The 144,179-nt window shown below is 38.8% G+C and overlaps 1 protein-coding gene across 3 annotated transcripts; it reads right to left on the reverse strand.

Moving 5' to 3' along the window:
• Positions 1 to 25,975: 25,975 nt before the first annotated feature.
• On the reverse strand, positions 25,976 to 73,287 carry LOC129882536 (protein ESMERALDA 1-like). Of its 3 annotated transcripts, XM_055956878.1 has the most exons (11): positions 72,747 to 73,287; positions 70,926 to 70,995; positions 66,384 to 66,451; positions 66,156 to 66,244; positions 50,826 to 51,023; positions 34,385 to 34,589; positions 34,117 to 34,284; positions 33,257 to 33,298; positions 27,396 to 27,563; positions 27,125 to 27,315; positions 25,976 to 26,724 (listed from the first exon to the last, which is right to left on the reverse strand). In XM_055956878.1, the coding sequence occupies exons 1-11, from the start codon at positions 73,092 to 73,094 to the stop codon at positions 26,562 to 26,564; spliced, it is 1,710 nt and encodes a 569-aa protein (XP_055812853.1). In that variant the 5' UTR covers positions 73,095 to 73,287; the 3' UTR covers positions 25,976 to 26,561. The 3 variants fall into 3 exon arrangements, with proteins under 3 accessions (XP_055812853.1, XP_055812855.1, XP_055812854.1); XM_055956880.1 differs by lacking the exon at positions 50,826 to 51,023; XM_055956879.1 differs by lacking the exon at positions 33,257 to 33,298 and having other exon boundaries at positions 72,747 to 73,285.
• Between the last annotated feature and the right edge of the window lie 70,892 nt (positions 73,288 to 144,179).

Genomic DNA, 144,179 nt, shown 5'->3' on the forward strand with positions numbered 1-144,179 from the left:
CAAACACGCTTAACTTCTAAATTCTGGTGGAATTTAGAGCATTAGTGCTGGTATGATCGCATGAGATGGAAGAATCTGAACTAGCGGCAGAGAAATGATAGGAGATTATGTACCTGGAGTACTATAAGTTATGTTGAGAGTAGTGTAAAAAGGACTTAAGCAAGACAAGAAGGATTAGCTAATGGCTAACTCACGGCGCACTTGAATGCCATAGTTCTTCAAAATAGTACCAGTTAATGGTAGGAAAACCACGGAATGGCTATAAGGTCCAGTGGGCGAGGGAATTTCAGCACCACTTGGCAGCCAACTCTAAGGGGCCAAAGAAAAAAAAACTAAAACCCAAAAGGGTGGGGTGCCAGTTAAAGTTTTAAAAGGAGTTGAGAAGGACTATACGAGGCTAAGGATTCCCAAATTATCAATGTCATTACGGACCTACTTTATACTCTACGAGACTAGGGTACTATATGGGTTATTGTGAGTAGGCTAATGAATCAGCCCATTTGCTTTCAATCAAGACCACCTATACAGCTGAAACTAGGTGAAGTTATAGGTCAATGACGTAGTAAGACTCTAGGAGGTTTCCCTAGTTATTATCTTAGATAGAGGGACTTCAATTATAATTAACGTTTGGAGATCAGTCCAAGAAGAGATCAAGAGCACAGATAGGTCTTCGTACTGTATTTTTCCCTCGAGCTACTGAATAAATTGAGCATACTATCAAATGCTAGAAGATATATTGCGAACCTACGTGGTTGACTTTAAGAGTAATTGGACGATTGTCTACCACTTATTGAGTTTACCTACAAGAATGGCTACCATTCTAGTATCTAGATGGCCCTGTACAAGACATTATATGGTAGAGTGTGCAAGTCCCCCTATTGGGGAAAAGACTAAAAGGCCCCGACATGATTGGGCAAGCTATTGGTTAGCAGCCTAGAGTCGGCAGAAGTGATATGCAGATAATCAACATCGATAGTCAGAGTTAAAATTAATGGTTAAGTGTTTATGACAGGTTCACCTAGGAAGGGAGTAATAAGATTCAGCAAGAAAAGGAAACTTAGCCCAAAGTACATCGAACCTTATCAAGTTACTTGTATGATGGGAAAATTTGCCTGTAAGTTGAACTTACCACCTGATTACGAAACTATACGCCCAATATGTCTGATACGAATACTTCATAATGTAATAGTGATCCACCCAGAGTGTGTCCCATAGATGATGTACACGAAATGAAATCCTGCAAGGAATAACCTATAACCATCTTAGAATGGCAAATTAGAAGGTTATGAATAAGGATGTGATTTCTGTCAAAGCATTGTGGCAAAGCAAGAACCAGAAAGAGGATGACTTGGGAAGCTGAATAGAACATGAAACACAAGTATTCGCACCTATTCTCGATGTCTACTGGTAACCCCAACTCCTGAAACTCATATATTAAGTACTTAGATGGGAGTATGTGTTATGTCAATAGCAAAGAATCTCCCTATACTCTGTATAAAGGTCTAAGGGAAGTTTTGTTTAACATTCAGAGATGAATGTTCTAAAGGGGGGAAGGATGTTACACCCCACACTTTCGAACCTTGAAACGTGTTCCTAGTCTTTTTGAAAGTGGCCATGAGACCCCTACTGTCTAGACACTATCAAATGACTCTAAGGAGGGGAGAATGTGATACCCCATAGTAGAGAAGGTTGGAAATAGAGACATAAGAATCCAGAAGGAATTGTAGGCCAAGTAATTAGTCGTAGCACTCGATTTACCTACGGAAGCTACTAACTTAGAAGTCTTACATACTTGAGCTACTTGAGGACATACCAAGCTTACGTGGTAAGGATTACACTGGTTCTTAAAACAAGATAAGATTATGAACCCATGAGGAGGAGGAGAAGATGACATGTGGCATCCAATGAAGGCGTGACACATTGTAGCACCTCAAGAAAGTAGGTGACCCACCTGCTTGGGGGAGGTGGTCCCTACTGCCACATGGCAGCCCCACTTTGCTTGCATGGACATGGTGGCCCAATTGGGGATGGACACGTGTCACCTCTTGGGACCATCCATATATGTGTATATGTAACTTATAAAGCAGTTTCTACACTTAAACATCAGCCAAAGATCAAGAAAACAAACCCTAATCCTAGAGAGAAAAACGTGACAGCTTGGGAGAAAAATAAGGTAAGTCCCGATTTCGTTCTGTAAATTCATTATATAGCATATACCACGAGGATATGGAGGTATTATTAGTATAAAATCATGGCTTGGTGTAGCACAAATCGGACAGAAAGCATCCACGGCGTTTAAATCGCTCTAGAGAAGTTCCGAGGCGCAATTTTGGCGGGTTTTGGCCAATTTCGGGTAAGGTAAGGTCTTATCTTCTAATTGGAAGTTTATGGTGTTGTAATAGGTTGTATTACACACCTTATAGGCTGCTTTCAGTTTAATAAAAATCGTGTAAATGTTCAACATTTGAAATAAACTAAATTGGAGTCGTTATAGTTAAATTGTAGTTGAAGTAAAGTGTTTTACTTGTGGTGTGCTGTTGCAGGTGTGTGGGGGTTTGTTTCAGGGCCTAAATTTGTTCTAATAGGGGTGTGGTTGCTTCTGGTTGAAGCCACGCGACCCTTTGTTTTGTATAATTAAAGGCTATGCAAAATAAAGACTATAAACCCTATTTTGATATCGTAATTTTTAGCAAGTGGTTTGGAGCTTGTGTTGTGTAATGTTGCAATGTTTTAGGTGTATATATGCTGAAGTATGTTGTTGTTGGTTGGATGTAGTTATTAGGGATGTAATTGGAAATTCGGATAGCGCATATTATAGGGGAGGTGCTGCTCAATTTTCGCTAACGCCTTAACTAATTAAAGACCTAGTCGAGGAGACGAACAAGGACATAGGTTCCATTAATACTAAGGTGCAACTGAAGGAACTGAAAAGTTGAAGGTTTTTGATACTCACATTTCTTTCATGTTGAATAGATTCAAAGGACGACGAGGCGAACATGACAAAGAGTAACCCGTATGAGGTATGTGAAGCTTTCTCTTGGCATGTTTTTGGAATAAGTATGTGAAACTATCTCTTCTTTCTTTTGGCATGTCTTAGATGTAGACTATGGATGATGTAAGCATTGGTGCAACTTCATTCTTAGGTTCTGAATATGACTTCAGGACTCTTGATTACTTCTGGATGTTAAGACTCTTAAAGTAGATAAACTTCTATTCCTCGAGTCTTCTATGTGACTGTATAGTGATTAATTAGACAAAACTCTTTTTTTAAAAGAGAAAGGCTCTGAGATAACCAATGCTCAGACTGCTATAAGATATTTCATACTGGTATATGTCTAAGAGTTCCAAAACTCCTTTTTAGTTAGTCCTTAGTGATATTTAGAGGGTATACGTCAGATACTTCCTCCCTTGATCTCCAAGTGATGGTTCGCTTGATGACTTCATTGAGTCTCAGATAATGATTTAAATGGTGTTTTGTTTCTCACTACTCTACTCATGTATACTGTAACACTTCTTCTCTGAGTCCCAGCCCGGTTATCAGATTCAAGCTCAATTCCACTACATTGTTCATCGCGCCCTCACTAGAGGGCCGAGTACGTATATATATATATGTGATGATGTGATGATGTGTTCTAATAAGTAGGTGATGGTTCTACAGATATGATTCATCGAATCCCTAATAGGGCCAACTATATTGAAAATTTGGGCATGCATGATTTTACTTTCCTAGGTATAGGTTTCTGATTTGATATTTTATGCCCTACTTCTCTATTTCAGATATTCCTCCAGTCGTATTATGTTATGTTTTATATCGATGTGTTGTACGCCACATCCATAAACAGAAAGCTACAGGACATTTTGGATGTTACCTTTCTTTCACATCTGAGATAGTGCTTTAGATCCGAGTCATAGGAAAATTACTTATACTAACATTGGATCTTAACAGAAGGAAGACACCAACAGAAGGAAGTAATTGACGATATGGGAAGTTACGAAGCACGCGGGTAAGTAAAGTAAAGGAAACGAAAGATATCTGTTGGATAAGGTATTGACATGTGATTGAAATGTAATGTCCAAAACTGAAGGGAAAAGTAGACGGGAAAATTTAACAGATGCAGTTTGAAGTAGGACATACGAGGTAAGTCCAATATTTTATATTATTATTGACGTTGAAAACCCTATGTGGATAAGATATGAGATGATATTGAAAGCCCTGTATGGCTGTGATATAATACGAATATATATATATGTGTTGGCCCTGTGAGGCATTGTTGGTATTTTCTGCGTACAGGTTTGGGATAAGTAAGAAATATAGAGGAAACTCTGCCGAAAGTTTCCCAGAACAAGAAAAGGGAATGAAACATAGATTCTTAAGATGCCTTGGAAGTTGATACCGAGTATCCCTATTATGTTTAACTAAAGTTGTACGAGGTACCCTTCATGTCGTTGATAAGGGGAAACCATTTTTACTTGGAGAATTTTATTTTGGAGAAACAAAAGCCTAGTTAAGTAGTAAAGTTCAGACCAGGGTATCTCTAGCTGTATTTGTGCTATAGGAACAAAAATAGGGGGCTCAGGTTGAAGGGTAAGATGTCCCGCGATTGAATTTCACTCTTTTTGAAAAGTACCAAGCCCCAACTGCTAGTTGTAAACTAGATAAGTTGCTCATAACTCGAGGATAAATTCAGAAAGAGACCATGTAGGTCAAGTGTTAACAAGCACTATGATGTTTAAGGGATTCTAGTTTTCTTCTAACAGTGGTTGGAAAGTGTTCTATGATAACAGTTTATTAGTTCTTCACCGACTAAATGGAGAAAGAACTTTTAACAGAAGCACCCCAGAGAGATGTCACGAACTGAAAATGAGTACGAATGTAAAGGTGTGGTATAACAATACGGGAATAAAGTAAGACTGTAAGTAAGGCGCACTTGGTATGTGTTGACTAAATCAAAAGCCGTTGTTGGGTACAAAGTAAGGGCAAGGGGCATAAGGTATAAAGGAATGACGCATGTACAAAACGTCACCCCAAAAATAATGGAACAACCCTTAAAAGACAAAGACGACAAACTTAAGGAATAAATTGCGAAACTTCCATTCACCCCAAGAAACAAAGGATATAGGTTGGGATAAAGCTACTACCTTGAGAAAACCTTGAATAGTTATCATCGGAATACTAGCACTGCCTAATTGGAATCAGAACGACTACATGTGCTAATTAATTCTTGGATAAAGATAAGTGAAATGTGGCTTTGGACGAGTTATTCCATGGGTCTCATTACTCAAGTATAAATTAATAAATGAGGTGTCGCACTATGTTTGAAAAGCTTCTCGACTCTTCATGATTTAGCCAAGATTCTATACATGGATAGTCAGGTTATAAATATGCAGAGAGACAGGGACATGATACAGTACCAAGTAGACTAGGGAAGGAGACTGGATAAATTTGAAACTGGGCATAGAGATATAGAGCAAGATATAAGAGGATAAAGGTATAAGTACCCTCTAAATGGGGGAAGCAAGTGAGAAAACTGCAAAGGGTAAGATGGAGGCAATTGACGTACTCGGTATCAATTTCCAAGACATGTTATAAAGCTATGTTTTATTCCCGTTTTCTTGTTTTGTGAAAATTTTGGCAGAGTTTCCTCTACACTCCTTACTATCCCAAAACTTGCACGCAGAAATAACCAGCAATGCCTCACAGGTCCAACACACACACTCTCACACACACATATATATATATATATATATTCATATCATATCACAGCCACACAGGGCTTTCAATATCATCTCATACCACAGCCACATGGGGCTTTCAATATTAACAATAGTATGAAAGTAATGGACTTACCTCGTATGTCCAACTTCAAACTGTATCTCTTGCACTTTCTATCTACGTTTTCCTTCAATTTTTGACTTCACATTTAAATCATATATCAATACCTTAACCAACAGATATCTCTTGTGCCTTTACTTACCTATGTGTTTTGTGACTTCCAATATCGTCAGTCACTTCCTTCCATCGATGTCATCCTTCTGTTAAGATCCAAGGTTAGTATAAGAAATTTTCCTATGACTCGAGTCTATAGCACGACCTCAGATGTGAAAGAAAAGTAACATCCTAAATATCCTATAGCTTCTTGTTTATAGATGTGGCGCATAACACATCGATAATCAAGACTCTACTAGACACGGTCTGTAGACACTCCAAGGACGAACTGCTCTAATACCACTTCTTTCACGACCCAACCCATAGGTTGCGACTGGGGTCCGACCTGGACCCCCCATATATATAACTATTAGTTGTGGTCAAATAGAACTATAAATAAAATAATATCATATAACAGATCCCCATTGGGCGATAACATTTTTGTAAACCTGTAGCCCCTTTTATTTGTATCATAACATGAAAAGGCATGCAAGCCAACAAGGCTTCCTTAACATAATAACATTTACCATACATCATGTAGACCCAGCTAAATCAAACTGATATATACAACCAACGTATACATATCTACAGAACTCTAATAATATCAATGACAATATATGGTGGGACAGGGCCCCCGCCGTACCCCTGAATAGACAAAACAGTTCTATACATCAGTGGTCAGTACCAAAAGCTAGGCTTCAATATGATGGAGCCTCTTCTAGCTGAGATGGGCTGAATCCTAAGCTGACGGACTCAAAAACCTGTATCTGTACCTGCGGACATGAATATAGACCCCCCCTAGAGAAAAGGGGGGTCAGTACGACATATGTACTAAGTATGTAAAACATAACACAATACGACTAGAGGCATATCTAAAATAGCGAAGTAGGGGATAAAATGTCAAATCAGAAACCTGTACCTGGAAAAGTAAAATCATGCCTGCTCAAATTTTCAATATAGCCGGCCCTATCAGGGATCAGGTGAATCATATATGTAGTACCATCACCTCCTTATTATAACACATCATCATATCATCATATATATGCATACGTACCTGGCCTTCTAGTGAGGGCACGATAAACAATGCAGTGGATTGTGCACGATTACTATTCCCAGCCCCAGGGTCAATGAAAGAAGTATTACAGTATACATAAGTAGAGTAGTGAGAAATAAAACACAGTTTAAATCATTATCGGACACTCAATGAAGTCATCAGGTGAATCATCCCTAGAGATCAGGGCAGAAAGTATCTGACTTATACCCTCTAAATATCACTAAGGACTATGTAAAAGAGAGTTTTACAAATCTTAGACTTATACCAGTATGAAATATCTTATAGCAGTCCGAGCGTTGGTTATCTCAGATCCTTTTCTTTTATGAAAAAGAGCTTAGTCGAATCAATCGTTATACAGTTATATAGAAGACTCGAGGAGTAGGACTTTAACTACTTTAAAAGTCTTAACATCCAGAAGTGAGATTCGGAGTCTTGAAGTCATATTTAGAAACTAAGAGTGAAGTTACCCCAAAGCTTTCATCATCCATAGCCTACATCTAAGACATGCCAAAAGGAAGAGAAAAGATAGGCTTTATATACCTATGTCAAAAATATGCCAAGAGAAGCTTCACACACCTCTTATGAGATACTCTTTATCCCGTTCGCCTCGTCATCCTTTAAACCTATTCAACATAAAAGTAATACGAATATCAACCATTCTTAACTTTCCAGCATCTTAGGTTACACCTTAGTATTCATGAAACCTATTTCCTTGTTCGTCTCCTCAACTAGTTCTTTAATTAGTTAAGGCGTTAAAGAAAATTGGGCAGCACCTCCCCTATAATGTGCCCTATACAAATTTCCAATTAGATACCTAAACACTAAAGCCAACCAACAACAAAATCCTACAGCATATGTTTAATCAATTCACACCAACAATATACAACATAAGCTCCAAATGACTCGCTCAAAATTACGATATCAAACAAGGTGTCTAGCCTTTATTTTGTAACACCTTTAATTATACGAAATGAGGGGTCGTGTGGCTTCAACCAGAAGCACCCCTACCCCTTTTAGAATAAATTTAGGCCCTGCAACAAAACACCACACCCCTGCAGCATCACCTCACAAGCATAACCCTTTACTTCAACGACAATTCAACTATAACGACTCCAACTTAGTTTATTTTGAACGTCAAGCATCTCTATGATGTTTTCACATTTACAGCTACTTAAACAACATATAATACACTTCTTAAAAATACCATAAACTCCAAATTAAGAGGAGAAACCATACCTTACCCGAAATTGGCCAAAACTGCCAAATTGCAACTCGGAAACTTTTCAAACTTGCTGAAATTGCGTGGACTGCTTGTTATCCATTTGGTGCTACTCCAGGCAATTATTTTTCATTATTAACACCTTCATATCATGTAAAAACCCTTACCAAAACGTGGGAGAATAGAACCAAGCCATACCTTAACAAATGGCTTCCCAAACTTGCTGAAAATTAACTTCGGAAACCCCCTTAACGTGTTGAAAGTTGCGGACTGTTTGTGCCACTTCTCCGCTGCTCCAAATTGTAATTTCTTTCTATAAAACATCATTATACAACTTTTCTATATCTTAAATAATTAATTCACGAAGGAAAATTGGAGAACTTACCTTAGTTCCTCCAAGCTGCCTCTCTTCTCTTCTTCACATTTTCTCTCTTCTTTTGGACTTGTTTTTGGCTGAAAAATGACTTTAGAGTCATTAACACACATATATATATCTCCTCAAGAGGTGACATATGTCATCCCCTAAGGGTGATACGTGTCCAGCCCCCATTAGGCCAGCACATATATGCTACCAATAAAGGGCTGCCACGTGGCATGGGGTCCACCTCCCCCCCCAAGCAGGTGGGTCACCTACTTGACCCCAAACAGGTAATTCACCTTCTTGCTTGAGGTGCTTCCACGTATCACTCCTCCATTGGTTTCCACGATTCGTCTTTTGCCATATCTCGTGGGTTCGTAATCCTGTCCTATTTTATGAGCCTATGTAAATCGTGCTACATAAGCTTGGTATGTCCTTAAGTAGCTCAAGTATGTAAGACTTCTAAGTTAGTAGCTTACGAAGGTAAGTCGAGTCCTACGACTCATCACTTGGCCTCTAATTCCTTTCGGATTCTTATGACTCTATTTCTAACCTTCTCTATTATGGGGTATCACATTCTCCCTTCCTTAGAGTTGTCTGATAGTGTCGTAGCATATCCGGCTCACATGATAATGTCTAAGGAACTTATAAGACATTCTGAGTTTTTAAAAGTGTGGGGTGTAATAGTTTTGTACCAACTTAGAAGTTTTGCATACTTAAACCACTTCAGTACATACCAAGCTTACGTAGCAAGGATCACATAGGCTCTTAAAATGAGATGAGATGACGACCTACGAAAGGGAGCAAAAACTAGTTTTCGAACTTATGAAAGTGAAGCAAGTAGGTGACAAGCAAGCAGGTGACTCACCTACTTGGGGTGGACCCCACACTGCCACGTGGCAGCTTTGGGTTAGAAGCTTGGACAAGGTGGCACCCTAGGGGGCTGCCACGTATCACCCTAGGGGGATGCCACGTGTCACCCCTAGGGGCTTCCACGTGTCACCTCCTAAGTGTATATATATGTTATACCCCATACCTTTGTGCTTCGGAACGCTTTCTTAAGCTTTTTGAAAGGTTCCATGTGATCAATATTAATCGTAATGTTATCAAATAACTCTAAGGAAGGGAGGATGTGATGCCCCATAGTAGTGAAGGTTGGAAATAGAGTTATAAGGATTGGAAGAGAGTTGGAGGCCAAGTAATGAGTCGTCGGATTTGATATACTTGCGTAAGCTACCAACTTGGATGTCTTACATAACTAAGCTACTTGAGTACACGTTGATCTTAAGTAACAAGGATTACAAAGGTTCTTAAAGTGAGATGAGATTACGAACCCACAGAAGAGGCGGAAGGAGGCGTAGCACCTACTCGGAAGCAAGTAGGTGATGTACCTACTTTGACTAAGTAGGTGATGCACCTACTTGGACCAAGTAGGTGACATACCTACTTGGGATGGGTCCCACATGGCCATGTGGCAGCATGGGATTAGTTGCATGAGGTGACGTGGTTGCCTAAGGTTATGACACATGTCATCTTTAGGGGTTGACATGTGTCATCCTTAGGGGTTGACACATTTCACTCTCCAAAAGGGTGTATATATATGTATGGATGACTAAGACTTCATTTTTGCATCTTTACAACTTAGAAAAATAAGAGAGAGTTAAGAGGAAAAGTTGAAGAGCAAGAGAGGAGGGCTATGGGTTGCTTCAAGAGAAAAGGTAAGGCCCGATTTCGTTGTCTGAATTAATTATTTAAGATATCCTACGGTCATATGATGGTCTTTAACAACATAAAAATTTATAATCGGGGTTTCGAGGAGGTTCTCATTTTTGTCAACAAACCCATTTTTGGAATGGGACTGTTGTTAGTAATACTAGTATAACTCCTTGTATAAATCTTCGTTTCTAGTGATTCAAGATATTTTGAAAACATATTTAATAGGGATATAATTTTCATTTGGACTCCAAAACCCAGTTTTGCTTTTATCTGCTAGAAGAAGGATAATGAAGTATAGGTAAGGTGCTGCCCAGATTTTATTTTGGAAATCCTACACGGGCTGCTGTTGGTATTTTAGGCATATCCTTTTGTACAGAATTAATGTAGGGGTGATTAAAAATTTGATGCGACCCTAAAACACATGTCTATAACTTTCATTGAGGCCACAAAGCCTGTTTTCCCTAATTACCCCTTTGAAACTAAGTGACAATATAAGACAATAGGCTGTCCAGAATTCATATTTTGATAGTTTTGAGCAAGTTGGTTGGGGTTTTGTATTGTGTAATGTTGGAATGAATTACTTGTGTGTATGCTGCTGGTTATAGTTGTTGGTTGGCTGTCATTATTAGGAGTGTAATTGGAAATTTAGTTAGGGCATATTATAGGGGAGATGCTGCCCAATTTCCGTTAACTCCTTAACTAGTTAAGGAACTAGTCAAGAAGGCGAACAAGGGGTTGAGTTCTATGAATACTCATGTGTAGCCTAAGGTGATGGAAGGACAATGGTTATTGATACTTGCATTGCTTCTATGTTAACTAGGTTTGGAGGGCGACGACGTGAACGTGGTTAAGAGAAGTCCGTAAGAGGTATGTAAAGCCTAACTCTCTTTTTTTGGGCATGTCATAGATTTAAGTGGCAAATGATATGTGTATGAAGCCTGGGGTAATTCTATTCATGAGCTCTGAACATGATTCATGATTCATAATTCGTGTTCACTGTTGAATGTTAAGACTCTTAAAGTAGTTAAGCTTCCATTCCTCAAGTCTTCTATATGCTGAAAAATAGTGTATGAAAGTTATTCTTTCTCTCTTTTGGCATGACTTAGATGTAAGTATTATGTATATGAAGTTTGAAATTATTCCACTCTTAAAACTCTGAGTGTGAGTTAAGGCTCTTGTTCACTTCCTACTGACTAGAACTCCTGTAACAAGATGAGTCATTACTTTTCAAGTCTTCCATGTGATAGGAAGTGGTACATGTAAAGCTTGTCTTTTCCTGCTTCTAGAAAGACTAGACTGTAGGTACAATAGGACATGGATTTAGATATAGCCCCATTTATAGATTCTGGATGTAACTCATGACTTGTACCCATTTTTGAATGATAAGGGCCTTGAAGTAGTTGAACTACGACCCTTAAGCCTCCTATAGGTTGAATAGTATTGGGATGTGTAAGCTTATATACCTAGGGGCTCTTGAACATGCTTTATGGTGATATCTAAGGGATGTTTGATAAGTTACAGAGTTTTACGTGCACATATATGTATTATGATATATATGGATAAGGCCGAACGTACCTCAGCATATTTTGCTTTGTAAGGATCGGGTCGTACGTTCCATGGCATATTGTGCTGCTTACGGATCGGGCCATCGTTCCTCAGCATTATTACTCAATATACGGATCAGGCTGTTATTCCTCTACATTGTTATCCGATATATGGATTGGGCCATCATTCCTCGGCATTGTTACACGATATATGGATCGGGCCATTGTTCCTCGGCATTATTATAAGATATGTGGATCGGTCCATCTCTCCTCGGTGTGTACTTTGTATATACATGGATTAGGATGTACGTTCCATAGCGCTAATGGTATAAATATTCTTATGATGAAAAAATGATGTAGTTATTACCAAGTCCCCGAACTGGCCGGATATAGTACGTGATGATAGCATATATGCCTTTATTTTATAAGATGCAGGTACGGTAGATGGCTAAATGTTATACTTGCCCCTTGCATCCTTATTTCAGCTATTGTCTCAGTTACTATGTTTTATGCTTTATATACTCAGTACATATATCGTACTGGCCCCCCCTTTCCTCGAAGGGTTGTGTTTCATGCCTGCAGGTACAGATGTTCATTTTAGGAATTCGCCAGCTTAGGATTTCCACTCAGCTATGTTGGAAGTGCTCCACTGTTCTGGAGCCTAGTTTTTGGTGCTGACCTTCTAATGTATATATTTGTTTATTCAAGGGTACGGCGGGTGCCCTGTACCTCCATATGTTACTATTAATATTCTTAGAGGTCTGTAGACATGTGTGTGGGTTATATGTGTAAGTTCTGTCCAGTTATGTCTACATGATGTATTGTAAATATTAAGATACTATGGTAGCCTTGTTGGCTTGCACGCCCTTTCATTATAGGAAACAAATGAAAGAGGTTACCGGTATATGAAAATGTTATGCCCCACTGGGGTTCTTATATATAGTTCTTATATTGATTGTTACATCTGATAGATACGTATACAGGGGTCCAGGTCGGACCCCAATCACGGCCCACAGGGTTGGGTCATGACAATATACATGTTGGGTGACTCTTAATTCATTTTCCATCTAAAATGTTCCGCCAAAGAAGAGAGAAAAGTTGAGAGGAGCAAAGAGGGGAGCTACGGGTGCTCTTTCCAAAGGTAAGTCTCCAATTTTTTCTCCGCGAATTAATTATCTAAGGTGTTCCTCAACCACATGGAGGTGTGTATATATATCTTGCGATACCTACGGAACCATATCTTTAGCTTTACACTTGGAAACTTGGAAGAAAGTTGAAAGAAAAGCTTGAGAGAACAAGCTAGAGGGGCTACGGGTTTGGGGCAACAAAATGGTAAGGCCCAATTTCGCTCCGTAAATTAATTATTTGAGGTGTCCCAATTCTATATAATGGTGTTTGATAACATAAAATTTTAGTTTGGGGAAGCAGAGAAGTGACACAAAAAGCCCGCTCAATTTCAGCACGTTTGGAGAAGTTCCGAGTTACAATTTGGTAGTTTTGGCCAATTTCAGGTAAGGTAAGGTTTCACCTTTCAATTTGGACTTTATGGTGTTGTTATAGAATGTATTATACGCCTTGTGTATGCCTGGAAACGTAAAAATGGTATAGGAATGCTTGATGTTGGAGACAATCCAAATTGTATTCGCTATAGTTAAATTGTAGTCAAAATAAGGTGTTGTGCTTGTGGTGTGCTGCTGCAGGTGTGTGCTGGTGTGTTGAAGGGCATAAAAGTGTTCTAAAATAGGTTTTGTAGCTTCTTCTTGCATCCACATGACCCCTCATTTCGTATAATTAAAGGTTTTGTGAAATAAAGACTAGAAATCCTATTTTTGGTATCGTAATTTTCAGCGAGTGGTTTGGAGCTTATGTTGTGTAATGTTGCCATGTTTTATGTGTATATATGCTGCAGGGTGTTGTTGTTGGTTGGATGTAGTTATTAGGGATGTAATTGGAAATTCGGATAGGGCATATTATAGGAGAGGTGCTGCCCAATTTTTATTAACGCCTTAACTAATTAAAGAACTAGTCGAGGAGACGAACAAGGAAACAGGTTCCATGAATACTAAGGTGCAACTTAAGGTGATGGAAAGACAAGAGTGGTTGATATTCGTATTACTTCCGTATTGAATAGGTTCAAAGGACGACGAGGCGAACGTGATAAAGAGTAACTCGTACGAGGTATGTGAAGCTTTTTCTTGGCATGTTTTGACATAAGTATGTAAAGCCTATCTTTTCTGTTCTTCGGCATGTCGTAAATATAAGTAAAAAATGATGCGATTGCTAAGGTGATTCCACCCCTAAGTGTCCCGTATTTACTTTTGGAGGTTGAACTCCATAGTAGCTAAACTACTTTCCTTGAACCTCCTATACGTTAAGAGAAGTATTGAATGTAGAGACTCCTAGTCTTAGAGACTATAGGATGATAAGTGCTTCCGGTTTCATAGGTGGCTAGTGTTACTTTAGTACATGCCTAGGACCCCCGAGATTTTGGTTGATATGGCCCCTAATGGCACTTAGAGGGCACTTGACAGGACTACATTACTACTCGGGCCCACAGATGATAGTTTAACCCTCTTATACTATCGGGTCCCTGATAATATTTTGAATTGCATATGGTTACTCACTACTCTACTCGTGCATACTGTAACCCCTCTATTACTGAGTCCTGGGCTAGGGCATATTCTCGTGCACAGTTCACTGCATTATCCACTAAGTCTCTCACTAGAGGGTCAGGGCATGTATGTATATATATGATGATGTATTGTAATAAGGTGGTGATGGCACTGGGTCTATGATGGTTTCATAGATGTATCCACCGGATCCCTAATAGGGTCGGCTATATGGTATAATTTGAGCATGCATGCTTTTATAAACCACAAAGTACAGGTACAGGTTCCTTGTATGACATTTTATCCCCTACTTCTCTATTTCAGAGATACTTCCAGTTGTGTTATGTTATATTTTACATACTCAGTACATATGTCATACTAACCCACTTCTCTCGGGGGGCTGCATTTCATGCCCGCAGGTACAGATGCAGGTTTTGGGAGTTCATCAGCTTAGAATTCCATTCAGCTCAGGTGGAAGAGGCTCCATCATCTCGGAGTCTAGTCTTTGGCACTAACCGGTGATGTATAGTATTATTTTGTTATTCAAGGGTACGGCGGGGACCCTGTCCTGCCATATGTTGTCATTACTATTGTTAGAGGTCTGTAGACATGTATATGTGAGTTGTATATGTCAATTTGGTTCAGCTGGGTCTATATGATGTATTGTACATGTTGTTATGTTATGGAAGCCTTGTTGGCTTGCGTGCCCTTTTATGTCATAATACTAATGAAAGAGGCTACAGATATACGAAATGTTATGACGCATGAGGGTTCTCATATATGTATCATGTTGTTTGTAGTCCAGTTTGACTACACTTGATGTATATGCATTACGTGTCTATAATTCGACTTGACCACAGTTGATAAATATGGTTACGGGGGTCCAAGTCGGACCCCAGTCATAGCCTACGGGGTTGGGTCGTGACATTATGGAACCGAGAACATTTGTTATTGTAGGGTCCTTAGGAATAAGAGCTTATATCTCCACTTTCTATTCAACATATAAAAGACTCGAGAGTAGTGGCTCGACCGCCTTTAGAGTTTTAGCATTCAGACGTGGATAAGAGTCATGAATCATGCTCAAAGCTTATGAATAGAGTTACCCCAAGATTCATATACATATCATTTGTAACCTATATCTAATACATGCCAAAAATAAAATGGAAGGGCTTTACATATATTTGAAACATGCCAAACCAAGGGAGAGATAGGCCTTACATACTTACTACTTCCCTTCATATAGAAGACTTGAGAGGCAATATCTCACTTATTATAGGAGTTCTAACATCAGGAAATAGGTCAGAGGCAGGAATCATTCTTGAAGCTTTATAAATGAAATTATCCTCAGAGCACATATTACATTCCACTTATAGCTAAGACATGCCAAAAGAAAGAAAGCGATAAGCTTTACATACCTCGTATCGATTACTTTTAACCCGGCTTGTCTCGTCATCCTCCGAACCTATTTAACATGAAGGTAATACTAATATAAATAATATTTAACTTTCCATCTTCTAAATCCACAACCAAACACCCATAGGAATCAATCCCTTATTCGTCTTTCTCGACTAGTCTCGACTAGCCTATTAGTTAGTTAAGAAGTTAACAGAATTCGGGCAGCATCTCCTTTATAACTCGCCCTATCCAAACTTCCAATTAACCTCCAAATCTTAGCATCCATATTAACCACAACAACCAGCAGCCAATACACACTTACACCACTTCAATATTACACAAAACAAGTCCCAAACAATTCGCCCAAAATCACAATACCTGTCATGACCCAACCCTGTAGGCCGCAATTGGGGTCCGACCTGGACCCCTGTATACATATCTATCAGCTGTGGTCAAGTCAAATTAGAACCCTAGTAGGGTATAACATTTTCATACACATATAACTTCTTTCATCATAACATGGAAGGGCGTGTAAGCCGATAAGGCTGCCATACATATAAACCTTTACAACATTTCATGTAGACCCAGCTGACCAAAACTTACACATGCAACCCACATATACATGTCTATAGACCTATAAGAGTAGTGACGCTAACATATGGAGGGACAAGGCCCCCGTCGTACCTTTGTACAACCAAAAGTAATATGTACATCAAGGATCAGCACCAAAACTAGGCTCCGATCTAATGGATCTTCTTCTAAATTGGCTGAGCAGAATCCTAGGCTGGCGGACTCCTAAAGCCTGTACCTGTACCTGCGTATATGCAATGCAGCCCTCCGAAGAAAGAGGGTCAGTACGACATATGTACTAAGTATGTAAAACATAACATAATATGACCGAAAGCATATCTGAAACAGAGAGGCAGAGGATAAAATATCAAATCAGAAACCTGTACCAGGGGAAGCGAAATCATGCATGCTCAAATTTTACAATATAGTCGGCCCTATTAGGGGTCCGGTGGATCATATCTGTAGAATCATCACTTCCTTATTACAACACATCATCACATATATGCATATGTATCCCGGCCCTCTAGTGAGGGGCGATGGACAATCCAGTGGAATTAAGCACGAATCTGATAACCGGCCCGGGACTCGGAGAAGAAGTGTTATAGTATACACGAGTAGAGTAGTGGAAAATAAAACAATGTTTAAATCATTATCTGAGACTCAATGAAGTCATCAAGTGAACCATCACTTGGAGATCAGGGTAGGAAGTATCCGACGTATACCCTCTAAATGTCACTAAGGACTATGTAAAAATGAGTTTTGGAAATCTTAGACATATACCAGTGTGAAATATCTTATAGAAGTCTGAGCAATTGTTACCTCAGAGCCATTTTTTTAAAAGAAGAGTTTTGTCTAATCAATCACTATACAGTCACATAGAAGACTCGAGGAATAGGAGTTTATTTACTTTAAGAGTCTTAACATCCAGAAGTGATCAAGAGTCCTGAATTCATATTCAGAACCTAAGAATGAAGTTGCACCAAAGCTTACATCATCCATAGTCTACATCTAAGACATGCCAAAAGAAAGAAGAGATAGTTTCACATACCTGTTATGGGTTACTTCTTATCCAGTTTGTCTCGTCGTTCTTTGAACCTAAGTAACATAAAAGTAATACGAGTAATAACAACCCTTCGTTTCCATCACCTTATTCTACCCATGAGTATTCATAGAACTCAACCCCTCGTTCGCCTTCTCGACTAGTTCCTTAACTAGTTAAGGAGTTAACGGAAATCGGGCAGCACCTCCCTTATAACATGCCCTATCCGGATTCCATTTTACTCCCAAACCTTATCAGCCACAACAAACACAAAAACCAGCAACTAAACCACATAAAATTATCACAATATGACGCAATATAAGTTCCAAACAATTCGCCCAAAACTACGATACCAAAAGAGGGTTTTTAATCCTTATTTCATAAAACTGTTAACTACGCGATGTGGAGAGTCGTGTGGATGCAACCATTCCCTATTTAAACCATATTCCATCACCTTAACACACCACCACACAACCAGCAGCCACACCCCACAAACACAACGCACTATTCAACTTCAATTTAGCTACGACGACTTCAATTTAGATTGTTTCGAACGTCGGGCATTTCCATGGATTTTTTATACTTACAGCCATGTATAAGGTGTTTAATACACTTCATAAAAACCCTATAAAGTCCAAATTGAAAGGATACACCTTACCATACCCAAAATTGGCTAATATTCGCCAAAACTCACCTCGAAACTTCTCTAAACGTGCTGAAATTGAGCGGGCTGTTTGTATTCCTTCTTTGCTGCTTGAAATTTTTCATTATTAAACACCATTATATCACCGTAGGATAACTCAAATAATTAATTCACAGAATAAAATTGGGCCTTACCTCTTTTCCTTGGCAAACCCGTAGCTCCATCCTTAGGTTTCCTAAGTTTTTCTCTAGACTCTCTCTTATTTTCTAAGTGATAGAGGATGAGTTTAATTGAAGAATAGTCATCAACACACATATATATAGCTCCTTAGGAGGTGACACATGTCAGCCCCTAAGGGTGACACGTGTCAAGCCCTTATTGGGCCACCTCAACCATGCAACCAGCCCCACGTGTCCTTGGTGTGGCCCACCCCTAAGTAGGTGGGTTACCTTATTGCTTGAGGTGCTGCCACATGTCGCCCTCCTAGGCTGTAACATGACCTTCTCTTCTCTTCCTCGTGGGTTCGTAATCTCGTCTTATTTTAAGAGCCTATGTAATCCGTGTTATGTAAGCTTGGTATATCCTCAAGTAGCTTAAGTATGTAAGACTTCTAAGTTAGTAGCTTATGTAGGTAAATCGAGTCCTACGACTCACTACTGGGCCTCTAACTCCTTTTAGATTCTTATAACTCTATTTCCAATCTTCTCTACTGTGGGGTGTCGCCTTCTTCTTTTCTTAGGGTTGTTTGATGTGTGTGGACAATAGGGGTCTCATGTCCACTTTCAAAAAGATTAGGAACACATTTCAAGGTTCAAAAGTGCGGGGTGTAACAATACCAAAATAAGGTTTTTAATCGTTAATCCGTAAAATCACTAACCACGCAGAATGGAGGGTTAGGTGGATACAACAAGAAGCACCCACACCTCTTTTAAACCACATTCCATCCCTACAACATGCAATTAAACCACCCCCAACCTGCAGCACCATAACAATAACACACTACTCGACTTCAACTTAACTATAACAACTCCAATTTAGATTCTTTCTAACGTCAAACATATCTATGAAATTTTTATACTTCCAGCCACATACAAGCCGTTTAATACACTCCATAACCACACCATAAACTCCAAATTGAAAGGAAGGACCTTACCTTACTCGAAATTGGCCAAAACTTGCCAAAACCCGCCTCGGAAGTTCTTTAATTACGGCTGAAACATCGTGGTTGTTTGCTATCCATTTGGTGCTGCTCCAAATCATAACTTTACATTATTAAAACCTTCATATCATATCCAAACCCTTTGGTAGAAGATAACCAAGACATACCTTGCTAAAACTTGTAAAACTTATCTTGGAAGTTCTCTTAACATGCTGAAAATTAACGGACTGTTTGTATCTCTTCCTTACTGCCCCAAAATGAGATTTTACATTATTAAACACTGCTATATAACCATAGGATATCTTAAATAATTAATTCATGGAGCGAAAATGGAGGCCTTACCTTGTCCTAGCTACTACCGTAGCTACTCTCCCATGTCTCTCTTGTTTTTCTCCAACTTTTCCAAGGTAAAAGACTAAGTAAATGAATCCTTAGTCATCAAAACATGTATATATATACTTCCTTAGGGTGGGACACATGGCATCTCCTAGGGATGACATGTGGCATCCCCCTAGGGCACCATCTCATCCATGCATCTAACCCAAAGCCGCCACGTAGAAGCATGGAACCTACCTCAAGTAGGTGTGTCACCTACTTGGTCCAAGTAGGTGCATCACCTACTTGATTCCAAGTAGGTGCATCACCTACTTGCTTCCGAGTAGGTGCTACGCCTCCTTTAGCTTCTTCTGTGCGTTTGTAACCTCGTCTCACTTTAATAACCTATGGAATCCTTGATACGCAAGCTCAACATGTACTCAAGTAGATTAGTATGTAAAATGTCTCAAGTAATAGCTTTCATAAGTAAGTTGAGTCCTATGACTCACTACTTGACCTCCAACTTCTTCCGGATTCTTATAACCCTATTTCCACTCTTCTCTATTATGGAGTATCTCCTTCTCCTTTCCTTAAGATTATTTGATAGCATTATAGATTATACGACTCACATGACGACTTCTAAGAAACTTAAGAGCCTTCCTAGAAACTTAAGAAGCTTAATAAGCATTCCAAGGTACAAAAGTACGGGGTGTAACATCCTTCCCCCTTTAGAACATTCGTCCTCAAATGTAAACCAAAACCTTTCTCCGGATATTATATCGACTATATGGAGAGTTCCTCTGTCCCATTGCCATAACATATACTTTTATCTAGCAATCAATATCTGAGTTCCAAAAGTTAGGATTACTTGTAGACGTAGGGAATAGGTACAGATACTTGTATTTCATTTCCTCTGTTACTTCCTAAGGGGTCACCCATCCTAGTACTACTCTCACCCAAGCACACTTAACTTTGGAGTTCTGATAGGATTCGGTGCGTTAGCGCTAGTATGATCGCATCTATCCCTTATGGGAACTCGTTTGAAGTTTAAGCATTTCATTTACATATGATAGCGTCAGTTGATTTTCTCTTATGCTTGTACTTCTCTTATCCACTTCCCGCCTGTTAGGGTGTACCCATGTCATTCTCTGTTTATTCTCAACTATTCACATGCAAATGATTCTATTCCAACATATTTAACATGTTGCACCATGTCTACACCAGCTGTTAGATCATCCATACTTTACGTTTCCCCTATAAGAAACCCTAGCACAACCATAAGGTGCTTAGTATTCTCGATAGATAGTACATAATTTAGTCCAAGTACTGGTACTCGAGTCATACAACTTAATGTAGTAGTTTAGCCAAAGCCACATTTCATTTATCCCAATCAATACGTCACTAGTACTTATAATCGTGTATGATTCTCCATTCGGGGGTACTTATACTCTGATGACACGTGTTTCACGTTTTGTTATCACCCTTTTTTTTCCAAAGGATATCACTTGTTCCTTTGATAATTTCACAATTCCTCAGTTATTTTGTAATTTCTATTCCCTATCCTCGAGGGATCCCACTGTTTTCCAAGGTGGAGGTACATATACACAATACCCCTATTTGCTTCATGAGCTTCCATCCTTATCGTTATCGTGGATATGATCTTTTAAGACATTGCAACCTTATATCTCATTCTCTTTCTATTTCCAAAAAACAAATTCGGCAAAGTTTCCTCTATATTCCTTACTATCCCAAACCTGCACTTAGGAAATACTAATAATGCCTCACAGGGCCAACATATATTTATTCATATCACAGCCACACAGATCTTTCAATATCAATAACCGTATGAAAATAATGGATTTACCTCATATGTCCAACTCAAACTACATTTATTACACTTTCCTGTCTACTTTCCTTTCACTTTTTAACCCTACATGTCAATCGTATTTCCATACCTCACCTAACATATCTCTTTCGTGCCTTTGCTTACCTGCGTGCCCTGTAACCTCCAATATCGTCAGTTACTTTCTTCTAACGATGTTGTCCTTCTGCTGAAATCACAAGTTAGTATAAGGAATTTCATTTCCTATGACTCGGCTCTATCGCACGATCTTAGATATAAAAGAAAGATAACATCCTAAATGTCCTGTAGCCTCTTATTTATAGATATGGTGTACAACACATCGATAACCAGGACTCTATTAGACACGGTCTGTAGACATTCCAAGAACAAACTGCTCTGATACCACTTTTATCACGATCCAATCCTGTGGGCCGCGATGGGTGTCTAAGCTAGACACTCGCATATACCCCTATCGCATGGTTACGTATTGGCACAACTTATCCCCTGAGGGTTCATTATGTATCACACCTATTATTTAGGAAATATAACGCATAAGTCGACGAGGCTACCATTGCATGTGGGGTTGTCCCATGATATACATGCATGTGAGCCAACAAGTCCTCCACGACAACGGGAACATCCTAAACATAAATCATACAGACACGAATGAGCACACGTATAAACACAACCCACTTCCATGTCTACAGACCTCTAAGAGTATTAATAACAATATATGGCAGGACAAGGCCCCCATCGTACCGCTGAATATACAAATATATATAGAAGATCTAGTACCCAAAAGCGTGGCTCCAATTCAATAGAGCTTCTCCCAAACTTTCTGAGTGGAACCCTAAGTTGGCGGATCCCCAAAATGTGTATTTGTACCTATGGTCATGAAATACAGCCCCCCAAAGAAAGGGGGGTCAGTACGATACATGTACTGAGTATATAAAGCATAACATAGCATAAATGAGCTTTCAACTAAAATAGGGATGCAGGCAATAAATGTAACAGTTAACGAATCACTATACCTGCACTGTGTGAAATGAGGGCATGTATATTTTCCTCACATACCGTACCCGGCCTACTGTAGGACTCGGGGTTACAAATGTATCACTATGTTTTCATATGCATGCTATATACTGTAACTATTCCTTTATTGAGGGACTCGGTGAAGCTTGCATTTCATCATGTATCATGCCCGGCCCTTCATGGGACACGGTGAATAATCATTTCATCATATATCATGCTCGGTCCTTCATGGGACGCGGTGAATAAGCATTTCATCATTTATCATGCTCGGTCCTTCATGGAATGCGGTGAATAAACATTTCATCATTATCATGTCCGGACCTTCATGGGACGCGGTGAATAAGCATTTCATTATTTATCATGTCCGACCCTTCATGGGACGCAGTGAATAAGCATTTCATCATTTATCATGCTCGGCCCTTCATGGGATGCGTTGAATAAGCATTTTATAATTTATCATGTCTGGCCCTTCATGGGACGCGGTGAATAATGTATTAGCAGCATACACGAGCGGATTAGTGAATAATCATATGTGAATAAATTCATCATTTAAGGCTCAACGAAATGGTCAAATGAACCGTCACTTGAAAACTAGGGTAGGAATCATCTCCAGTACCCTCTAGATGCCATTAGGGATTATGTCAACTGGAGCCTCAACTTCATAGTCATACGTTACTATAGTATGAACCATCTTATAGAAGTTCGAGTATTGGCTATCTCAGATATTTTCATAATAACATAATGTAATATTGTCTTCTAGATATTTATCTTAATATTTTTAAATAAGAAAAGTTTAATTAAAGAATTCAAAAATATTCAAAAAGTAGATTGGCCCGATTGGCCCGACGTGACTCATAATCCTGGTAGTGATGGGTTGAACTTGATGTTTTCTGGCCCACCAAAATAATGGACCAACACGCCCTAGTTAGTCAAATTCCAAAGCTTATGTGGGCTAAACCGAGATGGACTTGACCAGCCTATAGTAATAGAATAATAGTATTCCTATCATATATTAATGTTTCTAGTAGTAATGAAATAATAGTTAGTATGTTCAATAAGAAATAAGATTAGAGCTCATTAAGAGCATAAAATTCATTTAATATGATATGAATATTTTGATCAACCCACCTTTATATTCATATTATTATAATAACTAGTCTCTATGAACGAGCCTTGCACGTTAACCTCTAACTATAAGATAATAAATTTTTTGTTATTAGTTTGATTCCAAAACATTGCTCCACCTTACCAAGGGCGTGACTATAGATAGGAGGGTGTGAAAGTCGTTGATTAGGGTAAAAGATTAGTAGCTAGTGGAGTGTTATCTTGCTTTTAATTTCTATCCTCAAATGTTGTTTATGATGTTTCGTCTATTACACTATTTTATTGTTGTTATTGTTTTTCTACTAGTTGCTATGTTTTCTTTACTGTTGTTTTTTCATTTCATACCTGCTTTGATTTGTTGTACCCGTACCGAAGGTCTTCCGAAAACAACATCTTTGTCTTCATGAGTTAGGGGTCTGCATACACTCTATCCTCCCAGAACTACCGGTAGTACTTGATGGAAATCACCTCCAAATATTATTACTTTTCCACCGAATTTTTTTTTGACATAAAAATCTGCACTCGGCGTACCATCCTCCTGCATCCTCCCTTTTAATCATAATCATGTATAGATTAGTTGAAAATATTTCCACAAATACTACCAACATTTTTGTTGTTGTCCGATTTAAACACTCCATAATTTCATTATTTGCCTTGTCAAAATATGCTTCATTGTTTCATTATGACTTGTAAAAGTAGGCACTAAAATTGAGGGAAAATTTAGTTGAACAAATGAACAAATAAATGAAATTTCAGTAAAGGAAAAAAATTACTGACACATACTTTAAATCAACATTCAAAAACGTACAAACTTAGTTTTTTAGAAACTTACGTCAAAAGTTAACAGAAGAACATAAAAAGTTGCTATAAAAGTTATCACGTTATTGTGAGCAAATTTCGAGCATGGTAATTTGTACGACGGGTTATTAATTTTTAGAGACTTGGATTAGAACTATTTGCTATGTATAAAAATTTTGACCATTTTGTGATATCTTTAATTATTTTTATCAATTTAGATTATTAAGTATCCAAGTATTAGTAGGATAATATGTACCCTCCAATGAACTTAGTCATAATAGAAACATATTTTATTTAGTCTTAATACAAAATTACATTTATACTCATTAGTATTCTTCAAGGAAAAATGGGGCAAATTTTAACTTAAAAAGGCAAACAAACCAATCAACTTTTAGTGGATATTTTAGTAAATCAACATTTATGTTTATGTTTTTACTAGTCTCTGGGAACATGCATTGCACTTTTTTCCCTTACTATTTTATAAAACTTGTACATGATTGGCTTTATGTTGATAGCTATTTATCGCACATTATTTTTGTAAATGTGATAAATCTTATCTTGATTAACGTAATTATATAGAGAGCTTATAAATAAAAGTAACCGCTTGTAGATGTGTATGTACAAAAATTTGATCAATATATGTCTTTTTAATGATGTATGAATAGTAAATTATTATCGATTTCATAGCATACATCACACTTACAAATAGTAAAAAGAGAATAAACGTACTTGTTTTTTAATGCTTACAAAAGAAAAATAATACTATAAAGTTCTAAAATAAATTCACTTTTCTTTTTGTATATCACCATCCTTACTACCAATTGTACGGATTTGGCCAGTTGGGCAGGACAAATGACATCAAATGACTTTAAAATGCGCTCTATTTATAAGTGAAAAATTACATTACATGTTCGTTTAAAAGCATATTGGAAAATGGAAAATGGAAAGCGAAAGAGCAAAAACCTTGAAAAATTAAAGTAATATAATACAACATACCCAATGAAACCCCACTAATGGGGTCTGGAATATAGTGTTAAAGAAAAACAAATAATTTACCAAATCTGGACATCGGAGGTTGGAAGGGGAAAAGGCTTGATCTAAAATCATAATTTTACCATTTAATAGGATCAAAATGATAATCCAACTTTGCACTGGAGCTTCCCACTTTTAATAATATACAACAACAACAACAACCCAGTGAAATCTCACAACGTGGATCTGGAAAGAGTAAAGTGTATGCAAACCTTACTCCTACCAAGGTAGGCGACTGTTTCCCACTTTTAATAATATATGGTAATAATTTATAAATAATAATATAGATATAGATATAACATAGAAGATAGATCTAGCGATTATGGTTTCAGTTACAGGGAGGATTTTCAGAGCAAGGAGCGAGAATAGGTTCATCCTCAATAAATAAATACTTACATATCATGTGGTATTTAAAGAAAAGAATGAGCAGTGTCTTTGAGACATAGATCTTCGAGAATGTTAGAACTCAAACATGATAGTCATTTGCTTCTGCTTTTAGGTATTCAAAGACATTCAACACCAAGCAGGGATGATACAGAATTACAAGTTCAGTCACTCCACATTCTGCTAAACTATAAAACAAGGCAAAAAGAAAAGGAATGAATGACACCCCAAAGAATACTGTGTTATCATAAATGCTTCCTATAAAAATAATCATCTAATAAGAAAGTTCAAGATTGATATTGTTTTTAATATACAGACTTCATCCCACAGTTTAGAATTGTGTTGTGCGGGAGATCATAAATGTAGTGAGAAGTGGAGATAAATATCAACAGAGAGAACTAATATTTGCAAAGACGAGGGTAACCAAAACTAAAAATTGGGAACCCTGTCTAATACTACATCCTCTCAAGTAATATACAAGATCCTCACTCATAAAACAAATGTTCAATGAATTAATATGTATCCCGTGTCAATTCACAGCAGCCGGAACATGAATCTATATAAATCAACACCTACATATACCCAGCAATCAATATGATTTTTATGTCCTTTACTCGGATTATCATGTACAACGTCACGCTAACTCGTACCCAGAAAAGAATAATTGACGAGCGATCGAAGAAAATCTCTCAAGAAGGCTTGCTCTAGGATCCTGTATGGGGCCTTCTCCAAAGTGTCGGGGGACACAGAATGGCAGGGTTAAGGAGCTGAATTCCATACAAACAATGAGAATTGAAACACCACCAAAGATATGCCCAGAATCATGTCGCTGAGGATGATTTCAAAACTTCAGTCTTGTTACTGCGGCGCATGCAATCTGGGCACGGGACTGAATATACAGAGTCAGATGGTCTTTTAATCTCAATTCCTTTTGAATCACTATGTGCTCGTATATTTAGCATTTGCCGCTTGAAGCTTTTCCACCTGGAAACAGCAGTGCAAGGGTAAATACATCAACAAATTCAAATAAAACCAGCAACAAAGGCTGCTATCCACAAAAAGAACAGCCTAATGCGACTCACTGGCATCTGGCACATAGAACAGAATGAGCTTTTCGATGAGTGGACACAGAGAGCAAACCAAAGAGATTAAACAGAAACTGCATCTCTCGAAATCAAAATACAGCAAATGACACTAGTATTTCTATTGAATCAACAAATAAAGACTACTAGTAGTACGGCTTCCCTGATCAAGGAGCTTTAACATTCTAGTAAACACTTTTACCACTCAAATGAAATTCAGAAACTCATCAATTTTCTTCGTAGGCAGTCCAAATGACAAGTGTCATCTTAATAAGAATCATGGAAATATATCAAAGACTTACCCAATATTTGGGTTATCATATAACAAAGCTAACTTCCTCTTGTCTGGCCTAATTGTCCTCGAATGTCCACCATACAAGAATCTTCTATGACCCAACAGAAAGTGGGGGAAATTTCCTCCTTGTGTTGTCACAAATACTTCACTATGAAGACAAACAGTATAGTCTATAGCAGCCATCCTGGAAGAGTAATTCTAGAAGCAATAACTTGTGTCAGATGTGAGAAAAAAAAGTAAAACTAAAGACAGGGAGAAGGCACTCGAACAATTTAGACCTGAAATGGGGCGAGTTCTTCATGGGATGTTAGCATCTCTTTCGTTTGTAAAAGAGGAAACATCTCTAATAGTGGTTTCATGTGTCGCTCAGAGTCATAGATCTTTCCAGAAGCTAAATAAATGGATGTGCTTTTACCAAACCCCATCCCTCTTAACATTAATCCAACCTGACATAAGTATGGGAAGAAACTTAGCCACAAAGAGATAAGGCACCAAGGAAAGGAAAGCATGATACAATACAACGAAAGAGCCAATCGGAGAAGGAACTAAAGCTGGAACAATCTAGTAGAAGTATGACAAAAACCATATACCCCTCTAATTATGTAGAATATCAAACTTCCCCTCTACATGAAGAGGCATTCTCTCCCTCTATATCAATATCTAATGATTGACGAAAATTAATAAGTGGTTTACAAAGGTAAAGTCTATTTGGTTCTTCAAATTATCAACCTACCCTAATGGAGCTTCCCTAGTTTCAAGTTTTTTTCTTCCCTTAATGCAAATAAAATTCAATGAAGTACCTCGCATAATGGATACCCTGTATGTGTGAAAAGAATTCATTGATATTTTAGTACACAATAAAAGGTGCTCCCTCGTCCCAATTTATATGACACTTTCCTTTTTAATCAATCCCCCAAAACGAATGACATATTTCCTAATTTGACAAATATTTAATGATACTATCAACCTTTTACCCTTATTGAGTCCCATTTATTTGACTAAAAGTCCACAAAAGTGTACTCTTCAAATTAAAATTCATTTACTTTGAGGATAGTTTTGGAGCATTGCTAAGACTTTCCCTATTTCTTAAACTTTGTGTTCACTCAAACTACATGATATAAATTGGACGGAGGGTGTATATTTTTTGTATTTGTTTTTCTTTTTATTAGAAGCGTGTATTTGTAACGGCCGTTATACCAAAAAAATCCTAATATTTTTTTAATGGGACATACATTTTTAATAAAACAAATGTTTGAAAATGAATCTCTATTTGAGGTATAATATTGCATTTTCCTAATGATGATTTTTTTAAATGAAAATGTTTATCTTCAATTCGAAAAAAAGATTACAACAACAACAACAACCCAGTGAAATCCCACAACGTGGGGTCTGGGGAGGGTAGATTGTACGCAGACCTTACTCCTACCAAGGTAGGACGGCTGTTTCCGAGAGACCCTCGGCTCACAAAAAAAAAAAAAAAAAAAAAAAAAAAAAAAAAAAAAAAAAACGGAAAAGGGGGTCAGATAAAGTTAAAAAAAAGACCTATATTATCAGTTAAAAAGGTACATGGAGTTATTCTATTTTAATAGTTAAAATGAGATTACGAAGAAAAAAATTTATTTCCTACTTAGATTTTAAAGGAAAGAAACAAGAACTGGGTTCTTTAACAGTAATATTTTTATTAGAAATAGAATATATTTAAAAAGAAAAAATACTAATATATTTATTAGGAAAAGAGCATTTTTGACCAATTAAGTAACAATAAGTAGGGTCATACGAAGGGGAGCCTTGGAGTAACTGGTAAAGTTGTTGTCACGTGACTAGGAGGTCATGTGTTCAAACCTTGGAAATAGCTTTTGGCAGAAATGCAAGATAAGGCTGCGTACAATAGGCCCCTGTGGTCGGGCCCTTACCCGGACCCTACGCATAGCAGAAGCTTTAGTGCACCGAGCTTCCTCCTTTAAGCAAGGTCATAAACAGTAAGGAGTCACCGGGTTCCCATGAGCTTTTCTTCCAAGATCATGTAGAGTAGTGTTACATTTTTTAAAAAATACTTAAATATAGATAGGTGAACCCACACTCGAAGTATCATATAATGCGATGATGATTGGGTGCACCTCTCTAAGTAAGGATAGAAATTTTAATCTTATATCAATTGTCTTTTTCGTTGTAAAATTGGGCAACACATCTTTAAGTGGTTATTGGTTGCACTTTTAACGTTTTAATTAATATCTTTTTTTTCTTTCTTTAACCTTTCAAAATTTTCAAGTTCGTCACATTGAAAATTCCTAATTTTTTAGCAATATAAATTTTTTATCTAATTAAATCAAATGTGTATATTAAAACCATTAGTATTCGATGATATAGCATACCATCAATGGGTTCAACCAATCTCAATACATTCGACATGAAATATATATATATATATATATATATTAAGAATTAATCTTGGAGGTATTATTTTAAATGTTTAACGAGTTGAAGTGATAAGAACTATAAGGTCAAACCGGTCAAATTTATATATTAGATCCACCTTTTCATAATACTGCACCCATTCTTTCGAATTTTTGGATACGCCTCTGACAATAAGGGTATTTTTGGAACAAACTATTAACTGGGAGCAGTTTTGTTCAATTTCGCATAGTTTAAGGGCATTTTTAATCCTTTTCCGTACTTCAAATAAGATCTAGAATAAATTAAATAAGGAATCGAAAAAGATGTACATTTCAAACAAGAGATATTTTGAAAACATGCAAGAGACTGTAAAGAATTATAAGCTACACTGTTATATTTCACATTGTTTTGCATTGCTCTTAGTGTTACAATATTCCCTCTTCAATGCAACTTGGTACCATTAAGAGGCAAAGTACTGTACTTTCTAAATATTTGTTGAAAGTCATTTCATACCTCAAAGTAAATTCTGGAAAAGTGTTTATAAAGTGTATATTTAATGACTTTATAAGAATATCAGAGAACAAGTCTGGACTTGCCTCAGGTAAATTTATTTTTTCATAACCAAGAAATCTATGATGGTCCAGCACATAGTTTGAAAGTCGGTGGGCAATGAGTCCGCCTATTTTGAAAGTCGGTGGGCAATGAGTCCGCCTCTCTACCCTCCTCCACTTAAATAAAGCACTTTTGTCTGAAGCAGGATTTGAACCTATAATGTGCGCCTAACCTACACATCACAAGATACGCTCTTACCACTAGACCACTGTGTCCGGTAAATCTACTATAAAGATGAAATCGAAATTTCATGAACAAGAAAGAAGGATCCTAACATTATTATCGCTTACCTAAAGAAAACATGACACATAGCCAAGAAATTGAGGTGAGATAGAAAAAAATGTAGCATCTCAATGTCAAAGGTTCAGATATCGAGATTGAATCTTTTAGGCAATTTAGATGAACATGTAACACAAGATCACAATAGGATGGTTGGATCGAGTAGTGTTACAGTGAGCTATGCAATAGAGGGGTACTAACCAAAGTGAAAGGTAAATCATATAAAATGGGTGTGAACCAACAATAACATATGAAAGTGAATGTTAAGCTTTTAAGGTCCAACATATCCCTAAGACGAGTCCGGTCGAAATGTAAATATTAAGATGTATCTATGGTAGGTGCAAGTATCACATATAAAGCGGAAAAATTGTGTAACCTTAAATAGTTTGGTCATATCCTACATAGATCTTCAACTGCCAACAGATTGGAATGTGTGATACCATGATTACTAAAAGCGTTAAAAATGAATGAGACGGTATAATTATATGGAGAAAGTCCTAAAAGATCTACAATCTGTTGGAAAGTGGATTTAAGGAAGAATAAAATAACAATGAAAGCAAAGTATCAATATAGAAGATACCAATTGTGAGAAAGAAGTGAGTTTGAGAGAAAACTCAATTTGATTGTTCCCTCAACCTTTTGGGGTTTAAATAACTATATTTACATGTTCTAAAAAATCAAGTTAATCAATACCTAATCACAATAGGTTTAAATTAAGCTACCTACTACATTTACATATATTCTAGAATATTCACAAGAATTCTGACACTCCTCCTCAAGTTGGTGTATACAAATTATATGTACCAACCTTTCTACATATATAACTTCTTCTGGGACTGGCTAAGGACTTCGTGAATATGTCTGCAAGATGATCATTTGACCGCACAAACTTTGTGACGATGTCTCCTAAAAGAACCTTCTCTCTGACAAAATGACAATCAATCTCTATGGGATTGGTCCTCTCGTGAAACTTGGATTTGATACAACGTGAAGTCCAACCGCATTACCTCACACAAGTTTCATTTCTCTGATCTCTCCTAATTTTAACTCCTTTAGCAGTTGCTTGATCCATATGAGTTACATGTCGCCACTGCCACAACTTGACATTCTGCTTTAGCACTCTATCTAACAACCACATGTTGTTTCTTACTTTTTCAAGACACCAAATTTCCCCCAATTAGAACACAGTATCTAGAATTGAATAGTTTTCAGAGGGTGACCCTACCCAGTCAATATTTATATATTCAAAATTCTCATGTCCTCATAAAGTAGTCCATTCCGTGGAGCAGATTTTATGTCTAGAAAAATGCAAATAACTACATTCTATAATTGTTCGTCATTGGCCTTTTTATCAATTGGAAACCCAAATGCTTTTCTCCCGGGTGATCTCAAGGATGAAGTATATGTGAAGCAACCACCTTGTTTGTTGCTCAGAAGGTGCCTAATGGTCTTATAAAATGGTACTTTAGGTCCATATGTGGTTTGAAATAGTCTCCTTGAGCATGGTTTGGTAAGTTCAGCATGTTTATTCAACTTTCATTCTTAATTTAATTGTTAACTGCTTGTCCAACCCTTTATTTCTAGTTCATGCACAGTCTCCTTAGACTCTCATGTCCTCATAAAGTAGTCCATTCCGTGGAACAAATTTTATGTATAGAAAAATGCTAATAACTCCATTCTAATAATTGTTCGTCATTGGCCTTTTTATCAATTGGAAACCAAAATGTTTTTCTCCCGGGTGATCTCGAGGATGAACTTATATGTGAGGCAACCACCTTGTTTGTTTCTTAGAGGGCGCCTAGTGGTCTTATAAACTGGTACTTTAGGTCCCTATATGATTTGAAATAGTCTCCTCAGGCATGGCTTGGTAAGTTCAACATGTTTATTCAAATTTCATTCTTAAGCTAATTGTTAAGTGCTTGTCCAACCCTTAATTTCTAGTTTATGTGCAACCTCCTTAGTTTTACTTGCCTTTAGATTCTTGTTCATCGATCAGCCTTGATTTTATTTGATCCAAGATTTACTAATTCATGTGTCTGCATATTTTGCTACGTGTATGATATGTGATTCCCTGACAACATCTATTTGTGTTTCTACCCCCATAGGTGATAAATTAGTAGTGGATCGAGTGTATCAATCTAGTTTTGTGACCTTATCACGATATGATACATGGATGGATTTTATCATTCTAGATATGGTGGACTTTTGATGTGATTTTGGGTATGGATTGGCTATCTCCTTATCATGCTATCTTAGATTGTCACACCAAGATTGTTACATTGGTTATGCCTGGTATTCCTCGTTTGGTGTGTAATGGTACAGTTAGCCATGAACTTAAGAAGGTGATATCATTTTTGAGAGTGTAGAGGATGGTAGAGAAAGGGTGTTTGGCTTACTTAGTGCACATTCGAGATACTAGACTTGACACTCCCTCATTTGAGTTAGTTCCTGTGGTGAGTTTGTTGATGTCTTTCCGACAGACTTACCAAGTATTCCACAATCGTGACATCAATTTTGGTATTGATCTAGAGCGGGGAACTCAGCCCATTTCCATTCTGCACCTATAGGCTGGCGCTGCTAGAGTTGAAGGAATTGAAGGAGCAATTGCAGGAGTTGTTGAGTAAGGGATTCATTAGACCTAGTGTTGCCTCTTGGGGTGCTCCTGTCTTAATCGTGAAGTAAGATGGTACTATGCGAATGTGTATTGACTACCAGTAGTTAAACAAGGTGACTATCAAGAACAATTATCTGATGTTATGAACTACATAAAGTATGCATGCTCGTCAGAAGAACTACCTCACACGACTTGGAATTGGTGGCGGTAGGTTTTGCTTTGAAGATTTGTAGGCATTACCTTTATGGTGTTCATTGTGAGATCTTCACTGATCATCGTAGCCTACAATACATATTCAACAGGAAGGATCATAATTTGAGACGGCACAGGTGATTTGATTGTGTGAGATAACCAAGTTACTAGTCATATTGCACCAACTCTGATGTTTCATGTGAAAACTAAACACATTGAGATCATCTGTCTCTTCATCAGAGAAAAAGTATTTTAAAGAGAAATTATTACAAAGTTAGTGAAGTCAAATGATCAAGCTCATATATTCACCATGTACCTAATTGTTCTCGTATTAGTTACCTTTGTAACAAGTTTGGTACATATGATTAATATGCACCAACTTGAGGAGTGTTTAAATCGCATGGATATTGTAGAATATTTTAGGATCTTGCAAATATAGTATAACTTGATTTACTCTTATAATTATGTATTTTTATTTTCTTTCCTTTCTTAGAGTATGTACATAGATATCTAAACTGCAATGGCTTGAGAGAATAATCAAGCTGAAGTTTCCTTTATTTCTCTCTCACAAGTACATCTTATGCAACTATCTTATCTGTTTTCTTTGAAATGGCTATGTAGCTATCTTATCTTCACAAGCATCTCTTGCACATCACTTTGTCAATCAAAACTTTTCAAAATAATTCTTTGGTATAGGTAATTTTACAACAAACTCATAGACTGCCCAAAGCAAGCCTTAAGAAACGAAAGGCATTAAGACATCCAAAACAAAAGGTTTTACTTTAAGTTATTATTTCCAATGTTTCGTCAGATGAGAAAAAAATAAAGGATAAGTCAACTGAGTTAACAGTAAAAAAAGAATATGGAAGTCAACTGAATATCTAACCAACAAGACAAAAAACTATTACCTCTAATGGAGTTAAGGGACACTTTCCGTTGATCCTGATTGCTCCAGGATGAATCACTTTACCACGTTTTGTGAATTTTCCCCTCCATCCTCTCTCTCTTGCAGCATCCATATCTATTTTCTCTTTATCTCCACCATCATATATACAACAAGAGAAAGCAACCATATCCTGCACGAAAAAGTGATCAAGGCTAAATACCCTCGGAAGTCTATGCTATGAACTACATAAAGTATGCATGCTCATCAGTTTGCACTACTTGAAAACTAACCTCCTCAAAGCGAAGATGCACAGATATGTACTTCCCACTATTATTTGCACTTCGCTCTTTCATTCTTGTAACCAATGTTTGTCCTAAACTCAAAATCGAATTTGAAAATCTAAGGGCTTCGTAGTTTGCCAGACACCTAAGCTGCTGAACTGCTGGAGGAGCATCGAATGACAAACGATTAGCAAACGGGGATATCCTGATGATCCTGCATTAAACACAAACAAAAAATTCAGCCAAAGAAAAAAAAAAAGAGAAATAATGTGTGTGTGTGTGTGGGGGGGGGGGGGGGTCACCCAAACAAGGCTTGAAATAGAAATGATAAAATCTAGTAAAAATAAAAATTAAATTATGTAGTAGCATGACTAACAACTCGACTATATTTCTATTATCTAGAAAAGTGAAACTTGGAACGGCCAAGGGCAAACCTGTGAATATACTCATTATTCAGGCATAAAATGAATTATGTATGACTGATTTTTCAGCAAACTACAAACTTCTACTTCCTTCCCATTCCAGATTGTTCTCTGTCTCTCTCTTTCCTCTTCTTCTTCACCAATCTCTCCAAACCCCAACTCCAATCATGGATCCAAACATCAACGAGAAGTACCCTCTCAAGGGTGAAGCCAAGAACGATCAAGACCTTATATTAATTTCACTTAATGATATTCCAATTGCAATCATAACCCTACAAGTATCCATTCTCTCTTGCTTACGACTAAAGCCGTCTCTTTCATTCGTGGAGAAATACTCACTTTTCTTCATCCTTTCAACTGGCTAACAAGTTCAAGTAGCCTCCTCTTTTATTCTCTTAAATATTCAGGTTTTTTTCACTTTCATCTTCTGCATTATTTTTTTTATTTTTGTTTTTCGCCTTGCCAAGTTTTGTTGAAAAATTTCATTTTTGTGGCTGAATTTCATGGTTGTTGAAGTTGAAGGATACATTAAACTCTTGGTTAAAACAGATTATGGTTGTAATTCCGCTTACTTTAGAATTCTTTTCAATTTTTAAAATATATCGTTCAGAATTCTATCCATATCCAATTCGATTGCCTTTTTTTTCCGTTTTCAGCCATAAAAAAATCACTTCCATCTCTTGTCAAGTTCTTCCATTTCCATCATTTTGACCTATTTGTGGAGGTATATTCTGGTAATTTGGTGTTAATACTTGAGTTCTTCAACTAATTTTTAGGTCGACTCATTAGTAAGTTCATTGAGAGCTATCTTCAACTATAGGCCAATGCCTAATTTCAACTGTCTTTTCATTATTCATTAAAATTCTTTTAACCATGCTCACTCCACGTATGACCTAGAAATATCCTCTCTTCTCCAAAACAGAAGTAGAATCATCGGCTATTCTCCAAAACAGAGCAACCTTCAATTCTCCTTCTTCAACTTTCAAGAATACTTAGGAACGACCTCATTCAACGCCAACACAACTGTGAGCTTTAATTGATACATGGCCGCTGCGAATCGTGGTTACACAAGGCTGCCATGCCTTCAACTCTACCATTTGGACACACAAGGACGATTCAATATTGTAGCCCTTCCAATATTGTTTCAATGCACAAGGTAAGTGGTTTAATCCGTTGGTTGATTATGGTCTGTTACATGCTATGTCTAAAGAATTAAACCTATGTCTAGAAACATCAACTCTCTCATCTCTTTTTCCTCTTTTTGTCCTCCTTAATTCACACTCTCTATTTCACCACTCTAAATGAGTATTGTTTCAGATGAGATCAAATTTAGTCGCAAGAAATAATGAATTTTTTAAATGATATATTAGCTGAATTTTCTCTACTTTGGAAGTAGCTGATTTTAAACTTTCCTAAGTATCACAAATACTCATTTGTATTCCACATAACCAGGTTAAGCAAAACTGTTTTAGGTATAGTCTCCTCAAATTCAAGGCTATCAATTTTAGAATTTTGTTTTTTTTTTATAACCTTGTAAGCTTGTATGGCTTTAAAAAATATTTGTAAAAATAGCCATTTAAAAATAAGTTTCTGAACTATATCAAATTCTTTTAGTGCTTGATCTTCTTAATTCTCTCCACTTTAGTTTGTCCTCAGTTTCTGTATTCCTAGGAATCATTCTTTGTTATTCAGGGCGTGAACCAATATTGGATGCATTACCTAATCTAGAACAGTGAACCATGAATCCTCTTAATATATATCATGAACGATTCGCATTGAGGATGAATTTCTGCAATGATTTTTGTACCAGTAAACAGACTATTCAATTAATGATTCATTTTTCTGATTTGAAGAAGGCGAATATGAGATTTTAGGCCTTTACGATCTGATTTTTGCATTGTCAAGAATATTGAAACATGACAAATTTAAAAAGAAAAGCAGATGTCAGAAGACAATGAGACAACATTCTTCTTTTTCTGGAAAGGTCGGTGGATATATCGATGCAGAAAAATGTTTTTCTTGTAAAGAAACTTAAAATTTCAAGGATGGCACTGAAGCTACACAATCTCTTACATTAAGATACAAAAGGTATAAATAAATGTGAGATCAAGATTGACAATAATACACTTATTTTTGCTAAGTCAAATTGTCAAACAAGAATAAAAGATGCTTCAAGATAGTTGTCCATCAGTTTTTCTGAAGATAACTTTCATTACTATTATACCATTAGCTTAAAACAATTTACGAAAATTTGCCCATGATTTGATGGCAATTATATGGCATAGTCGCTTGTGACTAGGAAAACATTATTTGAATGACAGGATTGTGGTGTTTCTTATCTGATCATTTTAATTTTGGTATAAATCTCAGGTACATATACTGCTCTTCAGCTGATAAAGTATACCTCAAAACTGATTAATTTCGGTATACTTGTGATACTAGATAGTTAAGAAGAATAGGCAACAATACACGGCTGTCAGTTTGATTAGTAGACACTTTAAAATAGTTTTTGTACCCTTCAAGGTGGCCCAGTGGTTTGAGCTTGGGACTTCCATGTTGGAGGTCTCAAGTTTGAAACCCCTTGCCAGCGAAAGCAAGGGGTTTGCCTTCTGCGTTGAGCTCGTCGCACCGGGCTTGCCTAGTGTGGGTTACCTCTCCTGTGTGGTTTGCGAGCTATTGCATAGGAGCGGGGGTTTTACCCTGTGCGCATCCAAAGGATAGCGGCTGCGGTTTCTCTTGTCATAAAAAAATAGCTTTTGTACTCAAATAAATAGGAATTTTACTCGGTAGACATTGTCAATATTCGAATTTCAGGTTCTTAAATATAATGTTCGACTGGAGGCACTTACAAAATTCTTATTATTGAACTGTGAGTCCTAGCAGAGAGATTACACTTCATGATTAATTCATCTCAGAGATGTAACAGATAGCAGCTTTTCTGCTACGTCCTGTTTGCACCTTGCTTTCAATATTTGTTCTTATCTTGACCATTAGTTCCTTTATGTAGTGATTGTTTTCCAAGACTAGCCAAAACATCTTGCCCAATGTAAACAGGATGATGCAGGTGACCCGAACAGCAGGCATACAGGAAAGCTTGAGACATAGAACTTGTTAGTATCATGAGATGTTAATCAAACTTCTCTGAGGACTGTTTATATTTATGCGTGACTTAACTATAATCCAATTGAAGAGTTCAATTAACTTAACAATTGTTCACTTAGTAAAATGAACAACAAACTCCTATGTTGCTCCATACTAATTTAGTTCAATCTTTTCAAGCATAACGAAATTGTTGAAGAATATTAAGTTACAGATGGTTAAAGGCGGGAATCCAGTGTTGTAGCTACTAAAAAATAGTGCTTAGCAACTGGTGTGAAAATAGGATTTGAATATTAAATTTCGTCTACTGATGATAAGTTATGATATTATTTGTCAAGTGCCCCATCTTTGTAAATTTCTTGCTTATCTATTATGTGGCTTCCTTGCACATACAACTACAGTAAAAAGTGGAGAAGTCTTCGTCAATTTTTTAGGTTTGTATCTTGGGCTACTATATTACTTTGTTACAGAATATTATAGGATATTATTAATATATTCTCTTACCTTATATAGCTAGCTAAATAATAGAAGAGATGTGTAGGATATTTACTTACCTTTGATAGAACCTCTACTGATTGTATATATGCATGTACTTCTGAACATAGTGAAATACAAGTTCTTCTATTCCCATATTTCAAATAACATGATATCAGAGCCAGACCCTTGGCTTCGCTTGAGTTAGGCTTGCCTCTCCGATGTTTACCTGCCTTTTCCGGCCTATATACTCTGTGGTGCTCTTGATCAGATCTGGTGACGTCATTCTTTCTTGCTTCAGTTTTCTGATTGTTTCTCTGATTTGATCTGTAAGTGGTTATTTCTCTCGAAGGATCTACTATTTTGTGTTAGACTATTACTTTGATTTGGATGAGTGTAACTTTAATTGAAGGATCAGATTAGTCATTTGTTTTAATTGAAAAGATTGGTCCTTTGTTTGTTATGAACCTGTTCGAGTGAAGTATTGGAATTAATTCTCTGATTGTCATCTTGCATTTCCTATTTGTTGGCTGATATTTGCTGGTTAGGCTCCACTTTGTGAAGTTCAATTATTCTTGGTGGTGAAAGTTCTTGATTGATAGAAAAAAAATATAATCTCGGTCCAGGTTTCTAGCTCTAAGGTTGCCTTGGCATTTTTTGTTGATTTTGTGATCTGTTTAAGTGGTTTACTGAATTGCTTAGTTGTGTCCAGCAGAGACAACCTGGTTTGGGTAATTTTTAGTTTTGGAGGATTCCCTATCAATTTATTTTGATACAGTGAATGTATTAGTTGGGAAAATGACTGCCTCTAGTCCATTATCTAATAAAATGGTTTTGGTTTCGGCTAAAGAGTTCGCTAAATTCTCTCAATATCAGAAATCATTGAAGGAATCCACTTCAGTTAATGCCTTTACTGGGTCGGATAAAACATGTCTTATCACCTCATCAAATAAATGGGTGATTGATTCAGGGTTCCCTAAAGGGTATGCTCAAACTTATGGGGTGGATTATTTAGACACCTTCGCTCCGGTTGCCAAACTCACTTTTGTCCGCTTGTTCATTTCTCTGGCCACTTTCGAGAATTGGCCCTTACATCAATTGGACATCAAGAATGCATTCTTTCATGGTGATCTTCAAGAGGAAGTGTATATGGAGCAACCACCCGGTTTTGTTGCTCAGGGGGAGAATGGAAAACTCTGTCATTTGAAGAAGTCTTTGTATGGCTTGAAACAAAGCCCCCGGGCTTGGTTTGGAAAGTTTAGTGAGGTGGTTCAAGAGTTTGGTTTGAAAATGAGCAAATGTGATCACTCAGTCTTCTATCAACATTCAGCAGTTGGCATTGTCCTCCTTGTTGTATATGTTGATGACATTGCCATCACATGAAGTGATTATGCACGGATCTCATCCCCCCAAGTCTTCCCTGCATTCTAGATTTCATACGAAGGACTTGGGTCAGTTAAAATACTTTCTAGGAGTAGAAGTTTTATCAAAGCAAGAATGGAATTCTTCTATCTCAGAGAAAGTATATTCTTGACCTACTTGTAGAAAATAGAAAGTTGGCAGCCAAACCCTGCAATACCCCAATGATTGCTAATGTGCATCTTATGAAAGATGATGGTGATCCTTTTGATGATCCAAAGAGATAAAAGAGGATAGTTGGGAAGTTAAACTACCTCATTGTAACTCGTCCGGATATTGCATTTGTTGTAAGTATTGTTAAGCCAATTCATGCCCACGCCTACAGTCAAACATTGGGCAGCTTTGGAACAAGTTCTATGTTACTTGAAAGGAGCTCCTGGACTCGGCTTATTGTATAAAAAGCATGGACATACTCGTGTTGAGTGTTTTGAAGATGCTGACTGGGCTGGATCCAAAATTGATAGAAGATCTACTACAGGCTATTGTGTCTTTGTTGGAGGAAACTTGATATCATGGAGGAGCAAGAAGAAAAATGTTGTATCTCGATCCAGTACTGAATCTGAGTATAGAGCTATGTCACAGTCTGCATGTGAGATTATGTGGATACATCATCCTTTAGCTGAAATTGGATTGAAACATCATACGCCAGCTAAACTTTGTTGTGATAATCAAGCTGCTCTTCATATTGCCTCAAATCCGGTGTATCATGAAATAACTAAACATATTAAGGTTGACTGTCATTTCATTCGCGAGAAGATTCATGAAAACTTGATTTCCACTGGCTATGTGAAGACCGTAGAACAACTAGCTGAAAGGCGTTGAATGGAGCACGAGTTAATTATCTTTGTAACAAGCTGGGCATGACCAATATCTATGCTCCAGCTTGAGGGGGAGTGTTACAGAATATTATAGGATATTGTAAATATATTATCTTGCCTTATATAGCTAGCTAAATCATAGAAGGACATTTACTTACCTTTGATAGAACTTCTAGTGATTGTATATATATACATGTACTTCTGAACATAGTGAAATACAAGTTCTTCTATTCCCATATTTCAAATAACATACTTAAACTGGGATAGTATCAAATATGCATGTCGAGATGATTAATTTGCATGGCCCTTAGTTATATGGACAAACAATTGTGAACTAAACAATGTACACTCGTGATGAGAATATTGAAAACATGTTAATCACCAAATCTTGCTCATTTTTTAAGTAGTCCATAATTGACGTATCCCCTTTCCTTTAAATGGCATTCCAGATAATGCTTCTATATTTATGACGATTAGCCATGTTTGAAGTTGACGATTCTGAAATAAATTGACTACATACATAACAGATTCATATCATACTTTTTAACGTCACGTTGGATATGATTACAATAGAAAAATTGAAGGTCCACTCACTTGATAAAGAGTTAATGAGTTAGAGAAGTACGCAGTGGCTAGAAGTTGTGAAAGAATGTGTCATATTAGGGATGCTAATCAGGAAGGTATGCAAAGCAATTTCTGGTGATAGAAATGTTAATATTTTCAACAAATTTTAATTTTAATTGGGATATTTTGGTGGAGCAGCAGGGGAAACAACAGTGTTTGTGATTGATCTTTATAAGTACATTAAAAGGGAACACATGGAAGTGAAATTTTAGCTAAATTACACATAAGTTTAGGGAGGTGTTTTCTCTCCTCTTATACTAAAGACAATCACTGAGAGCTTGTATGGTCATTTGCCTGGTAGCAAAATACGTGACCTGATTTTCTCGAGTAATTGTATATAAAAAATTGTTTGATATAATTATCTTTATTTTATTGATTGAAGCAAATAGTATAATATCCTTCGTGAGTTAGAAACTTTAATCTTCAAATTTGTTTTTAATTTTCAAGCAAATTATAGACATTCTAACTGCAGGAATATACTCTGGAATTACTACTGAATTGAAAGAGACACATTATTCATGATGAGTAAGATAGTGCCTTGATGGAAACAATAATTGGTGCAGGTCGGACTTTTACACAAGAAGATCATTCGTGTGAACAGGTCGTGAAGTTTCCATCACAGGAGCAGCTATCTCCACTGCTGCGGATCTGCTTACAGGAATATTTTTGGCTAAATAGAATATCTTCAGTTGGAGAGTTGTCACTACTGTGTTTCAATGTCACTACACTAGGTAATTTAATTTGTATGTGAATAGTGTTGTTTTTGAATTGATTTTGTGGCATTTCTTGTGCATTATTACTTTGGGTGGATTTTGACTTTTAAGGATTGATTTAAGAGTTATTGGTGCACTTTGTTTCTGGATATTGTTTCGACTGTGCCACATTTATTTCTAATGTAGAACTTCTCATCTCCCACTTGTACTAATCACCATGTTGGGCCCATGCTAAGCACAGGCTAGGCCTATCTAGTAATCTTAACAGAGCAGAACCCTACAGAACTTATAACATCCAATGACATACTGCATTAAAATAGATGCCACATAATGTTCAGTAAATGTTTCTCTTATTCCAATTTGAAACCATCATTTGAGCTCATAATAGACAAGTTTGAACACTTGAGAAACCATCATGCAAGACCTGAATCACCTACTACTCAAAGAACACCTCAACATCAAAAAGCATGCAAACTTGTAACAACCCAACTGCTTATTGATATAAGGTACCAATACCGCTACCACTGGAGGTCAGTTGAGTAGCATTGATATCTCTTATGTACCCTTGGGTAACTTAGAAATAAATACTCAAGAGAATGAGGAGCTAACTTGCTTTTTACTCTAGTAAGGTTATGGACAAAGCACATGCTTCTGAAGATACGTGGTGGAAGAGAGAACAAAGGTAAGCAGAGGAACTGAATAGAATGTGGCACTTGATCCTGGATAGCTGAGGAACCAAATGATTAACAAGACGAGAGAATGAGATTGTATAAGTAGGGTGCGAGCAATCTCAATGAGATGCTTATTCTTCCTCCCAGCTATCCTCATCTTGTTGACATGTGTATGGACAAGATGGTTGATGAATAATCTCATGAAACTTCATAAACTGCTGAAATTAAGAAGATAAATATGATGGTGCATATAAATACGAAGTGCATAGATAGAAGCCCCAAATTGATTTTGGATTTCAGTATGGAATGTCTGAAAAATAGAAAACAACTCAAATTGATTTTCATTAAGAATATCCAAGTGCCGCAAATAATCATCAATAAAACAAACAAAGTGGCAGAATATCATGGTAGAACTGATCTGACTAGGACCCGAAACATTTAAATGAACTTAAGTGAAAGAGAATTTGCCCGATAATCAGGATATCAAGGGAAAGGGGAACGAATATGCTTATCGAGTTGACATGACTCGCACTCAAAATTGGACAATTACGAGAAACAGGTAAAATTTTCTGAAGCTTTGAGATACTATGTACTACCAACCACCTATGTACTAAATCAGGTGAATCAGCAATAGGACAAGTTGTGCAACAGATATGGTAATAAAGTTCATGTAATTCATGTCCAATACCAATCAACCGCCCTGTGCTACATTCTTGTATGACAACAGAGCTATTGAAGAATGTCACTAAACAGTAAGTGTTTGGGTTAGGCTACTAGGTAGGAGATTAAAAGTACAACCAGGAACATAAAGAACCGAATTCAAAGTTAAGAAACGAAGTGGACTAGCTTGACGTATTTCGGTAGCCATGGTTTGTGGATAAATAGTAAAGAAAAGAGATTTACTACCAGAGATGTGATCAGATTGTAATGACCCTTGTGGTCATTTCTGTGTTTCTGTGTTGTTTTACTGTTTTGCACCTTCTCGTAGCTTCTATGTTGTGAGTTTAATATGTTGGGGTGGGTGGAGTGCTTTCTGAGGTGGCCGGGAGAGCTTTGGGTGTGTTTTCTCCATTTTGGAGCTTTTATGTTGAAATGATTGATTTCAATCAACATTCTTGGTAAACCGGCTCAAATGAGATTTATGTCAATGTCGTTAGCTCCAGAATGTTCAGTTTGATAGTAGGACCTTTGGTTCGGATCCCGTAGTGATCGGGTTGAGTTGGAGGTGCTTGTTTGTTGGTTGGTTTTAGTGCGTTTGATTGTAGTGTTGACTTAGGTCAACATTTCATCAAGACAACCTACATTGATTGCTTAAGCGATTCTGTTGAGTCCGAAATGTCGTTTCTTATTGGGTAGCATATCCAGTTGGCATTCGTAGGATTCCGAATGAATCTCGAGGGTCCATTCAGAACTTGGGAATTTTACCCTGAGTTGTTGATGTAGTTGCTCCTGCTGTAAGCAAGCCGCACCAACGAAGGCTGGTGGTGTCAGTTGGTGATTGCCGCAACGAAGTTTTCTCACTCCTACGAGTATCTATCCGCTCCTGCAGAGCTGGAAGCTTCCGTTGACCTCCGCTCTTACGGGTCCTTTACTTCAGCAGCGTCGCTCCAGCAACCTTGGTTTGCCTGGGCGATGATCGCTGAGTGTTTTAAGTTCCTTCTCTCATTTCTCCAAGTCAGTGAACTTAATATCCTCCATTGAAGAGCTCGGCTTGAAGTGAAATTGCTCATTTCTTGTCCATTTTCATTATTCAAAGGTAATTCTGCTCTTCTTGACTCTCTATTGCTTATTCTAGCTTCGATTCCACAATTTATTCTTGATTATAACCTCAAAATCCTTGATTTTCAATTCTTTAAAGTGGGCTTTCCGGACCATTTGAGGTCCAATTACATTTCCGTCTTCGCCCAAGTTTGGGACATGTGATCCTCACCTCGAGGGGAATATAATGATGTATTTTTTTTTTGAGAAAAGGGTAGCTTTATATTCATACCAAAAAATACATCATCCAAAAACTGATGAATTGGAAACTTACATCCCACATAGGGTATCCTTACAAGTATCCTATGAAATCAACTAAATCTACTATCTCCCCTATCAGATTCTGTTTACACCAAAAAAACAAAAGGCTTATATAATTCATTCTAATCTTCTGTAAGTTAGTCTTTTGTCCATCAAAGCACCTTGAGTTTCTTTCTCTCCAAAGAGTCCACCATATGCATGTTGGGATAGTTCTCCACCAGTACTCTTTTCTTCCTCTGTTGCCAATACCTTTCCAACTGCTTAGGAGTTCGATTGTTGTGTTAGGCATCACCCAGTTAACTCCTAACAAACAAAAAAACATGCTCCATAGGCTCATAGCTGCCTTAAAGTGAAGGAATAGATGATAATTGATTTCTTCTTCCTGCTCACACATGACTCATCTTGAGCAAATCTGCCAGCCCCTTTTCTGTAAAGCCTCGTGAGTTAGGCATGCCTTTCTGCATACCAATCAAGTAAAACAAACCACCTTTGGAGGGCATTTGGTCTTCCAAACTAGCTTCCAAGGCCATCTGTCTAGCTCCGTCTTTAGTGTGTTAAGATCACAATGACATGATTTCACTGTGAACACCCCCTTGCTGTATAAGTTCCATCTAGGTTTGTCATGTCTCACAGATAGAGCTGGATGTGAGTTTAGAACTTCCAATAGATTGGCAACTTCTCCAATTTCCCAGTCATTAAATGTTATTCTAAATAAGAGGTCCCAGCCCTGTTGACTCCAAACTTGGGATACCCGGGCATTCCTATGTAGACTTAAAGTATATAGGTGTGGGAAGGAGTTTCTAAGACTATCTTCTCCAATACACACCTCATTCCAAAAGTCAGTTTTTAAACCATTACCCACAGTGATTGAGATGTTATTGTTGAATTGGGGCCATAGTCTTCTTATGGTTTTCTAGACACTACACCCAATTGTGCCCCACAACTTCCTCAGTTGTCCATTGAGTAAGTAAATCATATTTCCCTGCTATAAATCTTCTCCAGATGGCTCCCTCTTCTTCTGAGCAGAACCTCCAGAGCCATTTTTGCAAAAGAGAAGAGTTTTGTTTGCTGAGCTTCTTCAAACTAAGTCCCCTCAGCTGATTGTTAAGGATCAGTACATCCCATTTCACCAAATTGTAGCCTCTCTTCTCCTTGTTTCCTTGCCATAGAAAGGACCTCCTCACCCTGTTAAATCTTTTTTCAATGCTTTTTGGTAGAGAGAAAAGGCTCATCATGCATGTTGGGAGGCCATCAAGTACTAACTTGATGAGAGTCAATCTGCCCCCTAGTGATAGGTATTGACTTTTCCACCAGGACAATTTTTTCTCACACCTTTCCATCACCCCACTCCGCACTTCTAATTCTTTATTTTTGGCCCCTAATGGCAACCCCAAATATTTAGTTGGTGAGGAGTCCACTTGACGACCCAAAATAACAGCAAGTCTTGCAAATTCCCAACCTGGTTGATAGGGAAGATGTGGCTTTTCAGCCAGTTTACATGTAGACCTGGGATTCCTTCAAAAATAGTTAGGATGGCTCTTAGATGATTGATCTGACTTGACTCTGCTTCACAAAAAATTAAGGCAGCATAAAACAGATGAGATACTTCCAGATCTTCCCCTCTTCTTGACTGAGCACTGAAACCTTTCACCCATCTATTTGCATTTGCTATCCTGAACATGTGATTTAGGCCTTCCATAGCTAGCAAGAATAGGAAAGGTGACATGGGGTCCCCTTGCCTAAGACCCCTATGAGATTGAAAGAAACCTTCTGTGTTGCCATTTATTATAAGGGAAAACTTCACACTAGATATACAAAAACATATCCATTTGATCCACCTAATACCACAACCTATGTCTTTCAGAATTTTGAGGAGAAAATTTCAATTGACATGGTCATAGGCCTTTTCAACATCCAATTTGCATATGATCCCTGTTTTCTTCTGTTTAACCCTTGAGTCAACCATTTCATTGGCTAACAGGGATGTATCAAGAATTTGTCTCCCTTTCAAGAATGCCATTTGTTATCCATCCACTAGTGTCCCAATAATTGTTTTAAGTCTTTCAGTTATCAGTTTAGAAATAATTTTGTAACCCCCCCCCCCAATCTAGCTAATAGGTCTGAAGTCCTTGAGTTCCATAGCCCCGGGTTTCTTTGGGATCAATGCTATAAGGGTGGCATTGAAAGATTTTTCAAAGATTCCCCTTCGGTGAAAATTATGAATAGTCTGCATCAGATCTTCCTTCAATGTATCCCAGCATACCTTGAAAGCTCATGGTGAAACCATCAGGGCCAGGGGCTTTGTCTCCATCACATTGTTTGATAATTTGCAACCTCTGTTTCTGTGAAAGGTCTCTGAAGCCAATCATTTTCCTCTATGGAAATTGTAGGACATCCTGTCAAAACAAAAGTAGGTCTCCATGGCCAGGCTCTGCGTATAGATTGGAGTAGAAATCTATCATAACTTTTTTTATTTCTCCAGGTTCTTGTACTTCCTCATCCCTTACCACCAATCTATCTATTGTGTTGTACCTTCTATGTGTTGTTGCCAATCTTTGGAAAAAATTGTAGTTCTTATCCCCTTGTTTCAGCCAGAGTGCTCTAGATTTTTGCCTACAGTTTTCTTCTTCATGTTTGGCCAGTACTTCAAGTTCCATAAGTATTGTTGCCCTAACCATCATTTCTTCCTCTGATAGTTCTCTGTCTTCCTGGGTTCTGTCCAAATCAGCCAGTTCTTCAAGAAGACTGTTTTTCCTGTTAGCCATAATGACGTAGTTAGTTTTCCGTTTCGCTACCAGAGTCCGAGGGTCAAATTTTGATCCATTTTTCGGTCCAAATTTCGCGACATCAATATGGGTATTGTTAGTCCCATATTGGCATGTAGCTTCTGTTTTTGAGAGCATGGCAGCTTTCCAAGGCCCTTCAGAAGGGAAAAGCTCCTGAGTAGCGATTCAAGTGCACTTTCAGCTTCAAGGTAGGTTACGGCTTCCTTCTTTAGACTTAGCTTAGTTAGTTTCTATATAAATTAGGTTGCATGATCATTAGGAAGGTTGTACGGTGAACTTTTAGGCTTGTATAATCCTTAGTAATAATTTGGCCATTCTCGGGATTTTAGACGGGCTGATTAGCCTTAAGCCTTAATTTAGGTTGATTTTAGCCTTGGCTTAGTTCCGTAGTATCGTTCAAATGGTTTTAGGTGGTTTAAACTTAGTTTTAGATGTATTGGTTGCTTTTTAGTATGATTGCGTGTTTATTTCGATATTTTTGAGCTTTAAGTATGTTATTGTGATTGTGGGCCTGAGTCCTTGGACTTGGACTGGTTGGAGTTCCAGGTTAGTATCATTATGTTGTAGAGGGTATTTACCCTAATGGTTTGCGTAATATGAATGTATTGTGAATGGTTTGATTGTGATTGACATTCATTCAGACACATGGCATCTACATTTGACCAGGTTTTGAGATGGAAATGAGAAAATATGAATTTTCGATTTTGAAAATTATCTACCTTAGACTTTACTTGATTTGGGCTCCAAGGGAGCGTGTTGTTCGTTTATTGGGGAAGTTTGGAGTTTTATGAGAGATTGTATCATTTTCTTGGTATTTTAGCTTTAAGAGATGTTATTTTAAATTTACTAATTTTACTATTGAAACATGAACTTTTATGGCGGATTGTACTATTTTATAAGATTTCAGACTTGTGAAAGATATTTGTGCTACATTCACTGATTTCCAAAGTTTTGTTGAAGGATGGACAGTTTTACTCTCTATTATGAGCCCAAGGGATGATTTCAGGTTGCACTTTTCTGCCTTTTTGCATATGTTGATGAGCTTCGATGGCCCGCAGATGGAATTTCGGGTTTTATGTTTATTGCATATGTAGTTAAGCTCCGGCGGGTCAACGGAATGTCTCCAGGATCCTACAGGCAGCCGACGAGGAGATTCTAGGACTTTTTACTTCTATGCATTGGCCACATATGCATTGCATCATTTCACAAAATATGTTTGCATGTGAATGACTTTCTGTTAGTATGAATTATCCCAGATTATTGGTTTCTTCACTATCAATGCTTTGGAGTATGATTCTAGTTGACTCTGATCCATAGGCACTATTGTGCCTCTTATATTTGTATAGTTTCTATCTGAGCTCGGTCGGCCTATGACACCTACTGAGTACCCCCGTGTTTTGGTAGTCATACTACACTTCTACAACTGTTTTTGATGCAGCGCCTAGTACGAGCCACCCTCGTTGACTCTTGATCTTCCGAGGCCATCATTGTTTGGATCATGGTGAGGTTTTGGCATTCAAAGACTTGCATCTTTCTCTCGTTTTTACTGTCTATTTATTTTGTATTTTGTTTAGACAGACTGGTTGTGTATAGTCCTACTCTTGTATTTTAGATGCTCTTACTCCTACTCTTGTATTTTAGATGTTCTTGTACCGGTGACACCATGTCCGGGGTTTGGTTCTTGTATATATTTGTCTTTCCTGGTCACTTTTGGGCCTTATTGTATATTTGGTAAGTACATATTTATGCTATGGCCCTTTTCTTATCTTGTTATTGCTTCCGCGTTAGAAAATTTTTGTTTTATTTTACCACTTGTTGGGTTTGGCTTGCCTACTGGGGGTTCGGATTGTGACGGATGCACCATAATTGATGATCCAAAGACTAATAGAAGAAGATTGAGAAACACAAGCGACACGGTTACCGGTCTGAAAAACATATGCTCTCCCAGAGGATGTCTACTTGCGTATCTTATGCCGAAGGAACTCAATATATTCAGATACAGAAACCATCTGACCATTCAAAGTACAGGATCAAATTTTCTCAATGTTATGCAAGAGAATCAACATAAGTAATCAAGAGCAAGGAACCCAGGAACTGCTGATTTCATGGACAGAAGAGGGAGGAAATTTTAAAGCTGAATCTGGTGAATCATACGCTTCAGGTGAACCCCAAGTGCAAGGAGCAGGTGTAACCGGAAAATCTAGATTGATTGAAATAGTGACTTGGTTGCACCGAGTTCACATAACATACCTGGGGTGGACTCCATAAAGATAGGAGACTCCAAGGACAAAATCTGAAGTCCGGGAAGTGCCAAAAGAGGGAAATATGCTGGAAAAGTCAATTGAAGTAGCCAAAGTAGGATTCCGGCGAACTGAAATTGCAAAACATTATATTGGTGGGATTGGTATGATTGGCCGAACCCCCGAGGAGGAGATCTGCTTCAAAGGGTGGCTAGAAAAGGCATCACCCGCCCGGCACGCGTGTCTAATGCGTCACCGGAGTTTATACTGCTAGTGATGTGTGGTGGCTCTGATATGGACTTGGCTGGAGGGCAACTTTGACGATGCATAGTGACAATGTCCTCTTTTCTGAAGTTGCTGGTAAATTCGCAGCGAGCAATCACCACGAACTCTGATACCATGTTAAAGAATAAGAAAGGAAGAGAGCATTGAAAGAAAAACTCGGTTTTCTTCCCTTCAATACAATGGGTGTTTTAATAGCAACCTCTACATATCCTAAACCGAAAGACGAATCAGAAATCTCCTAATAATCCCAAGTGATTTACCTAATATATATACAATCTTAACGCCTTCACACGCTGCCCATGGCCTCAATTTTGCGTCTTAAGACACATCCATTCTTTCTGTCATTACCAATACAATGGGTGTTTTAATAGCAATCTCTACATATCCTAAACCGAAAGGCAAATCAAAAATTTCCTAATAATCCTAAGTAATTTACATAATATATACACAATTTTAACACCTTCACACGCTGCCCATAGCCTCAATTTTGGGTCTTAAGACACATCCATTCTTTCTGTCATTACAAGAGGATGAGACAGACATAAAGAAGTATCAAAGGCTACCATAGCAATAACTTTTGGGCATAATCTATCAATGTAAATTTGATGCAAAAGTGGAAGTCAAGGGGAGAAGGACAGTACAAAAAAATGAGGCACAAAGTTCATTATCATTAGACTAACTAGTTTGGCAAACTAATTACGTGAGTGTTTCCAAACTAGGAATTATAATGAGTTTTCTACATTTAGCACTGACGGCTATTACCACAGAGAGAAGTGAGCTCTTATAGGTGAGATATATCTGTTAGTACTGTTAATTGAAGCAGTTCACAGCAGGAGGTAATAAGAGAGACAAAGAAAGCAAAAGATATAGAGAAGCTCACTGTTCTTCAACCATCTTAGGAAGAACTGTCCCCCGGTAGTACGAAACGGAGGACCATGCCTTGATCCTGAAGTTGTACACATTGGTCATATTGTGATCAAACCGTTCCATAATAAGACCAGGAACCTTGTCCACCACCCTTACATCATTTGCTAGGGTTTTAATGAAAAATTCTTCATCATAAATATCACTGAATTTGCTGTACATACAAAATAAAACATTTTAATATTGGTAATGAAAAAAGGAACAGGTGTGACCCCCCCCCCAAACAAAAAAAGGCTAAAACATTCTAGGGAGAATTTCAAAGACCTCCCTTTAGGTTTTCATTTCGTAACACTGACATCCCTTGTGGTTTAGGATATTACGTTACACGTACCTCCCTTATTTTAATTTCTTGTAACAATTTCTTTTAACCTATTTATGTTATTGTTAAAAGAAATACTATGTGACCGCTTTACCATTTTAATATTATACTCTTCTAAGTAATCAATATTATCAATATCAAAATATCTTAGTAAGGAAATTCTTTAAGAAATTCTGTTCCATACATTTACCAACTTATTCACTGCTGGCTTCATATTTTCCAACAATAACTAGAATGATTATTCTTTAGAAAGCACATTGTAAGAAACGACAAAAAACAATATGATCAATAAAAGAAAATGGGTTTTCTAAATTGAAAGAACCACCAGAAGATTAAAATATTGGGCATATAAATCACATACAATTGAACTTTGGGACATGAAACCTTTTTGTTTTTTGATGACAAGGGAAACCCGCAGCCGCTATCCTTTGGGTGCGCACAGGGTAAACCCCCCGCTCCTATGCCATAGCTCGCAAACCACATAGGAGAGGTAACCCGCACTAGGCAAGCCCGGTTGATACGGGCCAAAAGACCTCAGATCCTTATCCTGTATAGTCTAGGGTAATGTTCTAGGACAAACACAAAACAAATGCTTTTCCTCAGCCAGCTCTTCTGCAAGGAAGGATAAGCCGGTGTTCCAGCATATGGCTATACTGCTTTTAGTGGTATTGTGTGAGATATTGAAAGAAGGATGAGCTGGTGTTCAAGCATACGGCCGATAAGGTTTTGGGTAATAGGTTGTTGTCGTAGAAAAGAGACTTGTTATGCTACCAGAGATACATATTATAATTGCAAATACTTCCGCGAATACATTTATGACTCGACTCATGCTATTTTACCAAGATAGCATAGGTAAATGAGACTTGCGCTTTTGAGGAAGTCGCCATAATGGCTAACTATCTGCTACGGAAGACTACTTCAGAGTACAAGTGGGACATGCATAGTGAGTGTTCATATTTTGACACTTCAAAAAGTTTTGGCCACGTTTGTAGACAAACGTTATTTTAAGTGAGGGAGAATGTAATAACCCATATTTAAGGGTTATTTGAAATATATGTAAAAGAAAATGAGAATTAAGGGGAAAAAAAGTAGGCCATGCCTAGATTGGGGAAGGGAAAAAAGATATGGAGCTATAAATGTGAGAAAATCAGAAATTGGCAGAAGCAGAACACAGGAAAAGAGAAAGAAAAATTTGAGTGCCACTCTCCACCAATTCTCATTTCTAGATTCTTTATCCCAAAGAATCATGATTCCCTCTCTACTCCCAATTGCCTCCTTATGAATTTCTCCCACCCATCTATTACTCCATATGCACTGCAAAATGTTATCAACTGGCCCATATAGCTTTGTCTCTAATAATACATAAACATCAGACCCCATTGATAAATTAGATTTCTAATAAGATCCCTTTTGCTAACCCCATTTATCCCCCGACTTTCCAAGAAAGAACTTTAACTCTCGTTGATGACTAAGAGTTAATTTCCTCCCACTGTCATAGGTTCTCCATCCTTGAAATTCATATCAAAAAACAGGTTCCTTATTTCCTTTGGTACACTGTTCATGTTTGGGGCAATAAGATTTTCCCTTTTGCCCCTACTCCTTTTCTCTCCTTTGATCTATCTTCATAGGCATGAGCTTCTTTCTTGAATCCTTTAAAATAAACCCCAAATTGTTGACTCAATTTGATCATATTGGATTGAACCCACATAGTTGCTTTCGTAGCCAAGTCGTCTTCTTGTGAGCTAGTATCAATCTGTAACGACACTGGATCAGAATACATAATTAATAATGAGTCGGAAAATCCCCTCCTCTTCTTCACACTACTTATGATCTTGTTTTCCTTCCGCTATTTCCAGAAAATCTCCTTCGTTTTGCACATCTTGTTGTGCACAACTAACCCGAACAATATTCAGTGTGTCTCTTTCTCCTATCTTCCTCAGGCAGAGCTCCAGCTCTCCTTCGAAAGTAATGACGTTACTGTCCTCAGAAACCTCCTTATTAGAAAAATTAATCTACTCAGTGAAAGGTTCCGTAAAAGATTTGGGCTTTTGAGTTGTGCACAATTTATTTAAAGGGAAACTTACATAGATATACTATATTAAGAAAATATTTACTATTTATAACAATAATATTTTTATTTTCAGTAAACACTTATAATATATTTATAATACAGTTTTAATACATATTATAGAGAACAATTTATAAAACACCTATAATACAAATTTTATTGATTACTAATGCATTTATCACACACTTTAATACACTTATAATACATTGTATCAATTTCTTACTAAGCAAGTATAATATAATTTTAAAATACTTATAATACATTTATATCACATGCATAATTCACTTTTAATACATAATGCAGATTTATCCTAGTATTGCTATGTATTGCTATAAATGGTAATAAATAAAGAGTATTGCTAAAATAGTAATTATTTATTAAAAAATACTCATTCAAGTAATTTTTCCTTATTTAAATGGAGAATTGGGTTGTCCTTAAGCAGGCCCACTGTTTAAATTACAGCTTTCCCTGCAATTAAGGAGAAACTACCTTATTACACATATATCTATACCATATATACTAATTCTACCTATATTTTCAAATAATTATGTATCTTACCACTAATTAAGAGTTTTCTACCATATACTGAGGAAGATACACCTAGATACATGTATTTTTGCTACCAAATACACTAAAAATAAGTAGAGAGGCAAGCGAGATGGGGAGGGAGGCGAGTGAGATAGTCATGTATCCCAGATACATGCAAATCATACTAGATATATGTATTTGTATGTATTTGGTGTGATTCACATATATCTGGGATACAAGATAAATAGAAGAGTGGCGAGCAAGATGGGAGGGAGGCGAGGAGGCGAACAACATTTGTCTATGTATCCCAGATATATGCGAATTCACTTGAATACAGTATATCTAGAACAAATTACACATAATTTTGACCCACATATCCCGTGATACATGTATCTGGACGCACCAAAATCTAGTAAGATTCGTAATGTTGCAAACTAGAGTGTATCTAAGTAATTAGCTCCAAAACTAGTGGGATTTCTGTAAGTTTCCCTTCACTTAAACAGCTCTTTGACATATTTTGGGTTTTGTTGGGGCCACACCCTAGTCCAGGCTTTCTAAAAGGCCACTTCCACTAGTCACGTACCTTTTGTCAGATATGTAACCCTCTTTACTCGTATATATGGATATCTGAAATTTTTTCCTCTTCCACTTCTTTTCCTTTCCTGTGTAAAACCGCTGTTGCAGGCACAGTGGTAAGCTGCAAAAATAGGTTTTGTCCCTACAACCAGGTTGTCACCTCGATTTTGGGACTTTTTTTTAATCCTTTTTTCTGAAGGTTGCCAGCAACTCACATCAGATCGAAGGAGAAAAAATCAGTTCTTCATGGACACATTCAATGGATGAGGGGATTTTCTCTCTAGGGCCTATAACCCTAATTCGAGCCCACCTCAAATGGTTTCTTAGTTTTGTTTCTTCTTCATTCTCCAGTCAACCCAGCATTCATCCCCTATATTCCTCCTTACTTCTTTGTTCCATAACTGAAGGGGAAGACCCAAGACTCTGATCCAATACCATTCAAATCTGGTTGCAGCTGGTAGAGCACCTTTTGTCACGACCACCAATTTACTCACAAAGTTTGGCCTTGTCTCCTCCATTCACCCATGAGTACATTGTAAGACCCCAGAAGTTGGAAGGCCAAACAAAAGAAATTGGTGCAGGGAAAAGTTGCAGAAAAATGGATCTGGTGCCAATCCCCACGAGCCAACCTACGGACCGTAGAAGGACTTACGAGTCTTAGGAAGGTGATCGTAGGTAGTCTGGACACTTGGGAAAATTCCGAGATTTTGAGATGGGTCCTTGGAACGACCCGTAGGATATTTGACGAGCCGTAGACCAGGCCCATAGAATAGGTTAGAGATTAGGGAAAATTGGTTAAGTCTAGACTTGACCTACGAGGGCTTTCTACGGACCGTAGGAGGACCTACTATCCGTAGTACGACCTGTAGAAAGGGTCCTGAAAGTCGGGAATTTGCAAGCCTCATTAGTTGGTCTACGAACCAATAGGATGACCCGTAACAAGACCTACGACCCGTAGGTGGTGGTCATAGGGTGAAGATTCAGAGACTTGGAACATTAGCCATGTGGGACGAATGGGACCTATGACCCGCAGGACAAGGTCATAGGGTTAAACTTCAGAGACCCAAAGTATAGGTCTAATTCGACGAGCCTCATGCACGATCCATAGGGTGACCTATGACCTGTAGGTCACCACTCGTAGGTCCCTCTAGCCAGAATTAATGAAGGGCGTTTTGGTCTTTTCCCATTATTTTATCAATGTCCGTGGACTTTTTGGGGTATTATACTAAACCTATAACTTCCTAGATCATTCAAATTATCACTATTCCCTCTTATTTTCTCAAATCACTCCAAGGCATCAAGGATTCTCTCCCAGAAGGCTCTTCTTCTTCATCAAGCTAGGGTTCTACGGTTCAAAGCTTCTTTTTCAAAATTCAAGTTTGATCTTCATCAAGGTATGTGGGAATTCATCCATGGATCTTTTCCATTCATGGAGTCCCAAGGATTTCTCCAAATTCTATGTCAAACTCAATTCAATTATTCTAGGGTTTTATCAAATTGCATATGGGTCAACTCAATTATGCTTTATTTCAATTATGATGATCCACTCATGCATGATTTCAATTGAATTACATGTTTTCAAGGTATTTTATAATGACCCATGCATTATGCTATGTATTTCAATTAAGATTTATGGGTTTATGATCATGAATTCCATCAAGTATCAAGTATGATTTATGCAAGCTATGAACTATGTTTTAAGCATGTTTTCAAGTATAAAATCATGAATTGTGAAAGCTTTTCTCACAATATGCAAGTTACGATGATTTGGATGCCTAGAAAGGTAAGTGTCCACAAGTTCAAGTTATGATCATGATTTTCAATGAGCTATTCTTACGTTATATTTACATGATGTTGGATTGGTTAATTTACCTTTCCTAATAACTATGTTTTATGATATGTTGTTGAGAATTGACCTAGCACCGAGTGGACTTTGGGATAGAGGCTCACCCGTTAGTAGAGGCATGAGATCGTTAGTAGAAATCCCATTGTCTCATAACTATGTGCCACAGTAGGAAGAAAGGATCACCCGTTAGTAGAGGCTTGATTCCTTAGAAAGGATCACCTGTTAGTAGAAGCTTGAATCCTTAGTAGCTTAGTGGATCCACTTAGGCATGACGGTTCTTACCCCTGGCAAGTTTGGACCCTCTCTTTTCAGTGTGTGAGGTAAACACTAAACTCCATGTTATAACTCACATTGTTTATGTCGGTTAACGGTATCTCTCATAAAGACATATAGCTCTCCAAAACGACTTTTAATAACCCACATATGTACATGCTATGTCACAAGCTCTCATGATGTTTTTATGATGCATTGACCACGTGATTATGATTCAAGTGTTTTCAAGTTTTACTCATGCTTTTAAGATATTGGTCATGCATCCCATGCTCATATTGTTTATGCATTATTATCATTATTCATGCAAGTTTCTCACATACTTAATGCATTCCATGTACTAACGCATACTTTTGCCTATATTGTATCATAATGTAGGGTCGGACGATCTTCACGCACACTCCACTCGTGGAAGAGTTTGATACTATTCTCTCATTGTTGGTGAGTCTTCAAGATTCGAGGACAAGACATTTATGTTTCATTGCTCTTTAGGACATTTACATCTATATTTTGCATGAGCTAGGAGCTTGTCTTATGCCCCCATCTATACTAGTAGAGGCATGTTAGATGTTATGGAGTCTATATTGTCTTCTTTCCTTTGGAGTTCAAATTTGATTCCTCTTATTTCAACACATCTATGTTTAGACTTTCATTCCGCTTATATGATGTTTCTTTTATGTCTTAATTACCTTATGTATGCTCACGAATGATATGCTAAGAGGCTTGGTTGGAGTCCTTCAGGATTCTAATCGGCCTGTTGCACTTAGGGCCTAGCTTGGGTCATGACATACATGTTCTGCAGCTCTTCTAACTAGAGTTCAAATAGAAAATGGTAACCATTCATGCACCTGGATATTTAGAGCATCTTTCCAGGTTTGGATTGCCCATCCCCTTACATCATTATGGGTGTGCGCTTCATCCCCACTAACGTATCTCCCTATCAAGCATCTTTGTAGCAAATCATTGTCAACCGGGATGGAAGTTGTCACTGAAGTGTTGTTGTTGCTAGGGACCTCCATCTCCTTTTGACCCCATTTGTTCTTTGTAATGGCTTCTTTAAAGTTTCCAATACCAATAAATGTATTGGTGTTTGAAACCCCTGATATAATAATTGCATCATGTGTGCTTGACATTCTATTAATGAAATCTTCAATTTTGACAGCAAGTCTCCCACGTCTTTCTTAAAAATTGTTCTCTGGAAAAATGATAACCGATCTACTCTGCCCTTTGACTGTTATGACTGAACAAATCGACCATATTTATTGAACTTTTGAGAGCAATAAATATAAATAGAGAAGTCTCTACATCTCCATGAATTGAAGCTCTTTCCTTTGTTGTCAGAAGATTCGTACAGTCTCTTGCACAGCCATAAAAGGGCACCCTTGCTAAGAACCATCCTTCTCACTGAGAGTTTAGCACTCTCCACCCAATCAAACCAAGTTTCTGAAGCTGAGAAAGATACAGTGAGATCATAGGACTTACCCAATTTGAAAATAGATTCTGTGAGAAATATAGGAGAAGAATAGTATTGAATTGTGTAAGAACAATATTACATAAAGACCCTATTTATAGACACTATAAACCAATCCTTTTCCAAATAGGATACTATAAACTATTCCTATTTCTATTCCTATCTTTTTCAAATAGGATACTATAAACTATTCCTATTTCTATTCCTATTCTAAGTAGGATTGTGTACACCTATTCTTATTCTAACACTCCCCCTCAAGCTGGTGCATACAAATCATATGTACCTAGCTTGTTACAAATATAATTAATAGGAAGATCAGTGAGGGACTTGGTGAAGATATCTGCAAGTTGATCATTTGACTTCACAAACTTTGTAAAAATATCTCCTGAGAGTATCTTTTCTCTGACAAAGTGACAATCAATCTCAATGTGCTTAGTCCTCTCATGAAACACTGGATTTGATGCAATATTAAGGGCCGCTTGATTATCACACACAAGTTCCATATGATCGATTTCTCCAAATTTTAGTTTCGTCAGCAACTGTTTGATCCAAACTAGCTCACAAGTTGCCACAGCCATTGCTCGATATTCTGCTTCTACACTAGATCGAGCAACCACACTCTGTTTCTTACTCTTCCACGATACCAAATTACCTCCTACTAAAACACAATACCCAGATGTAGCATCTATCAGAGGGTGATCATGCCCAATCAGCATCTGTATATCTAGTGATATGCTCATGGCCGTGATCCTCAAAGAGTAGTCCTTTACCAGAAGCTAACTTTATATATCGCAGAATACGAATAACTGCAACCTAATGACTATCACAAGGAGAAGTCATAAGCTGACTTACAACACTCACAAGAAAAGAGAGGTCAGGTCTAGTCACTATGAGATAATTCAACTTTCCAACCAGCCGTCTATACCTTTCAGGATTACTGAGTGGCTCCCCTATCCCGGAAGGAGTTTAACATTCGGATCCATAGGAGTGTCAATGGGTCTACATCCCGTCATTCCTGTCTCCTCAAGAATATCTAAGGCATACTTGCATTGAGAAATAACAATACCTAATCTAGATTGAGCAACCTCAATACCTAGAAAATACTTCAATCTACGTTTGGAAATGCTGAAAGAGATGTTGCTTCAAATTAGCGATACCATCTTGATCATTACCGGTGATAACGATATCATCAACGTAAACAACTAAATAAATACACAAATTTGGTGCAGAATGCCGATAAAAGACTGAGTGATCAATTCCACTACGAGTCATGCCAAACTGCTGAATTACTGTGCTGAACTTCCCAAACCAAGCTCGAGGAGACTGTTTCAGACCAAAGAGTAACCTATGCAATCGACATACAAGGGTACTAGACTCCTCTTGAGAAACAAAACCAGATGGTTGCTCTACATAGACTTCTTCCTCAAGATCACCATGCAAAAAAGCATTCTTAATGTCCAACTGATGAAGAGGCTAATGACGAACAGTAACCATAGATAGAAAAAGACGGACATATGCTATTTTAGCTAAGGGAGCGAAAGTGTCACTATAATCTAGCGCAAAAATCTGAGTATACCATTTGGCAATAAGGCGAGCCTTCAGTCGATCCACCTAACCGTCTAGGCCAATTTTGACTGCATAAACGCAACGGCAACCAACAGTTGATTTACCTGCAGGAAGGGAAACAAGCTCCCAAGTACCACCCGTATATAAAGTAGACATCTCATCAATCATAGTCTGCCTCCATCCAAAATGAGAAAGTGCTTCACCTGTAGTCTTAGAAATGGAAATAGAAGACAAAGATGATACAAAGACATAATGTGGTGAGGATAGACGATGAAAACTCAAGAAGTATAATGTGGGTTAGCATTTCGAGTGGATCGTATACCTTTTTGAAGTACAATCGGTTGGCTAGGAGGAGGCAAGTCCGCTATAGGAGCAGAGTCTGGCACATAACATGAATCATCTGGACTACAACTGGACGCGGACAATGATGATAAGTCAGGAGTGGTGGCACTACAACTGGAGATGTAGGAGAGACCGTAGATTCCTCAAAAGTTGGTACAGGTAAGACCTAAGGTATGAGTAAGACCTCAGATACATCAGGATGATCAGAAGATGTATAGTAAGGTTGAGACTCCAAGAATGTGACATTAGAGGACATAAGGTATCAATGAAGTTCAGGTGAATAACAACGATACCCTTTTTGAACTCAAGAGTAACCAAGGAAGACATATTTGAGGTCAAGAGGTGCTAATTTATCTGTCCCTAAGGCTAAGTTATGAACAAAGCATGTGCTTTCAAAGACACGAGGGAGGATAGAGTAAAGAAGTGACTGAGGAAACAATATGGAATGTGGAACCTGATTCTGAATAGAGGATGAGGGCATTCTATTAATTAAATAACAAGACGCAAGGACTGCATCTCCCCAAAAGCGCAACAGAACATGAGATTCAATGAGAAGAGTGCAAGCGGTCTCAATGAGATGCCTATTCTTCCTTTCTGCTACATTTTGTTGAGGGGTGTACGGACAAGATGTTTGGTGAATAATTCCATGGTGAGTCATAAACTCTTGAAATAGGGAGGATAAGTATCCTAAGGCATTATCACTATGAAAAGTACAAATAGAAACTCCGAATTGATTTTGTATTTTAGAAAAGAAACTTTTGAATATAGAAAATAACTCAAAACGATCTTTCATTAAGAAAACCCAAGTGCATCCTAAATAATCATCAATAAAACTAACAAAAGAACGAAATCCTAAGGGTGAACTAACTCTACTAGGACCTCAAATATCAGAATGAACTAATGAAAAAATAGACTCAAAATGGCCCTTGATACTACGTGAAAATGTAGCACGAGTGTTTCCCAAGTTGACACGACTCACAGTCTAAACTAGACAAACTAGGCACCATCTTTTGCAGCTAAGATAGACTCAGATGTCCCAAACTTTTGTGAATTAGGTCTGGGGGATTTGTAACGGAGCATGCTGCAAAAGAGTTTGAAGAGGTAAGATAGTAAAGGCCTTGTGATTCATGCCCTGTGCCAATCATCTGTCCAGTACTGCGGGTCCTGCATGAGAAAAAAATCATCATAAAAAATATGCCACAATGTAAGGCACACGCCAAACGACTAATGGATGCCAGATTAAAAGGAGAGCTAAGGACATAAAGAACAGAGTCTAGAGTGACAGAAGATAAGGGTTTGGCTTTGCCAACCCCTTTTGGTTTTGTTTGGATCTCATTAGCTAAAGTAATAGCTGGAAGAGAATGTGAATAAACAATATCAGACAAAAGTGATTTATTACCAGAGATATGATCGAAAGCGCCCGAGTCCATAACCCATGAACCAAGAGTACTAGATTGTGAAACACAAGCGAAAGAATTACCCGCAACAAAAACATCAAGTTGTGTAACCGAAGCTACTTGTGGTGACGTTTGCTTACTTGCTCGATACTGGAGGAACTCATCATATTCTGTATGAGCAATATGAGCATTATTGGATGATTGATTAGGCTGAGCCACAGATGCTACTTGTGGAGATGTCTACTTACTTGCACGATTTTGAAAGAACTCATTATATTCCTTTAGAGCAATAGGATCATAACTAGGTGGTGGACTATGCAAAATGTACCATATGTCATGAGTGTGCCCAAGTTTATGACAATGACTACACTTGGATCGAGGGTTTTCAACACGCCCTCCTCCTCATCGATTCTCCATAGATTGATATGTTCGTTTTTCTATGATTTGAGATGCAAGAACAAAGGAGTCAATGGTGGGTGATGAGGCTACTTTGTGATTGGGAGGCCCGACAAGACGAAGTAGACGAGAGAATAATTCATCAATTGTAGGAACTACAGGACTAGCTAGACTCTGATCACGCACTGAATCATGGTTAGTAGGAAGTCTAGCAAGTGTAAGAACTAGAAACAACGTCTGTCTGTGCTCTTTTTGTTTTTCCATATTCGTAGTAACTGGCATCAACATTTCAAATTCCTCTATGACTGCTTGTACCTGTCCCAAGTAGACATATCGAAATCTTGTTTCTTTAAGTTGGTCATTCGAGATATCACATCATAGAATTGAGATACGTCATTAGTGTATAAAGCATGAGCCTTTTCCCAAACTGAATAACATGTCTGGGATGGGCGAAACAAAGGCATCAACTTGGAATCAATAGATCGCCATAGGAAACTACATAATTGAGCATCAACCTTCACCCATTGTGCTTTGACTTTTGCATTTTTCTCACTTGCCTTGGCCTTTTCATCTACCACACAAACATTATTGGTTAAGTGATCTTGGATGCCTTTGACCCTTATACCACAACCACAACTCAACTGAGGAAGCCCAAGCTAAATAGCTTGAGCTTCCCATTAATGGTTCCACAGTAATCACAGGGCTTGAACTTCCTATATTTTTGGAGCCAAAAATATCAATCCCAAAAGACATTATGAAATATATACATATAGGAATCTGGAAAAAAATTTGGAGAAAGTACAATCGTCGGAAACTGGAAAGACAGATCTGACTGCAGAAATTTGGTCTAAAAACCCTGATTTTGCCGGAAACTCGCCGAAAATTGGCTGACAATTGCCGGAACCCTAATTTTGGGGCTCGAATTTGGACAAAACAGGCTGGGGTTTGGTCGGAATGACTGAACGACCCCAACCAAAAATAAACTCAAAAATAATTGATCGAAGAAGCATCACGCGCCGGCGCATTAACCAGATCTTGCCGAAAAATTTCACCTTCAAACGGCGCGTGACAACGCTTGAGGTGTTGTTTTCCGGTGATTCTGGCTGGGGTTTGGTCGCCTGAGCTTTCTGAGCTTTGTAATGGTGTTGGTTTTTCCACAACACCCACAGAACAAAAAACTGACAAAATTCATCCCCCAAAAGTCGCTGGAAAAATAATTGGCACACGGTGACTTGAAGTTTCTCTCCAACACTCTGATACTATGTGAGAGATATAGGAGAAAAATATTATTGAATTGTGTAAAAATAATATTACATAAAGACCCTATTTATAGACACTATAAACTAATTCTTTTCCAAGTAGGATACTATAAACTATTCATATTTCTATTCATATTCCTATTCTAAGTAAAATTGTGTACACCTATTCCTATTCTAACAGATTCTATTATCCATATTTGAAAGAGAAAAAAAGAAGAGAAGATTTTCAATGGTAGAAGACCATCGAAGTGAAATCAGAAGCCTGGGAGGGGCTTCTAAAGTTTAGTCTCGGGAAGAGTGCCTAGGAGAATTTTGTTCATTTATACCTTTTAAATCAGCAAACAAGATCTGATAATTAAAATTATCCAACCTTTGGCCCAATTCATTAGCTGCCAGGCCTTTTAGGTTCTAACTTGAATTAAAGTTCCCAATGATAGCCTCTCCTTCTATGCTTGAGCCCATATGATTGACATCTAATGCCACTGAGTTGTGCATTGTCGAGATATAGGGCTCCTTTATCACCTACTATCTTTCTGCTAGCCACTTTACAGGCACCTCCTTCAAAATTTCCGATTTCTGTTTTGACTAGATTCATCTTTATATGTACGTCCGGCAAGATTGAAGTCTCGTAACTCCATCCACTTTCCTCTATAATAAATTTCATCAGCAACTCTTGAGAAGATTTCTTGACCCATATCCTAGACTGCTACTAGTAAATAGTTTCACATCTCGTCTCTCTTGCTAGTAGTATTAGTAGTATTTTTGGAATTTTTATTATTTTACAATTTTTGTATTTCTAATTCTTACTTTTCTTTTACCACTTCCTGTCTCTTATGCCTCTATTTTCTTACTATAATGTTGTGGTTAAAACTTATGTCTTCATAAATGTTTGTGTTTTTGCTTTCCTTGAGCTCAGGATCTATCAAAAACGGTCTCTCTACCTACCAAAGTAAGGTTAAGGTCTATGTATACTCCCACCCTCTCTATACTCCACTTGTGGAGTCATATTAGGTAAGTTGTTGTTGTATATCCTGGCCCATAACATCTGGGTTCGATTTATTGTGTCCTCGTCAATTCTGGAAAAAAAAACCGCAAAGATTCCTGACTATATTGAATGTGTTTAAAGTCCAAGCCTGAACCAGAAAACCGGAAACTTTGATCCCTCTATGCTCCTCCTCCATTATTGACAATTCTGACGCTGTGAACAAAGACCACCATTGAAGAGAGAGACGTCTTCCATTCTAGTACCAGTCCCCTGCGTGAACTCGAATCGACTCGTGCCTAGATGGGAGTCAAAAAGGAACTGGTTATGATTCATCGGTGTCACTTTCAGAGTAGAACATATATTCCATCTATTAATGGACATTTTGAATCGTATCTGAGTTGGGACTCTGATGGAAAAGGTCATTAAAGCATCCAATGAGCAGTCTTATCAAAATCGAAAAGCACAAAAAAGCCCTAAGGTTCATTCAGGCTTTAGGCTCAAAGATCAAATAAAGTGTGGACTTTATTGAAAAAAGGCGCACATGGAGAAAACATACAAATATATATATATAGTCCAAGACTTATAATTATAAGCATGAATAACAAATATATGGACAAAGAAAATTGATTGTTTTTATGATAAAGTGAAATATCAATGGTTTAGCATCGCCTCTTAAGGAAATGCTCATTCACAAGGAAAAGTATGTCTTAGAGCCTTGATGATGATAGTAAAACGCACAATAAGCGAGGTGAAGCGCTCAACGGGTTTTGAGTCTCGCTTTAGGGCTTAAGAGCGCCTTTGATAATACTGCCAATGAGACATATTTGCTAGTACTTGTGAGTATTCTGCCCTCATGTCGTTGCAAGTTTGAGTATAACCAGAGTCAATCTTTGCAATGTCTGGCCATTGAGAGATCTCGCCCGACTCTACATATGTTTTAGACTGGGGGGAGAGATTAAACCTGGGATTGTTGTGATTTCCCAGGAAGCAAAGCACTTTGGTGGCAATATCACCCCAGCCTTTGTTGTGTATTGCCTCTGCAAAGATGGCTGTATTTTTCTGATCATCCGACCATGTTTAGTCCAAAGATGTTACAGCTTTGATAGATTTTGCAAGTGTATGAGTTAATATTTTTTCCCCATCACCTATAAAGATTATCGCAACCTTACGAAGCATTGTAAAGGTTCTCGCATATCCATCTCAAGTTGGTTTCATTCAATGTTAATTTTGCTTGTGAATCACCTATTGTGCTCAATTAGAGAACCATCTATCACAATCAGCACTAGTATTAATAAGATAAAAGGATTTCTCCCCAAAAACGAAGAGAATACGATCTTCCGTTAATGGAGAAAATAAATGGGTGCATAAGCCACTTTAGAGATAGGGGCGACTTTCTTGTGACAGTAATTGCGAATGAGCAAGTAGCCATCGGAAAAGTTGAATGGCGATGAGAAACAGAAAAGATTAGGTATAATAGGACCAAGGCGCATTTCTAAGTCGGAGCAAAAAGTGAACTTATCTAGTTCTTTCACTTGGAAGTTTTATAACATTAATCATAAAAAGGTCAAGAATCATTACAAAAAAATAAAATAAGGGATGCAAGTCTAACAGGCATAACCACCACCACCACCACCCTACCACCCACAAAAAAATGGATCAATCAAAGTATGTCAACCTAGAGACAGACCAACCACAACCTCAATGAGAAGACAGATACAAATTCACAGTTCATTTTGAACGGCTCATGAACATGAGAGGGTAATAAAACCTTTTTTGTTCTCTAATGATATAATCAATTAGAGTTGCCATATTTTTAATGTCATAGTCAGGTTTAATGCATTTCACTGATCTACACAATCATATGACATATCAAGAGCTTTTCACCAGTAACAGCTAACTATGAGATGTTAGCAGGCTTTTACACACTTCCTGAGTTGTACATTGATTATATGTATATTTATGCAATAATAAAATCACTCTGCCCCTGAAAGTATTAGTGGGTGTTTGGATTGGCTCATTTTAAGTAGCTTTTGGCTTTTAAGCTCCTTTTTAGTTTTGGAAGTGTTTAGGTAACACAAAAAGTGCTTTTAAGCACTCTCTTTTAGGCTGAAAAAGTACCAAAAAAAGTCAAAATCCAAAAGTTGGGTCTTCCCAACTTATGGCTTTTAGCTTTAAACTTATAAGCCACTTGAAGAAAGCCAATCAAAATACAACCCCTCCCCCCCCCCCCCCTTCCTTTTGAACAGTAGAAGAGAAAATCAACCTTGGATCCCTCCAAATGCTATGAAAGTGGAAATGTGGAATGATCAGGGTTGCGTTAAGATAACCTGCCACAGCAACAGCATTGCATATCTAGAAAGCACAAAAGCAGCCAGAGGTAGGCATGTCAGTCATTGAAATGAAACTTCAGCATTTCAAGAATAATCATCTTAGAAAATTCACTGGGTATGTCGTTGTTGTTGTTGTAATCATTTTAGAACAGAGTACTTACTGATGTTCTTTGCTGATTAAGCCCACCATTTGCCTCAATATAAATGTACCCATTTGATTCAGGTAAACCTAAATATATTCGATATAAGCTTAGTTGCCACACTAACAAAGATACAATATGGATTTACTGTAGAATCTATAAAATAAAGAATACACAAATGATTATCCCAAAACCTATATCAGCATACAAGATACCACTTACTACAGTATATAGTATATACTGCATAACCAAACATTATTAATAACTTTTATTGTGAGGTAAATAAAAGATTTATCAGCAAAAATAACAGAGTCCCTCAGTAGCTATCTGAAGGGATCAAGCACCATATAGAACTAACATACATCTGCAAGAAGCATGACAAGAATTCCACTGTTGCATCAAATTAGTAGCAGACTTTAGATGCAAAAAGGTTTGGAACCATAAAATTTTGATATAGTTCTCCGTGATGAAATATGAGACATGTTTTATGCACTTCCTCTTTATAGTATCACTCTCACAGAAGTATCAGACTTCAGCAATTTAATTACAGTAATCAACGGGCTCAAGTGACAGGAAGAGGGCAGATGTTCTCAGCACAATTCCTCCTACTTCTGCTTAAGTGGATCTCTTTCTTTCTGATCAACTGAAGGCTAACCCAGCTATTAAAATACATTGGTATTTGATCCCACAACAATGAATACTACTTGAGTTAGATCCTTAGAATCACAGAACAGATACTCCTAATTAAATGTCCCCAGGACATCTAGAGATTACAACACATCTCATTTCAGAAATAGATTTAGGTGGGAGTGGGGGCAATGAAAGGGACACTCACTGCCTCCGACTCAGTGTATGTGTGCATAATTGAACAGTTTTGAACAAAAGCTATTATTACTAGATAACATCCATTCCCATTTAGACAGCGGATGCTGTTGGTACTGCACACACAATTTCCCATTGAACTCTAAAGTGCAAAGATCGTAAAAGAAATGGTAGAAGTATTCAGAGCCCCTAAAAGCAAACAATTTTTTTTACTTTGCCAATTAAAATCAGTCAAGCAGTCAATCACAGCCCACGTGTTATCTGTTATTAGAATCCTTAATCTGATGGAATCATTGTACTCAGCAGTGATCAATTTCTTTAGCCCGTTGGACAAGAGTTTAATATGGGTTTTCAACTGCTCCTTCTCCGACGACTCCGACCCCTTTTTCCAGCGTTAATTCAAACCTAGTCGTACTTTCCGCCCAGATTGGTAAGTAAGGTGATTCCATTCCGAGCTACCGACACCTCCCTCGATAGTCCTCTGCCATCGCTTGTAACCAGTATTCTCGTCCATTTCATATGATTTTTGAGCTTAGTTTGATTTCTCCTATTTCTTGGAAAACCTTTTGAGATCACAGGTGTAGAGGAATCCCCATAGCTCCAATCCACGTTTCCTTGACTTCTGCGGAATTGGGGGTACTTCCTAATATTGTGCACCACCATTCAAGATGGAAACTGCAGTTCTTCAACTAATATACCCCGCCGTATATCTATTTGGGAATTCAAATCGAGACATATCACTGTATAGCTCATAGATGTTGACTCCAAAGGCTTTCTTCTAGTTTGCTGAAGACCATGTTCTAATATCAGCAGGCGTTATTAGCCTTTCCTTGGTTTCCTCACTACAGTACCCGACTAGACATCTCTTAAGAAGTCCATTCTCATGGATGCCCAAAATATTACCTGCAGCAGTTACTTCTATATTACTTCCCTTGCTTTTTACCTCACCAGATCGTAAATCCCTTGTTTTCCATTTGCTTTCTTGCACAACATTTGAAAAAGGGTAGTTAGCATCAGTTACTCTTAGAGGGAGGACTTGTTCCTTTTTCATCTGGCATTTAATGAACCTATCAATCTTAAACGCAATGTCAACCCACCTTACATTGAATGCTGGTTCTTGGTTGATAAGGACAAGACACAAAATCTCCCCCAACTAGGAGGCAATATCCAGAAGTAGATCGTAAGATCGTTTGTCAGAGGTTGACCCTGCTCAAGTTGTATCAGTATATCCAACAATTTGCCCATGTTCTCAATATCGTAAAGTAGTTGCCTCTCCCGAGATGAAATGTATCAATGGATACGACTAACTGCATCTTAATGACATCACACAAGAACCCAATAACTGACTTACAATACTTACGGGAAAGGCATTGTCAGGCCGAGTCACAATGAGATAATTTAACTTGCCTACCAACCTCGTATATCTTCAGGGATCACTAAGAGGCTATCCTTATCTTTGCAGAAGCTTAACATTCTAGTCCATAGGACTAATAATGGGTCTACAACATGTCATTCATGTCTTCTAAAGAATGTCCAGAGCATATTTCCGATGTTAAGTAATAATACCTGATTTAGATTGGATGGTCTCAATACCCAAAGAATACAACATTCCACCTAAATCCTTAGTCAAGAAGTATTGAAAGAGGTGTTGCTTCAATTTAGAAATATTATCTTAGCCTTTGCCCGTAATGATCATATCTCAACATAAACGACCAATACATGCACAGATCTGGAGCAGAGTATTGATAGAGCATCGAATGGTTAGCTTCCCTATGAATTAGCCAAGCTCCTGAATAACTTTGTTGAACTTACCACATCAAGCTCGAGTAGAATGTTTCAAACCATATAGTGAATGGCGCAATCGATGAAGAAGACCATTAGATTCCCCCAAACAACCTAGGTGGTTGTTGTATATAAACCTCATCTCAAGATTGTCATGGAGAAAAGCATTCTTATTGTCAAAGTCAAACTGATAAAGGCGCCAATGGCACACAACAACTGTGAATAGAAAACACTGACTACCTATTGTGGATTTATGTGGAGGTAAAGGAACAAGCTCGCAAGTATCACCACATCATAAGTTGTCACCATCCAAGATGAAAAAGTGCTTCACATGTAGACCTAGGGATAGAAACAAGGGATACAGAAGACAAAGAAGGCTTAGAGGGTGTGATGATAAGAAATAATAAATCAAACCAACATAACTGGGATTAGGATTAAGAGTAGAGCAAATACATTTTTGAAGAGCACTTGGAGGACTAGGAGCAAACGATGAGTCTGTAGTATGTGAAGGATTTGGTGTAGCACGTGAATCATCTGAACTTGATTACACGCTAACAAAGATGATAAATCAAACATGATGCAGTAGTAGAATGTAGTTTTGAAATTGGGGAAACTATTGATGGTGGATTCATAGGTGGTGGAGCTATAGATTATGAAAGTGGTAGGTAGTGGAGTTGTAGAAGAAAAGGAAGAAGAGATAATGAAAGGATCCCCAAATGATGGAACTGGTAACACCTCAGAGATGTGTAGATGGTCACCAGGACCTGTGAAACATAGTTGAGTTCCAAAAAATGTATATCAGCGGACATATGGTATCACTGGAGATGAGGTGAGTAGCATCGATAACCTGCACCCTCGAGTAACATAAAAATACACACTTAAGAGCACGAGTAGCTAACTTGTCTTTTCCGAAGTAGAGTTTTGCACAAACACGTGCTCCCAAAAACACAAGGTGTAAAAAGAATAAAGCTAAGTGCAACAACAAAACAAAGAGTGAGACTTGATTCAAAATAGGTGCAGAAGGCATACGATTTATCCCTAAAATCGCATTGGAAAATGAGATTGTATGAGTTGGCTGCAAGCCGTCTCAATAAGATTCCTCTCAACTACCCCATTTTGGTGAGATGAGAAGGACAAGATGTTTGATGAATGATTTCATGAAAGTTCATGACCTATTGAACTAAAAAGAAATATTATGATACATTCACTACGGATCAATATAAACCCCAAATTGATTTTGGATTTCGGTATAGAAAGTTTGAAAAATTAAAATAACTCAAATAATTTTTCATCAAAAATGTCCAAGTGCACTAGGAAAAATCATCAATGAACAGGACAAAGTAGTGAAATCCGATAGTAGAATTGATCTGACTAGGACCCCAAACATCTAAAAAGGAGACTGTCAAATTAGCAGGACATCTAAGGGAGAGGGGAACAAATATGCTTACCAAGTTGACATCACTTACACTCCTAACTAGATGAGTAAGACAAACTATGTACAAATATTCGAAGACAAACTAGGATATGCTAACCGTCTCAGTAATACATAGGTGAACAAATAATAAGGCAAGTTGCAGACAATTTAGCAAGGATAAGTTAAGTCTGTGTAATCATGCACATTACCAGTAATCTGTCCTGTATTGTGTCCGACAACATAGTCATACCACTTCACCTACTGCTACATAAAACTCAAGTACTACTTAACCTCCCATTCTCTTCCCTCAAGTCATAAATTAGGATCTTTCTTTGACCACTTTAAGGACTTGGTCAAAGGGGAAAACGGTTCTAATAGAAGTAGGGAAAAAATATAAGATTATGCATTTGCACACTTGTAGAACATACAGCAGTAACCTGAATCCTGAGACTTTGTGGGAAAAAAATTTCAAAAGGGGGAAAAAGGAAAGAGTACTTGGGCATAAAAACCATGAGCGAGATAAGTTCAGTTCTCAGATTTTCTACCTCTTGAGGACTTGTCAATGCATGGTGTCCATTCACCACCTTTATAGGAGTTTCTCCATATTGTCGATATCTGCAGGTATTGAGTACTTCATGTTAGCAGCATTTAGAAAAACTAGCTTTGATGCACGTGTGTTGCACATGAATGTCAAACCATGTAGTACACTATTTTTTAAAATAACGTCAATATTATTAAACCAAAAATGTAAGTAAACGATTATAAATGGAATAATAAAGTATAAGTTGCATAAGTTGTGAAATCAATATCCAAATATATATTTTATATATATATATATATATATAAATAGATAATGTGATGTGGCCACTCTCCATGGGCTCCAATTATATTTATTTTCTTCTCTCTTTTTCTTATTTTAAAATTTATAAATGATTGTGATATGTAAAAGTAAAAAAGTCCTCTTAAAATCTCTTAATTACACCTCTAATATAACTTCTCCTCTCTCCCCAATAATTCACTGTTTAGTTGTTGTATTGTTGGAGTTTTTGCTTCTAATATAAATATGAATATAACATATAGAAGATATACTAAATTGGGTGATTTTTGGGTATTATAGTAATTTAGCATTCAAGTTAGGGGGAGTCCAAATTCCAATGAACTTACAAATCACACTTGAGTTTTCTAAGAAGAAGAAGAATAGAAAACTTAGACAATTTGTAGTGTAAAAATGTAAGGAAACCCTATAGTTATAGTCAACAAAGGATAGTATTACAGGTGTTTATTGTGTCATATTAGAAAAGTCACAATCCTTCAAAATAGTCACAACCCTTCGAAAAGATCACAACTCATCAAAAAATCACAACTCTTTGGGAAAAGTCAATCCTTTGAAAAAGTCACAACCCTTCAGAAAAGTCACAATCCTTCGATGTGAAAAGGTGTCTTCTTTTAATATAATATATAAATAAAAAATAAATAAATATAATATAAGATAAAAATATAGAAGATATACTAAATTGAGTGTTTTAAGAAGAAGAATAGAAAACTTTAAAAACTCATAGTTTAAAAATGTGAGGAAACCCCTCTTTTTATATCCAACAAAAGGGTAGTGGTAGTATGAACAGATGATTATTGTGTCTTATCAGAAAAGTCACAACCCTTCATAAAAGGCAGAACCCTTTGGAAAGGTCACAACTAATCGAAAAAGTCACAACTCTTTGAAAAAGTCACAGCTCATCGGAAAAGTCACAACTCTTTGAGAAAGTCACAAATTTTCAAAAAAATCACAACTCTTCAACGTGAAAAGGTGTTTCTATAGCTTTTTTCCTCCTTTTATCTTTCGTTTCCTGCTCTCACTACAGATCAATCAATAGGTATCAATTCCAAATTAATTGGGTTAAGCTGTATAAATTTTCAAAATGGTTTTTAAAAATTCAAACGATTCATCATAGTATGACTATTTCTTCTCTTAACTGTCAAGCTATTGCAACACTCCCCTTTCATCTTCTATCTTCTAACTGCTAAAGGACACTAAAGCCCGCCATGATCAATGACATGATCCACAATAAAGAACAAGCCAAATTCAGTGAGAGTTACAGATCCAGAAGAAACCACTCCAATTCAAGCAGTTCTTTTTGAACAAAAACAACCAAACTTTTCATTGAGCCGACTCACTAATTCTCCACAAACCCACAAGTTAGAAAGAAAAGAAAGAAAAAGAAAAAGAAAAAAAAAACTCCTCCCTTACACGTAATTAGTCAAGTTTCAACAACAGAAGGCACAGTGTCATCCAAGTCAATTACAAATAAATCTAATTGAGAAGAAATGACGAAAGAAAAGTAAGAAACCGAAAATGGCAAAAAGCTAACCGCATCAGCAGTGGAATTATCGGACTCCATTTCAGGTCGCAGGTTAGCATAAAGCTGTGGGCTACGGTAAATGGAGCCAGGTGGTGCATAATGTGGAGGTGGAAGGTTGTGAAAGGAAAGAGTATCCATGTAAAAAAGCACTGCGGATATGTAAATCAATGGGGCAAAAAGAAAAATTCCTTGTCTACGAAGAAGAAGAGAGAGAAAATGGGACGCAAGATGCTGGGGAAGGGTTTTGGGGGCGGGTTGACCGGGAAAACGAGGAGCGGGTTTGGAACGGAGGCGGGGAGATGATGGTGCTGATGGACTGCTGTGTCCACTACTCGGTAGCCTATTGTATGCGTGCATGTCTTTTGTCTTCTACTTTCACATCGTACTTACATAACTTATAGGAAACTTATACGTATGAATTGGTATAGGGAGCGAGAGGGTTTAGGCGTACCGTGATGGATTGCGCAACAGAACGACCAAGGAACGAGGCACACAAAAAGGATGCACCTCACTTGAGGAAAAGGATGAGAGAGAGTATTTGTCATGTGAACTGTGATGTACTGTGATGTAAGGAGGACACCACACCACATTTCCCTTCCTAAAAATGGTTAACCCAAAAAGAACGATTAATAATTTGTCCAATTCATAACTAATCCTCAATCACTTATTACTTTCAATTGAATGCCTATGTCATTCAAAATTTATACGTGTTGGACATGTTTTGCTAATATAGCAAAAAATGTGGTCTTCACTTTCTCCAAGTGCTTAAACAAATCCAAATTAAAAAAAAAAATCAACTTGGGCACCTTAAAAAGATTTGACTATTATATAAATTATTAAAAAAAGAAAAAGAATTTTCAATTTAAAGAAAAAAGCTTTTGAACCAAAAAAAGAAAATTTGACTTTCTCCTCCAAAATTTGTTGTCTTGATCATCCTCCTAAACTCTCTCTCACCTTTGCAAATCTTCTTCGTATTATTATTTTTTATTTCTTTATTTGTTTTAGTCCTTTCATTTCTCTAGTCAAGTTCAAAGTAACAACACCTCTCTCATGATTGGTATAGTCATAAATGACAAAGGTGGGACAATAATAAGAGAGTCCTTCTGTTATATCCTATACTTTCACGTTAAAATGTGTCGTAAGTAGATCAATATGAGTCAGAGAAGTTAAGAAATTGTCGTGAGTGTTGGAGGTTAAGTGAATCACATATGTTATACCCCATACTTTCGAGGTAACACTAGGAGCGCTTGATAGGCTAAGAAGGACATGTTATGAGTGTCAAACCCCATTTTTTTCCACCTCTATGATGGATAAGGTTTTTTTAAAAGAGAAAAAATTATTTCAATTGAAGTGACTGTATTGAAAATGAATTATTATATCTATTTAAAGTCGTCACTTGAAATTAAGTTATGGTGTCCCAAGCCACCTTTTAAAATCCCTAATCAAAAGAAAAAAATAACTTTTTTATTGGTCCGCAAAAGTAACAAATAAAAACGGGTAAGAAATTTTGTTGAGCAAGGAAAAAGTATGAGGCACCTCTCGAATTTGGTGATTCTACCACGATCACTTTTATCTTATTGATCACTGGATTTAGTCTAGATCTAATGTTATTCTGACCTTTTATCTTAGATTAGCAATTTGTGACTTGTCTACATTAATGATTCATTTTGCCTACTTAGGAGCCTCTTGAAAATTGTTGATTTGAAATGTATGTGTAAAACTAAAAGCCATGTCAACAAAAAATTCGCAAGTTGATTCCCTTTGTTTAGCAAATGTAGAATCTTGTTCCCCCTTTATTTCTGCACGTCTTTAACCTATTTTCCTCCATACATATGCTCCATAGTGTCACACCCCGAATGTACATCCTAGGCGTAGCCGACACTCAGAAATTATTCCTGGTTCCCAAGCGAACCCTTGATCTGGCTAACTACTAAGAGGAAGACTTATCTTAATGGAAATACAAACATAAGGGTGAGCATTTAAAATACATTAAAATAAACTCATGCATCTCTAAAATAAGTCTCTGAATACATAATAAAATAATATTTAAAAATAAACTCTGAAAGGTTTAGCTGACTCAACTCTATTTTTATTTATGAAGACTCTAAAACTCATAAGATATGTACTGAGACAGGCCCACGGCTACCTCAAAAGGACTACTAAAATAAAAATGACTGGACTAAAAAGAGTTTCTCTGAAAGCAAGGAAGTCTCACCAAAAGTTGGATGGATGTAATCTTCAATGATGCGCATGTTGAGGATATCTAATACATGTATCTGCATCATAAAATGATACAACATTGAAAGATGTTGCTCCCTATAGCACACGCAAATGTACGTGGTCAATAAAGTAATAAAGTGACTCTTTCAATCCAGATTATCGAACCCAAAGGACCTTAACTTGATAATTTATCACTTTCAAATGCAAGTAAGTAAATGTGCAGGTGTAAGAGATTTATAAAAATGGATTTTAAAACTAATGATTTTATAATAAAGACAAATTACTAATTACTAACAGACGATTCAATTTCAATGGAGAATATTCAGATTAAGAAAGATTATAGGGCTTCAGTGTAAGATAAGTTCAGGCATAAGATCTCTCACTTTAGTTTACAACAGGTTATTAAATTACTAATTTACAAAGTTAATTATATGATCATGATCTTTCGACCTCTAATCACCTACCCCTGTTGATTGCCTAACTACATCATTGAGCAGGGATAAGCTCAAATCAACAAAGGTGCACTAAGTTATTTTCTTGTTTATTAACCAAACATGGTATATAGGTATATGTCACAGGTATCCTATCTACGAATCATTCTAAGTTTCTTACCCTAGAACGAATAAGTTCCCACATTCCTTGTTCTATCCTTCTATTCGTCTTCCGAGTTAAAGGCGGACAATAGATATATCCTAATGTTGGCAGACATTAAAATAGTAAAATTAGAATGCAAGAGTAATCATAAACAACAACCCATCTTCAACCAAAGAAAAAGAATCTTATACTATCACTTGTAGCTACAACCCTAGAATTGAGAGAATTAGCTACTCATCGTTTGAATCATCATCCCAAATTATTTAATAAACTTCAAGAAGTTAATAAAATGAAAAAGTAGAAGAATAACCCTAAAGTTCGTCACAAGAGTCGCCCAAATCGTGCTCTTCAAAATAAAAGACTGAATAATAATTAATTAATACAACTGAGCGATTTATAAAATCTAAAAAATCGACGCGACCAAAATTAGACTGCCAGGTCAGCGACGCGTAGCTGTTCCCATCTTGAGGTTTGAAAATTCTTCCTTCTCTCCACGATGTAGGTCTAACGCAGACTCCACTATCTAGTGAATTCTCGAATCCCAAATTTAATCTCCCAGGTCCGCGATGTGGGCCTGTGCCTGTCTTTCCTCTTTCACATAGCCTTGGCTCTTTTTCGCTCGTCTCTCACATTTCTTTCTTAAGCTTGATTTTCGTTCTTCTCCTTTTTAGCTCTTTTTGCTCACTTTTCATCCTACAAAACCTCTAATCACATTTTTAGCCCAATTACATAAATAAACCTAAAATCTTAAAAATGACAAGGAATTTTCTCTCAAACTTAGCTAAAATCATGGGTTGAACATGGTAAATAGGCATATAAATACGACAAAGGTCACCATCTGTAACGTTCCTCAAAATGCACAAGTGCCTTAAGAAATGTCTTGGGAATAGGCCGCTTATGTAATGCGTTATCCTTAATCTTTTTGGAAAATTCTAGTTTGGAATATCGATCAGGGGGTCAAAACCTACGGGAAAAAGGTCTCGATGGATTTTTAGGACCCGTATATTGGAAAATAGATTTTCAAAGAAACTGCACGAAATAGAAAGGTTCGCGAGAGGTCCGCGTCGCGGACCTAGCAAGGATTTTCTAGCTGATTTGGGTTTTTAATAAAGGCGTTTTAGACTTTTCCCTAATTGTTAGCTAATGAACCTAGACATTTTTAGGACCTAATGCAACTCTATAAATTGTCCTAAACCTCTAATTCTATTTATTCTCCTACAATTCACCTACTCAAATATTTCTCTCTCTACAAAACTCTCAAGGACTCCATTGAAAACTTCAAGTTAATTCACTCAAGCTCTCCATCAAAACTCTCAAGTTCTTCCAAATTATTTGGCATTTTCACTTAAAGTATGTGGGTATTGATTTATGGATTCTTTCATCCATGAAGTCCAATTAATTTTTCAAGGTTTTCTATCAAATTAAAGTAAGGTATTTTATGAGTTTTATGATCTCTATCCCTATTACATGAATTATGTTTCAAAATATGATCATGAGTCTATTTTGATATAAATTGATGGTTATTGCATTGAATGAAGAGTTTTGTCACGATCCAACCCCGTAGGCCGCGATTGGGTTCCCACCTGGACCCCCGTATACGTATCTATCAACTATAGTCAAGTTAAGCTATGTAGAATGTGATACTTCTCACAAAAACCCCAATGGGTCAACACTTTTTCATGTACATACAGTCTCTTTCATTCGCACCGTATCATGAAAGGGCACGCAAGCCAACAAAGCTGTTATAACATAAAAATATTTATAACGCGACATATAGGCACAATTGAAACAACTTCTAAACAACCCCCACACACATGTCTACAGACCTCTAAGAATAGTAATGGTAATATATAGCGGGATAGGGCCTCCGTCGTACTCCTGAACAAACAAATATATACATAGGAGGACTAGTACCCAAAAATCTAGGCTCCAGAATAGTGGAACACTTCCAACATAGCTGAGCAGAAATCCTAAGCTGGCAGATCTCTAAAATGAACATCTATACCTGCGGGCATGAAATGCAGCCCCTCGAAGAACGGAGGGTCAGTACGATATATGTACTGAGCATATAAAGCATAACATAACATAACTGAGATAACAACTGAAATAGAGATGCAGGAAACAGGTATAACATTTAACGATTCACTGTACTTGCATCTTATAAAATGAGGGCATGTATATCATCCTCACATACCACTCCTAGCCCGCTGTGGGAATTGATGTTACCATGTCATCGTATACGGCATCATACCATCATATACGACATCATCTCATACATGAAAAATACATCAATATGTTTTCATATGCATGCCTATCTATCATATCTGGCCAGTTAGTGAGGGACTCAGTAAAATAGTAGTGTACATATCATACCGTACTTGGCCCTCTAGTGAGGGACCCGGTATCATTATTTCATCATATCATCGTATATCATGCCTGCCCGACCCTTCATGGGATGCGGTCATGCCCGGCCCTTTATAGGACGCGGTGAATAATCATATCATATATCATGCCTGTCTGGCCCATTATGGGATGCAGTCATGCCCATCCCTTTATGGGATGCGGTCGTGCTCGGCCCTTTATGGGACGCGGTGAATAATCATTTCATCATTTATCATGCCCGGCCCTTCATGGGATGCGATGAAAGATGTACTAACAGCATGCACGAGCAGAGTAGTGAGAAACCATATAAAATTTAAATCATTATCTGAGACTCAATGAAGTCATCAAGTGAACCGTCACTTGGAAACCAGGGTAGGAATCACCTATAATTGGATCATCCTTTGAGACTTAATAACACAATCGTAATGAACTATCATTTGAAGATTAGAATAGTAGTCATCTCAAGTATCCTCTAAATGCCCTTGGGGCCATATCAAACGGAGTCTCAAGAATCATAGACATGTATTAAGACCAAGCTAAACAACTTGTGGAATCAGAGACATTTTTCATTGTCGAGTCCTTAAGAATAGGAGCCTATGCATCCAATTATTATTTCACATATAGAAGGCTCGAGAGTGATAGCTCAACTACCTCAAGAGTCTTAACATTCAAAAATAAATAAGGGTCACGAGTTATACTCGGAGCTTATGAGTAGAATTACCTCAAGCTCATATCATTCATTACTTAACTTGAAGAAATGCCAAAAGAAATGAGAGATAGAGTTGAACATAGTAAAATAAGAAATTGAAAGATTTCATTGAAATTGTTTGTTTGGAAATTTCTGACTTTACGTACACTACTTTTCAGCATATAGAAGGCTTGAAAGCAATACTCAACTATTCCACGAGTTCTAACATCAAGCAATGGATAAGATTTATGAATCATACTTGGGGTTCTATGAATGGAATTACCCCCACATTTCATATATCCATCACTTGTGGCTAAGACATGCCAAGAGAAAAGAAAGATAGCTTTACATACCTGTTATGGGTTAATCGCATTCAAGCTCACTTCGCTACTCCTTTAACCTATTTCATACGAAAGTAATACTAAGGTTAGTGACCTTCGACTTTCCATCTTGTAATTCTACCACTAATTACCCATAGGAACCAATTCCTTATTCGCCTTTCTCGACTAGTCTATTAGTTAGTTAGAAGTTAACAAAATTCGGGTAGCATCTTCCCTATAACTTGCCTTATTCGAACTTCCAATTATACCTCCGATTAGTACAGCCATATCACAACAACAAACAAGAGACAATACACAATTATACCACTTCAACATTACATAAAACAAGTCCCAAACAGCCCGCTCAAAACTACGACTCCAAAATACGGTTTTCAATCTTTATTTTGTAAAATCTTAACCACACGAAATGGGGTATCATGTGGATGAAACCAAAATCACTTATACCCGTATTTAGATATGTTTCCATCCCTTCAACACTACAAAACAACTCCCAATACAACACAACAATAACAACGACACTAACCAAACTTTTACCCATTAGAATATCATCAAAATAGCCCATATACGGCCTGCAACCTTTTTATTTTCATGTCTCTAACTCATATTTATACATCCATAATATGCTTAAACCTTTACCAAAATGTGGGGGAGGAGAATCAATCCATACCTTAATAAACGAGCTTCCGAAGCTTGCCGAAAGTCGTAGGTTCGCGTCACACCTCCTTGCTGCCCCAACTATCAATTTTTTTCATTTTTAAATACCTTCATATACCCGAGGAATACCTTAGATAATTAATTCATGGATAAAAAGTTAGAGGCTTACCTTAATTTGAGCCAAACCCGTGGCTACCTCTCTTTAGCTCTCACATTTTTGGCTAAGTTCAATGCTAAAAATGACTCCTTAGTCATCAATTATGTATATATGTACTTATTTGGAGAGTGACACATAGATGCCCCTAGGGGTGACACGTGTTCAGCCCCTAGGGTACCACCTCACCCATGCACCCAATCCAAAGCTGCCATATGGTAGCATGCGTGTTACACCCCACACTCTTGAGCTCGGAATATCTCTTAAGCTTCTTAGAACTTATCATGTGAGCTGGATAATCTACGATACTATCAAATAACTCTAAGTAAGGGAGAATATGATACTCCATAATAGGGGAGATTGGAAATAGGGTCGTGAGAAGTAGGAAGAAGTTGGAGGCCAAGTAATGAGTTGTAGAACTCGACTTACCTACGTAAGCTATTAACTTAGAAGTCTTACCTACTTAATCTACTTGAGTACATACCAAGCTTGCGTAACAGGGATTACATGGGTTCTTAAGGTAAGACATGATTACAAACCCATGAGGGAGAGAAGAGGATGACATGTGGCAGTAAGGAGAGAGTACCATGTGGCAGCAGGAGGAGGTGCCACATGGCAACAGCTGAAGCAAGGAGGTGACCCACCTGCCTTCTTGGAGAGGTGGGGGTGGACCCCATTGCCACGTGGATGCCTAAGGGTGGTTGCATGATTGAGGTGGCCCAATAAGGGATTGACACGTGTCACCCTTAAGGGCTGACATGTGTCACCTCCTAAGGAAACATATATATGTATGTTATATGACTCTTAGAGTCATTGTTTATCCAAAACAAGGAACAAAAAAAGAAAAGACAACTTAGAGACTAGAGAGAGACTTGCGGGTTTGAGGGGCTACCAAGGTAAGGCCCAATTTCGTTCTGTGAATTAATTATTTAAGGTATACTATGGTGATATAGAAGTTTTTGATAACGTAAAATTTCATTTTGGGGCATAAAAGAAGTGATACAAACAGTCCGCTAAATTTTAGCATGTTAAGAGAACTTCCGAGACAAGTTTTAGCAAGGTATGACTTGGTTCTCTTCTCCAACGTTTTGGTAAGGATTTGGACATTTTATGAGGGTTATAATAGTGTAAATTTAAGGTTTGGAGCAGCACCAAGAGGACAACAAACAACCACGATGTTTCAGCCGCGCTAGAAGAACTTCCGAGGCAAATTTTGGCAAGCTTTGGCCAATTTCGGGTAAGGTAAGGGTTTTTCTTTCAATTTGGAGTTTATGGTGTGGTTATGGTGTGTATTATACATCTTATATGTGTCTGGAAGTATAAAAATTGCACAAGGATGCTTGACGTTAGAAATGAACTAAACTAAGGTCGTCATAGTTAAATCGAAGTCGAGTAGGGTGTTGTGGTTGTTGTGCTGTGCTTGCAGGTGATTTTATTGTGTGTTGCAGGTATGGAACATGGTATAAATAAGGCGTAGGTTCTCTGGTTGCAGCCACATGACCCTTCATTCCGTACGGTTAAAGGTTTTACGAAATAGTGACTAAAAACCCAAAGGTATTGTAGTTTTAATCGAGTTGTTGAAAGCTTGTATTGCGTAATGTTGCCATATTTTAATTGTATATGAGCTGATGATTGTTGTTTTTGGTTGGATTCTAAGGTTTGAGGGTTAAATTAAAAGTTTGGATAGGGCAAGTTATAGAGGAGATGCTGCCCGATTTCGGTTAACTCTTTAACTAACAAATAGACAAGTCGAGACTAGTCGAGAAGGGTGAACAAGGGTGTAATTCCTATGGATAATGGGTGGTAAGTTTAGGGGATGAAAAGTCGAAATTCACTAACCTTAGTATTACTTTTGTGTTAAATAGGTTAAATGAGTAACGAAGCGAGTCTGGATGTGATTAACCCATAACAGGTATGTAAAGCCATCCTTCTCTTCTTTTGGCATATCTTAGGTATAAGTTATGAATAATTTGTATATGAAATGTGGGAATAATTCCACTCATGAAACTCCAAGTTTAATTCATAGACTTTATTCACTTTGTGATGTTAAGACTCCTGTAATAGTTGAGTCATTGCCTTTTAAGGCTCCTATATCATAAATAGTAGTATATGTAAAGCCTGTTTCTTCTTCTTGTCGGAATGTCTTAAGTATAAATAAAATGGTATATGATATGAGGTGGAGGTATTTCCAGTTATAAGCTCCAAGTATGACTCGTGACTTTTATTCACTACTTAATGTTAGAATTCTTAAAGTAGTTGAATTACTACCCTCGAGTCTCTTATCTGATGAATAATAATTGAATGTATCGGCTCCTATTCCTAAGGTCTCTACGATGACAAACATCTCTACTTCTGTAAGACGATTAACCTTGTCTCGACATATGGTTACGATTCTTGGAACTCCAGTTGATATGATCCTTAACGATATTTAGAAGGTACTTAAGACGATTACTACTCTGGTCGGTTCACTTGACTGTTTCATTGAGTCTTAAATGATGACTTAGTTGCATATGGTTTCTCACTACTCCACTCATGCACACTGTAACCCATCTTCCTCCGAGTCCCATAAGAGGGCCGGGAATATAGTCGTGTCTAGTTTTACTATTTATTCACCGAGTCTCAGGACGACTATATATATATATATGAAGTATACGAGGATAAAATGCCGTATACGATGAAGTGAAGCATACGATGATGTCATATATGATGACGCTCGTCACCGCGACCCGGGTCAAATATATATATGATGATATGATGGAAAATATGGATTGGGCCATACGTTCCTCAGCATTGTTTTAAAATATGGATCGGGCCGTACATTCCTCGATATTATTTTAAATTATGGATCGGGCCGAACGTTCCTCGGTATATTTTACTATGCGATAATGGCACCGATTCCCATAGTGGGTCGGGTGCGGTATGACATGTACACCACTCTTTCACCAAGACCCTCACTAAAGGGCCGGATATGATAGATAGGCATACATATGAAAACATAGTGATGTGCTTGTAATATATAAAATGATGTCGTATACAATGGTATGATGCCATATACGATGATATGGTAACACCGAGTCCCACAGCGAGCCGAGAGTGATATGTGAGGATGATATACATGCCCTCTTTTCATAAGATGCAGGTATAGTGAATTGTTAACTGTCATACTGGTTTTCTGCCTCCCTATTTCAGTTGTTGTTTCACTTATGTGATGTTATGCTTTATATACTTAGTACATATATCCTACTAACCCCCTGTTCTCAGGGGGGCTGTATTTCATGCCCGCAGGTACAACTGTTCATTTTGGAGATCTGCCAGCTTAGGATTTCCACTCAGCTATGTTGGAAGTGCTCCACTATTTCGGGACCTAACTTTTGAGACTGGTCATTCGATGTATATATTTGTTTGTTCAGGGGTATGGCGGGGGCCCTATCCCTCCATTTGATACAGTTAATACTCTTAGAGGTCTGTAGACATGTGTATGTGGGTTGTTTGTGAGTTTGTTCAGTTGTAAATGTTTATATATGATGGTAGCCTTGTCGGCTTGCATGCCATTTTATGATATGATAAGAATGAAAGAGGCTACACGTACATGAAAATATTATTACCCACTGGGGTTCTCATGTGTACAGTTCTTATATTTGACGGTTAGGTGTTTGGGGGTCCAGGTCGGACCCCAATCGCGGCCTATGGGGTTGGATCATGATAGAAGTGGTATCAGAGCAGTTCATCCTTAGAATGTCTATAGACCGTGTCTAGTAGAGTTTTGTCATTGGTGTATTGTGCACCACTCTATAGAGAGGAGGCTATAGAACATTTAGGATGTTACTTTCTTTCAGATCTAGGATCGTGCGATAGAGCCGAGTCATAGGGGGTGAAATTCCTCATACTAACCTGTAATTTTAGCAGGAGGACAACATCGATAAAAGAAAGTAACTGACAATATTAGAAGTTACGAAGCACGCAGGTAAGTAAAGACATGAAGATGATATGTCAGGTAGGGTGTGGAAATACGATTGACATACAAAGTTGAAAAATTAAAGGAAAAGTCTACAGGAAAGTGCAACAGGTGCAGTTCGAGTGGATATACGAGGTAAGTCCATGTTCATACTGTTAATTGTGGGTGCCTTGTGTGGATGCGATCTAATATGATGTGAATATATATATTGGCCCTGTGAGGCATTGATAATATTTTTTTGCATGTAGGTGTTGAGATAGTAAGAAATATAGAGGAAACTCTGCCCAAATTTTCCTAGAAATAAAAGGAGAAGGAGATACCAGGTTGTAGTACGCCTTGCCCATAATAAGGATGAGATTTGACTAATCTACGAGTATGACTAACTTTGAGAAATGAGTTAATGGATAAATTGATGGCAATAGAAACTAGGAGGTTGATACTGGTATGGTAGAACGAAGTTGGAAAGGACTTTTGATCCAAAGAAAATGAGTTACAGAAGACTGATGGATCTGGATAGAATGATATATTAGGGCACCGACTGAATTGATACACAGTGATAAACTATGACGAGTTATAGTTAAAAAAGTAATATTATAGTTAAGACAAGAGTACAAGGGAAATGAATGGTGATGGATATGAAGTGTTAATAAGATAGCTTGTGAAACATTAAGAATAAAACTAACTAAGAAGGGTAAGCAACCCATAGTAAGAATCGTGAGGAAGGTTAAGCAGTGTTATGCTATGGGACTGAATGCGAGCAGGATACCATGTGAATATAACGAATATCGCTATGAGAATAAGTAAAGCTTAGTAAGACAGTAACTAAAAGGTATGATGTGGTCCATGTGATTGGAATATAAAGACAGGTGTGAAATGGAAAAGCGATCTATGGAACAAATAAGGAAGACTTATCAAGTTTTGTAAGGAAAGTTTCGAATAAAGGTTATATGATGACGAAAAGGATAGCTAGTGTAATGAAATAAAGAGTAATATGGAATTCCTTGCGCATAACCAAAAATGGATATGAGCTAGAGGAATAATAAGGAAGTTTTAATAGAGGCACCTAAGGTAGACATAAGTAACTGAATACGAGGACGGAGCAAAGGTAGAATGTATAGTTATAAGTTTAAAGGGGTAGTACAACAACATGGTGTTAAGATAGACCTATTATTAAGGCAAGCTCGATATGTTGTTAAGAAAGTGAGCATCAGGCGCATGACAAGGATGAAAGCTCATGAGGCATAAAGAAGTATTGTGTTTACGCGACTCGAGTACCAATAATTAGACTAGATCAACACCTCACAATTATGTTAAGATGTCGTACATGGGAAACCAAAGGTATGGATGATATAAAGGAAGGCATAGATATGGTGCAGTATACCAAATGTGTTGGAAAAGAATCATACACATTTGAAAATTTGAAATAAGGGCGTAGGGTAGCACACAAATAGATAGTGACATGGGTATACCCTAAAGGAGGGAAGTGGCTTTAAGTGAGATACCATACTGGCATGAGTTAACAAGATCTAAAAGCCAGCAATGAACGGATAGAAGCCATAATACTGGAGACAGTGTTGAGAATTATTAGTAATGACCTTGAATAGTATGACATCAAAGGATGGGTGCATGCAAATGGGATGAATACAATAAGAGAATCACAAGGAGAACTTAAAGATATTATAAGGGATAGCCAGGCTACACTTGACTAAAGGCTAGGATGTTGGTAACAGAGTTACAGCCTACTGGCATTGTGATATACAAGTAGCAAAAGAGAAAGGAATATCAGAAAACTTAACCGTAGGTGAAGGGAGCAAAACAAGTATGATAAAAGAGACTATAAGTGCGTGTTAGTACAATGACACATGTAGAGTAGAGTAAGCCAAGAGCAGGAAAGACTGTGATTAAAATGGAACGCACTTCGTGCAAATTGCAAAAGAATGTTGTACAGCCTACGAACATTGGTATACTAAGAGTAAGATCAAGTGATTACTCGATAAAAAGAAGTCGGTAATAGCAATGTGATTGCCATATTTAGAATCTATTAAAGATAAATGTAAGATGGTTCGAGGCAGAACTATTAAGATATAATCAATATTAAGAACAAAAGCCATAGTGGAGCGCTGACCTCAACCGAAGGAGGTAAGACACTAGTATAGTGATGCTAAGGCATTTTCTGAACTGCTCTAAGGATCTACATAGGGTTGTGTAAGGATTATAATAGGATGTGTGGTAAGAGAATTGGAAAGAAGATCTGAGTAAAAGTATATGATAGCATACCGAAAGTGTTACAAGTTGGATTACGAGAAATTGTACAATAACTTAAAAAAGATTGAGCATTAGAAGGTTGATAGCTTATTACAGGAGATAGAAACCCCGACCCGAAAATAGAAAGAAGTTAATATGGATTATAATATAGGCTGACCTCGTATTCTAAGAAAGTATGAATTCATATGGGTTATGGTAGATAGGCTGGCAGAATCAACCCATTCCCTTCCAGTTAGGAAGGCATATTCAGTTGAGGATTATGCGAGATGACATAGCATGGAAACAATAAGATTTCACGGAGTTCCCACATCTATTATCTCAGACAGGGAAGTTTAATTTATAGCTAACCGCTGGAGATCATTCCAGAAGGGATGGGGAACACAAGTGAATCTTAGTATGAAATTTTGCCCTTCGATTAATAGATAGGCCCAGAGGGGATCCAGCAAGTCATTGATGAAGTAAAGCTTCTTCAGGAAAAACTATTAGCAGCCCAGAGTTAATAAAAGTCATACGCAGATAGTCGACATTGACCTTTCGAGTATGAAGGGGATGAATGGGTATTTGTGAAAGCGTCACCAAGGAAAGGTAAAAAAATTGTCACGACCCAAACCCGTAGGCCGTAACTGGGGTCCGACCTGGACCCCCATATACCTACCTATCAGTTGTAGTCATATTGAACTATGAACAAGGTGATACCACTCACAAAAATCCCAATGAGTTAAAACTTTTTCATGTACGTGTGGCCTCTTTCACTCGTCTCATAGCACATAAGGGCATGCAAGCCGACAAGGCTGCTGTAACATAATAATATTCACAAAATGTCGTATAGGCGCAATCGAAACGAACTCACCAACATCCCATATCCAGATATCTATAGACCTCTAGGAATAGTAATAGCAACATATGGCGGGATAAGGCCCGCGCCGTACCCCTGAATGTACAAATATATATATTAAGTGACCAGTATCGAAAATTAGGCTCTAGAACAGTTAAGCACTTCCGACATAGATGAGAGGAACTCCTAAGCTAACGGATCTCCAGAATGAACATCTGTACCTGCGGGCATAAAACACAGCCCCCCGAGAAAAGAGGGGTCAGTACAATATATGTACTGAGTATGTAAAGCATAACACATTGTAACTGAAACCATAACTGAAATAGGGATGCAGGGGACAAGTATAACAACTTAATGAATTACTGTACCTGCACCTTAGGACACGAAAATCATACACATCGTCATATGCCGTGTCCGGCCCTCTAGTGAACTCGGTGTCATAATCATTTTCTCATATTCACATGTCATTGTATCATCATGTATTTCATTTCATCATATCATCATATACGGTATCATATCATCGTATACTGTATAATCTTATCATGTATGTCATCGTATTATATCCGGTTCACTAATGGGCTCGGGGTCGCAAATATATCACTCTAATCTCATATGCATGCCTACATAAAGTATCCGTCTCCTTTAGTGAGGGACTCAGTGAATGGAGTGGTGTACGTCTATAGCATACCATCATAATATACATACCATACCCGGCCCTCTAAGGAGGGACTCAGTGTTCCTTCCTTGTTTCGCCACATATACTATTATATTACAGTTGGCCCGGGACTTGGTGAATAATTGTATCGTCATAACATATAACATATATCACACCTCACGTACGGAATCATCTCCTTATGCGTGGAACTATACACATTCGGCTCGAGACACGGTGAAAGAAGTAGTAAAGCTGCACCCGACATAATATTCAGCCCATCGTGGGATGCGAAGAAAGAAGGATTATAGCATGCACGAGTAGAGTAATGAGAAACTATTTGCAATTAAGTCACCCTCTGAGACTCAATGAAACACTCAAGTGAACCGTCACCTCAAGACCAGGAAGGTAATTATCCGAAGTGCTCTTTAGATGTTATTAGGGGTTACATCGATTGGGGCCTCAGGAATCACATACATGCATCAAGACAATGCCACATAGCTTATGCAATCAGAAATATGGTTTATGCAATCAGAGACACAGTTATGCAATCAGAGACATTGATCGTTTCAGAGCCTTCAAGAAAAGGAGCTTGTATCTCCACTTACTATTCACTATATAGGATGCTCGAGAATAATAGTTTGACTACTTTCAGACTTTTAATGGTTAGAAGTGACTACAAGGCACCAGTTATACTCAGAGCTTTACGAATGGATTGAATCCCAAATATCATATACATATCATTTATAACTTATATCTAAGACATGCCAAGGGAAAAGAAGAATAGCTCTACATACTTATTCCAAAAACACGCCAAAAGAAAGCTTCACATACCTCGTATGGACTTCTCTTAATTACGTCCACATCGTGGTCCTCAAAACCTATTTAACATGGAAGTAATGCAAGTATTAACAACCTTAGACTTTTCAGTAACTTAGACTACGAGTATTCATAACATTCATCCCTTCGCTCGCCTTCTCAACTAGTTCCTTAACTAGTTAAGGCGTTAACGGAAATCGGACAACACCTCCCCTATAATGTGCCCTATCCGAAATTCCCAATCATGTCCTTAACACCTACAGCCAACCAAAAACATAACCAGCAGCTCATATATACGTATATTATAGCAACATTACACAATATAAACCCCAAACAACTCATTCGAAACTACGATACCAAAACTAGGGTTTTTATCCTTCTTTTCACGAATTCTTTAATTGTGCAAAGCGGAGGGTCGTGTGGCTGCAACCAGAAGCTCCCACGCACTCATTAACTCATATTACAGCATCAAAATAAATCACCACACCACCAGCAGTCACACACTGCAAGCACAACACATTATTCGATTACAATTCAACTATAGCGATTCCAATTTTGTTTATTTCGAATGTCGAACTTTTCACGACTTTTCCCCAATTTACAGCAGCCCAGAAGGTGTGTAATACACCGTATAATAATATCATAAATTTCAAATTAGAGGGGAAGACCTTACCTTTCCCGAAATTGGCTAGAACTCACCGCAATTGTGCCTCGAAACTTTTTTTAGCGCGCTGTAACGTCGTGGCAGCTTGCTGTCCGATTTTTGCTGCACAAATCTCAAATTTTATACTACTAATACCTCCATATCATCATGGTATACGATAGATAATTAATTTACTGAATAAAATTGGGTCTTACCTTATTTTTCCCTCCTAAGCCGTCACGTTTTTCTCTCCACTTCTAGGGTTTGTTCATCTTTCTTGCTTGCTAAAGTTTTGATGAATGAAAGCTGGAGTATATGATTCATATACATACATATATATGGTCTTAGGGTGTGACATGTGTCAGCCCCTAGAGGTGACACGTGTTTATCCCCTATTGGGCCACCGCATCTATGCAATCAAGAAGGAGCTGCCACATGGCATTGGGGCCCACCTTCCCCAAGCAGGTGGATCACCTACTTGACCCCAAGCAAGTGGGTCACCTGCTTGCTTGAGGTGATGCCATGTGTCACCCTCCCATTGGCTGCTCCGCGTCAGTTTTGTTTTCTTCCTCGTGGGTTCGTAATCTCGTCTTATTTTAAGAGCCTATATCATCCATTCTATGCAAGCTTGGTATATACTCAAATAGCTTAAGTACGCAAAACTTCTAAGTTAGGGGCGTATGTAGGTAAATCGAGTCCTACGACTCATCACTTGGCCTCCAACTCCCTCCGACTTCTCTTGACCCTATTTCCAACCTTCCCTACCATGGGGTGTCACATTCTCCATTTTTAAGGTTATTCAAGAGGGTCGTAACTTGGGTGGCTCACATGATAGAATCTAAGTAACTTAAGGAACCTTCCGAGTTCAAGAATATGGGGTGTAACAATAATCATATCATCATATACTATACCCGGCCCATTAGGGGACTCGGTGTCATCATCATATCATCATATACGATACCCATCCCATTAGGGGACTCGGTGTCATCATTATATCATCATATACCATATCTGGCCCATTAGGGGACTCGGTGTTATAGGAAACCACACACGGGTAGATCATTATCTAAAACTTTTTAAGGTAGTCATACAAAACTATCATTCGTGGATTAGGATAATAATCATCTCAGGTGCCCTTTGAGTGCCACTAGGGCTACATTAAGTGAAGTCTCAAGAATTATAGGCATATTTTAGGGTAACGCCAACCGACTTAAGGAAATCAGGGACATCTGTCATCACAGAGTCCTTAGGAATAGGAGCTTTACATCCCACTATTAATCAGCATATAGACGGTTCAGGGGAGGTGGCTCAACTACGATGAGAGCTCTACATACCTATTATGGGTTAATCGCATCCAGACTCGCTTCGTTACTCCTTTAACCTATTTAACACGAAAGTAATACCAAAGTTAGTGGCCTTCAACCTTCCATCTTATAATTCTACCACCAATTACCCATAAGAACCAATTCCTTATTCGCCTTTCTTAACGAGTCTCGACTAGTCTATTAGTTAGTTAGAAGTTAACGGAATTCGGGCAGCATCTCTTCTATAACCTGCCCTATCCAAACTTTCAATGTAACCCCCAAACCTTATCAGCAAACCAACAACAACAATCATCAGAATATATACAAGTAAACCACTTCAACATTACACAACACAAACTCCAAACAACTCGCTTAAAATACGATACCAAAATAGGGTTTTTAATCTCTATTCCGTAAAGCCTTCAACCACACGAACTGGGGTATCATATGGCTGCAACCAGCAGCATATACATTCATTTTTAGTCATGTTCCAGCCTTGCAATACTACAAAAAAACACCCAACACAACACCATAATAACAACGACTCTAGCCAAACTTTAACCCGTTAAAATTGCGTCAAATCAGCCCCTACATGACCTGCAACGTTCTTTTGTCGTAACATGTATATTTTTATGTTTCCAACCTGTATTTATACCTTCATAAAATGTCCAAACCCTTACCAAAACGTGGGAGAAGAGAACCAAGTGATACCTTGCTAAAACTCGCTAAAATTTGCCTCAAAAGTTCTCTTAACATGCTGAAAATTGACGGGTTGTTCGCATCCCTTCTTCCTTCCCCAAATAGTAATTTTACGCTATTAAACACCATCATGTAGCCATGGGATACCTTAAATAATTAATTCACAGAATGAAAGTTCGAGAGCTTACCTTGGCAGCCATGGCCGTAGCTTCCTCTCCTCCTCTCCAACGTTTTCTCTCAATTCTTTTAAGGCTAAGATGCTGAAAAGTGTGTTGATCCAGCAATACACGTATATATATGTGTCCTTAAGAGGGGACACATGGTAGTCCCTAGGGGTGACATATGGAAGCCCCCCTAGGGTGCTACCTCATCCATGCGCCTACTCACATGCTGTCACGTGGAAGCATGGGGTCCACCCCAAGTAGGTGAGTCACCTACTTAGCCCAAGTAGGTGCGTCACCTACTTTTCACCTACTTTTCACCTGCTTGCTTCCTTTTTGTGGATTCATAATCTCGTCTTACTTTAAGAGCCTATGTATTCTTTGCTACTTAAGCTCGATGTGTACTCAAGTAGCTTAATTATGTAGGACATCTAAGTTGGTAGCTTACGCAAGTAGATCGGATCCTACGACTCATTACTTGGCCTCCAACTCCTTCCGAATTCTTATAAGCCTATTTCTAATCTTCCTTATTATGGGGTATCTCATTTTCCTTTCCTTAGGGTTATTTGATAGCATGGTAGATAATCTAGGTCACGTGGAAACTTTTAAGAACGTTAAGAAAATATTCCGACGTACATAAGTACGGGGCATAACTACTTAGAACTAAACAAAGAACAAAACTAGAAACCCTAGAGAGAGAGCCACGGATATGGCCAAAAGAGGTAAGTTCTCTGATTTCTTTCCGTGAATCAATTATCTATGGTGTACTAATGTCACTACCCAACCCCGTAGGCCATGATGGGTGTCCGAACCGGACACCCACGTGTACCTCGGCTAACGATGCATAACCTGTCTCCTACTTACACTCAACATATATTCAAGGGAAAGAAACATACAGACCGACACGGCTGTAGTAACACATAAGGACGTTCTTAATACAAATATACACAAGCCGACAAGGCCGCCACGATACCGAGAATGCCCAGATTATAATTCATATCAGTACAGCCGTAATACCCGTACATATAACTCATATACCACTCAGGCACAGCTCATATACAGCCCATACACAACTCATATACATCTCATATACAATTTAGATACAGTTCATATACAATGTATATACAGCTTATATACATATACGCTCTACACACATACAACCCACATCTGTATCCACAGGCCTCTAAGAATCAAAAGAATAGTAACATAAGGCGGGACAGGGTCTCCACCATACCCGTGAACAAAACTTATATATATGCATCAAGTTTTATTACCCCAAATCAGGCTCCAGCATAATGAAGCGTTCTTGGACCGCTGAGTGGGACTCCTATGCTGGCGGATCCCCAACCTATGTACCTGCACCTGCGGGTATAAAATACAACCCCCCCTCCTGAGGAAAGGGGGGTTAGTACGACATATGTACTGAGTATATAAAACATAACATAATACAACTAGAGGTACATCTGAAATAGAGAAGCAGGGAAACAAATTATCAAACCAGAAACATGTACCTGTACTCTGTGAATCACAAAAGTATGCATGCTTAACTTATACAATATAGCCGGCCCTCTCAGGGGCCCGGTGAATCATATCTGTAGGACCATCACAGGCCCAATGCCATCACCCCTTATTACAACATATCATCATACATATATACATAGGTACCCGGCCCTCTAGTGAAGGGCTCGGTGGACAATGCAGTGAATTGTGCATGATAACGTACCCGGCTCGGGACTCGGTGAAAAAAGTGTTACAGTATACACGAGTAGAGTAGTGAGTAACTAAATGTAATTCAAATCATTATTAGAGACTCGACAGAATAAGAAAGTTAAGCTTTTCTTTGAGGACCCGAGTAACGGTGTAGTCATCTCGAGTGTCCTCTAAATGCCATTATGGGCTATCTTGATTGTAATTTCGGGGACCCTATACACGTATTAACGGAGTTCCAAATCATTTATGGAATCAGAAACACTTATTACCTTATAGTCTTTAGGACGTAGAGCCTGTACATTTGTTACCTCGTTAACGTATAAAAGTTCCCAGAGAAATAGTTCAACTACTATAGGAGTTCAATATTCAGAAGTAATTAAGAGATGTTTAAGAATGGAGTTACTCCGGAGCTCATACCATATTCGACTTACAACTAAAATAAGGACATGCCCAAAAGAATAACGAGAATAAGCTCTATACTTTCCTTTAGGTAATCTTCATATACGTATGTCGTACCCGGCTCACTATGGGCTCGGTGAACCATTATGGCATTATAATTTCATTTTCGTACCAAATACGTATCAAGGGGAAATGAGAGGTAGCTTTCCACACACTACTGTTTAACATATAGAAGCCTTACTAGGCAATACTCAATCCTTACAGAAGTTCCAATACTAAGAAGTGGGTAGGGGTTATGAGGCGTACTTGGAATTCTGGGAATGGAATTATCCTTATACTCCATATACAATTCACTTAAGGCTAAAAATTTCCAAAAGGAAAGAAAGATAGTTGTACGTACTTATACCAAAACATGCCAAGAGAAAGCTTTACATACCTCTTATGGACTTTCCTTAATCGCGTTCACGTCATTGTCCTCAAAACCTATTTAACATGGAAGTAACGAAAGTACTAACAACCTTAGACTTCTCAGCAACTTAGACTACTTATGAGTATTCATAGCATTCACCCCTTTGCTCACCTTCTCGACTAGTTTCCTAACTAGTTAAGGCGTTAACGGAAATCGGATAGCACCTCCCCTATAATGTGCCCTATCCGAATTTCCAATCATGTCCTTAACACCTACAGCCAACCAAAAACACAACCAGCAGCTCATATATATATATATATATATATATATATATTATAGCAACATTACACAATATAAATCCCAAACAACTCATTCGAAACTACAATACCAAAACTAGGGTTTTTATCCTTCTTTTCGTGAATTCTTTAATTGTACAAAGCGGAGGGTCGTGTGGCTGAAAGAAGCAGCTACCACGCCCTCATTAAATCATTTTCTAGCATCACAACACACTACCACACGACCATCAGTCACACACCCTAAGCACAACGCGTTATTCGATTACGATTCAACTATAGCGATTCCAAATTCGTTTATTTCTAACGTCGAACCTTCCAAGACTTTTCCCCAACTTACATCATCCCATGAGGTGTGTAATACACCCTATAATAACATTATAAACTTCAAATTAGAGGGGAAGACCTTACCTTTCCCGAAATTGGCTAGAACTCACCGAAATCGTGCCTCAGAAATTTTTCAGCGCGCTGAACCATCGTGGCAGCTTGCTGTCCGTTTTTTTGGCTGCACCGAACTATAATGTTATACTACTAATACTTCCATATCACCATGGTATATGCTACATAATTAATTTATGGAATGAAATTGGGACTTACCTTATTTCTCTCCCAAGCCGTCACAATTTTCTCTCCACTTTTAGGATTTTTTCATGCTTGCTTTTGCTGGAAATTTGATGAAGGAAGCTAGAGTATATGACACATATACATACATATATGTGGTCTTAGGGTGTGTCACGTGTCATCCCTAAGAGGTGACACCCTATTGGGCCACCGCGCCCATGCGCTGAAGGAGGGGCTGCCACGTGGCAGTGGGGCCCACCTCCCCCAAGCAGGTGGGTCACCTTCTTGACCCAAGCAGGTGGGTCACTTTGTTTCTTAGGTGCGGGCACATGTCACCCTCCCATTGGCTGCCCCGCATAATTTTTTTTTCCTCCTCGTGGGTTCGTAATCTCGTCTTATTTTAAGAGCCTATGTCATCTGTGCTACGCAAGCTTGGTATATACTCAAATAGCTTAAGTATGTAAAACTTCTAAGTTAGGGGCGTATGTAAGCAAATTGAGTCCTACGACTCATCACTTGGCCTCCAACTCCCTCCGACTTCTCTTGACCCTATTTCCAACCTCCCCTACCATGGGGTGTCACATTCTTCCTTCTTAGAGTTGTTCAATAGGGTCATAACTTAAGTGTCTCACATACTAGATTTTAAGTAACTTAAGGAACCTTCCGAGTTCAAAATTATGGGGTGTAACATCCTTCCCCCTTTAGAACATTCGTCCTCGAATGTTAAATGCAACTTCCTTTAAGACTTTATATAGATTATGGAGAGGTTCCTTTCTGTTAGGCTATCATATACATTTCCATCTATACTATTAATATACAAGTGCTCAAGAGTTGGGGTTACTTGTAGATATTGGGAACAGGTACGGATACCTGTGCTTCATGTCTTCTTCGGCCTCCCAAGTCATTTCCTCCCGATTTCTATTCCGCCACAACACCTTAACTGAGGCTATGTCCTTAGTTCGCAATCTCCTAATCTATCGATCCAAGATGGTGACTGGCTGTTCTTTGTAGGCTAACTCTTCAGTGACCTAGATGTCATCTAGGGAATGCACTCGGGATGGGTCACCTACACATCTGCGAAGCATTGATACATGGAAAACTGGATGTATTGCCTCCAAGTCCACTGGAAAGTCTAGTTCATAGGCAACCTTGCCCATTCGGTGAAGGATTAAGTAAGGACCAATGTATCTCGGACTTAACTTCCCTTTCTTGCCGAATCTCATTACTCCTTTCATGGGAGACACTTTCAAGAACACCCATTCACCCACTTGAAACTCCAATGGTCGACGTCGACTGTCTGCATATGACTTGTATTGACTTTGGGCAGTTAATAATCTTTCTCGAATAAGGTTTACCTTTTCCACCACCTTTGGACTATGTCTGGACCCATTAGTTGCATTTCGCCAACATCGAACCAACCGATAGAGGACTTGTACTTCCTGCCGTATAAAGCCTCATACGATGCCATCTGAATATTGGAGTAATAACTGTTATTGTAGGCAAACTCAATAAGTGGTATATGATCATCCCAGCTGCCTTTAAAGTCAATTATACAGGCTCGTAACATATACTCTAGCGTCTGAATAGTGCGCTCGGCTTGTCCATCAGTCTGGGATAAAATGCTGTTCTAAGGCTTACTTGTATCCCCAAGCCTTCTTGGAATGACCGCCAAAAGTGGGCTATGAATTAGGCTCCCCTATCTAAAATAATAGAGGTGGGAACTCCGTGAAGTCACACTATCTCTTTGATGTACAATTTTGCATAGTCTTCTGCCGAGTATGTGGTCCTGACTTGGAGGAAGTGGGCTGATTTTGTCAACCTATCCACAATAACCCATATGGAATCCTGCTTTCTGAGAGTGCGAGGTAAGCCGATAATGAAATCCATGTTAATTGCTTCCCATTTCTAGGTTGGAATCTCCATCTCCTGTAGTAGCCCACCCGATTTCTGATATTCCACTTTAACTTGTTGGCAATTCGGGCATTGGGCTACAAACTCGGCTATATCTTTCTTCATACCATCCCACCAATATAAATCCCTGAGGTCATGATACATCTTGGTTGACCCCGGATGAATAGAATAACGGGCATGATGTGCCTCTCCCAGTACTTGTTGCCGTAATCCTGCAACTTTCAATACACAGGCTCTGCCTTGATATTGTAGTATCCCACCCGTCGTGACCTCAAATAGAGGCTTTCCCTTTTAGAGAGTTTCATCCCTATACTGTGCTAGGATAGGGTCCTGGTATTGGCATTGTTTTACTTCCTCCATGATCGATAATTTAGCAATTCCTCGAATAGAGACCCCATCATTACCTGAATCAGCTAGGTAGACTCCAAGACTAGCGAGTTGGCCGATCTCATGGATCATCTCCTCTTGTTCTAGCTGTACCTCTGCCAAGCTATCCTTTGACTTATGGCTGAGTGCATCCGCCACCACATTCGCTTTCCTAGGGTGGTATAAGATGTCGACATCATAGTCCTTCAGTAGTTCCAGCCACCTTCTTTGTCGTAAGTTCAATTCTTTCCATTTGAAGATATACTGGAGGCTTTTGTGGTCCGTATAAAAGTTGACATGTATGACATACAAGTAGTGTCTCCATATTTTTAAGGCATGAATTACTGCTGCCAATTCCAGATCATACGTTGGGTAGTTCTTTTCATGCTTTCTAAGCTGTCGGGAGGTGTAAGCTATAACTCTACCATGTTGCATCAGAACGCACCCTAATCCAATACCGGAAGTATCATAATAAATAACAAAGCCGTCTGGTCCTTCTGGAAGAGTGAGGCTAGGAGCCGTAGTCAATTTTTCTTTTAACAGTTGGAAGCTTCGTTCACAAGCGTTAGTCCATTGGAACTTAGCCGCTTTTTGAGTCAGTCTTGTTAAGGGCGCCGAAATAGAAGTAAACCTTTCCACGAACCTCCTATAGTATCCTGCTAATCCCAAAAAGCTACGTACCTCCGTAGGGGTTGTGGGTCTTGTCCAAGCCTTTACGGCCTCAATCTTCTGTGTATCTACTCGAATACCGTCAGTTCCAAAAATGTGTCCAAGAAAAGCCACTGACGTTAACCAAAATTCGCATTTAGAGAACTTAGCGTACAATTTATGATATCGAAGTACCCCTAGTACCGCTCGCAAGTGATTCGCGTGTTCCATCTCCGATCGTGAATAGACCAGAATATTATCAATAAATGCGATCACGAACAAATCTAGAAATGGTTTGAACACTCGGTTCATTAAATCTATAAATACTACTAGAGCGTTTGTCAGCCCAAAAAAAATCAGCTTAAACTCATAATGCCTGTACCGAGTCCTGAATACGGTCTTTGGTATATCCGCTTCCCTTACCCGCACCTGATGATAGCCTGACCGCAGGTCTATCGTCGAAAAGCATTGGTCACCCTGCAACTGGTCAAACAGATCATCAATCCTGGGGAGGGGATATCGGTTCTTAATTGTTACCTTATTCAGCTGCCTGTAGTCAATACACATTCGCAGTGATCCATCTTTCTTTTTCACAAACAGTACTGGTGCTCCCCATGGTGATGTATTGAGCCTAATAAACCCTTTTTCCAATAGGTCCTTCAACTGCTCCTTTACCTCCTTTAACTCTGTGGGTGCCATTCTATATAGGGAAATAGAGATAGGTTGAGTATCTGGTGGAACATCTACAGTAAACTCTATCTCCCATTCTGGAGGGAAGCCTGGAAGTTCATCTGGAAACACATCTGGATATTCATTAACCACGTGTACCGACTGAAGAGTTGGAACCTCTACTTCCAAATCATGCACGCGGACTAAATGATAAATGTACCCCTTGTTGATCATTTTCCTTGCCCTAAGGTATGAAATAAACCTACCCTTTGGTGACGCTGTGTTTCCTAACCACTCGACAATTGGTTCGTCTAAGAATTGAAATCGAACCATTTTATTTTTACAGTCTACGTTGGCGTGACAAGAAGCTAGACAATCCATACTCATGATAACATCAAATTCCACCATATCTAACTCTATCAAATCAGCTAAGGTACGATGACTATACATATTTATCGGGCAGTGTCTATATACTTGCTTTACCATAATGGAGTCCCCTACTGGTGTAGCAACCTCAAACGATTCTATTGACTCCGGCTTAATTCCAATTCTACTAGCAACAAAAGGAGATATATATGATAAAGTAGAGCCTGGATCCATCAACGCATATACATCCTGAGAAAAGATTTATAATGTACCTGTGACCACATTCGGCGATGCTTCCTGGTCCTGTCTACTGGCTAAAGCATAAATACGATTAGAAAGACCACCAAAACTGGAAGCTCCACCACGGCCTCTATCGTGGCCTACTGGTATCTGCATTCCCCGCCCCATCGGGGCATAGCCACAAAAGAAGACGAACCCGTAACTGACCCAGTTGGCTAAGCCATACCATCTGGAATACTTTTAAATGGACACTCCCTCGCAATATGGCCTTGACGGCCACAAAAAAAACAAGCACCTGTAGTCCAATGACATTCTCCAAAATGAGGCCTGTTGCAACGGGGACACTGGGGTATCGGGGGTCTTAACTGCCGAGAACTCTGGTTTACCAGTATACCTGAGGCTCTAGAGCTTTGATCGGCCCTCGAATATCTGGCGCTTTCAACTCGTCCACCTGGGAACTATGGAGGTACACTCCGAGCTGGCTGAGAGGGGTATCTACCAAACTGTTGGAACCGCCCGCTACGAAATTCCCTCGGATAACCAACTGACCTAGCCCTCTTAGGCTGACTCTTGTCGAACCCTTTGTCAGGCTGACGCCTTCTATGTCGCTCTTCTACCCCTTAAGTGTATGCTTGTACCCAGGTAATATCCATGCCTGGCTTAGAAGCCATGGCTATACAGCTATCAACCAAATAAAGATCCAAGCCCATAATGTATCGATGTACCCTATCTGCCATATTAACTACAACCGTGTGGGCATGTCTTGCCAATGAGTCACATACGAGGCTATAGTCTCGAACACTCCTACCGTTCTGCTTTAACTGCAAGAATCTATCCACCCTTGATCATCTCATTTCTGAAGGCAGGAAGTGGCTAAGAAAAGCTTCTACAAACTCATCCCATTCAGCTGGAGGAGCACTCTCGCCCCTTGATAACTCCCAAGACTCGTGCCAATTAGCAGCTATATCACTTAGTCGATAGGAGGCCAATTCAACCGACTCAGTCTCTGAAGCCCTAATAATTCGTAGTGTACGCTGCATTTGTCGAATGAATTCTTGTGGATCCTCTGCAGTTCTCGATCCATGAAATTCTAGAGGGTTACAAGCTAGGAAATCATGGACCCTCAAGCTGTCTTGTCTATTAGCATCTTCTGGGCCATGCCTCCGGGCCTGTCCTGCCATCAGTCCAGTCAACAGCTGCACGGCATCTCACATAGCTCTATCCTCTACCCCTTGCTGCGGGATGGAAGGTAATCGGCAGCTACTGCTGCCCTAAGCTCCTCTAGAAGTGGCGGCGTAGTAGAACTCGCCGATTGGAGTACAATCTTCGGCATAGACTGGGCACGGGAACTGGTAATTCTTGGGGTCTAACTAGTTTCCCCCATTGCTGACTTGCCCTTCTGGGCCGTGGTCACTTTTCTTGGAGGCATCACTGTAAACTTATAGATCGGTTAGTGAGGGGTCATCCTAAAAATATAGCTCTATCGCACGATCTAAGATAAGAAAGAAGGTAACATCCTAAATGTTTTGTAGCCTCCTGTCTATAGGTATGGTGCACAACACACCGATAAACAAGCCTCTACTAGACACGGTCTGTGGATACTCCGAGAAAAGACAGCTCTGATACCACTTCTGTCACGACCCATCCCCATAGGCCGTGACGGGTGTCTGGTTATACCTTGGCTAATAATGCATAACATGTCTCCTGCTTACACTCAAGAGATATTCAAGGGAAAGAAACATACAGGCCGACACGGCTGTAGTAACACATAAGGATGTTCTTAATACAAATATATGCAAGCCGACAAGGCTGCCACAACATCGGGAATGCCCCAGATTATAAGTCATAGTAGTATAGCCGTACATACCCGTACATATAGCTCATATACCACTCAGGCACAACTCATATACAACCCATACACAACTCATATACAGCTCATATACAACTTAGATACAGTTTATATACAACGTATATACAGCTTATATACACATACACTCTACACACATACAACCCACATCTGTATCCACAGACCGCTAAGAGTCAAAAGAACAGTAACATAAGGCAGGACAGGGCCCCCGCCGTACCTGTGAACAAAACTTGTATACATGCATCAAGTTTTAGTACCCAAAATCAGGTTCCAGCATAATAGAGCGTTCTTGGACCGCTGAGTAAGACTCCTACGCTGACGGATCCCCAACCTGTATACTTGTACCTACGAGCATGAAAAGCAGCCCCCAGAGGAAAGGGGGGTCAGTACGACATATGTACTGAGTATGTAAAACGTAACATAATACAACTGGAGGTATATCCGAAATAGAGAAGCAGGGGAACAAATTATCAAACCAAAAACATGTAATTGTACTCTGTGAATCACAAAAGCATGCATGCTCAAATTATACAATATAGCCGGCCCTTTCAGGGATCCGACGAATCACATCTATAGGACCATCATAGGCTCGGTGCTATCACCACCCTTTTGCAACAATCATCATCATACATATATACATACGTACCCGACCCTCTAGTGAGGGCTCGGTGAATAATGAAGTGAGTTGTACACGATAACGGACCCGGCCTAGGACTCAGTGAAAGAAGTGTTAAAGTATACACGAGTAGAGTAGTGAGTAACTATATGCAATTTAAATCATTATTAGAGACCCGATAGTATAAGAAAGTTGAGCTTTTGTTTGAGGACCCGAGTAACGAAGTAATCATCTCGACCATCCTTTAAATGCCATTATGGACTGTCTCAAAAGTAATCTCAGGGATCCTAGACATGTATTAATGTAGGGCCATATCATTTATGGAATCAAAACACGTAGTCTCGTATAGTCTTTATGACTCGGAGCTTGTACATTTGGTACCTCTTTAACGTATAGAAGTTTCCAGGAAAATAGTTTAATTACTATCAGAGTTCGATATTCAAAAGTAAACAGGAGATGCTAAGAATGGAGTTACCTCGTAGCTCAGATCATATTCATCTTACAACTAAGACAAGGACATGCCCAAAAGAAGAAAGAGAATAAGCTCTATATAGTGTGTACTTTCCCTCAGGTGATCTGCATATACATATTTCGTACCCGGCCCATCATGGGGCTCGGTGAACCACTATGGCGTCGTAATCTCATTTTCGTATCAAATACATCTCAATGGAAAGGAGAGATAGCTTCTCACACACTACATTCTAACACATAGAAGGCCTACTAGGCAATACTTAATCTTTACAGGAACTCTAATACTGAATAGTGGATAAAGGTTATGAGGCATACTTGGAATTATGGGAATGGAATTATCCCCACACTTCATATAAAATTCACTTAAGGCTAAACATTGCCAAAAGGAAAGAAAGATAGTTGTACGCACTTATATAAAAAACATGCCAAAAGAAAGTTCCACATACCTCTTATGGACTCCCCTTAATCGCGTTCACGTCGTTGTCCTATAAACCTATTTAACATGGAAGTAATGCAAGTATTAACAACCTTAGACTTCTCAGAAACTTAGACTACTCACGAGTATTCATAGCATTCCCCCCTTCGCTCGCCTTCTCGACTAGCTTCCTAACTAGTTAAGGCGTTAACGAAAATCGGATAACACCTCCCCTATAATGTGCCATATTCGAATTTCCAATCATGTCCTTAACACCTACATACAACCAACAACACAACCAGCAGCTCATATATATGTATATTATAGCAACATTAAACAATATAAGCCCCAAACAACTCATTCGAAACTACAATACAAAAACTCGGGTTTTTATCCTCCTTTTCATGAATTCTTTAATTGTACAAAGCAGAGGGTCATGTGGCTGCAAGAATCAGCTCCCACGCCCTCATTAAATCATTTTCCAACATCACAACACTCTACCACATGACCAGCAGTCACATACCCCAAGCACAACGCGTTATTCGATTACAATTCAACTTTAGCGATTCCAAATTCATTTATTTCTAACGTCGAACCTTCCACGACTTTTTCCCAACTTCCAGCATCCCAAGAGGTGTGTAATACACCCTATAATAACATTATAAACTTCAAATTAGAGGGAAAGACCTTAACTTTCCCAAAATTGGCTAGAACTCGCCGAAACCTCGCCTCGGAATTTGTTTAGCGCCCTGAACCATCGTGGCAGCTTGCTGTCCATTTTTTGGCTGCACCTAACTCTAATTTTACACTAATAATACTTCCATATCACCATGTAATACGCTAGATAATTAGTTTATGGAATGAAGTCGGGACTTACCTTATTTTTCTCCCAAGCCATTGCAATTTTCTCTCCACTTTTAGGGTTTGTTCATGCTTATTTTTGCTTGAAATTTGATGAAGGAAGATGGAGTATATGATACATATCCATACATATATGTGGTCTTAGGGTGTGACACGTGTCATCCCCAAGAGGTGACACGTGTCCAGCCCCTATTGGGCTACCGCACCCATGCACTGAAGGAGGGGCTACCATGTGGCAGTGGGGCCCACCTCCCTCAAGCAGGTGGGTCACCTACTTGACCCCAAGCATATGGGTCACCTGCTTGCTTAGGTGCTGCCACGTGTCATCCTTCCATTGGCTGCCCCGCATAATTTTTTTTCCTCCTCGTGGATTCGTAATCTCGTCTTTTTTAAGGGCCTATGTCATCCGTGCTGTCATGACCTAACCCCGTAGGCCGCGACTGGGGTCCGACCTGGACCCCCGTATACCTAACTATCAGTTGTGGTCAAATTGAATTGTAAATAAAACAATATTATGTAATAGAGCCCTATTGGGCGACAACATTTTCATAAACCTGTAGCCTTTTTCATTTGTGTCATAACATGAAAGGGCATGCAAGCTGAAAAGGCTGCCATAACATAATAACATATACCATACATCATGTAGACCCACCTGAATCAAACTGATATACACAACCCACATATACATGTCTGTAGACCTCTAAAAATATTAACGATAACATATGGTGGGACAGGGCCCCCACCGTACCCCTGAATGGACAAAATAATTTTATACATCAGTGGACAATATCAAAAACTAGGCCCCGATACAAGGGAGCCTCTTCCAGCTGAGCTGCACAGAATCCTAAGCTGACGGACTCCCAAAACCTATATCTGTACCTACGGGCATAAAACACAGCCCCCCCAAGAAAAGGGGGTCAGTACGAAATATGTACTGAGTATGTAAAACGTAACATAACACAATTGGAAGTATATTCGAAATAAAGAAGTAGGGGAAAAATATCAAATTAGAAGCTTGTACTTGTACTCTATGAATTAAAAAAGCATGCATGCTCAGATCATACCATATAGCCGGCCCTTGCAGGGTCCGGTGAATCATATCTGTAAAACCATCATGGCCTAGTGCCATCACCTCCTTATTACAATACATCATCATATATATACAAACATACCCGGCCCTCTAGTGAGGGGCTCGATGGACAATGCAGTAAATTATGCATGATAACGTACCTGGCTCAGGACTCGGTGAAAGAAGTGCTATAGTATACACGAGTAGAGTAGTGAGTAACTATATGCAATTTAAATCATTATCAGAGACTCGACAAAATAGGAAAGTTAAGCTTTTGTTTGAGGACCCGAGTAACAGTATAGTCATCTCGAGTGTCCTCTAAATGCCATTATGGGCTTCCTCAAAAGTAATCTCGGGGACCCCCGACATGTATTATCATAGGGCCAAATCATTTATGGAATCAAAAACACTTAGTCTCGGATAGTCTTTAAGACTTGGAGCCTGTACATTTGGTACCTCTTTAACATATAGAAGTTTCCAGGGAAATAGTTCAACTACTATATGAGTTCGATATTCAAAAGTAAATAGGAGATGTTAAGAATGGAGTTACTCCGGAGATCATATCATATTTAACTTACAACTAAGACATGCCAGAAAACAAAGAGAGTAAACTCTATATAGTCTGTACTTTCCTTCAGGTGGTCATTGTATACATATATCATACTCGGCCCATCCTAGGGTTTGGTGAATAATTATGGCATCATAATCTCTTTTCATACCAAGTACATATCAAGATAAAGGAAAGATAGTTTCTCATACACTACTCTTTAGCACGTAGAAGCCTTAATAGGCAATGCTCAATTCTTGTAGGGGTGTCAACACCTAACTGTAGTTAGGGATTATGAGGCGTACCTAGAGTTCTGGGAATGGAATTATCCCCATATTCCACATATAATTCACTTAAGGATAAGACTCTCCAAAAGGAAAGAAAGATAGTTGTACGTACTTATACCAAAACATACCAAGAGAAAGCTTTACATACCTCATACAAGTTACTCTTTGTCATGTTCGCCTCGTCGTCCTTTGAACCTATTCAACATGGAAGTAATATGAATATCAACTACTCTAGACTTTCCAGCACCTTCAGTTGCACCTTAGTATTTATGGAATCTATTTCCTTGTTCGTTTCCTCGACTAGTCCTTTAATTAGTTAAGGCGTTAACGAAAATTTGGCAGCACCTCCCCTATAACGTGCCCTATCCAAATTTCCAATCACACCCCTAATAACTACATCCAACCAATAACAACAACCTTCAACATATATATAAGTAATTCACACCAACATTACACAATACAAACCCCAAACAACTCACTCAAAACTATCAAAATGTGAATTATGGATAGCTTACTGTCTTGCATTGTTGCTTCATTTCGAAGGGGTAATTGAGGGAAATAGGATTTATGTCCTCATAAAAGTTATATACATGTGTCTTAGAGTCTCATATAATTTTGAATCACCCCTTCATCAATTATGTAAAAACATATATGCCTAAAATACCAACAGCAGTCCGTGTAAGATTTCCAAAACCAAAATCTGGGCAGTACCTCCTCTATACTTCATCACCCTCTTTTGAGAAGATAAAAGCAAAACTGAATTTTAAATTATAAATGAAAGTTATAGAACTATTAAATACCTTTCCAAACCATATTAAATCATACAAAACGAATCTGTACACAAGAAGTTATACCAATATTACTAACAATAGTCCCTTCCAAAAATGGGTTTGTTAACTAGTTCTTAACATTTTCTCTCTTTGTTCTTTGAACTTTCTCTCAAGTTCCAAGCTGAAGAATTAATTCTTTAGAAATCATAAAATACATATATACAGCTCCACGGGGTTGAGAAACATCGTAGATAATTAATTCGCGGAGGAAAAGTGAAGAACTCACCTTTAATTCTTCTAAACCATGGTTGCCTCCTTCCCTTCTTCTTCTCCACGTTTTCCTCTCTATGTTTTGGGCTGATTTTTGGATAAATAATGACTTAAGAGTCATTAACATACATATATATGGTTCCTTAGGAAGTGACACATATCATCCCCTAAGGGTGACACGTGTCAAGCCCTTATTGGGCCACGAATCCATGCTGCCAATAAGGGGCTGCTATGTGGTGGTGGGGTCCACTTCCCCCAAGCAGATGCATCACCTACTTGAATCTAAGTAGGTTTATCACCTGCTGGTCCAAGTAGGTGCATCACCTACTTGCTTCGAGTAGGCGCGCCATTTCCTTATTTCTCTTTCGTGAGCTCGTAATCTCGTCTTATTTTAAGAACCCATGTAATCCTTGCTACGTAAGCTTGGTATGTCCTTAAGTAGATCAAGTGTATAAGACTTCTAAATTAGTAGCTTACATATGTAAATCGAGTCCTATAACTTATTTCTTGCCCTTCAACTCATTCCGGATTCCCACGACTCTATTTCCAACCTTCCCTACTACAAGGTATCACATCCTCCCCTCCTTAGAGTCATTTGATAGTGTCTGGACAATGGGGATCTCATGGACACTTTCAAGAAGACTAGGAACATGTTTCAAGGTTCAAAAGTGCCGGGTGTAACATCCTTCCCCCCTTTAGAACATTCGTCCTCGAATGTTAACAAGACTTTTCTTAGAACTTTATGTAGAGTATAGGGAGATTCTTTGTTATTGCCATAACCCATACTGTCATCCAGGTACTTAATATATGAGTTTCGAGATTTGGGGTTAGACATCGGGAATAGGTACGAATACTTGCATTTTCTATCCTCTTTTAATTTTCCAGGTCATTCCTTTTCTGGTTTTTGTTTTGCCATCATACCTTGATGGAAGTCACATTTTAGTTTGCACCCTTCTAACTTGACATTCTAGGACGGTTATAGGTTGTTCCCTGCAGGATTCCATTTCTTAAACATTACCTATGGGCACACTCTAGGTGGATCACCAGTACATTATGAAGTACCCGTATAGACGTACTGGGCGTATAATTTTGCATTTAGGTGGTAAGCTCAACTTACCAGCAACTTTGTCCACTTACGAGAAACTTGATGAGGTCTAACGTATTTTGGGTTAAGCTTTCTTTTCTGGGTGACTCTTTTATGCACACCTAACCATCGATTTGAACTCTGAATGTCGATGTCGATTATTTGTATATTATTTCTGCCGACTCTGGGCTGTTAGTCGATAGTTTGCTTATCATATTGGGACCTTTTTAGCTTAGTCTTTCTAATATTGACCCATCCAATAGGGGACATACACGTCTTGCTCTACCAGTCTTATACGGGGCCGTTGGGATACTAGAGTAGTAATTATTATTGTAGGCAACTTGATAAGTGATAGACAATCATCCCAGCTATCTTCGAAGTTAACAACACCAGTTCATGACATATCTTCTATCATTTAAGTGGTACACTTTAGCTTGTTCATCAGGTTTGAGGGTAAAGTAATGTACGAAGACTTATCTATCTTCCCAGTTTCTTCGCGGACTGATCCTCGTTAGTTAACTATAACTTGGGCTCCTTCGTCTGGAATAATAGCTATGGAGACTCCGTAAGGTCCTACCACTCTTTTCCCCCATAATTTTACACATTTTCGGCTGAGTAGGTAGCCTTTGATTAAAGAAGCAGGGGCTAATATCATTAATCCACAAGTAACATTCCCTCCAGAGTTATCTGGCGTTGGCGTGCGAGGTGAGTCTTGTAGCCTTGGTCATATTGTGGGATTTTCGACCTCATGTATTACTTCCTATCTTTCGTAAATTACCTCAACTGGTACCCTTACCTTTTGGGTTTTGCTTTTCAATCCTTAGAGTTGGCTGCCAAGTGGTGTCGAAATTCCTGTACCCACTGGCCCATATAGCCATTTGATCATTTGCCTATCATTAACTCGTACTATGTCAAAGAACTGTGGCATTCAAGTGTGCCATCAGTTGTAATTAATTAATCCTGCTGGTTTCCCTTAAGCCCTTATTACAATTACCTTAACGTATCTTATAATACTCTGGGTACATAATATCATATCATTCCCCCATCACTAGTTTAGATTCTTTCATCTCGCGTGATTGTACCAGCACTAACGCATTAAGTTCCATCAGAATTTCAAGGTTAAGCGTGCTGGGTGAGAGAAGTACTGGGATGGGTGACCTTCTTGGGAAGTCCTCATGTCGCATTTCATTACAATCCTTGCAATAATGTGTGGGGCACTCAACTTAGCCCAAAATTTATCTTACATCGTCTCACTAGTCTTTATGTGTTGCCTTGCCCTTTCCTCTATTATCTTGCAACCGGTATAGGGGTAGATCTTTAGTTTCACTACGACCATGTCCCTTTTTGGTCATTTTGGTTTAAATCCTTCTATTGTATTCACCCCTTTTTATACGCACCCATTCATTAGGGTTGGCTACTGAGTAGCGCTAAAGTTCGTTCATATAGTGCCCTTTGAGCCATTTTGAGTTCTGTCTATCATTAGCTGGCATAGTTTTAAAGGAATTTGACATATAAGCTTGCCAATCCTATAGTAACCACCTAGTCCTGTCCTTCTTATTTAAACCATTTCACAATTTTTCCTTACCCTCGCTTGTAACCTTCTTAACACATTCTTGTGTCACTCTTTACCTTTATGAGAATATGAGAGTGTGTAAGAAATACCTTGTCGCACTTCTTTCTATTTCCTTATTTACTCCTTGATCATCTTCTACCACAGGAGCATTGCTATTTCTTGTCCTTGGTTAATTATCTATCGCAATATCATTTGCGACCAACTCTACTGCCAATAGTTGGCTTTTGATCTAGCATGCTATCATTATCCTTCGTAGTGTCCCTTGAGTTATTCGATTCCTTTTATTGCTATAGTCTTTTGCTTTTATACGCACCCACCTTGTTATACTATTCAGGGACTCATCAAAACTTCTTAACCCTATCTTACATACCATTCTGACTTCTATCCAATTACTGGTGGCTTCCACATATTTCTAGCTTTGTTCAACAAGGGATCTTATTGAAGTTTAACCATCAATCTCAAGCATGTTTTCATATCAATTGCCTCTATCTTACCTTTGCAGTTCTCTCATTTGATTCCCCTCTTTAGAGGGTACTTATACCTTTATCCGCTTATACCTTGCTCTATGTCTCTATTCCCAGCTTCAAATTCGTCCAGTCTCCTTCCACAGTCTACTTGGTACTGTATCATGTCCCTGTCTGTCTACATTTTGTTTTGCCAACCTGATTATCCATGTATGGAACATTGGCTAAATTACGAAGCATCGAAAACCCTTTTCATACATAGTGCGACACCTTATCTAGTAATCTGTACATGAGTAATGGGACCCATGGAACAACTCGTCTGAGGCCACATTCTACTTGTCTTTATAAAAACTTAATATACACTTGTAGCCATTCTAAATTTTCTTTTAACTAGGCAACATTTGTATTCCGACATTCATTGTCCCATGTTCTCTTGGAGTAGTGGCTTTCCCAACCTATATCCTTTGTTTCTTGAGATGAATGGAAGCTGCGCCTTTTATTCCTTGGGGTGAATGTAGGTTACACCAATTATTCCTTAAGTTTACCATCCTCGTCCCTTAAGGTTCCACTATTTTTAGGGAGACATTGTGTACCCGCGTCATTCCTTTATATCTTAAGCTCTAGACTCTTGTTGCGTACTCAACGCAGGCTTTTAACTTAGTTAGCCTCTACCAAATGCACCTTAGTAGCGGTCTCACTTTGTCCCCGTACTGCTATACCATACCTTTAAATTCATACTCATATTTAGTTCATGACATCTCTTTGGGGCGCTTTTATTAGAATTTCTTTCTCCAATTAGTCGGTGGGAGACTAATAAAATGTTATCATAGAACACTTTTCAACCACCACTAAAAGAAAACTAGAGTCCTTTAAACATCACAATTCTTCTTAATGTTTGACTTCCCTGGTTCCCTTCCAGGTTAATCCTCAAGTTATGAACAACTTATTCAATTTTTAACTACGAGTTGGGGCTTGGTACTTTTCAAGAAAAGTGAACTCAATTGCTTGACATTTTACCCTTTATCCGGAGTTTTTCTTTCCTTTCCTACAACACAAATACAGCTGGAGGTATCGTGATCTGAACTTTCCTGCTCAGATAGGCTTTTGTTTCTCTAAAATAAAACTCTCCTAGTAGGAATGGTGCCCCTTTTCGATGACATGAAGAGTACCTCCTACAGCTTTAATTAAATACAATAGGGGTACTTGGTATCCACTTCCAGGACATGTTATAAAGCTATGTTTTATCCCCTTTTTCTTATTCTGGGAAAATTTTGGCAGAGTTTCCTCTATATTTCTTACTTATCCCAAACCTGCACGCAGAAAATACCAACAATGCCTCACAGGGCCAATACAGATATATATATTCATATCATATCAGGCCACACAGGGTTTCCAATATCATCTCATATCGCAGCCACACAGGGCTTTCAATATCTACAATAGTATGAAAATAATGGACTTACCTCATATATCGACCTTTAAACTGATTCTGTTGCACTTCCTGTCCGCTTTCCTTTCAGGTTTCAACTTTATATTTCAATAGTTCTTCAATACCTTACCCAACGGATATCTTCCGTGCCTTTACTTTACTTACCTGCGTGCTTCATAACTTCCTATGTCATTAATTACTTCCTTCTATTGGTGTCGTTCTTCTGTTAAGATCCAAGGTTAGTATAAGAAATTTTCCTATGACTCAGATCTAAAGCACGGTCTCAGATGTGAAAGAAAGGTAATATCCTAAATATCCTGTAGCCTCCTATTTATAGATATGGCGCGCAATACATCGATAATCAAGACTCTACTAGACACGTTCTACAGATATTCCAAGGACGAACTACTCTGATACCACTTCTGTCATGACCCAACCCCATAGGCCGCGATTGGGGTCCGACCTAGACCCCCGTATACCTAACTATCAGCTGTGGTCAAATTGAACTGTAAATAAAACAATATCATGTAACAGAGCCCCATTGGGCGACAATATTTTCATAAACCTGTAGCCTTTTTCATTTGTATCATAACATAAAAGGGCATGCAAGCCGAAAAGGCTGCCATAACATAATAACATATACCATACATCATGTAGACCCAGCTGAATCAAACTGATATACACAACCCACATATACATGTCTGCAGACCTCTAAAAATATTAACGACAATATATGGCAGGACAAGTCCCCCACCGTACCTCTGAATGGACAAAACAATTTTATACATTAGTGGACAGTATCAAAAACTTAGCCCCGATAAATGAAGCCTCTTCCAGCTGAGCTGCACAAAATCCTAAGCTGACGGACTCCCAAAACCTGTATCTGTACCTATGGGCATGAAATGCGCCCCCCCGAGAAAAGGGGGGTTAGTACGACATATTTACTGAGTATGTAAAATGTAACATAACACAACTGGAAGTATATTCGAAATAAAGAAGTAGGGGAAAAAATTTATCAAATTAGAAGCCTGTACTTGTACTCTATGAATTACAAAGGCATGCATGCTCAGATCATACCATATAGTCGGCCCTTGCAGGGGTCTAGTGAATCATATATGTGAAACCATCATGGCCCCAGTGCCATCACCTCCTTATTACAACACATCATCATATATATACATACGTACCCGGCCCTCTAGTGAGGGGCTCGATGGATAATGCAGTGAATTATGCACGATAATATACTCGGCCTGGTACTCGGTGAAAGAAGTGCTACAGTATACACGACTAGAGTAGTGAGTAACTATATGCAATTTAAATCATTATCAGAGACTCGACAAAATAAGAAAGTTAAGCTTTTGTTTGAGGACCCCAGTAACGGTGTAGTCATCTCGAGTGTCCTCTAAATGCCATTATGGGCTTCCTCAAAAGTAATCTCGGGGACCCTCGACATGTATTAGTATAGGGCCAAATCATTTATGGAATCAAAAACACTTAGTCTCGGATAGTCTTTAAGACTTGAAGCCTGTACATTTGGTACCTCTTTAACATATAGAAGTTTCCAGGGAAATAGTTCAACTACTATCAGAATTCGATATTCAAAAGTAAATAGGAGATGTTAAGAATGGAGTTACTCCGGAGATCACATCATATTTAACTTACAACTAAGACATGCCAGAAAAGAAAGAGAGTAAACTCTATATAGTCTGTACTTTCCTTCAGGTGGTCATTGTATACATATATCATACTCGGCCCATCCTGGGGTTCGGTGAATAATTATGGTATCATAATCTCATTTTCATACCAAGTACATATCAAGAGAAAGGAAAGATAGTTTCCCATACACTACTCTTTAGCACGTAGAAGCCTTAACAGGCAATGCTCAATTCTTGTAGGGGTGTCAACACCTAACTGTAGTTAGGGATTATGAGGCGTACCTGGAGTTATGGGAATGTAATTATCCCCACATTCCACATACAATTCACTTAAGTCTAAGACTCTCCAAAAGGAAAGAAAGATAGTTGTACGTACTTATACCAAAACATACCAAGAGAAAGCTTTACATACCTCGTACGAGTTACTCTTTATCATGTTCGCCTCATCGTCCTTTGAACCTATTCAACATGGAAGTAATACGAATATCAACTACTCTAGACTTTCCATCACCTTCAATTTCACCTTAGTATTCATGGAATCTATTTCCTTGTTTGTTTCCTCGACTAGTCCTTTAATTAGTTAAGGCGTTAATGAAAATTTGGCAGCACCTCCCCTATAACGTGCCCTATCCAAATTTCCAATCACACCCCTAATAACAACATCCAACCAAAAACAACAACCTTCAACATATATACAAGTAATTCACACCAACATTACACAATACAAACCCCAAACAACTTACTCAAAACTATCAAACCGTGAATTCTGGACAGCTTATTGTCTTGCATTGTTGCTTCATTTCAAAGGGGTAATTGAGGGAAACAGGATTTATGTCCTCCATGAAAGTTATATACATGTGTCTTAGGGTTGCATAATTTTTTGAATCACCCCTACATCAATTATTTACAAAACGATATGCCTAAAATATCAACAGCAGTCCGTGTAAGATTTCCAAAACCAAAATCTGGGCAGTACCTCTTCTATACTTCATCACCCTATTTAGAGAATATAAAAGCAAAAAAGGATTCTAAATGATAAATGAAAGTTATAGAACTATGAAATACCTTTCCAAACCATATTAAATCATACAAAACGAATCTGTACACAAGAAGTTATACCAATATTACTAACAAGAGTCCCTTCCAAAAACGGGTTTGTTAACTAGTTCTTAACATTTTCTCTCTTTGTTCTTTCGACTTTCTCTCAAGTTCCAAGCTGAAGAATTAATTTTTTAGACATCGTAAGATACATATATACACCTCCACGGGGTTAAGAAACATTGTAGATAATTAATTCACGAAGGAAAAGTGAAGAACTCACCTTTAATTCTTCTAAACCATAGTTGCCTCCTTCCCTTCTTCTTCTCCACATTTTTCTCTCTATGTTTTGGGCTGATTTTTGGATAAATAATGACTTAAGAGTCATTAACATACATATATATGGTTCCTTAGGAAGTGACACATGTCATCCGCTAAGGGTGACACGTGTCAAGCCCTTACTGGGCCACGAATCCATGCTGCCAATAAGGGGATGCCATGTGGCAGTGGGGTCCACCTCCCCCAAGCAGATGCATCACCTACTTGACCCTAAGTAGGTGTATCACCTTCTGGTCCAAGTAGGTTCATCACCTACTTGCTTCGAGTAGGCTTGTTTCCTTATTTCTCTTTTGTGAGCTCGTAATCTCGTCTTATTTTAAGAACCCGTGTAATCCTTGCTACGTAAGCTTGGTATGTACTTAAGTAGCTCAAGTGTATTGGACTTCTAAATTAGTAGTTTATGTATGTAAATCGAGTCCTACAACTCATTTCTTGGCCTTCAACTCATTCCGGATTCCCACGACTCTATTTCAAACCTTCCCTACTACAGGGTATCACATCCTCCCTTCCTTAGAGTCATTTGATAGTGTCTAGACAATGGGGATCTCATGGACACTTTCAAGAAGACTAGGAACAGATTTCAAGGTTCAAAAGTGCCGAGTGTAACACGTGCTACGCAAGCTTGGTATATACTCAAATAGCTTAAGTATGTAAAACTTCTAAGTTAGGGGTGTACGTAAGCAAATCGAGTCCTACGACTCATCACTTGGCCTCCAACTCCCTCTGACTTCTCTTGACCCTATTTCTAATCTCCCCTACCATGGGGTGTCACATTCTCCCTTCTTAGAGTTGTTCAATAGGGTCGTAACTTAAGTGGCTCACATACTAGCTTCTAAATAACTTAAGGAACCTTTTGAGTTCAAAGATGTGTGGTGTAACATCCTTCCCCTCTTTAGAACATTCGTCCCTGAATGTTAAATGCAACTTTCCTTAAGACTTTATATCGATTATGGAGAAGTTCCTTTCTTTTAGGCTATCACATATATTTCCATCTATATTATTAGTATACGAGTGCTCAAGAGTTGGAGTTACCTGTAGATATCGAGAACAGGTACGGATACCTGTGCTTCAGGTCCTCTTTGGCCTCCCAAGTTATTTTCTCCCAATTTCTATTCCACCATAGCACCTTAATCGAGGCTACGTCCTTAGTTCGCAATCTCCTAATCTGCTGATCCAGGATGGTGATTGACTGTTCTTCATAGGCTAACTCTTCAGTAACCTGGATGTCATCTAGGGAATGCACTCGGGATGGGTTACCTACACATCTACGAAGCATTGATTACATGGAAAACCGGATGTACTACCTCCAGGTCTGCTGGCAAGTCTAGCTCATTGGCAACCTTGCCTATTCGGCAAAAGATCAAGTAAGGACTAATGTATCTTAGACTCCACTTCCCTTTCTTGCCGAATCTCATTACTTCTTTCATGGGAGACACTTTTAAGAACACCCATTCTTCCACTTAAAACTCCAATGGTCGACGTCGACTGTCTTCGTATGACTTCTGTCGACTTTGGGCAGTTAATAATCTTTCCCAAATAAGCTTTACCTGTTCCACCACCTGTTGGACTATGTCTGGACCCATTAGTTGCATTTCACCAACATAGAACCAACCGATAGGGGACCTGCACTTCCTGCCGTATAAATCCTCATACGGCGCCATCTGAATATTGGAGTGATAACTGTTATTGTAGGAAAACTCAATAAGTGGTATATGATTATCCCAGCTGCCCTTAAAGTCAATTATGCAGGCTTGTAACATATCATCTAGCGTCTGAATAGTGCGCTCGGCTTGTCCATCAGTTTGGGGATGAAATGCTGTGCTAAGGCTTACCTGTGTCCCCAAGCTTTCTTGGAATGTCCGCCAAAAGTGGGCTGTGAATTGGGCTCCCCTGTCTGAGATAATAGAAGTAGGAACTCCGTGAAGTTGCACTATCTCTTTAATGTATAATTTTGCATAGTCTTCTACTGAGAATGTGGTTCTGACTGGGAGGAAGTGGGCTGATTTTGTCAACCTATCCATAATAACCCATATGGAATCCTACTTCCGGAGAGTGCGAGGTAAGCCGATAATGAAATCCATGTTAATTGCTTCCCATTTCCAGGTTGGAATCTCCATCTGCTGTAGTATCCTACCCAGGTTCTGATGTTCCACTTTAACTTGTTGGCAATTCGGGCATTGGGCTACGAACTCAGCTATATCTTTCTTCATACCATCCCACCAATATAAATCCCTAAGGTCATGATACATCTTGGTAGACCCCGGATGAATAGAATAACGGGCATGGTGTGCCTCTCCCAGTACTTGCTGTCGTAAACCTGCAACTTTCGGTACACAGAATCTGCCTTGACATTATAGTATCCCACCATCCATGACCTTAAATAGAGGCTTTCCCTTTTGGAGAGTTTCATTCTTATACTGTGCTAGGACAGTGTCCTGGTATTGGCATTGTTTTACTTCCTCCATGATCGATTATTCAGCAATTCCTCGAATAAAGACCCTGTCATTACCTGAATCAGCTAGGCGGACTCCAAGACTAGCGAGCAGGCAGATCTCACGGATCATCTCCTTCCATTCTGGTTATACCTCTGCCAAGCTACCCTTTGATTTATGGCTAAGTGCATCCGCCACCACATTCACTTTCCCAGGGCGGTATAAGATGTCAACATCATAGTCCTTCAGTAGTTCCAGCCACCTTCTCGGTCGTTAGTTCAATTCTTTCTATTTGAAGATATACTGGACGCTTTTGTGGTCTATGTAAATGTCGACATGTATGCCATACAAGTAGTGTCTCCATATTTTTAAGGCATGAATCACCGTTGCCAATTCCAGATCATGCGTTGGGTAGTTATTTTCGTGCTTTCTGAGCTGTTGAGAGGCGTAAGCTATAACTCTACCATGTTGCATCAAAACGCACCCTAATCCAATATCGGAAGCATCACAATAAATAAAAAAGCCATTTGGTCCTTATGGAAGAGTGAGGACATGAGTCTTGGTCAATTTTTCTTTTAACAGTTGGAAGGTTCGTTCACAAGCGTCAGTCCATTGGAACTTAGCCGCTTTTTGAGTCAGTCTTGTTAATGGTGCCGAAATGGAAGCAAACCTTTCCACAAACCTCATATAGTATCCTGCTAATCCCAAGAAGCTACGTACCTCTGTAGGGGTTGTGGGTCTTGGCCAAGACTGTACGGCCTCAATCTTCTGTGTATCCACTCGAATACCGTCAGTTCCAATAATATGTCCAAGAAAAGCCACTGACGTTAACCAAAATTCATATTTAGAGAACTTAGCGTATAATTTCTGGTGTCGAAGTTCCCCTAGTACCGCCCGCAATTGATCCACGTGTTCCATCTCTGATCGTGAATAGACCAGAATATCATCAATAAATACGATCACGAACAAATCTAGAAATGGTTTGAACACTCGGTTCATTAAATCCATAAATACTGCTGGAGCGTTTGTCAACCCAAAAGACATCACCTTAAACTCATAATGCTCGTATCGGGTCCTGAATGCAGTCTTTGATATATCTGCTTCCCTTACCTACACCTGATGATAGCCTGACCGCAGGTCTATCTTTGAAAAGCATTGGGCACCCTACAACTAGTGAAAAAGATCATCAATCCTGGGGAGGGGATATCGGTTCTTAATTGTTACCTTATTCAGCTGCCTGTAGTCAATACACAATCGCAGGGATCCATCTTTGTTTTTCACAAACAACACTGGTGCTCCCCATGGTGATGTGTTGGGCCTAATAAAACCCTTCTCCAATAGGTCCTTCAACTGCTCCTTAAGCTTCTTTAACTCCGCGGGTGTCATGACCCAACCCCGTAGACCGCGACTGGGGTCCGACCTGGACCATCTTATGTGTATTTATCAGCTACACTTAAGTTGAACCGTGTGTGATGTGATACTATACACAAAAACCTCAATAGTTTAAAACTTTTTCATGTACCTGTAGCCTCTTTCATTCGTATTATATCATGAAAGGGCATGCGCCGACGAGGCTGCCATAACATAAAAACATTTACAACATGCCATATAGGCACAGTCGAAACAAACTTATAAACAATCCACATCTATATGTCTATAGACCTCTAGGAATAGTAACAGTAATATATGGTGGGACAGGGCCCCCGCCGTATCCCTGAATGTACAATTATATACATTAAGTGACCAATATCAAAAATTAGGCTCCAGAATAGTAAAGCCCTTCCGACATAGATGAGAGGAACTCCTAAGCTGACGGATCTCCAAAATGAACATCTGTACCTGCGGGCATGAAACGCAGCCCCCTCGAGAAAAGAGGGGTGCTAGTACGATATATGTACTGAGTATATAAAGCATAACACATCACAACTAAGAGAACAACTGAAATGGGGATGCTGGAAACAAGTATAATAGTTAATAAGGCACTATACCTGCATCTTATAACATAAGGGCATGTACACCATCTTCACATACCATATTCGTCCCGTTGAGGGACTCGGTGTTACCATGTCATTGCATACAGCGTCGTGTCATATGTTATGATTTCATTATTATGTTTTCATATGCATGCCTATCTATCATTACATATTATACCATACCTGGCCTAGTATGGGTCTCGGTGTTATAATCATATCATCACATATCATACCCAGCCTATTAGGGGACTCGGTGTTATCATCATATCATCATATACCATACACGGCCCTTTAGGGGACTCGGTGTTATAATCATATCATCATATACCGTACCCGGCCTATTAGGGGACTCGGTGTTATAATCATATCATCATATACCGTACCCAGCCCATTAGGGGACTCGGTGTTATAATCATATCATCACATACCGTACCCGAACCTTTAGGGGACTCAGTGTCATAATAATCATATATATGTAGATCATTATCTGAGACTCACTAGGGTAATCATACTGAACTATCGTTCGTGGATCAGGATAATATTCATCTCAGGTGCCCTTTGAGTACCACTGGGGCTATATTAAGTGAAGTCTCAGGAATTTTAGACATATTTTAGGGCAATGCCAACTGTCTTAAGGAAATCATAAACATTTGTCATCATAGAGTCCTTAGGAATAGGAGCTCTAAGTCCCACTATTAATCGACATATAGACGGTCCAGGGAAGGTAGCTCAACTGCGATGAGAGTTTTCCTGCCAAGGAGTGAATATGAGACATATAGCGTATTCGGAGCTTAAAAATGGACTTACTCTAGAGCTCGTATCATGTATCATTTTCTTTAAGACATGTCAAAAGAAAGAAAGGGTAGGCCTCACCTATTTGTCCGTTTCTATCCCAAAGGAGTTTGAGAGACAATAATTCACCTATCGTAGGCGTCCTAGTGTTCAACAGTGGATAAGAATCAGGAGGTATGCTCGGGGCCTTATGAATGGGATTATCCCCACTTGCATACGCAGATATACATATTGCACTTTTATCAAGGATATGCCAAGAGCAAGGAATTAGCTTTACATACCCTCTACCTTCCATTATCTAGGAGACCGTGAGAGATACTAACTCAATTAGCATAGGAGCTTTCACCTCCAGAAGTCGGTAGGGGTCGTGAATCATATTCGGAACTTCGTGATTACATTTGTCCCTACATGTTATATACACATCATATTTAGGACTAAGACACTCCAAGAGAAGGGAAGGATAGCCTTACATACTCATCACTTCCTAACGTATGGAAGGCTTGAGAAGCCCTAGTTCAATTACCGTACGAGTGCTTTCATCAAGAAGTAAATGAGGACCGTGAATTATTCTTGGCATTTATGAGTAGATTTACCCTCAATCTCATATCATTCATCACTTAACTTGAAGACATGCCAAAAGAAGAAACAAGATAGGCTTTACATACTTATGCCAAAAACATGTCAAAAGAAAGCTTCACATACCTTGTCTGAGTTATTTCTTATCCTGTTCTCCTCGTCATCCTTTGAACCTATCCAACATAAAAGTAATATGAATATCAACCCTTCTTAACTTTCCAGCATCTTAGGTTACATCTTAGTATTAATGGAATCTATTTCCTTAGTCGTTTCCTCGACTAGTTCTTTAGTTTGTTAAGGCGTTAGCGAAAATTGGGCAGCACCTCCCCTACAATGTGCCTATCCAAATTTCCAATTAGGTCCCTAAGACCTACAGACAACCAACAACAACAACCTGCAGAAATTCACACCAACAATATATAACATAAACTCCAAACGACTTATTCAAAAATACGATATCACAATAGGGCGCCTAGTCCTTATTTTGTAATGCCTTTAACTATACGAAATGAGGGGTCGTGTGGCTGCAACCAGAAGAATCGACACCCCTTTTAGAATTAATTTAGGCCCTGAAACAATACATTACACCCCTGCAGCAGGAACTCACATGAACAACGCCTTACTTCGACGACAATTCGACTATAACGACTACAATTTGGATTGTCTTCAACGGCAAGCATTTCTATACTGTTTTCACGTTTCCAGCCACAAAAAAAGTGTATAATACAATCCATAACAACACCATAAAGTCCAAATTTAAAGGAGAAACCTTACGTTACCCGAATTTAGCCAAAATTGTCAAAGCGCAACTTGGAACTTCTCCAAACGCGCTGAAATTGAGCGGGCTGTTTGTGTTACTTCTTTGCTACCCCAAATTGAAATTTTATGTTATTAAACACCATTATACAACTTAGGGATAATTTAAATAATTAATTCACGGAACGAAACCCGGAAGCTTACCCCTAAAGGGCAAAACCCGTAGCCCTCCTTCCTTGCCCCTTTAACGTTTTTCTCTTCTTTTTCTTCCAAATTTCCAATTGTAAAGATGAAGTTTTGGTTCCATAAACATCATAAAACACATATATACATATCCACGTACTTAGGGAATATTGTAGATAATTAATTCATGGAAGAAAAGTAAAGAACTTACCTTAATTCTTCTTGAACCATGGTTGCCGTAGTACTCTCTTCCTCTCACGTTTTCTCTCTATGTTTGGCTGATATTTTTGGACTCCAAATGACTTATGAGTCATTAACACATATATATGGGGTTCCTTAGGAAGTAACACGTGTCAACCCCTAAGGGTGACACATGTCAAGACCTTATTGGGCCACGGATCCACCCTTAGCCTCCAAGGCTGCCATGTGTCCTTGGTGGGGCCCACCACCAAGTAGATGGGTCACCTTCTGCCATGTGGCACTTCCCTAGGATGCCATGTGGCACCTCCTTTTTCTGCCACGTGTTGCCTCCTCCTCTCCCCCGTGGGTTCGTAATCTCGTCTTGTCTTAAGAGCTGATGTAATCCGCACTACGTAAGCTTGATATATCCTTAAGCAACTTAAGTGTATAAGACTCTTAACTTAGTGGCTTACATAGGTAAATCGAGTCTTATGACTCATTTCTTAGCCTCCAACTCTTTCCGAATTCTTATGACTCTATTTCCAACCTTCCTTCTCGCGAGGTATCACAGTCTTCTTTCCTTAGAGTTGTTTGGTGTGTGTGGACAGTAAGGGTCTCATGGATACTTTCAAGACGATTAGGGACATGTGTCAAGGTTCAAAAGTGCGGGGTATAATAGCGGGTGCCATTCTATATGGGGAAATAGAGATAGGCTGAGTATTTGTTGGCACGTCCATAGTAAACGCTATGTCACAACCCAACCCCATAGTCCATGACGGGTGCCTGAACTGGACACCCCTGTCTACCCTGGCCAACTATACATAGTCTGTCCCCTGGTTATACTCAAAATACATCAACAGATAAGAAAACTTATAAGTCGACAAGGCTATTGTAACACATGGGGTCGTCCCGTGACACATATATATGCGGGCCGACAAGGCCTTCACAACACAGGGAATGCCCTAAATCATAAGTCATATCAGTACAGCCGTACATACCCATACACACAGCTCATGTATTACTCAGGCACAGCTCATATACAGCCCATACACAACTTATATACAGCTTATATACAACTTAGATACAGTTCATATACAATGTAGATACAGCTTATATAAATATACGCTCTACACACATACAACCCACATCTGTATCCACAGACCTCTAAGAGTCAAAAGAATAGTAACATAAGGCGGGACAAGGCCCCCGCCGTACCCGTGAACAAAACTTATATACATGCATCAAGTTTTAGTACCTAAAATCAGGCTCAAGCACAATGGAGCATTCTTGGACTGCTGAGTGGGACTCCTACACTGATGGATCCCCAACCTGTATACCTGCACCTGCGGGTATGAAACGGAGCCCCCCCGAGGAAAGGAGGGTTAGTACGACATATGTACTAAGTATGTAAAATGTAACATAATACGACTGGAGGTATATCCGAAATAGAGAAGTAGGGGAAACAAATCATCAAACTAAAAACCTGTACCTGTACTCTATGAATCACAAAAGCATACATGCTCAAATTATACAATATAGCCGGCCCTTTCATGGATCCGGCGAATCACATATGTAGGACCATCATAGGCCAGGTGCTATCACCACCTTATTACAACACATCATCATCATACATATATACATACATACCCGACTCTCTAGTGAGGGCTCAGTGAACAATGCAGTGAGTAACTATATGCAATCCAAATCATTATCAGAGACTCGACAGAATAATAAAATTGAGCTTTTGTTTGAGGACTTGAGTAACGAAGTAGTCATCTCGAGCGTCCTCTAAATTCCATTATGGGTTGTCTCAAAAGTAATATCGGGGACCCTAGACATGTATTAACGTAGGGCCAAATCATTTATGGAATCAAACACCTAGTCTCGTGTAGTCTTTATGACTCGAAGCTTGTACATTTGGTACCTCTTTAACGTATAGAAGTTCCCAGGAAAATAGTTCAACTACTATCAGAGTTTGGTATTCCAAAGTAAACAGGAGGTGCTAAGGATGGAGTTACCCCAGAGCTCAAATCATATTCAACTTACAACTAAGACAAGGACATGCCCAAAAGAAGAAAGAGACTAAGCTCTATATAGTTTACAGAATGAAATCGGGACTTACCTTATTTTTCTCCCTAAGCCGTCGCACTTTTCTCCCTAAACTAGGGTTTGTTCATCATCTTTGTTTGATGGAAATTTGATGAAGGAAGATGGAGTGTATGATACATATCCATACATATATATGGCCCTACAGTGTGACACGTGTCTTCCCCAAGAGGTGACATGTGTCCAGCCCTTATTGGGCCACCATATCTACATGCTGAAGGAGGGGCTACCACGTGGAAGTGGGGCCCACCTATCCCAAGCAGGTGGGTTACCTACTTGACCCCAAGAAGGTGGGTCACCTACTTTCTTAGGTGCTTCCACATGTCACCCTCCTATTGGCTTCCCCGCACAATTATTTTTTCCTCCTCGTGGGTTCATAATCTCGTTCGTAATCTCGTCTCACTTTAAGAGCCTATGAAACCCTTGCTACGTAAGCTTGGTATGTAATGAAGTAACTCACATATGTAAGACTTCTAAATTAGTAGTTTACGTAAATAAGTCGAGTCCTATGACTCGTTACTTGGCCTCCAACTCCTTTCGACTTCTCTTGACCCTATTTCCAACCTCTCCTACCATGGGGTGTCACATTCTCCCTTCTTAGAGTCATTCAATAGGGTCGTAACTTAAGTGGCTCACATACTAACTTTTAAGTAACTTAAGGAACCTTCTGAGTTCAAAAATGTGGGGTGTAACACTCTATCTCCAGTTCTGGAGGGAGGCTTGGAAGTTTATCTGGAAACACATCTGGATATTCATTAACTACGGGTACCGACTGAAGAGTTGGAACCTTTGCTTCCAGAACATGCACGCGGACTAAATGATAAATGTACCCCTTGTTGATCATTTTTCTTGCCCTAAGGTATGAAATAAACCTACCCTTCGGTGACGCTATGTTTCCTAACCACTCGACAATTGGTTCGTTTGAGAACTAAAATCGAACCATTTTATGTTTACAGTCTACGTTGGCATGACAAGAATCTAGCCAATCCATACCCATGATAACATCAAATTCCACCATATCTAACTCTATCAAATCAGCCAAGGTATGATGACTATACACATTTACCGAGCAGTGTCTATATACCTGCTTAACCACAATAGAGTCCCCTACTGGTGTAGCAACCTCAAACGATTCTATTGACTCCAGTTTAATTCCAATTCTACTAGAAACAAAATGAGATATATATGATAAAGAAGAGCTTGGATCAATCAACGCATATACGTCCTGAGAAAAGATTGATAATATACCTATGACAAAATTCGGTGATGCTTCCTGGTCCTGTCTACTGGCTAAAGCATATATACGATTAGAAGGACCACCACAACTGGAAGCTCCACTACGGCCTCTACCGTGGCCTGCTGGTATCTGCATTCCCCGCCCCATCGGGGCATAGCCACAGAAGAAGACGAACCCGCAACTGACCCAGTTGGCTGAGCCATACCATCTGGAGTACTTTTAAATGGACACTCCCTCACAATATGGCCTTGACGGCCACAAAAAAACAAGCACCTGTAGTCCAATGACATTCTCCAAAATGAGGCTTGTTGCAACGGGGACACTAGGTATCGAGGGTCTTGACTGTCGACAACTCTGGTTTACCTATATACCTGAGGCTCTGGAGCTTTGACCGGCCCCCGAATATCTGGCGCTTTCAACTCGTCCACCTGGGAACTATAGAGGTACACTCCGAGCTGGCTGAGAGGGGTATCTACCAAACTGTTGGAACCGCCCGCTACGAAATTCCCTCGGATAACCAACTGACCTAGCCCTCTTAGGCTGACTCCTGTTGAACCCTTTGTCAGGCTGACGCCTTCTATGTCGCTCTTCTACCCCTTGGGCGTATGCTTGTACCTGGGTAATATCCATGCCCGGCTTAGAAGCCATGTCCATACAACTATCAACCAAATAAAGATCCAACCCCATAATGTATTGATGCACCCTATCTGCCATATCAGCTACAACCGTGTGGACATGTCTTGCCAACGAGTCACATTCAAGGCTATAGTCTCGAACACTCCTGCCGTTCTGCTTTAACTGCAAGAATCTATCCTCTCTGGATCATCTCATTTCTAGAGGCAGGAAGTGGCTAAGAAAAGCTTCTACAAACTCATCCCATTCAGCTGGAGGAGCACACTCGCCCCTTGATAACTCCCAAGACTCGTGCCAATTAGCAGCTATATCACTTAGCCGATAGGAGGCCAATTCAACCGACTCAGTCTTTGAAGCCCTAATTATCCGCAGTGTACGCTGTATTTATCGAATGAATTTCTGTGGATTCTCTACAGTTCTCGATCTATGAAATTCTGGAGGGTTACAAGCAAGGAAATCATGGACCCTTAAGCTGTCTTGTCTATTAGCATCATCTAGGCTACGCCTCCGGGCCTATCCTGCCATCAGTCCATTCAACAGCTACACGACATATCGCATAGCTCTATCCTCCGCCCCTTGCTGCAGGACGGAAGGTTCCTATGCTAGAGGTTCAGGATCAGGTGCTGCTGCTGCCCCAAGCTCCTCTAGAGGTGGCGGCGTAGTAGAACTCACCGACTGGAGTACAATCCTCGGCATAGACTAGGCACGGGGCCTGGTAATTCTCGGGGTCTGACTAGTTTCCCCCGTTGCTGACTTTCCCTTCTAGGCCGTAGTCGCTTTCCTTGGAGTCATTACTGTAAACATATAGATCGGTTAGTGAGGGGTCATCCTAAAAATATAGCTCTATCACATGATCTAAGATAAGAAAGAAGGTAACATCCTAAATGTCCTGCAGCCTCTTGTCTATAGGTCTGGTGCACCACACACCAATAAACAAGCCTCTACTAGACACGGTCTATGGATACTCTGAGAAAGGACTACTCTAATATCACTTCTGTCACGACCCATTCTTGTAGGCCGTGACGAGTGCCTGAACTGGACACCTACATGTACCCCGGCCCACTATGCATAACCTATCTCCTGTTTATACTCAATATATATTAAGAGGAAAAGCAACATACAGGCTGACAAGGCTATTTTAACATATAAGGACATTTCGTAACACAAATATACATGAGCCGACAACGGCGCCACGACACCAGGAATGCCCTAAATTATAAGTCATATCAATACAACCGTACATACCCATATATATAGCTCATATACCACTCATGCACATCTCATATACATCCCATACACAACTCATATACAGCTCATATACAGCTTAGATACAGTTCATATATAACTTATATATAGATACGCTCTACACACATACAACCCACATCTGTATCCACAAACCTCTAAGAGTCAGAAGAACAGTAACATAAGGCTGGACAGGGCCCCCGCCGTACCCGTGAACAAAACTTATATACATACATCAAGGTTTAGTACTCAAAATCAGGCTCTAGCACAATGGAGCACTCTTGGACCGCTGAGTGGGACTCCTACGCTGGCGGATCCCCAACCTATTTACTTGTACCTGCGGGCATGAAACACAGCCCCCCAAGGAAAGGGGGGTTAGTACGACATATGTACTGAGTATGTAAAATGTAACATAATACAACTAGAGTTATATCTGAAATAGAGAAGCAGGGGAACAAATTATCAAACCAGAAACATGTACCCGTACTCTATGAATCACAAAAGCATCCATGCTCAAATTATACAATATAGCCAGCCCTTTCAGGGATCCGGCGAATCATATCTGTAGGACCATCATAGGCCCGGTGCTATCACCACCCTTTTGTAACACATCATCATCATACATATATACATACATACCCGACTCTCTAGTGAGGGCTCGGTGAACAATGCAGTGAGTTGTACACGATAACGGACCCGGCTTGGGACTCAGTGAAAGAAGTGTTACAGTATACACGAGTTGAGTAGTGAGTAACTATATACAATTTAAATCATTATCAGAGACCCGATAGAATAAGAAAGTTGAGCTTTTGTTTGAGGACCCGAGTAACGAAGTAGTCATCTCGAATATCCTCTAAATGCCATTATGTCTGTCTCAAAAGTAATCTCGGGGATCCTAGACATGTATTAACAAAGGGACAAATCATTTATGGAATCAAAACACATAGTCTCGTATAGTCTTTACGACTCAGAGCTTGTACATTTGGTACCTCTTTAACGTATAGAAGTTTCCCGAAAAATAGTTTAACTACTATCAGAGTTCGATATTCAAAAGTAAATAGGAGATGCTAAGAATGGAGTTACCCCGGAGCTCAGATCATATTCAACTTACAACTAAGACAAGGACATGCCCAAAAAAACAAAGAGAATAAGCTCTATATAGTGTGTACTTTCCCTCGGGTGATCTACATATACATATTTCATACCCGGACCATCATGGGGCTCGCTGAACCACTATGTCATTGTAATCTCATTTTCATATCAAATACATCTCAATGGAAAGGAGAGATAGCTTCTCACACACTACATTCTAACACATAGGAGCCCTACTAGGCAATACTTAATCTTTACAGGAACTCTAATACTGAAAAGTGGATAGGGGTTATGAGGCATACTTGGAATTATGGGAATGGAATTATACCCACACTTCATATACAATTCACTTAAGGATAAACATTGCCAAAAGGAAAGAAAGATAGTTGTACACAATTATACCAAAAACATGCCAAAAGAAAGTTCCACATACCTCTTATGGACTCCCCTTAATCGCGTTCACGTCGTTGTCCTCAAAACCTATTTAACATGGATGTAAAGCAAGTATTAACAACCTTAGACTTCTCAGAAACTTAGACTACTCACGAGTATTTATAGCATTCCCCCCCTTCGCTCGTCTTCTCGACTAGCTTCCTAACTAGTTAAGGCGTTAACGGAAATCGAACAGCACCTCCCCTATAATGTGCCCTATCCGAATTTCCAATCATGTCCTTAACACCTACAGACAACCAACAACACAACCAGCAGCTCATATATATGTATATTATAGCAACATTACACAATATAAACCCCAAATAACTCATTCGAAACTATAATACCAAAACTCGGGCTTTTATCCTCCTTTTCGTGAATTCTTTAATTGTACAAAGCGGAGGGTCGTGTGGCTGTAAGAAGCAGCTCCCAATACCTCATTAAATCATTTTCCAGCATCACAACACACTACCACACGACCAGCAGTCACACACCCCAAGCACAATGCGTTATTCGATTACAATTCAACTATAGCGATTCCAAATTCGTTTATTTCTAACGTCGAACCTTCCACGACTTTTTCCCAACTTCCATCTGCCCACGCGGTGTGTAATACACCCTATAATAACATTATAAACTTAAAATTAGAGGGAAAGACCTTACCTTTTCTGAAATTGGCTAGAACTCGCCGAAACCGCGCCTCAGAATATTTTTAGCGCACTGAACCATCGTGGCAGCTTACTGTCCGTTTTTTGGCTGCACCGAACTCTAATTTTATACTACTAATACTTCCATATCACCATGGTATACGCTAGATAATTAATTTATGGAACGAAATTGGGACTTACCTTATTTTTCTCCCAAGCCGTCATAATTTTCTCTCCACTTTTAGGGTTTGTTCATGCTTGTTTTTCCTGGAAATTTGATGAAGGAAGCTGGAGTATATGATACATATACATACATATATGTGGTCTTAGGGTGTATCACGTGTCATCCCCATGAGGTGACACGTGTCCAGCCCCTATTGGGCCACCGCACCTATGCGCTGAAGGAGGGGCTACCACGTGGCAGTGGGGACCACCTCCCCTAAGCAGGTGGGTCACCTACTTGACCCCAAGTAGGTGGGTCACCTGATTACTTAGGTGCTTCCACATGTCACCCTCCCATTGGCTGCCCCGCGCAATTGTTTTTCCTCCTCGTGGGTTCGTAATCTAGTCTTATTTTAAGGGCCTATGTCATCCATGCTACGCAAGCTTGGTATATACTCAAATAGCTTAAGTATGTAAAACTTCTAAGTTAGGGGCGTACGTAAGAAAATCGAGTCCTACGACTTATCACTTGGCCTCCAACTTCCTCCGACTTTCCTTGACCCTATTTCCAACCTCCCCTACCATGGGCTGTCACATTCTCCCTTCTTAGAGTTGTTCAATAGGTTCATAACTTAAGTAGCTCATATACTAGCTTCTAAGTAACTTAAGGAACCTTCCAATTTCAAAAATGTGGGGTGTAACACTTATACTTCTCAACAACTTAGACTACTCACGAGTATTCATAGCATTCACCCCTTCACTCGCCTTCTCAACTAGTTTCCTAACTAGATAAGTCATTAACGGAAATCGGATAGCACCTCCCCTATAATGTGCCCTATCCAAATTTCCAATCATGTCATTAACACCTACATCCAAACAAAAACACAACCATCAGCTCATATATATGTATATTATAGCAACATTACACAATATAAACCCCAAACAACTCATTCGAAACTACAATACCAAAACTAGGGTTTTTATCCTTCTTTTTGTGAATTCTTTAATTGTACAAAGCGGAGGGTCGTGTGGCTGCAAGAAGAAGCTCCCACGCCCTCATTAAATCATTTTCCAGCATCACAACACACTACCACAGGACAGAAGTCACACACCCCAAGCATAATGCGTTATTCGATTACAATTCAACTATAGCAATTCCAAATTTGTTTATTTCTAATGTCGAACCTTCCACGAATTTTGCCCAACTTAAAGCATCCCACGAGGTGTGTAATACACCCTATAATATCATTATAAACTTCAAATTAGAGGGTAAGACCTTACCTTTCCCGAAATTGGCAAGAACTCGCTGAAATAGCGCCTCAGAATTTTTTTAGCGCGCTGAACCGTCGTGGCAGCTTACTGTCCATTTTTTTGGCTACACCGAACTCTAATTTTATACTAATTATACTTCCACATCACCGTGGTATATGCTAGATAATTAATTTACGGAACAAAATCGGGACTTACCTTATTTTTCTCTCAAGCCGTCACAATTTTCTCTCCACTTTTAGGGTTTGTTCATGCTTGCTTTTGCTGGAAATTTGATGAAGGAAGCTGGAGTATATGATACATATACATACATATATATGGTCTTAGGGTGTATCACGTGTCAGCCCCATGAGGTGACACGTGTCCAGCCCCTATTGGGCCACCGCACCTATGCGCTGAAGGAGGGGCTGCCACGTGGCAGTGGGGCTTACCTCCCCCAAGCAGGTGGGTCACCTACTTGACCCCAAGCATTGGCTGCCCTGTGCAATTTTTTTCCTCCTTGTGGGTTCGTAATCTCGTCTTATTTTAAGAGCCTATGTTATCCGTGCTATGCAAGCTTGGTATATACTCAAATAGCTTAAGTATGTAAAACTTCTAAGTTAGCGGCGTACGTAAGCAAATCGAGTCCTATGACTCATCACTTGGCCTCCAACTCCCTTCGAATTCTCTTGACCGTATTTCCAACCTCCCCTACCATGGGGTGTCACATTCTCCCTTCTTAGAGTTGTTCAATAGGGTCGTAACTTGAGTGGCTCACATACTAGCTTCTAAGTAACTTAAGGAACCTTCCGAGTTCAAAAATGTGGGGTGTAACAACTAAGATTAAAGGAAGGTGTTAATAATGTAAATTTACTATTTGGAGCAGCACCAAAAGGATAAGAAGGAGCCACCATAGTTGCAGCCGCATTAAGAAACTTCCGAGGTGAGTTTTGGTGAGTTTTGATGAGGTAAGATTTTTTCTTTAAAATTGGAGTTAAGGAGGTTGTTACGGACTATATTACATGTGTTAAATGAAGCTGGAAGTACGAAAATTTCATAAGTATGCTTGACGTTAGAAACAAAGTAAATTGAAGTTGTTCTAGTTAAATCGAAGTCGAGTGGTGTTGTTGCAATTGTTGTGCTGCAGTGGGAGATGGTTTTATTGTGTGTTGAAGGTATGGAAAAAGTTCCAAAAGGGGTGTGGGAGCTTCTGGGTGTAGCCACATAACCCTTCAGTTTGTGGGGTTAAAGGTTTTATGAATTAACGATTGAAAACCTTATTTTGGTATCGTGGTTTTGGGCGAGTTGTGTAGAACTTGAATTGCGTCGTATTGGAGTGATTTGATTGTATATAGCTGCTGGTTGTTGTTAGTAATATGGCTGCTAAGATTAGAATTTTGATAGAGCAAGTTATAGGGGAGATGCTGCCCGATTTCCGCTTACTTCGGAACTACTAATAAACTAGTCGAAGAAAATGGATATGGAAATGATTCCTATGGATACTTGGTTGTAGATTTGGAAATTGGAAAGTGAAAGGTTATTAATCTTAGTATTACTTTCATGTTAATAGGTTAAGGAGATAACGAGGCAAGCTGGATTACAGTTAATCCATAAAAATGTATGTGAAGCATATCTCTCCTTTCTTTTGACATGTCTTCAAGTTAAGTAATGAATGATATGAGCTTGAGGGTAAATCTACTCATAAATGCCAAGCGTAATTCATGACCTTATTTACTTCTTGATGAAAGCATGTTTACAGTAATTGAACTAGGGCTTCTCAAGCCTTCCATACGTTAGGAAGTGATGAGTATGTAAAGCTATCTTTCTTTTCTTTTGGCATGTCATAGATGTAAGTATTATGTATGTGAAATTGGGAGTTATTCCATTATTAAATCTCCGAGTATGAGTTAAAACTCTTGTTCACTTCCTACTTATTAGAACTCCTATAATAAGTTGAGTCATTACCTTTCTAGTCTTCCATGTGATGAAAAGTAGTACATGTATAGCTTATCTTTTCCTACTTCTAGAAAGACTGGACTATAAGTAATATACGACATGGATTTGGAGGTGACTCCATTTATAAGTTCTGGGTATAACTCATGACTTGTAGTCACTTTTGAATATTAAAGGTCTGAAAGTAGTTAAGCTACTATTCTCGAGCCTTCTATATAATGAATAGTAAGTAAAGATACCAATTCTTCTTCCTAAAGGCTCTACAGTGATAAATGTTTTCGATTGCATAAGTTTTGTCTCTGATTGCATGACTTATGTTTCTGATTGCATAAGTTGTCTTTGGTTACATGAGCTATATGGCATTGTCTTGATACATGTCTGTGATTCCTGAGGCCCCAATTGATGTAATTCATAATGATATCTAAAGGGTACTTTGGATAATTACTTTCCTAGTCTTTAGGTGATGGTTCACTTGACTGTTTCATTGAGTCTCAGAGAGTGACTTAGTTAGTCAAATCTGATGATAGGCTTCGGCGATGCTGCTTATTTCCAAGTACGTATCATCCGCTGCGTTATCCGCCGTCTCTGCGGCCGCCAAAAGCCTACCCTCTCTCGAATATTGAGTGGGTTGACTTGGGAAGAGATCTAGATGAACCTTCCAACAAGCAGAATAGAAGTTGACCACAAGGCCATCTCTATGTAGCGGGAGAATCTTCCAACTCCGCCCAGACTGGCTTTTTTTTTTCGTTTTCCAATCTTCTGTCCTTCATTCTTGCAGATGCAAATCATAGATGACCTAGTGGCATTTATGCCAGACCAGAGCATTCTTCTCAAGAAAATGCATATGGTTTCTCACTAATCTACTCGTGTATATTGTAACCCTTCTTTCTTTGCATCCCACGATGGGCTGGATATTTTATTGGGCACAACTTTACTACTTCTTTCACCGAGTCCCGGGCTAGATATGTATGATTCCATGTACGAGGAGATGATTCCGTAATAAGGCACGATATATATTATGACGATACGATTATTCACTGATTCCTGGGCTAGCTGTACTATGATGGTATGTGTTGTAATATGATGATATGTGTGTAATGGTATATATGGTAAAATAGGGAAGGAATACCGAGTCTCTCAATAGAGGGCCGGGTATGTATGTATATATATGATACTGGTATGCTATAGATGTACCCCACTCACTTCAACGAGTCCCTCACTAAAGGGCCAGATACTTTATGTAGGCATGCATATGAAAACATAGTGATACATTTATGACCCCGAGCCCATAATGGATCATATATAATATGATGACATATACGATGAGATTATGTCGTATACAATGATATGATGCCATATACGATGACATGAATAAGTACTATACATGATGAAAAGAGATGACGACATGATTATATGATGATATGTTGATATGATGAAATGATTATGACACCGAGTTCACTAGAGGGACGGGTACAATGTATGATAATGTATATGACTACATGTCCTAAGATGCAGGCACAATGATTGTTAACTGTCGTATTTGTTCCCTGCATCCCTATTTCAACTGTAGTTTCTTTATAATGTTTTATGCTTACATATTCAGTACATATATCATACTGGCCCCTTTTTTTGGGGGACTGCATTTCATGCCCGCAGGTAAAGATATGCAACTTGAGGATCCGCTAGCTTAGGGCTCCACCCAGCGAGTTTAAGAAGAGATCCATTGTATCGGAGCCTAGCTTTTGGTACTGAACCTTGATGTATATATTTGTTTGTTCAGGGGTACGGCAGGGGCCCTGTCCCGCCATTTGTTACTAATATTCTTAGAGGTCTGTAGACATATGTATGTGGGTTGTTTACAAGTTTGTTTTATCTATGCCTATACGACGTGTTATAATTGTTATTACATTATGGCAGCCTTGTCAACTTGCATTCGCTTTCATGTTACGATATACATAAAAGAGGCTACACGTACATGAAAATGTTATCACCCACTAGGGTGTTGATGGGCAATCCTTATACCTAGCACTTATAGGTACAGAGGTCCAGGTCGGGCCCTAGTAGCAGCCTACGGGGTTGGGTCGTGACATTATACACCCCATTACTATTCAACATATAAAAGACTCGAGAGTAGTAGCTCAACTACTTTAAGAGTTTTTGTCACGACCCAACCCCGTAGGCCGCAACTAGGGTCTGACCTGGACCCTCCATATACATATTTATTAGTTGTGGTCAAGTCGAACTGTAAACAACATATTAATATACATTAGAACCCTATTGGGTGATAACATTTTCATAAACCTGTAGCCTCTTTTATTTATATCACATCATGAAAGGGCACACAAGCCGATGAGGCTGCCATGACATAACAACACGTATAGCACATCACATAGACCCAACTGAACCAAAATAACATACACAACCCATATATATATGTCTACAAACCTGTAAAATTATTAACGACAATATATGGTGGGACAGGGCCCTCGCCTTACCCCTGTATATACAAAAACAATTATATACATCAGTGGTCAGTGCCAAAAGCTAGGTTCCGATACAATGGAGCCTCTTCCAGCCGAACTGAATGGAATCCTAAGCTGACGGACTCCCATAACCTATATCTATACCTGCGGGTATGAAACGTAGCCCCTTTACATAACATAATACAACTGGAAACAAATCTGAAATAGAGAAGCAAGGGATAAAATATCAAATCAGAAACCTGTACCTGTACCATGTGGATCATAAAAGCATGCATGCTCAAATTATACAATATAGCCGAACCTATCAGAGATCTAGTGAATCATATCTGTAGGACCATCATAGGCCCGATGCCATCTTTACCTTATTATAACACATCATCATATTTATACATATGTACCCGGCCCTCTAGTGAGGGACTCAATGAGTTTTTCATGTCATTGCATTATTATGTCCTCGTGTAGCGTACCCGACCCTTTAGTGAGGCACTAAGTGGATAATGCAGTAAACTGTGCACATCTAAGTACCCGGCCTGCGACTCAGTGATAGAAGGGTTACCGTATGCATGAGTAGAGTAGTGAGTAACCATATGTAATTTAAAATATTATCAGAGACCTGATTATATAAGAGGACTAAGCTATCGTCTGAGGACTCGAGTAGTAGTGTCGTCATCTTGAATTCCTTCTAAATGCCATTAGGGGCTATATTTATTAGTATCTTAGAGTCTCTAGACACATACTAAAGTAATGCTAACCACTTAAGGACTCTAGAGCACTTATTTTTGTTACACCCCATACTTTGGTACCTTGGAACGCTTCTTAAGCATCTTAAGTTTCTCAGAAGGCTCTTAAGTTTCTTAAAAGTCGTCATGTGAGTCAGATAATCTATAACGCTATCAAACAACTTTAAAATGGGGAGAATGAGATACCCCAATATTAGGAAAGATTGGAAATAGGGTTATAATAATCCAAAAGGAGTTGGAGGCCAATTAATGGGTCATAGGAATCGACTTACTTGCGTAAGCTACCAACTTGGATGTCTTACATACTTGAGCTACTTGAGTACGCGTCAAGCTTAAGTAGCAAGGAATACATAGGCTCTTAAAATGAGATGAGGTTGCGAACCCACGGAAGAGACGGAAGGAGGTGTAGTACCTACTCAGAAGCAAGCAGGTGATGCACCTACTTGGACCAAGTAGGTGACACATCTACTTAAGGTGGGCCCCACGCTGCCACGTGGCAGCTTTGGATTAGATCCATGATTGAGGTGGCGCCCTAGGGGGATGCCATGTGTCACCTCTTAAGGAGGTGTATATATGTACTATATGCTTTACATATCTTATTTCAGCACTTAGAACAAAAGAAACAAAAAGAGAAACCCTAAGAGGTTAAGAGGGGGGAGACGACTTTGGCCAAAGTGAAAGGTAAGCCCCGATTTTGTTCCATCAATTAATTATCTAAGGTATTCCTCGACTAAGTGGAGGTGTTAATGATGTAAATTAACTATTTGGGGAAGTAGGATAGGGATGCAAACAACCACAAAAGCTCAGCCGCATAAAGAAGTTTTCGAAGTTAATTTTCAGCAAGTTTGGGAAGCCATTTGGTAAGGTATGGCATGGTTATATTATACCACATTTTGGTAAGGGTTTAGAAATGTTATTATGGTGTTAATAATTTAAATATAAGGATTGGAGAAGCACCAAGAGGACAACAAACAGCCACGACATTTTAGCAGCGCTAGAAGAACTTCCGAGGCAAGTTTTGGCAAGCTTTGGCCAATTTCGGGCAAGGTAAGGGTTTTCCTTTCAATTTGGAGTTTATGGTGTGGTTATGAATTTTATTAAACGTCTTATATGTGGCTTGAAGTATAAAAATTGCACAAGGATGCTTGACGTTGGAAACAAACTAAACTAAGGTCGTTATAGTTAAACCGAAGTCGAGTAGTGTGTTGTGGTTGTTGTGCTGCGCTTGCAGGTTGTTTGATTTTGTGTTGCAGTGATGAAAAGTATTCTAAAAGAGGTGTGGGTGATTTTGTTTTCATCCACATAACCCTCCGTTACATATGGTTAAAAGTTTTACAAAATAGAGATTAAAAACTGTATTTTGGAGTCGTAGTTCTGAGCGGGCTGTTTGGGGCTTGTTTTGAATAATGTCGAGTTAGTTTTCTTATATATGGTTGCTGATTGTTATTGTGAATATGGCTGCTAAGGTTAGATATTAAAATTGGAGGTTTGGGTAGGGCAAGTTATAGGGGAGATACCTCCCAATTTCTGTTTACTCCTTAACTAACTAAGGAACTAGTCGAGAAGGCGAGTGAGGAGATGAGTTCTATGAATAATCGTATGTAACTTAAGACGCTGGAAAGTCAAGGGTTGTTGATGCTCGTATTGCTTTCATGTTAAATAGGTTCAAGAGATGATGAGGTGAATGTATTAAGAGTAATCCGTAAGAGGTATGTAAAGCTAATGTTTCCTTCTTTTGGCATGTTTTTGGCATAATTATGTAAAGATAATCTTTCTTATGCAACAAATATATGAATTTTATATAGTTCCAAGGAAGTTCCTATTCCTAGAGCCACTAGGATGGCCAATTTCTTGATTTCCCAAAAGACATTTTATTACGCTTTGATATGAGTATATAATTCCAGAAGTTCTATTTTGATGTAATCCATAGTGACTTTCAAAAGGTACTTGATATGACTCTTTTCTTGATTTGAACGGTAGCTTATTTTAATTATTCCACTGAGCCCCATTATATATTTTGAAATATGGAAATTGTCACGACCCAACCCCGTAGGCCGCGACTGGGGTCTGACCTGTACCCCCATATACCCAACTATCAGCTGTGGTCAAATTGAACTATAAATAAAACAATATTATATAACAAAGCCCCATTAGGCGATAATATTTTCATAAACCTGTAGCCTTTTTCATTTGTATCACAACATGACAGGACACGCAAGCTGATAAGGATGCCATAACATAATCACATATATCATATATCAGGTAGACCTAGCTGAATCAAACTAACATACACTAACCACATATACATGTCTACAGACCTCTAAAAATATTAGCGATAACATATGGCGGGATAGGGCCCCCTCCGTACCCCTGAATAGACACAACAATTTTACACATCCACGGTCCATATAAATAACTAGGCTTAGATACAATGGAGCCTCTTCCAACTGAGTTGAATGGAATCCTAAGCTGACAGACTCCCAAAACCTATACCTGTACCTGCGGGCATGAAACGCAGCCCCCCCGGAGAAAGGGGGTCAGTACGATATATGTACTGAGTATGTAAAATGTAACATAATACAACTGGAGGTATATCCAAAATAGAGAGGCAGGAGAATAATCTATCAAATCAGAAACATGTTCCTGTGCTCTGTGAATCATAAAAACATGCATGCTCAAATTTTCAATATAGCCGGTCCCGTCAGGGGTCCGGTGAATTATATATGTAGTATCAGTATCAGGCCCCGTGCCATCATCACCTAATTACAACACATCATTATAGTATCAGTATCAGGCCCCAGGCCATTGCACCTTATTACAACACGTCATATATATACATATAGATGTCGGCCCTCTAGCGAGGGACTCGGCGAATAATGCAGTGAATTGCACGAATCTGATAACCGGCCTAGGACTCGGAGAAGAAGTGTTACAGTAAACACGAGTAGAGTAGTGAGAAACAAAACACAGTTTAAATCATTATCTGAGACTCAATGAAGTCATCAAGTGAACCATCACCTGGGGATCAGGGCAAAAGGTATCTGACTTATACTCTCTAACTATCACTAAGGACTATGTAAAAAGGAGTTTTTGGAAATCTTAGACATATACCAATGTGAAATATATTATAGCAGTACGAGCATTGGTTATCTCAGAGCCTTTCTTTTTTACAAACAAGAGCTTAGTCGAATCAATTATTATACAGTCATATAGAAGACTCGAAGATAGCAACTTACTACTTTAAAGTTTAACATTCAAAAGTGAGTGAGGGTCCTGAAGTCATTTTCAGAACCTGGGAATGGAATTACCCCCATAGCTCATATCATATCCTGCTTACATCTAAGACATTCCAAAAGAGAAAAGATAGGCTTTACATACCTATACCAAAAACATACCAAGAGAAGCTTCACATACCTTGTCTGAATTATTCCTTATCCTATTTTCCTCGCTGTCCTTTGAACCAATTCAACATGAAATTAATATGAATATCTACCCCTCTTAACTTTCCATCACCCTAGGTTACACATTAGTATTAATGGAATCTATTTCCTTAGTCGTTTCCCCGACTAGTTCTGTTATTTGCTAAGGCTTCGCCGAAAATTGGGTAGCACCTCCCCTATAATGTGCCCTATCCAAATTTCCAATTAGGTAACTAAGACCCACAGCCAACCAACAACAACAACCTGCATAAATTCACACCAAAAATATACAACATAAACTCCAAACGACTTATTCAAAAATACGATATCACAATAGGGCGTCTAGCCTTTATTTTGTAACGCCTTTAATTATACGCAGCGGGGGGTCATGTGGCTTCAAACAGAATCACCCTAACCCACATTAGAACATATTTAGTCCCTGAAATAACACATCACACCCCTGCAGCAGCAACTCACAAGAGCAATGCCTTACTTCGACGACAATTCAACTATAACGACTACAATTTGGATTGTCTTCAACGCCAAGCATTTCTATACTATTTTCAAGATTCCAGACACACAAAAGGTGTATAATACACTCCATAACAATACCATAAAGTCCAAATTTAAAGGAGAAGCCTTACCTTACCTGAAATTGGCCAAAATTGACGAATTGCAACTCGGAACATCTCTTGATGTGCTGGAAATTGGTGGGGCTGTTTGCTTCACTTCCTTGCTGCCCCAACCAGTAAATATATGTTATTAACACCCTAAATTCATCTTAGTATACCTTAGATAATTAATTTATGGAGCGAAGCTCGGAGGTGTACCTTGGCAGCCCCTAGGCCGTAGCCCTACTCTCTTCTTTCTCTCACGTTTCTGCCCAACTTTTCTAAGTGTACAGATGAATAAATGACTTCTTAGTCATCATAATATACATATATTTACCTCCACGTGACTGAGGAAAACCTTAGATAATAATTCACAGAGAAAAACTTGGAAACTTACCTTATTTTCTCCATGCAAGCTCATGGCTGCTCCCTTTTTCTCCTCATGTTTTTCCTCTCTTATGTTGCTGAAATTTTGGATGAGGACTGATTTAATAGTCATCATAATATATACATGTATACCCATTTATAAGGTTCCACGTGGCATCCCCCTAGGGTGCCACGTGGTAGCCCCCCTAGGGTGATACGTGGCAGCCTATGCGGCCAATCATATGCTGCCATATGGCAGCGGGGTCCACCCCCCAAGTAGGAAGGTGAGTCACCTGCTTGCTTGTGGTGCTTGCTTGTCACCTTCTTGCTTGAGGTGCTTGCTTTTCACCTGCTTGCTTGACTTTCGTAAGTTCGGAAACTAGTTTTTGCTCCCTCTCATAGGTTCGTAATCTCATCTTATTTTAAGAGCCTATATAACCCATGCTACAAAAGCTTGGTACATACTCTAATAGCTTAAGTATGTAAGACCTCCAAGTTAGTAGCTTACGTAGGTAAATCGAGTCCTACGACTCATTACTTGGCCTCCAATTCCTTCCGGATTCTTATAATTCCACTTCCAACCTTCTCTACTACAGGGTATCAAATCCTCCCCTCCTTGGAGTCATTTGATAGCGTCGTAGCATATCCGGCTCACATGATAATGTATAAGAAACTTATGAGACATTCTGAGTTTTAAAAGCGTAGGGTGTAACATCCTTCCCCCCTTTAGAACATTCGTCCCCGAATATTAGACAAAACTTCTCTTAACACCTTATACAAATCGTAGGGAGATCTATTTCTCTAACACATAATTCCATACAAGTACTTAATATACGTGTTTTCAGAGTTGGGGTTACCTGCAGACATCGGTTACAGGTGCGAATACTTGTGTTTCATGTTCTCTTCAGTTTCCCTGGTCATCCTCTTTCTGGTTTTGGTTTTTTCACCATATCTTGACGGAAGGCACGTCTTTAGTCTACAATCTTCCAGTTTGCCGATCTAAGATGGCGATAGGATTTTCCTCACAGGCTTCCATATCCTGGATTTTATCTATGGAATATACCCTGGGTGACTTGTCAGTATCCTTGCGAAGCATTCCTATCTGATGGGCTGGGCGTATAGTTTCCAACTGAGGTGGTAAGCTCAACTTACTCGCCACGTTGCCCACCTTATGAGTAACTTGATACAGTCTAATATATTTTGGGTCAAGTTCCCCTTTCTGGGAGACTCTATTATGAATATTCAATCATCAATTTGAACTCTGAATATTGATATCGATTATCTGTACATCATTTCGGCCGACTCTGGATTATTAGTCATTAGTTTGCTTAATCCTGTTTGGCCAACCAACTTAGTCTTTTTCCCCAACAGGGGGACTTCTACACTTTGCCTTACAATATTTTGTAGGAGGTCATCTGAATGCTGGAATGGTAGCCTTTCGAGTAGGCAAATTCAATAAGTGGTGGGCGATCGTCTCAGTTACTCTTAAATCCAACCATATCAGTCCGCAATATATCTTCTAACGTCTGATAGTATGCTTAGTCTGTTCAGTAGCTCGAGGGAAAAACTGGGGTACTAAGACCTACCTGTGTTCCCGATCTCTTCTTGGACTGATGTCCAAATGTTAATCTTAATTGAAGTTCTTCCATCTAAGATATTAGCTGGGGAAACCTCACGGAACCTTACTACCTCCATGTTGTATAACTCCACCTAATATTAGCTGCATAGGTGCTCTTGATTGGAAGCAAATGGGCTGATTTGTTAGCCTCGTATAGTCCTTCTCGACTCTTTTCAAAACTTTAACTGGCATTCGATCTTTTGGGTCCTTCTCCCCCTTTTTTTCCAATCCTTAGGGTTGGCTACTGAATAATGCTGCAGTCCCCTCATATAATGGCTCTCGTAGTCGTTTTTTGCTTTGTCCAGCATGATTTGGTATAATTCCAAAAGAGTTTTGGCATAGAAGCTCACTATCCTGTAGTAACCAGCTAGTTAAGTCAGTTTTACTTAGACCTTTTCATAATTTCCCTTACCCCCGCTTGTAATCCTCTAGACACATTATCTTGTGTCATTCTTTACCTTTACAATAATATGAGAGGGTACAATAAGTATCCTAGCGTTACCTTGCTAGTCCTCATGTTTTACCCTGCCTTTTTCTCCCTTATCCTATAGTCGATGTTGGGGTAGATCTTTGGTCCACTCATGGCCATGTCTTATTCCACCCGTAGTACTAATTCCATTTCGGTAATTTGATTTAATCTATCTTTGTATCTCTCGATTGTTAATTGCAACTTGGGCTCTCTTGCCTAGGACAATAGTTGTGGGGACTCTGTAAGGTCCTACCACTCGTTTACTCTATAATTTTACACCTTTTCGATAGAGTAGGTAACCTTTGATCGAAGGAGCAGGGACTAATATCGTTGATCCACAAGTAACCTTCCCTCCAGAGTCATCTGGCGCTGGAGTGTGAAATGAGTCTTGTAGTTCTAGTCATATTGTGAAATTTTCGACCTTGGGTATTGCTTCCAGTCATTCGTAAATTACATCAGCTGGTACTTTTACCTTTTGGGTTCTGCTTTTTTCCCCTCAGAGTTGGCTACCAAGTGGTGTTGAAATTCTCTCGCCCACTGGCCCGTATATATATTCAGTCATTTGCCTATCATTAACTAATACTATGTCAATGAACTGTGGCGTTCAAGTGCGCCATCAGTTAGCAGTTATCTAATCCTTCTTTTCTTGCTTAAATCTTTTTTTTACAATACCCGCAACGTAGCGTATAGTACTCTGGGAACATAGTCTTATGTCGTTTTTCCGTCGTTAGTTCAGATTCTTCCATCTCGCGCGATCATACTAGTACTAACACATTAGGTTCAATCAGAATTTTGAAGTTAAGCGTGCTGGGGCTAGAGTAATATTGGGATGGGTGACCTTTCTAGAAAGTCTTCATGTCGCGTTTCATTGTAATCCTTTCCATAATGTGTGGGGTACTCAACTTAGCTCCAGATTTACCTCCGCGTTGTCTCACGAGTCTTTATATTTTGCCCTATACTTTCATCTGTTATCTTGCATCCAGTATCGGCGTAGACCTTTAGCTCCACTATCCTCTATTCACTTTGTATTCTCCTCATTTTCTACCATAGGAGGCTTTCTATTCCTTTTTCTTTGGTTATTTATCTATCGTAGTATCATTTGCGACTAACTCTATAACCAATATTTTGGCTTTTGGTCTAGCATGCTGTCATTATCCTTCGTAATATCTCTTGAGTTATTCAATATCTTTTCATGGTTACTCTCTTTTGTTTTTATACGCAACCGCCTTCTAGTGTTATGTTATTCAGGGTCTCGTCACAAACTTCTTAACGCTGCCTTATATAGCATTCTGGCTTCCATCCAATTATTAGTAGCTTCTAGACCTTTCTAACTTGGCTCGGCAAGATATCTTGTGGATGTTTAGACGTCCATCTCAAATATATTGCCATATTAATTGCCTCCTCTTACTTTTGCCATTTTCTCATTAACTTCCCCCCTTTAGAGGGTACCCATACTTTCCTCTGTTTGTACTTTGCTCTACGCCTCTATGTCCAATCTCAATTTTTGTCCAATTCCTTTCACCAATCTATTTGGTACTGCATCAGGTCCCCGTCTTCCCATATATTTCATAACCTGATTGTACGTGTACGAAATCTTGGTGAAACTACAAGGCGACGAGAACCTTTCTATACATAGTGCAACATCTCATCTATTATTCTATACTCTAGTAATGGGATGCATGGAACAACTCGTTCGAGGCCACATCCTACTTATCTTCATCAAAATTTAATTAGTACTTGTAGTCGTTCCAATACCAAGTAGGCAGTGCTAATATTCCGACGATAACTATTCTAAGTTTTCTTGAAGTAGTGGCTTTCCTAACCTATATCCCTTGTTTCTTGGGATGAATGCAAGTTGTGCCATTTATTCCTTAAGTTTGCCGTCTTTGTCTTTTAAGGGTTCCACTATTTTTGGGGCGACGTTGTGCACATGCATTATTCCTTTATATCTTAAACTCCATACCCTTACTGCATACTCAACACAGGATTTTAACTTAGTTAGCCTCTACAAGGGCGCCTTATTAGCGGTCTCACTTTATCCCTGTATAATTGTATCACACGGTTCAATTCATATTTAAATATCCCCCTTTTTGTTCGTACATATATTCAGTTCCTGACATCTCGTTGAGGTGCTTCTGTTAGAAGGTCTTTCCCCAAGTAGTCAGTGGAGAACTATAAACTGTTATCATAAATCATTTTCCAACCATTGTTGGGAGAAATCAGAACCTCTTAAATATCACAGTACTTCTTTTAATACTTGACCTACTTGGTCCCCTTCTGAGTTTATCTCGAGTTATGAACAACTTGTCTAATTTACAATAGGAGTTGAGGGCTTGGTATTTTTTCAAAAAGAGTGAAACTCATTCGCGGGACATCTAATCCTTCATCCTGAGCCCTCTGTTTATATTCCTACAGTACAAATACGGCTGGAGATATCGTAGTCTGAACTTTACTACTTAAATAAACTTTTGTTCCTCCGAAATAAAATTCTTCAAGTAAAATGGGTGCCCCTTAATGACGACCTGAAGGGTACCTCTTACAGTTTTGGTTAAACACAATAGGGGTACTTAGTATCAATTTCTTAGACATCTCAAAATTCTATGCTTCATTTCCTTTTCCCCGTTCTTGGAAAATTTTGGCAGAGTTTCCTCTACACTTCTTACTATCCCATAATTTGCACGCAGAAAATACCAACAATGCCTCACAGGGCCAACACATATATATATTTAGTCATGTCATATCACAGCCGCATAGGGCTTTCAATATCATCTCATATCGCAGCCACACAAGGTTTTCAATGTCAATAATTATATAAAAATACTGGACTTACCTCATATGTCCAACTTCAAACTGCATCTGTTGCACTTCCTGTCTTCTTTCCTTTCTGTTTTCAACTTTACATTTCAATATTACTTCAATACCATACCCGACGGATATCTTCTATGCCTTTACTTTACATACCTGCGTGCTTCGTAATGTCCCATGTCGTCAATTACTTCCTTCTGTTGGTGTCGTCCTTCTGTTAAGATCCAATGATAGTATAAGGAATTTTCCTATGACTCGGATCTAAAGCACGATCTCAGATGTAGAAGAAAGGTAACATTTTAAATGTCTTGCAGCTTCTTGTTTATAGATGTGGTGTGCAACATATCGATAATTAAGACTCTACTAGACATGGTCTGCAGACACTCCAAGGACGAACTGCTTTGATACCACTTCTGTCACGACCCAATCCCGTAGGCCACGACTAGGGTCCGACCTGGACCCCCATATACCCAACTATCAGCTGTGGTCAAATTGAACTGTAAATAAAATAATATTATATAACAGAGCCCCATTGGGCGATAATATTTTCATAAACTTGTAGCCCTTTTCATTTGTATCATAACAAAATAGGGC

This window comes from Solanum dulcamara, chromosome 3 (assembly GCF_947179165.1).
Source record: "Solanum dulcamara chromosome 3, daSolDulc1.2, whole genome shotgun sequence".
NCBI lineage: Eukaryota > Viridiplantae > Streptophyta > Magnoliopsida > Solanales > Solanaceae > Solanum > Solanum dulcamara.

Coding starts and splice junctions, on each gene's coding strand:
- LOC129882536 (XM_055956878.1), bottom strand. CDS start 73,094: ATGCACGCATACAATAGGCTACCGAGTAGTGGACACAGCAGTCCATCA. Junction 27,316..27,395: donor AAGAACTCGCCCCATTTCAG/GTCTAAATTGTT, acceptor TATTGCTTCTAG/AATTACTCTTCCAGGATGGC. Junction 26,725..27,124: donor TATGATAACCCAAATATTGG/GTAAGTCTTTGA, acceptor TGCTGTTTCCAG/GTGGAAAAGCTTCAAGCGGC.